The sequence below is a fragment of the Talpa occidentalis genome, unplaced genomic scaffold, assembly GCF_014898055.3.
Source record: "Talpa occidentalis isolate TD23 unplaced genomic scaffold, MPIMG_talOcc4v2.1 talOcc4.6, whole genome shotgun sequence".
Classification (NCBI taxonomy): domain Eukaryota; kingdom Metazoa; phylum Chordata; class Mammalia; order Eulipotyphla; family Talpidae; genus Talpa; species Talpa occidentalis.
The window spans coordinates 21,301,667-21,425,916 of NW_023604972.1; the positions used below are offsets into that span (position 1 = coordinate 21,301,667).

The window sequence follows — 124,250 nt, forward strand, 5'->3', positions numbered from 1 at the left end:
GACAGAGTGGTGAGCAGAACATGAGGATTCACTGAAATACATTGCTGAGGGGAGCAGCGGGTGAAACTGGAGAGGTCTGCTGCGCCATGTGGGTCACCTCCCTGGCCAGGGATCGAACACATGCTACAGTGGCTGCCTTATAGTGCTGATAATTTTAGCTTAATGAATACCTTCTGTTTTCTTTGGGTCTAATTTGCAGTTCTTTTACTCATTGTTTGATATGGTTTATTGATTTTCAGCATTTCTTCTTTTTTTTCTGACTGACATAAACATTTAACACAAATGTTTAACACAGTGTCCATCAGGACACTGATGGAAATATAAAATCCTAGACTAACAACCAAAATTAGCGCCCCAAGGCAATGTTAAAGGCAAGGCTGAGTCAAATAGGAATTAGAATAATGCAGATCAATTTATATTTTCTCCATTTCATTATGTGAATTCTATCACTTGAAAATCCTGTCAAATGTGGTAAGTTGAAAATGCCACTTACAATTTTGTCCCATCTCCACTAGTTTCATCAAAACAACAGTGAATGTCTGGATAAAAGATGTAAACCACAAGGACAAAGGGAAAGAAAAGAAATATTTTGGAATCCAGAAAACATGTGGACAAGTGGTTATTGATTAAGGTGATCAAAAGGAGCTGAAGCCAAGGCTAACACTGGGACATCCTGGTAGGGGCTGATCCAAGTCACGTAACTTCAGAAAGATGTAGAAGTTGGGTCCAGGGTGGAAGAGAGACTATGAATGGAAGACCGGCCACAAGTCTGGACAAGAAGCACATAGACACTACTCCCCTTCCAATATATGCCAACTCTTTGCCCCCAGTCTCAGAAGCTCAAAGCTGACTCTCTAAAGAAGGGGGTCAGAGGACTCTGAAATTCAGTGACATCAGGGAAGGGAACTATGTAGAAAATTGGGGCTTAACTGTTCTATATTCTAACCAGGGGACCCTCATCCATTTCCTCCACTCTAGTACAAGTATGCAGGCAGCCAGGTTTATAGCTCTCGGATCAGAAAGTGGGGCCTCGCTGGGGAAAGTGACTAAACCTAAAGAAATGAACAAAATGGGTGGTCACCAATACAAAATCCCAGCAAGGTTATTTTTTTAAGATTTTTTTTGGTTTTATTTATATAAGAATCGGGGTACAGGCCAGATGTGTGGGAGGGTGAGAGGATTCACCAGAGACAGAGCGGGGAGCAGAACAGGCAGACCGGTGAAATACACTGCTGAGGGGAGCAGCGGGCACGGCAGGAGAGGTCTGCCGCACCATGTGGGCTGCTCCATGCCTGGTGGGGATCAAACTGGCACTGGAGAGGCTGCGGATGGCTTCACAGCACTGCACTCAACCTGCTGCTCCACCGGGGAGGCCCTCAAGGTTATTTTTAATGAACAAAAAGAATCTACCAGTTGTAATCACATCTCTGTGAAAAACTCACAGAAAAAAAGCTCTCAGACTTTCTCTGTATTTGCCTAGGCTTTTAGCAATGCAGTTTTCTGTCCTGAAATTCCCAATCTAAAGAAAACTGCTTTGGAAATATCCCTTGATGGATATTGGCAGAATACTGACAACTTCTCTTCTACCAAAATGTTTGGCAAGTGTGTAGACATATATGCATGCCTACAAGTCATATTCATGACTCAGCTTAAACTAAAAACAATAATCACCATTATCAATGTTTTTTCATTTTTAAATCATGAAAACCATTTGTAATCACCTTCCACGAAAATAATCACTCTGAGAACTGTATGGTCACCTGCTGTATTTCCTGGGGAGACATCTATTAAACAAATAGACCTAACAATAGAACCCAATTATAACATCTAGTTTTAATTAAAACACAAAATTAAACATCACATTTATTTTGGTCAGTTTTAAGGATGATAATCCCACTGATATTTTTATGGAAAACAGTTGCTAATTAATAAAAGCTAGAGAGAGAGACTAAGAATAATGAATGCTTAATTCATTATTCAAATTGCCCTGGAGTCCTTGTTTTAATCTCATCCTAAGCCATTCATTTAGTTCTATGTCTTTTAAGGCTGAAGCTTTTTCACTGTCACTCATGGCAAAAACACAAGACTACTTAAATTATGTTGGAAACAGATCAGCTCCCAGATAACACGAAATCCACCAAACAAAGACGAGATGGAAAGAGTAAGTCTCAAAGCACATTAACCCCTGGTGTACACGGTCCTTTACCCTCCAGTTCCAATGCAGTGACAAACACACAAAAAAATCCACCAACTGCTGCATAACTTGTTTATTCATGAGGAGGCTGAGGGAAGGGAAGGAAGAATCCCTAGGCACTTAGACAAACATGACCATATTTAAACTCTTTTTAAAATTATTTATTTTGTAGGGCAATTGAAGGTTCACAGCAAAACCTAATGAAAAGAAGAGAGAATTGAATGGGAAGTACAGAGATGTCCCAGGTGCCCCATGCCCCCACACGCACCCAGCCTACCCGGCTATCAGCATGCAGCAGAGTCGTAGCTTTGTCACAATGGATGAATCATCGTTGACCCAAACACAGTAATTTACACTGGCCTCACTCTTACTGTTGTACAGTCGATAGGCTTTTTGTTGTTGTTGTTGTTATAAATCTTTTTTTTTTAAAGATTTATGTATTTATTTTATTTATTTATACAAGCACTGGGTACAGTCAGAAGTGCAGGAGGGTGAGAGAATTCACCAGAGCCAGAGCGGGGAGCAGAGCAGGCAGAAGGACCGAGGTACACTGCTGAGGGGAGCAGCGGGCGGCAGGAGAGGTCTGCGCGCCATGTGGGGCCCTCCCCTGGTGGCCGGGGAGCAGCCGGGGATCGAACCGGCGCTGCAGAGGCCGCGGGCAGCTTTGCAACCCAGCGCTCAACCGCTGCGCCACCGGGGAGGCCCCAATCGATAGGTTTGGACAAATGTATATAACATGCATCTATCATTATAACATCCTACAGAATAATTTCAGTGCCTCTGTGTTCATCTGTCATCACTTCCCTCACCAATTCTGAGTAATAACTAATACTTTCTTCTATCTTTCTAGTACACATTTCACAATGTCCTATAGCTGGAATCATACAACTACAGCCTTTTCAGGCTGGTTCCTTTCACTTAGTAACATGCATTTAAATTTCCTTCATATTTATTCATGGATTGACAGGACACTATTTCTTAAAAGAATCTTTTCTACCAGAGGATAATGGATATTTATAGACATTGATGATTGAAATTTTTGAAAGACACGATATTCTCCCACTGATTTCCTAGAATGGCTCTTCCCTTTTCCACCTTGTAGGTGGGTCCAAAGTTCTGTTAAAACCATGGTCAGCGATTCACTCATGTATCTAGTGTCTTTCATTGATCATTGACTTGTCCCCATGAAATGGGTGCATTACAAATAACCCCAACATTAAAGGTGCAGTACAAAACAACATTCAAGGTGCTCTCAGATTCTGTGGGTCAAGAATTTGTACACATGGGCCTCCCCGGTGGCACAGCAGGTTGAGCGCAGCGTTGTGAAGATGTCCGCAGCCTCTACAGCGCCGGTTCCATCTCCGGCCGGCCAGGGAGATTCCCACTGGCGCAGCAGACATCTCTTGACTCGCCTGCTGCTCCCCTCAGCAGTGCTTTTGGTTTGTCTGCCTGTTCTGCTCCCCACTCTGTCTCTGGTGAATCCTCTCATCCTCCCGCGCATCTGGCCTGTACCCCAGCTCTTGTATAAATAAAATAAATCTTAAAAAAAAAAAAAAAGAATTTGTACATGGTACACCAGGGACACCGTTTCTCTGCCCAGTTACGTCTGCAGCTCAGCTGGGAAACTTGCAGGCTAGAGGATGGAGTCACCCAAGGTTCAGTCACTCATTTATCTGGCAGTTGAAGCTGGCTGTTGCCTGAGGCACCATCTGTTTTCCACATTTATTTCATATAGTGAAATCCTGGTGACTGGGTTCAAGGGTGAACATCCTAAGGGAGAGCATAATGCAGAAAAGCCTCATTGCATTTTATAGTCTAACCTTGGAAGGTGAACACCCTGTACCATTCCCTCTGACATCTCATAGCTTCCCCTCTCAGAGGAAGAGGAACAAACCTTTGGACCCACTAAAAGGTAGTAAAGGGAAGAGCCATTCTAGGAGAATGGAAAGTGGGTGAAAAGAACATGTGAGTGGCACAAGGGGTTAAGACTCAACCTATGAAGCTATCTGCAGCCACTGCAGCCTGAGTTCAATCCACGGCCAGGGAGCTACCCATATGACACGGCAGACCTCTCTTGTCTCGCCGCTGCTCCCCTCAGCAGTGTATTTCAGTCAGTCAGTCTGCTTGTTCTGTTCCCCACTCTGTCTCTGGTGAATCCTCTCACCACCTCCCACACCTCTGGCCTGTACCCCAGCTCTTGTATAAATAAATAAATAAATCTTAAAAAAAAAAAGAACATGTGAAAGTGGAAATATTGTTGTTGCTATTATTGGAAAATACAATTGTTACAAGGCAGGGAGGGGGCACCACAGATCCCGCAAACCTACCTGCTCTACATAGGTTCTGCCATTTGCCAAATCAACACAAAACATATGAGACTTTGATGAAAAGGAACTTTAATACAATTAGGAAACAATACAGGAAAGGCAAAGAACATAGTTTCTAAATCAAGCACCCAAAGTTACCTGTCCCCTCATGGGTAAAAGTCCACCCAAGCAGGATTGGCGCAGAGCAAGGCCCCAAAGCCTGCCACAAATCTAAAGCACCTTCCAGTGGGGACCCACAGAAAAGGATCAGAAACAACCAGGCAAGTCTGGGAGGAAAACAGCAAAGTCTAAATCAAGATAAAAACTGCCATTGTCACCTCCCCATGGGTCTCTCACCCACATCTGTTTCAACTAGTCCAGGACCAAAAGGCAAACACAGCTTCTTCACATGTCTCTCTGCTCCATGTGCCTCCTGCAGGTCGCCTTCTGGCTCTCCATCCTGCTTCCTTCCTTTCTCAGTCTTTTCTGCAGCTTCTTCTCTTTTTTTTTTTTTTTTTAGCTCCACCCTCCTTTGTATGGGGCAGGGAACTTGCCCTTTTCCTGGGGACCACCCTGTTGCATAATCACTTATATATGGGAGGAATTGTGCCTGGTCCTGGGAACTCATAGTGAAGAAGCCTGGTTTCTGACCTCAAGACCTAAGAAAGAATACATGAAGAGTGGGTGGGTAGGCAATAACACAAACAACTTTAAGGTCTACAGCAATGAATAAGTGGTGTGCTTGCAGAAAACATAGGAAAAGTGTCATAACCCAAATTTGGAACTTAAGAAAGATTTCACAGAGAAATCATTGCAGAAGCTTACCCGCGATCTCACCTGCATGTGAAAATATCCATGGTGCTCTGCGTGATCCCCATTCAACACAGGCCACACAGCTAATGACAAATAATAGAAAAAAGGAAAGCAAAAATGGAGCCATCCTAAGTCTAACATATCCTAAAAGCCGTACTTGATGGGGAGATGGTAGAGGGTGGAGTCCAGGGGCCCTGCAAGCTCCTGCACCCCAGTCATGTCCAATCCCCAAAAGAAAATGAAACCTCTCTGACACAACAAAAATGACCTTGAAATTCCACCCATCAGTGGTTGACAAACTTCCCACCAATCAGAACTGCACTGACTGAAAACCTCTTTTGCATAAAGCAGACCTGAGTGTAGACTACCCAACTTTTTGTGTACATAAGGGAGCCCCACCTAAGGCAAACATGGCACACAGCTAGAGTGTTTCTTGGGTCTGAGTTGTGGGGACTACTGTCTTCAAGTCCTGAATAAAGGCCTTTTCTTAGTTCTACCCTGGTTTGTGTTTGTTGCTCAACACTACCGCCTGCAGAAGCAGCTGAAGCCACTAGGCCAGAACCTGTGTGTGCCTATCACCATGTGGGTTGGCAGGTCTTCCTAAGTCTCCTTGAGAAAAATGCAATGCTGGCTGGAACCTGCCACACAGCAAAAAGGCAATATGAGCCTAACTGGTGCAGAGTCGGTGACTTCTAGGGTCGCTTGGAATTATTAAAACAGATTTATGAGAATTAAATGCTCAGAGAGCTTGTGCTGAAAATGGGTCTGAGGCCAAAGATGACAGGAGAGACTTTCGCTAAATTTCTCTACTCTGTACATGCCTCTTCCTCCTACCTGGTCCAGGCTTCAGAGAGTACTCAAGAGAGTAGCATCTGGAAACCACTGATCTAGTCTGTACCTGCCTTTCACAGACAGGAAACTGAAGCCAGAGATGACCCAAATCCAGGCTGAGTGGTTTTTTGCACTAGAAAACATTCCTTTGAAATGTGTGGACATTTGTACTGGAGTTTGGAGAGATTATCAATTAATATCCTAATTTATGATTAGCATTGGGGATACCAAGGCGAAACATCCCTGGCTATCCCTGTTTCTCCTGGCAGTTAACATCCCATGTGGTGGTGGAGGCCCCATTCTCTCCCACGCTGCTACCCCTCCCCCTTGAGGTATGTTCAATTCCCTCAGAGCTGAGAGAGGCGATTGAGTCTGAGTGAATGATATAGCCCTTTAATTTGCTTTTAATTATCATGGCCTGCTAACCCTTCCAAAGACCCTTCACAGAGAGTGGTTTTATTTTTCCACTTATTAACCTCATTCACTAGACTGGAAAAAGAATTCCCCATCTCTCAAGACCTCTCACAACTCCTTTTTTTTTTTTTTTTTGCACATACACCCTGCCCTCCCCGCCCCCCCCCCCCCCCCCCCCCCCCCCCGCCCCTCACCACCACCAGCACCAGAAAGTAATGTGTGTAAAACCTCAGCCAAGTATATTGTGGTTTCAAACACAAGCCTGTTGGGAGCAGAAGCCCCTGGGATTGTTGCGTTTCAGCCTCAGGCAATCGCCCCAGTGGCCTAAATCTGTGAAAGGGAGGGGCCTGAATGGCCTTTTAATTCAGCCCAAATCTGTGGGGAATGGGCAGGCATGTCAGTTGGTACTGTTAGTCTTACCCTGGGGCCTCTTTTCTTAGTCAGCCCTCCCTGAGCCTGCAGGCCTCTCTTAGGATGCCCTGACTTGGCTAGCACTGCAATGCCTGGAATTCCTCACTCCTTGGGAAGTAAACCAGCAATCCCAAGGACTTGGTGAATTCCATTCATTTTGAGAGTGCCATTTTTCATAAAGTTATTCCTACACACACCCACACACACAAACCCCGCTTGCTCTGCTCTAATAAGGCCTTAACCATGTGACTGTTACTTGTGTGTGTGTGTGTGTGTGTGTGTGTGTGTGTGTGTGTGACAAAATAACTGGTATGTAGGCCAGAGGTGCAGGTTGAGGGTAGGGAGAGAGTTCACCAGAGACAGAGTGGGGGACAGAACAGGTGAATCTACTGAAATACACTGCTGAGGGGAGCAGCCATGGAGACAGGCGAGGGCTGCTGCACCAAATGTGGTTTGGCTCCCTGGCAGAGAGTGGTGATAGTGCTGAGACTTAACCCATAGGCCACCAAGGTTATTTACTTTTTAAAGTGGTTTTTGTGGTTGTTGTTGTTGCATGGGAAACCTAAGAGAATAGACTGTGTCACTACTACAATTGATGCAAAACATTAACAGGGTTAAGAGGTGAATACCTCTATCCCTGGGTTTTAAAGAATGAGTTTAAATCCTGTCTCCCCCACTTAGGATTTCAGACAATTTACTAAACCTGTCTGTACTTTCCTGGACTTCAGTTCCTTCATCTATAAATATTTATAGTCACAAAGTCAATGAACGATTAAGTGCATTGGTCCGCCCTGGTGGTGCAAGGGGTTAAGTCTCAACACTATCAAGGTAGCGCCAGCCACTATAGAATGAGTTGATCCCCGGCCAGGGAGCTGACCCACATGGCACAGCAGACCTCTCCTGTCTCACCCACTGCTCCTATCAGCAGTGTATTTCAGTAGATCTGCCTGTTCTGCTCCCCACTCTTTCTCTGGTGAATCCTCTTACCACCACCCCATGCCCCCACACTTCTGGCCTACACTCCACAACTCTTGTAAGCATAAATAAATAAACTAAATCTTTTTTTAAAAAAAAAAAGACCTGTGAGTTAGAAAAATAGATTTTGGTTATTATAAACCATCACTATTTTAAGTTTTTTTTAAATACATAATTCTAGCAATCACTAACTAGTACAATAAGTTAGTTACAATAATTTTTTTGTTAGTTACAATAATTTTTTTGAAAGATATTGGAGGATCACAAAAACAATAAAAGGGTGGAAGCTTAGAAATAGTCAGGAAAAACCCAGAGATTCCACTCCTAGGCATCGATCCAAAAAATCCAAAAACACTAATTCAAAAGGAAGAGTGCACTCGCTTGTTTACTGCAGCGCTGTTTACTGTAGCTAGCCTATGGAAAGAAACTAAGTGCCCCAGAACAGATGACTGGATCAAGCAGATGTGGTGTATACACAATGGAATACTACTCAGCAATCAAAAAAGATAAATTTATGCCATTTGCAGCAACATGGGTGGAGCGTGAAATGACAATGCTAAGTGAAATCAGTCAAAGAGAAAGATAAACACTGGATAGTATATGTGGATTAACAGTCTGATAAAGACAAGCTGAAAACCTAACCCTTGATAGCTGACCACAGAACTGAATCACCAAATGGGGGAGAAGGTGGGAGAGGGCAAAGAACAAAGAGGGAATGAAGCACAAAGGTCTTTGGTGGTGGAATATGGGTGAGTTGGGGGGGGCACTATGGTAGTAATACCTGATGGGGTACTCCAATATTACCTCAGTTAAAAAATAATGAATTAATTATTAAAAAAAAGAAATAGGCAGGAAGAAGGGTGTTTCCAGATGATAGGATTCAAAGATCATCAAGAAGTTTTTTTTTAAGATTTATTTATTTATTTATGCATCCAAGAACTGGGGTACAGGCCAGAGGTGAGGAGGGTGAGAGGATTCACCAGAGACAGAGTGGGGAACAGAACAGGCAGATTGACCAAAGTACACTGCTGAGGGGAGCAGTGGGCGAGACAGGAGAGTTCTGCTGTTCCATGTGGGTAGCTCCCTGGCCAGGGATTGAACTCATGCTGCAGTGTCTGCAGATAGCCTCACATATTGTTTCTTAACCCCTTGCACTACCAGAAAGGCCCCAGCTCTGTTACTTATCAGAACTGTTTTCCTGTGTCCATGTGGGACATACCTCATTGTTCTAATTGACTTAACTAAAGCAGTGCTTCCAGGGAAGGCCACCTTATTTACTACCTGGCCTCCGTGAGGTCTCCACTGAGACCATCATCGTTCAATAACAACACAGAAGACAAAAGGAATAATCTAGACAGAACATAAGGTATAGAGAATAGCAACAAGCAGGATGGTATTTGATTTTGCTTCAAAAACAGGTAATCAGTGCCTCCCCGGTGGTGCAGTGGGTTGAGAGCAGTGCTGTGAAGCTGTCCGCAGCCTCTGCAGTGCTGGTTCGATTGCCAGCCAGGGAAATTCCCACCTGGCGCTGCAGACCTCTCCTGTCTCACCCACTGCTTCTCTGAGCAGTGTATTTTTGTCCTTCTGCCTTGCTTGCCGCTGTCTCTGGTGAATTCTCTCACCCTCCTGTGCCTCTTGCTTGTACCCCAGTGCTTGTATAAATAAATAAATCTTTAAAAAAAAAAAACCACCAAGGTAATCAAGATGTGCTTTGTCTCACATAACCAGCTGGGAATAGCTGGAAATAGTTTTGGTTGTGGAATAGCCTGAACAGAACTGTGTTTTAGGAAAATTATTCTTCCTAGGGAGTATATTTGGGGAACAGATGGGAGAAATTGGCCGAGGAGTCTCTTTCTAAAGTGAAGTTTTCCAGGAGGATGTAACCATGGGGAACTTCTCTGAATTCAGCTTCCTGTTCCCCAAATGTCTCTCATGCAAGGCTAACACAGGCCTGATCCTGCTGATCATGAGACAAGTCAGGTGTGGTCAGGATTGCCCACCAGGTGTGAGGACAGCATTTGGGGTGTGTTTCTACATTGGGAGTTCCCATTCTGAGGCTATCAACCATTTAGAGAGCCTTAGAATTGTTAGGGGGAAAGGATGTCCTAAAGCTAATTCCATACAGGCTTTGTGGACTCCACCCCAGGCCAAAGCCAAAGACACTGGGAACTCCAAATCCCATCACCACCAAAGGGAAGGTGGCTGGGACCTGAGGGTGGGGTTAAGCAGCCAGGTGGATATAAAAGGCAGACACGTGGGCTTTGGGGGATCCCCATTTTGGCTCTCCGCCAGCTCGCAGCGTCCGGACAGCTCTGAGAGTGACTTTGGGTTTTCAGGTCGGTGGATCTGGTAGGACGCATTAAAGACTTTATTTCCCGAATTTATCAATAAATAATTTGAGAAAACTTACAGAGCCGAAAGATATGAGTTTCTAAAGAAAAACACTCTAAAGTGTCCAACATAATGGATAAAAAGAGACTCAACTAAATCATCTTCTTCCCTAGTGGAAGATAGCTATCTAAATCTGAAAAAAAAAAAAAAAATCAAGAAATGGTAAGAGGAGCATTCATTCAGAGAAATAGAGACAACCAGCCAACCAGCCAAAACAGGCAGCTAAAACTGTGCCTTGAGTTAAGGAAAATGAGTCACAAGTGCCTTGATGATTTGGGAACCAAAATGGTCTCATAAGAACAAAGCCATAGGAAAAGATAAACTATATGATAGTGAGCAGTAACAAAGGCAGTGTTGAAAGAGCCCACTCACATCTGTTTATTTAACCTCCATTAATGGTTAACATGCAGTACTGTGGGCCAGGTCACATGCTGGCCTGGCGGATGACCAGGACAGGATGGAGAAGATCGAAAATTACAACCTAGTGAGGTGGGCAAACATCAATAATGAATTATAACCTCAAGTCACAACAGAACTCATGGACACAGCATGAAAATCAGGGAACCAACACTTAACCTTTCAGAACATTCTAGAACTGTTCAGTTCAATGCAGTAAATCCTAGCTACAAAGGACCATTTAAATTTCATTTACCTACATACATTAAATGTTCAGTTCATTGGTTATAACAGTCACATTTCGAGTGCTCAAAAGACACCTATGGCATGTAAGACTGTTGAACAATATAACTGAGGCATATTAAAAATGTTAAGAGTTTATTTTATCAAAAGTTGTTTCAAATTTGTAACAGGGTGGTGCCCAGGAAAAAAGGGAAGGTTCCAGGTTTCCTGTCCCACCCAAAGGAGGGTTGAGCTGCGCAGGGAGGAGAGATGAAGCTGCAGAGAATGGAGAAGGAAGCAGGATGGAAAGCAAGAAGGAGACCTGGAGGAGGCAGGTAGAGCAGAGAGGCATGAGAAGAAACTGCGCTTGCTTCTGTTACAGGGCAGGAAAAGGGGCAGCCCAGAATCCCCAATCCTGCCTGCTCTAAATAGGTTCTGCCATCCCATCCACTGCATCAAGACAATTAGTGTGAACTTTAATACAATTAGTGTGCAATACAGACAAGACAAAGAATAGAGCTTCTGTTAGAGGGAAAAGGATGTCCTAAAGCTAATTCCATAGAGGCTTTGTGGACTCCACCCCCACCCCAGGCCAAAGCCAAAGACACTGCGAACTCCAAATCCCATCCCCACCAAAGGGAAGGTGGCTGGGACCTGAGGGTGGGGTTAAGCAGCCAGGTTGATATAAAGGCAGACACGTGGGCTTTGGAGGGGTCCCCCATTTTGGCTCTCCGCCAGCTCGCAGCCTCGGCCAGCTCTGAGAGTGCCTTTGGGTTTCCAGTTCGGCGGATCGGGTAGGACGCATTAAAGACTTTATTTCCCTATTTTCTCCCTGAGTTGTACATTTTCCTTATTTCCTTTTCCCTTGTAAATAAATCTTGTATTAACCTTTTGTGTGTGTTTGCAGTGGAGTATTAATAAGTCCCTTTTAAGCGCGCCGGTGAGGACCCACAGCCAGGCAACCCATTCAATATCGGGGCTGCCCTATAACAGCATGTAGGGTAAAGAAAATATCAGGCTGTTCTGCCCTCCCACCATCAGGATAGATGCTGGATCCTTGTCCTGAATGCATGCCTGATGGCGGGCACCTGGAATAGGGTGTGGGCATAGGTAGATGGGATTCAGCTGAGCTAAGACTGTGCTATTTAAGGGCGGCGTCACGGGGGGGACGCCAGCAGCACCAGTAGCAGCATCAGGAGCAGCAGGAGAAGCTGAAGAGAAGCCAAGATCACCAGAGAGCCCAGATAGAGTGCAGACTTGCCTGCCAGCCTCCCAGCCCCCCAGCCAGCACCCCTGCGTGCCATATGCCTGGTGAACCCCAAATAAAAAACCTGCAAAACTACTGAGGACTCTGACTCCTCCTTTACCCGGTCTGCATGGGATCAGAAAATCTGCACTGTGCCTGTTCCTGCCCATACACAGCACTATTGCAAGAGATGCCAAGGCTGTGGATGTCCAAGCATGGCTGAGGCTGGGCAAATAACATCCTGTGGGCCTGCACTGCCCTTCCCCAAATGTCGAAATGACTGGGTTTAACTCAGTGCAAAGTTATTTTTAAGAGTTATTAGAGTCATAGTAATAATTTCTTGCTAGAATAGATTTTTTTCTAGACCAACTAATACTAAATACAAACAAAATTATTGTCAACATGGAGCTGCAAAACTGAGATAACATAGCACCTGCCTTGCTGAATTGTCACATGACTGAATGCTTACAGGTGCTTAGAATGGTCCTTGGAAGATGGTAAATGTTCAGCAAATCTCAATCATTATTAGAAAGTGATCCTCAGCTTTGAAATGAGTGATCTCAAAGGATCACTCATTGAGATTATCTCTAAAACCATCCTTTGTGTCTCTGGGTTTTAATGACTTGTATTTTCTGGAAAACTCATGAAGGGAAAAGAAATTCTTTGGGCTCTGCGAATCCTGCAGTTTCTAATACAGTAAATGACTAAACCTGTAAGTCGTCCTCAGCTTGGATAAAAGGCATCCGACCCAGTCTTTTTAATTGACTGACTGGCCAGGAGAGGCAGCGCTCAGACGCCTCAGGCACTAGGTTATAATGGCCACCTGCCTTCTTCAGCCAGGACTAAACTAATCCTGGGAGACTCAGCTTGGAGGCCAGACAGCCCCGCGGCAATCACCAGAGTAGCCACAGGGTGGCACTGTGACCCAAAGTTTCACAGAAGGGCCCGCCTCTGGGAGCAAAACCTCGGTTCCTTTTTTCATGTTTCCTTTTCCAATATTTCTCAAACCTCACAGCTCATGCAAATCAGCTAGGATCTTGCTAAAAAGCAAATTCTAACTCGGTCGGTCTGGGATGGAGCCTAAAATTCTGAATTTCTTCAATCTCTCAGAAGATGCTGGTGCTGTAGCACGGGAGAATTTTCACAAAGCCTCATATCTGACCCGGGCAGAAGTACGAATTAAGTAGACCTTCCAGCACAGCCCTGTTCTGGGCCTTTCAGAGGTTGTGAGGAGAAGCTTCGAAGAAAGAAAATGAGAAACAACAAAAGAATAGGTCCCCCGAGTCCCTTCAACTCGCCCTCTGAAGAGTGACAGCAAGGATAGGTCAAGGTGAGCCACTGTCAGAGTGGACCTGTTCTTTCTCTGACACAAAGACTCTTTAAATAGAGAATTTAAGGAATTTACAAAACACTAAGCTGCAAATGCTTCAGCAAACACACCATAGCTGCCCCCAAAAGCCACATCAGGGGTTCTGGTAGTTTTCATATGTATGCCTTAGAAAGAGCCAACCTGGGCCTTCCTGGTGGTGCAGGGGTTAAGTCAGCCCTATCAACTTAGCACCAGCCACTGCAGCATGAGTTCGATCCCCGGCCAGGAAGTTACCCACATGGCACAGCAGACCCGTCCTGACTCACCTGCTGCTCCCCTCGGCAGTGTATTTCACTCAATTCCCGTGAATCCTCTCATATCTACCCCCCACCCCACCCCAACACACACACCTCTGGCCTATATTCCAGTTCTTGTATGCATAAATAAATGAAATAAATCTTAAAAGGAAAGAAAAAAAGCGCCAACCTAAGAATTGAAGAAGTGGACTAAGAGGAAGGAGCACTTTTCTGATGGCGTTACTCTTGCATGCACAATGAGATCTAATTTAATATCTTGAACTTCTGCTTTCCACCTCTGAAAAGGCCGTGGGGAGCAACTAGCCAAGTGAAGCCACTCCTCACTCCGGCTCTTGACTTCTGTGGGGCCCTGGCTTTAAGGTTAGAGACAAACTGCAAAATAAGAACTTGCACTATAGCTGGGGCCCCTGTGCTTCCTTTTCTCTTGGTACATTTTTTTCAAGGGGGTTCCTTTTTAATACCTTCATATATCATTTTGTCCTTTTTATTCTTGGGCTCAATGCTGAGTTTTAAGACAGATTATTCAAAAATTAAAAACAAAATTGTACCTATTCAGTTTTGGGCCAGTATGTCAGCTCAGTTTAAAGTTTACCCAGCTTCCCTCCTGTAAACACTAAGGAAGATGCTGGCTCTAAGCTTTTTCTAAGGTCCTTACGTGGAGTTCATTTCTCACCCCCATCCACCCTGCCACCTTCTTCCTCTCCTGGCCTCCTTAAGGGACAAAGCTCACCATCCAATTTGCATAAAATATGTAGCATGTAGGATGTCCAGAAGCTTCACTGCTAGGGTAATATTCATGCCCCTCTACTTATATGCATTAATTGATATGCATAGGGAGGAGGGGAGAGGAGTATTGGGAGATTGGAAAGGAGAGGTAGGAAGGCACAATGAAAATGTTGAGGTGTTTCATACACCCTGTTCCCATGGACTATTTTTCCAGCTCTCATGAAAGAGAGGAGTGAGTGCTGATACATGGGTTTAGGACAGGCGAATGGAGACACAGTGAGGCTGGGTCCCTGCATTGCAGCTTTGGGTTCCTGAGAGGTCAGCCAGTTCCCAGGGGACAGAAGTTGAAAAAAACTTCTATTTGGTTTGTAAAATCAAATAGTTGAACTATATGGGTTAGGTTTTCCCCTAACTCTTGCATAACACATAGTTCAACTATTTGATTTTACAAACCATATGTTTGGCTTAGGAAGCTGATTTTCTGAACTTTTTAAAGATTAAAATGTTTTGGAATTTTATATCAAATGTGCCATATACATTGGAAAGGTGAAGAAATAGGATATACCTTTATGTTTTTTGAATTTTATGAATTCTGGAACATTAATGTATCAAAACATAAACTAGAAAGGGAAACAGCAAAGGAACAGATTTCAGTTTTATCTAACTGACTAATTATTCACAGTTTCATCCTCATAAATGTATTATCAAGCATCAAAAGATTAAGTGATTTTCTTCATTTTTACCATTCAGAAAAATAGTCCAGAAAGAACCCACATGAATATTTAGCAATGTTTTTTAATGAACAGAAATGTTTATTTTTTGTTATAATAGTTATAGAAACATTTCATCAGCTAATTACATTGGTTATACATATTCATGGTGTGTTTTTATTGAAATGAATCTGCAGGATTTTCCTATTTCCTCAGCATCTCTTCAACTATGCAGATTCATGAGATTGTGTATATAGCCATAGTCACCATAGTCACTTTTTATTTTTAAAAATTGACTTACAGGTTTCAATAGTTAAAACTATGGTCTATTTGTGCATATCCAATTGAATAATAATTTCTGGCTTTATTTTTGAAGGTTTATCTGTTTTTCAACAGTTGTTTAATATGACATAAGGTTTTAAATTTTTAGTTATTTTTAAAATTAACTCAAAGCAAGGAGAGGAAGACTGGAATGCTGAGTCACTGACACCCTGTTTTCAAGAGATATTGAAGGCACCGCTCTGTGGAACTCAGCATGGCTCCTCATCTCAAAGATAAATGGAGTTGGATGATTGCGGGAAAGCACACTTACATGGACAGTAGCATCATCTAGAAGGTGCCTACATTCAACTATGTGAATAGGGCCCGGCTCTTTCAAGGACCTGAAAGGACCCAGGTCCAACCACCTGAGATCACTAGAGTGCAAGAGATGGTGTGCAAGCTCCTTGGAGCTCGCAGAAATGCTCATGGGGAGGGACTTTGCAGGAGGCCAGAAGTCCTGCTGAAGAACAAAGGGGCAAGGATAAGAATTTGGGGTCAGTGAAGTTCATGTGCCATCTCTGTAGCCACCAAGGGCTTGGCAGCTTGGCTTACATGCTCAATGATGAGAATTGCTTTTAAAGAACAAGACAAACCCTCCAAGAATAAGATCTAATAGAAACAAGCATTTCCAGGGTGACTGTCACTACATAGGAAACATATAGTTACCAAGCTCTAGGCATAGCAGGGTAACATGAAAGCAAGTCTACAATCAGACTGCCTTGGATTTCTGTGGTTTATTAGTAAAAAAACCCTTAGTTTTTCTTACCTTGAATGCTTTATCTATTAAATAAAAATCCAGTGACTATGCCTGAGGAAGGAAATCCTATGCTTCCACAATACTCACAAGGATGTAAACCAATGTTACTTCAATTAAAAAAAAAAATCTGCACTTCAATCCTGAAACCAGTTGAGTCCCTACTAAGTTCCTCTAGCTAACCCAATAGCCATCTCATAAACATTCATTGAGCAGCTTCTCTGATCCAGGACCTGATCCTACTACTGCCAGTTCAAGCTGGGAGAGAAACCTGCCATAGTTTTTGAGGAGCTCATAGTCTAGTGAAAAAGGGAAGCTTTAAAAACATGCATAATCAGTTCAGTTATAGAAATATGCCCACAGTGTTATAAAGAATCAATAAGTATCACGCCTGGGGAGTGAAGTGAGGAAGGTTTCAAACTTCTTTGAAAGTTGACACTTGGAATGTGTCTTGAAGGATTTCTAAGACTTCCTGACTGAACCAAGGTGAGAGAGATATAACAGGCAGGTATGATGCAAAATGTTAGGGTCTAGGGGCATGAAAGAAAAGGGAATATAGTAATAGGAAAGGATGAATAACTTCATAAGTCTCAATAAGATGCAAGGAAGTGGGAGAAAATTGGTGTCAGATCTTAAGGGAACAGCACATTTTCTTTTTTTATAATGTGGGTGAGTTCCAAAAATTTTCCTAATCAGAAAAGTAACTTGATGTTTCTTTTTGAAATATAATTTGGCAAAATTCAGGCGAGCTTGTTTTCTATGACCAGTGAGACTAGAAGGAAAGAATCAAGTAATTAGTAGGATGCATAAGATTTAAATATTTTATTTAAAGTTTTTTTTCTACTTATAAAAGAAGAAGATTCATTCTAAGCAACTCCACCATTGTAAAAATATGCAACATAAAAATCAAATGTTCCCTGTAATGCGAGCTCCTAGACCCAAACCACCGTTACTGCAACCCATATCCTGGAATAGATTCCTTCAGACTTTTTTTTCAATGCATAAACCAACATATTAATATTGCTTCTTCATACCAATAAATATATAGCTACCTCATTCTTTTTAATGGCTGTGTAATATTCTATTATAGAAATGTACTGTAATTTATTGAATTGATCCTTATTTGTGGACATTTGAGCTGTTTTTTCATAATCATAATAATCGGATGAGCACATTTTTATATAAGCCTTTGTAAATTTGTGTTTCTGTGGGATAGATACATTCTTAGAAAACCATCAAGGAACTGACATGATGATGGAACTTGTTTTTTTTTTATTTTAATAGATATTGCCTAATTGCCATCATAAGTTGTATCATCCCATAGTATAGGCAGCCCCCAGTTCCTCTAAGGAAGGGAAGGTTTTATAGGCAGTCTGTTCTTATCAGAGACATTGCAGAACCTCGAGATTCTTCATTCAGCTCTGTGAATGTTTGTAGCTCACACATCTCTCTGGTTTCTAACAAATTAACTTTAAAGGCAGCTCGAAGGTATGCCCAAAAAAGTCCATATTTACGCCTATCCTTGGGCCATTCCAAGCATGCTTTCTTTTCCATGAGAGCTTTCAGCATAGGATACCTGGGAGGAACACAGTAGAGTGGAATGGGTTCCAGTAAGATAAGAATTATGTCATCAGAACTTTCATGGAAGAGATTGTGATGTGCAAAGCATTGTTCATAATGGCACCACTCACTCTGAACAAAGTTGGGAGATAAAACAAAGATGGATTTGTAGCTTTTCTTGATGCAGTTTATGATATTATCAGCAATGCTCTTGTCAGGGTCAAAGTTTCCCTCATGAAGGCAAATCAAGACAGAACCATTTTCTTTCTCTAGATTAGGGATCAATTCATGCTTTACCCAGGCAGAATCATGTTCACTGTATGAGATAAACACATGGAATTGAGCATTTCTCTTGAGTTGTCCTTGAGTTGTCTTCCTAATCCTGTGCCATATCTGTGTCCATTGACATAACATCCTGAGATACCAAAGCAGATCTAAGTGGAAGCAGCAGCAGATCACAGCTATCCCCAGAACTAGCATGATAACCACGATGGTGATGATCAACAGAGCTGTGTTGCAGGATAATTCAGGAAGGTAAACATCCTTTAACTGAGTCCCCTTTAGATTCAAAGGATATTCACATATGTATGAATCTGACCATCCAACCAACATGACCTCTGAGTATTTTTCAATGAAAGCTCTTAACTCACAAGTACACCAGAATGGATTTCTTCCTACATTTAAAGTCTTAACTTCTTGACAGCTCTGAAAAAAGTCCAGAGATGGACTAAGAATTAAATTCATTTCAACGTTTAGTATTGAGAGTCTTCTGAAATGACTGCATCCAGGAAGATCAGTTAGAAAATTAAATGCAAGATTTAGTTCCCTCAAAGACTTCAGATGAATAATCTCTTTAGGGACAGTATGAATTTTGTTATTATTCAGGTCAAGTGTCTGAATACTTCTAGGCAAGCACTTGAAGACAGAGTCAGAAAATTTATTGGATGACAGGTTCATGTTGATCAAGGTTTCTGGCCACAAGCAATTCTCATCATTTTCATGTTGTAACAGATTTTGACTAACATCTAGATGCTTCAAGGATGTATTATTAGCAAAGCAACTAACCAAAGAAAATGTCTCCAACTTATTGCCTTTCAAAATGAGAGTTTTCAAATAAGGCAATTGGATAGGCTTTTTAAATAGGTCATCTGTTAAGATATTATCAGCAAAATTTAAATATTGGAATCTTGTAGGATAAGTAGGAAACAGCATGTGTGGCATTTGTGCATCTGATATTGTCAGATTTTCTATATTCATTTTGGTAAAAAACAAGTAGACTCTGTCTTGTGGAATATGAAAAATCCTGAAATGTACCTTCTCCAATTTTACAGTTCTCATTACAGAATGTGAATAGTCAAATGAATTGTGGTCAACATAAACCTTACCTCCAAAAGTCACATTTTGGATCTGGAAATATTCCACTGACGTATGCCAAACAAATTGGAAGATGAGGAAAAGGTCCTCCCAGAGTAAATCAATTTTATTAAGTAACAGGACAGTTGTCTTGGTACTCTCTAAAATATTTTGTTTAGTTTCATAACTTGCAAGTTGGCTTTTGGTATCTATATTTGTCATTTCTAATATTTTTGAGGTTTTCATTCCATCACACAAAAGAACCCAGAAATTTGTGTTTATTGGTAAAACAATGTGAAGTTTTGTTGTATTTAAGATGGGCAGGCTACCCTCTTCATAATGAGCAAGAGTTTTCAATCCTAAGAAGACAGTGTTTAGATGCAAATGAGCAATTTTCTGGAAATCTGATTTTTGTATTTTTGTCCCACTCAAACCTAAGGTCTCCAGGTGTGACATGTTGCCAGTCTGTTCACAGATAGGTATGGTGTCAAAGTCATTGAAAGAAAGATCTAGATGTCTCAGACTTGTCAATGAATGCCAAGTCACAGTCTTTAGTTTGTTGTAAGATAAATCTAAATATAGTAACTCCTTGTTAAATTCAAAGATCTTGGTATCCAGCTGTTGGATTCTATTATGGCAGAGAATCAAAACTTTCAGTTTAGACAAAGAATGAAAATCTGAACTCTGAAGTTGAGAAAGGAGGTTGTAGGATAAATCCAGTGTTGTTGTGGTTGAGATCAAGTCTGCAGGAACCTTTCTTAGAGACATATTGGTGCAACTGGTAGTCAGTTCCCTTTCTTCTGGCACCTTTGGAGCCCAGCCATACACTGACATAATGATGCTACACAGCACACAAATGTTTCTGATAGGACTCATTGTAATTCCAAGGACTTTATCACTTGTTGACATATGAATGATAAAGATGAGTCAAAATCCTAGAAAGAGAGCATATAATGTTAAATGGTTATTTGGTTTGTTAAATCTCATAGCCTTTTTTAAAAATGCCTACATACAGCAATTTGGTAGGATCCCAACTTGTATGCTGAGTCTTTGACTTGAACTCAGAGCATGGCTAATTGATTTCCAAGCTATTAAGCCCTGTCCCTATCTCTAAGGCAAGTCAGGATTCCCAGCAGCAAGTGCCTCTCTCTCAGTCTACTTGCCAGGCCATACTCAACATCATCCCTCATACCCCCTATCGATAAGCTGAAAGCTTTAAGAAAATTAAAAGTAATTTTTTATTAAGATTTTTCAGAGTAGATTAAGGTTCACAGAATTGAGAATACTTCTCCTACCCTCGTGCCTGTATAGCCTCGTCCACTATTAATATCCTTCACTGGACTGGCACACTTGTTACAGTTGATGGGCTTACAATGACATGTCATCCTAATGATGACATAGTTTACATTGGACTTTATTCTTGGTGTTGTATATTCTTTGCGTTTGGACAAATATATAATGACATGTATCCATAACTATGCATAGCTATGGTGATACAGAGTGTTTTCACTGCCCTATAAATCCTCTGTGCTCTGCCTAGTCAGACTTTCCCCCTCGCAACCCCTGGCCACCACTGATCTTTTTAATATCTCCATAGTCTGACCTTTTCTAGAATGCCATATAGTTGGAATTACACAGTAGGCATCTTTTTCAGATTAATTTCTTTCACTAATATGCATTTAAGTTTCCTCTGTGTCTTCTCGTGGTTTAATATCCCATTACTTTTTAGCATTGAGCATTCCATTGTCTGAAGAGTACTTCAGTTTATTTGTTCATTACCTATTGAAGGATATCTTGGTTGTTTCCAAGGTTTGGCAATAATGAATAAAGCTGCAATAAACATCATGTTCAGTTTTTGTATGAACATAGTTTTCTTTTTTTAATAATTTATTTTTTATTTATATCTTTTACATCATTGTGTATTCTCTGTAAAATTCCACCACCAGTTCACCAGTGAGCCATCACCATAGTCCCCTGTGCCCTTCGCTCACCTGTTTTGATCCTTTTTCTTCCCCATCCCTTTCAGAATGTCTCTTATTTATGGTTCCCTGCTAGTTTCGGTTTATTATTATTATTGTTGTTGTTGTTGTTGTTGTTATTTTTTCCTGATACCTTATTTGGTTCCCCTATATTCCTCCTATAAGTAAAACCATTCAGTATCTTTCTTTTTCCTTCTGGCTTATATCACTGAGCATGATCCCTTCAAGCTCCAGGACATAGTTTTCAATGAAAGTAAATTTTAATTACTAAATACTATAGGTCCCTGAATTAACATCATTTAGTTGTTCCTCAACTTTTTCAGTTGTGAACACAGGGACTCCGTTGAGTTAAAATCAACTTTCTACTTTTACCGCATACATGAAAGATCCAAAACTCAGAAAGAAACAGAATAGATCCTGTCTTTATGTCTCCACGTGACTCCGGCTCGGTGGCAAAATAAATCTGGATTGCTGCCAAATAATAATGATAATGATGAAAAGTTTCCATTTCTTAGGGGTTTTCTATGTTACCAACCTTTTCTATGTTCACTCAGCCCAACAACAAAACCTCATCTGAAACTTACTTTAAAGAAGGGAGGGGGAACTCACTCTTTTTGAACTTCTCTAAATACAATAAAATAAAAAGTTCCTATTTCTCAGATGATGCTTGAACATTTTGACATTTCATTAAAACATTTAAAAAGTAGAACATACCTATCTTTCACAAACTCTTCCAAAAAATTGAGAAGGAAGGGACAATACCAAACACGTTCTATGAAGCCAACATTACACTAATACCAAAACCGAACAAGGACAACACAAAAAAGGAAAACTACAGGCCAATCTCCCTAATGAACACTGATGCAAAAATCCCCAATAAAATTTTAGCTATCAGAATCCAACAATGTATCCATAAGATAATTCACCACGACCAAGTAGGATTCATTCCAGGGACACAAGGATGGTTCAACATCCGAAAATCAATCAACGTTATCCAACACAGCAACAAAAAGAAATATAAAAACCATATGATAATATCAATAGATGCTGAGAAAGCTTTCGACAAAGTGCAACATCCATTCATGATAAAAGCCCTTGAAATTCTTGGGATACAAGGAACATACCTCAACATCATAAAGACCATATATGACAAGCCAACAGCCAGTATCATTCTCAATGGTGAAAAGCTGAAAGCAATTCCATTAAGATCTGGAACAAGACAAGGATGTCCACTCTCACCACTGCTTTTCAATATAATACTGGAAGTCCTAGCCAGAGCAATAAGATAAGAGAAAGACATACAAGGAATCCAAATAGGAAAAGAAGAAGTCAAACTATCACTATTTGCAGATGATATGATAATATACATAGAGAACCCCAAAAACTCCACAGAAAAACTAATTCAATTCATCCATCAGTTCAGCAAAGTGGCAGGATACAAAATCAACACGCAAAATTCAGTAGCCTTCCTACACACAAACAATAAATCTGAAGAAGAAGAAATTAAAAAAACCATCCCTCTTATTATCGAAACAAAAAAAATCAAATATTTGGGAATAAATCTAACAAAAGAGGTAAAGGATCTATACAAAGAAAACTATAAAACACTGTTAAAAGAAATAGAAGAAGACACAAAGAAATGGAAAGACATCTCCTGCTCATGGATTGGAAGAATAAACAATATTAAAATGGCCATCCTACCAAAAGCAATATACAGATTCAATGCTATTCCAATCAAAATTTCAATGTCATTCTTCAAAGAAATAGAATAATTATTGATGAAATTCATATGGAATCACAAAAAAACCCGAATAGCCAAAGCTCTCCTGAAAAAAAAAGAAGGGAATGGAGGCATCACACTCCCAGACTTCAAACTCTACTATAAAGCCATAATCATCAAAACTGCATGGTATTGGAACAAGAACAGACATACAGACCAATGGAATCGAATAGAAAATCCAGAAATAAACCCACAGATTTATGGTCAACTAATCTTTGACAAAGGAGCAAAGACTATGCAATGGAGCAAAGAAAGTTTGTTCAATAAATGGTGCTGGGAAAACTGGGTCGCTACATGCAAAAGAATGAAGCTTGACCACTACCTCACACCATACACAAAAATCAACTCAAAATGGATTAAAGAACTAGACATAAGACCTGAAACCATAAAATACATAGAAGGAAATATAGGCGAAACACTACGTGATATGCTCATCAAAGACATCTTTACAGGTACATCACCCAAAGCAGTGATAGTGAAGGCAAAGATAAACAGCTGGGACTACATCAAATTAAAGAGCTTCTGCACAGCAAAAGAGACAATAACAAAAACAAAGAGAAACCCCACCAACTGGGAGAACATTTTTGCACACAACACTAATGATAAAGGACTGATCACACAAATCTGCAAAGAGCTGATGAGACTCAACAAAAACAAAGAAAATAATCCAGTCAAAAAATGGGCAGAAGAGCTAAAAAGAAACTTCTCTGAAGAGGAAATGCAAATGGCCAACAGGCATATGAAAAAATGTTCAACATTACTTGTCATCAGGGAAATGCAAATCAAAACTACCATGAGATACCATCTTACACCAGTGAGAATGGCACATATTAAGAAAACTAGCAACAACAAATGTTGGCGAGGTTGTGGAGAAAAAGGAACTCTCCTGCACTGCTGGTGGGAGTGCAAACTGGTCCAACCACTATGGAGAGCTGTGTGGAGATTTCTGAACCTACTAAACATAGAGCTTCCATATGATCCAGCAATTCCACTCCTAGGTATTTACCCAAAGGACACAGAAACATCCATTCCAAAGAACACCTGCACCCCTATGTTTATAGCAGCACTATTTACAATAGCTAAGCTTTGGAAACAACCCAAATGCCCAAAAATAGATGACTGGATCAAGAAGATGTGGTACATATATACCATGGAATATTACTCAGCATTCAAAAAAGATAAACACATGCCATTTGCAGCAACATGGATGGCGCTGGAAGGGATCATGCTCAGCGAAATAAGCCAGAAAGAAAAAGAAAAATACCGGATGGTCTCACTCATAGCAGGAATCTAGAAAACTTAAATAAGGGACCAGGAAAATGAATAACTATAAGAAAGTGAAAATCAAAATCAACAAACAGCTATGAACCAGAGACACTTTTTGGGGGGTGAGTGGTGGGAGGGGAGGGATTGGGGTCAAAATGGGGGGGTTGCAATTGTATGGGGAATATAAAAATAAAATTTATTATTAAAAAAAAGAAGTTTGGTGGCAAAAGGAAAAAAAAATAAAAAGTAGAACATAAACTTGACGAAAGATGCACTCAGTATCATATATTATTATCACATTCCTACCATTATTACCGTTCTGCTGAAAGCAGGTGAGAAACAGAGAATGACTTTCCTTAATAGCTTATGATTTAAAAGTTCAAATCAAAAGATACCATTGAATTAATATTGGCAGTTTTCCAAAGAATACACAATCATCTAACTTCCCTTTCCTGATGATGAAAAGAATGGAGAAGGCATTAAAAGTGCATTGAATGTTGAAAGTTCTTTACTATATAAGAGTAAAAAGGACTGGTTTTTTGAGTGTTTGTGTGTTTGGTATAGAACTAAATGCTTTCCATACATTACTTGTTCGTTCCTTTAACAATCCTTCAAAATAGTGCCTATTTTTATCCCTATTTTATAATTGTGGAAGGTAAAACCCAGTGATTAAGTGACTTGCTTAGGTGACCCAGTGAATAAGTGACAGAGCATGGATTTGAACCCACAACTATCTGGACCTTCAAACTCCTCAGTGAAGCAGCTTAAGATGTGATTGCCAAGGTTGATTCCATTGGCAGGACTAGCTGTCATGGTGGCCTCTTTCTCCCTTTCTACCCCGTGTGCCTCTCTCTGTGTAACATGCAGCTCCTAGGGGTCCTGGCTAGATGTCACAAATTCTAACTCAAATCCACGCATTATTAAGAGAAGTTAAAATTCACAAGAATAGAAATGAAACTCCAAGTGCACACAGCTCTAATTAATTGCTTGGTGTAGGCAATCTGTGAGAAAGCTCTTCTAGGAATTAGAAGCCTAGATGCTATTAATCATTTTCTATTCTCTAGTAGCCACGTGGCCATCCACATTTGGCCATTTTGGACTCCACAGGAAACTGAGAAATAACTGTTTTGTACAAAATCCATCAGACATTCCTCTACTTTGAGACATACAACACAAAAACAGAACTTTTAAAGAGAATAAAGGTAGCAAATAAGCTACTTTTAAATAAAGCAACAATAAGCTTTAAATAGCCTCACCTAGCAAGCATTGTTAATGTGCATTACCAGGAAACCAGTCCTGTAGAAAACCTGCAACAATGCCTGTGGCATCGCCTGACTGACCAGGTACTGACCAGGCTCAATCAGCGACCCTTAAAATGAAACCCAAGCCTTCAAGTACAGATGAGACATTTCCTAAGATCAAGGACTGCAAGGTAACTCACTAACCACTGATCTTTACATGAACATAGACAAAATAATCAACACTGAAAGTTTGAATAAATCTATTTTTCTCCCATCTACTTGATTTCAAACTATCATTTTAGAAAAGACCCTTATTACATTTTTTTGTGAGCATTACAACAAACAAAGCTAACAGTTCTTACCCCAGGCTAAGAGGGGTCCGGGGGGAGCTGCTGGTGTGGATGAGTCATAGACAGAAACAGAACTGCCTGTGGGAGAATATTGAATCTAGCTTTTCTGTGAAGCATTAGCCCCTGTGCCCTCTACTGCAGGGCGATGGCATTGCACGTTGCATACCTTCATTATAAATTCAGAGCACTTTTTAAAATTTTGCAATAAACTAGACATAAAATTTACCATTTTAAAGTATACAATCCCGTGCCATTAAGCCTATTCATGTTGTTGCACAACTGTCACCACTGTCTAGCCCCAGGACTTTTTCATCCTCGCAAACTGAAACTCTGTACCCATTAAGAGCTCTCCAACCCCCTTCCCTCAGCCCTGATGTGCACTATTCTACTTTCTACCTCTATAAATTTGACAACTCTACTGCCTCATAGAAGTGGGTACAGTATTTGTCCTTTTGTGACTGCCTTCATTTAGTGTAATGTTTTCAAGATTCTTCCATGTTGTATGTATCAGAATGTCTTTCTTTTCAAGGCAGAATAATATTTCATTGTATGTATAGACCACATTTTGTTTATTCCTTTATCCATCAATGTACATTGGGTTGTATGCACCTTTGGGCTATTGTGACTAATGCTGTTATGCAGATGGGTGAGCAAATACCTGTTTAAGCCCCTGATTTCAAATCTTTTGGATATCTACCTATGAGTGGAATTGCTGGAGCTCATGGCATTCTGTATTTAATTTTTTCCAGAACAGCCATACCATTTCCCACAGCATCTCAAGCATTTTGGTGGTGCCTTACATCAAAGTTCAAATCAATTTTCCTGCCATGATATTGGGTGGGGCGGCCAGGTGAGGAGGAGGAATAGGGAGGTAGTGGCTCCTTACTTTCACAATCTAACTGGAAGAGTATGGGAAGGAATTAACTGGAGGCTTTATCTTGAAGTGATCAAACAAGCATGGTATTTTTTATATAGATTGCACGATACAGATCAGTTCTTTCAAAGCAATACTTTTGGAGGTTCTCTTTATGCCTGACTTAAATGCTAGAGGTGATAATTCCCAGATGAATTCATCCATGCTAATAGTAAAGTATTTCCCAAATTTATGTAAAGTCTCTAATTAGGTTTCCAATACTTATCTAAGGTCATTTTTTTTTTAAAAGATTTATTTATTTATTTATACAAGCACTGGGTACAGTCAGAAGTGCGGGAGGGTGAGAGAATTCACCAGAGCCAGAGCGGGGAGCAGAACAGGCAGAAGGACCGAAGTACACTGCTGAGGGGAGCAGCGGGCGGCAGGAGAGGTCTGCGCGCCATGTGGGACCCTCACCCGGCTGCCGGGGATTGAACCAGTGCTGCAGAGGCTGCGGGCAGCTTCGCAACCCAGTGCTCAACTGCTGCACCACCGGGGAGGCCCTCTAAGGTCATTTTTATTTACTTGTTTGAACTAAAAATTTCTTCCCTCTTATACTAATCAAGTGTAGTAAGTAAATAATAGGCTATTTGAATTTCTTAACTATGTGAGAATTTTATTAGCTTTTATTATGATTTTCTAAAATACAATTCAGAAAAAACCCACCTCTGTTATTCTGGTACTTATAATTAAATTAGAGGAGCTTTATTAATGCAAGCTTTACACCACACCAAGTACTAGCCCACAGTGGCTTTTGGAGGAATAGTCCATCTTAAAATGAATCATTATAGTAGTTTATGTAAATGTGAAATTGGGAGGAGGTGTGTTTTAAAACATGAAGCATAGGCTGCATTAAAAAGAAGCTGCGAGGGCCTCCCTGGTGGCGCAGGCTGTTGAGCGCGGCACTGTGAAGCTGCCTGCAGCCTCTGCAGTGCCTGTTGGATCCCCACCGGCGGCGAAGATGCCCACATTGTGTGGCAGACCTCTCCTGTCTCGCCTGCTGCTCCCCTCAGCAGTGTATTTATGTTGTCTGCCTGTTCTGCTCCCCACTCTGTCTCTGGTGAATCCTCTCACTCTCCCGCACATCTGGCCTGTACCAGTTCTTGTATGCATGAATAAATAAATCTTTAAAAAAAAAAAAAAAAAAGAAGCTGCAAGTAGAAGGAGAAGCAGACAAAGAGGAAGAATCAAAAGGAAGTCAAGTCATAACTAGAGTCGAGAAACAGCCGTTGTCCACTGTGGAGGGTAAAGCAAGATGGCCTGGCAAGTTAACAAGTTTCTTAATGTTTTTCTTAGACTGAGTTATAGAGAAATTCTATCACATAAGAAACATCCAGTATTTCTTCGTTTGCATCTAAATCTCATGGCATCGTTTTCACTGAATTTGAAAAAATTACGTATTGAATCAAGCTTACTAAGGTATCTTTAATATATCCCAGGGTCAGCTAGAGCAAACTTCTGCCAGTTCACTAGAGTTAATTTTTAATTTTCAAGAATTTTGTGAGCCAGTTGTTAAAAATGACCATTATTAAAAATTAATGCATATGTGCTTACAATTAAGCTATATTGAAAACAAAATAAGAACTCAAAGCTCATCAACTCCTAATTATGTTATAATATGTTTACTACCATTATGCCCTTGAGGTTATTTTTAATGTATGGTATATTTTGTGTATGTATTTTTATGTATGGTGTATTGCTGGTACCTCTCCTTCCAAAGCCACCTTTTTAGTGAGATCATGTTGGTACCTTGAAATTGACCATGGCAGGAGTATTTACACATGAAATTGTCAAACCACAATCCAGGACTTTATTGTTCTATTAATTTTCTAGATTATGGAAGTAATGGTGAAAATATTAATTGTCAGAGAGCTTTTTGTTTTGTTTTGTTGGGAATCTAGTGTTAAATTCTTACCCTCAAACCAACGCATCTGGTGTCATCTATGTCTGATTGAAAAAATCATTTCACTAACTCAGAGGTTCACTTTTTGAAAGAGTTCTGTCTTACTTTTGATAAGTCATTGTACAGTGTTTACATTACTGGAGGGCACAGCTAAAAACTCTGTACTGTGGCTACCCTCCGTGATTACACCACTCTAACTTTCATTGTTGTAAACCTGCAAAGTCCTTGCTCATCTAAATAAAAATAGATTTCTTAGATCAGGTGTTTTCTGAGATGCACAGCATTTTCCTTCTTTCTGTTGTAGGGGAGCACATCTTCTACTGCTCTCCAAGAAAGACTGATTTGATAGTTTATTGGGAGCAGGAACTTAAATGTCCTTCTTGATATTTATTGTTCATCTGGATCTAAATTTCTTAATTAGAAATAATTTCCCCACACAATTTTGAAGCTACTGCTAAATTTTCTAGCTTCTAGTATTATATTGACACAGTTCAATGCCGTTTTTATTTAATGCTTTGTATGTTCTTCACAGCCAACCTGTCTGGAAGCTTTTAGGATCATTGTCCTTGATGTTCTAAAATTTCAAGGGGTGACATTTTTTCCACATTTATATCTCACTGTCATTTCCATAAGCTTCATAGTCCAATCAGATTGGACCATCAATCCCATCATAAGTCTGCATATTCCTGTTTTTATTCTCTTCTTTTCTCCATTTAGAATGACCTTTCTATTCATTATCATCACACATTGAAAAATCCAAAGTTAAAATCTTCCTTGAGGGCTCAGTGGAAGAATAATAAATTCTAAGATTTTTCTTACTCAACCTAAATGGTATCTGAACTTTCCTTATATACTTCTGCTTCATTTATTTTAATTTAATTACCTGGATACATGTCCTTTGATTTACTGTAAATTCCTTCAAGCAAGAAACAACTAGCTTATGTATGTGTTATGTAGGTTTCTCCTCCCAAAGCGGGAGGCTGAAATCATTAGAGCTTGGCGATTTATTTGGAGAAGTGATTTCAGGACTAGGCGAGGGGACCGAGAAGAATGAGACAAGGGAGAAGGGAAAACAATCCCAGTTATTGAGCTGGTTCCTCCTGTGGGTCAGTAAGGCTTAGTCTCTTTAGGGACTCTGAGGAGTGGTATAGACTATGCCTTGCTTTTTTTGCCATGAACATTTTTTAATTGAAATATAATTGGCATGTAACATTGTATTATTTCAGATATACAGCCAAATGGCTCGACAGTTGTACATAATGCAAAATAATCATCATGATAAGTCTAGATAGCCTCCATCACTGAACTATGCTTCTTTTTTTTAACCACAAATAAGTACTCTAATGATTCCCATCCCCTGAGTGGTCAAATAACATCTCAGGGAATATCTCTGGCACTTTCAAGTTTATGCATACACCATAATGGGCAAATAGGCTTCCACAAATATCCTGCAAATGGTATCAGTGAAACCAGGGGCATAAAGTGAGAGATGCATGCACCTATGCCAAGGTGCCGTGAGGCTGCACCTGCCCAGAGCTGGCTGCCAGAATAAAAGGGTAGACAAAAAATAAGTGTGATGAGTATGAAAAATCTATCATTAATAAAGGTGGAATAAAGTTATCTGCTATAACCTATTCCTTGCATTGCTCTAATATGCTCATGCTGTGTTTGAATAGTTCTCCCAAAGATAGGAGTGCAATGTAGAGAAGGAGATGGACTACATTCTTCCTTCTGATCAAAGGAGCAAATGTTCTTGTGCATATCCATTCAGACAGCTAGGATTGCAACAAGATCTCTAGGCACAGGAAAGTAGGTACAGAATTTCCATTTGTCCTGAGATGAAACAAACTTTTGGCTCACCTTCCCCCAAATGCAGACCCTGAAGCAAATATTCAACTGCAAGTAGTTTATTTCAGAGGTGATCCCAGGAAAACCCTACAAAGAATGAGGCTGTGAAATATAAATAAAAAGGAAACCAACAAAGAATGCTTTATCAAATTATTTCTACAGTGAACAATCAGAATTCTATACTACTGGGGGACTCAGGGAGAGTACAAAGTATACCCTAGATACAAAAAATGGGTAAGAAAGTTGGGGTATTTACCTGCCAATTCTCTTACTAAAATTGATTACAAGCTGCATCTGTGGACAACATCTGGCACTTCTGAATTACCCTTTCTGGGAACCAAAAGTGGGTTTTTGTGACCAGGAAAAAATCCCTTCAGGCACAGAGTCTCCAGCATTACCAAAAAGCAGCTTTCAACGTGTAGAGGTGAAGGGCAAGTGGAAATGAATAAGGGCAACAACCGCTATAAAAGGCTGCTATGGAAACCTGGCTCAAGATGTAAAAGTCAAGGGCTTTTCTAACATTGACCTTGGCACACATGAACGGATATCATGAAGTTGTTTGAACAGGTGCATTTCTTGATTACATGATTAATTTAATGAATTCAGTCCCAGAAAAAAAAAAGTGAATCCCTCCTGTGTTAGAAATTAACCATTTAAATCAAAATTAGATTATTGCATTCATTTTTATTACTATGTATAACTGGTGAAATAGAACATGAAAGTGCCCACTTTTTTTCTACATCACAAATTCAAAGTTGTGTTTAGTTTTATGTTAATGAAAAATAAAGTCATTGTTGGAATTTCCAAGAGCAGCAGCAGTAAAAGGAGGAATATTTTTAGGTTTATGTATGATTTATTTCTTAGAAAGTCTCCGTCAACTTAATATTAATGGCTGCTCTTAAGTTAATCCAAAAAAGCCCATGTTTGCTCTTCTCCTTGGGCCATTCCAAGTAGGTTCTCCGTGCCATGAGAGCTTTGAGCTTGTGGTAGCTGCTAGGAATGGAATACTGTGGAATGGGTTCCAGCAAGATCAGGATCAAGTTGTTATATCCTTCATGGAAGAGATTGTGATGGGCAAAGTAGAGCTCATAGTGGCACCACTCACTCTGCACAAAGTTGGGAGACAAAACAAAGATGGACTTGTAACTTTTCTCAATGCAGTTGATGATATTTTCCACAATGCTCTTGCCAGGAATAAAGTTCCTTTCATGTAGACAGACCCGTATATCTTCTTTTTCTAGATTCGGCAGTAATTCATTCTTCACCCAGGAAGAATCGAGCCCACTGTATGAAATAAAAGCATGGAACTGGACAGTTCTTTGGAGCTCCTCTAAAGGTATGTTCCTAGCCCTGCGCCGGGTCTGGGTCCACTGGCACACCATCCTGAGATACCAGGGCACATCAAAGTAGCTGCAGAGGGCAGTCACGGTGATGGCCAAGACCAGCACTGTGACCACAATGGTGACAATCAGCAATGCTGTGTTGCAGGATAGTGGAGACACATGGAAGTCCTTCAGTGGGGTGCCCTTAGAGCTTTCTGGATAGTCACACATGTAAGAATCAGGCCAACCCTCTACCACCTCACTTGGTGCTTGGCCTACACTTTGGATAAAGTCTCTTAGCTCACATGTGCATTGGAATGGGTTGTTCCCCGCTCTGATTGACCTCATCTTCTGGCAGTTCTGGAAGAAATCACCAGGTGGGTTGGAGATTGAATTATACTCAATGATCAGAACAGAAAGGCTACTCATAGCACCACAGCCAGGGAGCTTGGTTAAAGAATTGAAAGCCACATTGAGTTCTTGCAAAGCTTCCAGATGGTTGACATCCTCTGGGATGCTCCTTATTCTGTTGCTGTGAAGATCAAGGACCTTCACCCTGGGAGGTAAACATCTGAAAACAGAGTCAGTCAGTATATTTGAAGACATATTTAAAATTAATAAACTTTTAGTCCAAGAACAATTTCCTTTGCTGTCATCATACTTTAGAGAATTCTGGCTAATATCCAATTGTTGTAGAGACTTCATCTCCTTGGTAATATGAATTATATTTGCAAGTTCCTTTAGCTGGTTCATTTGTAAGTTAAGTGACTCCAACTTTGTCAAGTTTTCACAATCTTTAAAAACCATGTCAGTTAAGAGATTATCAGAAAAATCCAAATGCAGAAATGGGCTACTTTGGGATGGGCAGAGCATGTGGACCATGGGGGTGCCCGACACTGTGAAGTTCTGGATGTTCATATTTGAAAAGATTGTGTAGATCACATTCTGTGGCAAACTGAACGTGTCACTGACAACATGGCATATAGACAAGGCCTTCAGTGAAGTACCAGAATAGTTAAAATCTCCTAAGCTAAGGTAACCCTGTAGTTTCACATTTTTAATTGAGAAATACTGTGTGCTGGTATGCCAAACCAACTGGAGAATCCTAATGAAAGAATTCCAGGTTGTTTCGACATTGTTTACAGTAAGATTTGATAACTTTGGGTTTCTTTGAAGTTTCCACAAAACATTTGAGAAATAAAATCTACTATCATCTCGCACACATTTGATATTAGACAGTTCCAGACTTACTGCCGTGCTGACAGATACATCCAAATTAAAATGGAATTCCTTTATTGTGGGGAAAACAATGTGCAGACTCTCTGTGTTAAGGTCTTGAAGGCTCCCTGGGTCTTCCTTTTCTCCATACGCATTTCCTAAGACCAGTAACACCTTCCTGAGATGTAAATGAGCGATGGGCAGCATGCTAGACTTTTGTAGCTGTGAGGCACTCAACCCCAGAAATTCTAGCCGAGACATGTTGCCAAACTCTCCACATATGGGTAGGGTATCGAATGCATTAAATGACAGGTCTAAGTATTTGAGGTTCACAGTAGGGTGGCAAGAAATCTCCCCCAACTCGTTGTGAGACAAATCCAAGTATTCCAATTCCTGGTTGAATTTGAAAACACTGATATCAAGATACTGGATTCTATTATGAGAAATCATCAAAATCCTCAATTTTGATAGTGAGAGGATGTCAGAAGTTCGAAGCTCAGATATATTATTTTGTGATATATCTAAGATAGTTGTTTTTAGAGATAGATCTTTGGGAATATGGAGGAGACCTGTGTTTGATCTATTAACTAAAAACTCACTTTCATCAGATAATAGGATTCTTATCTCAAGTATTAACAAGAAGATGATGGCAAAGTGGAAGATGCTAGAATTGGGGGTAGTCATTTTGCAACATTAGGCATTCCAAAAGAACATTGTTATTCTTCAGAGTATCTTGATACAGGCACACATCCTGGGGGGTGGAGAGAGGGTTCGGGGAAAGAATACATTAAATGATTGTATTACATTAAGCATGACTTACAGAAAACAATTTTTAACTAGAGATTCATACATTTTTTTGGCATCACACAATCTGAAACCAGGGAAGTAAACATTCTGATAAACAATTATGCTGCATTTTAACATGGATGGTATGATGGGTCAAATGGTGTCACCTTCAACATATAGCTCTATCTCCCCCCACCCCGTCACAGTCTCCAGAAACTGTGACTGTTAGACCTCATTTGGAAAAATGATCTTTGTAGAGATAATTAAGTATCCTGAGATGAGATCATCCTGTATTACCCGGGTGGCCCCTAATTCCATTGACAAGTGTCTTTATATGAGAAAGGAGGTATTTGACAGGGGCAGGAGACCAGAGAGATGCAGAGTAGAAGCCATGTGACAACAGAGGCAGCATTTACAGCTAAAAGCCACAAGGCAAGAAATGCAACAGCCACAAAAGAAAGTGCAGCCTTGTGGACCCCTTGATTTTGGACTCTGATCTCTAGAGGTATAGAGAATAAATTTCTGTTGTTTTAAGACACCAAGTTTATGGTAATTTGTCCCTATAGACATAGGGAACTAATACAGATGGTTTTACATATTTGTGGAACGTTCTCTGGTCCCAACCCTTCAGAGAGCATTTAAAACTTTTCTTGCCTTGCCTTTAATTATCTATACACAGTTTGGTGCCTTTGCTCTTATTCAAAAAGTGGTCTGAGGCACGGACGGAGGTCAATGTTAGCATGAAATAAGTTAGGATGAGAGGAGTTTGGGCCATCATTGTACATGTATCTCACTGCAATGAACTGGAATTTTATTCTGAAAGATAAGAGCAGATGGTGAGCACTGAAAGGTCTTGAGGATGGGAGAAGTCTTTTCCTCTCCTTAATGAGAACTTTTTCATTTTTTCATCAAATAAATACTTATTCCCTATGAAGTGCTCTACATTGTTCTAGGTTATGTTTACTGCTTTAGTTATCAATCCACTATAGCTCAGACACTATTTTCCTATTACCATTCCAGTGGCACATGAAGCCAGAGGGAATTGTGTTGGAATCAGTCCTCCAGAAGACCCCGTACCCCCAGAGGCCCTTTAAGCTGGAGCCACACAGGTCTTTAAAATCCCCTACAACTGCATTCGACAAGCTAGCCATCAGGATCAGCAAAGAATAAAGTTCCTCTTCAGGCCTCCCTGGTGGCGCGAAGGGTTGAGCACTGCACTATGAAGCAATCCACAGCCTCTGCAGCACGAGTTCGATCCCCGGCTGGCCTGGGAGAAATCACATGGCGAGGCAGACCTCTCCTGTCTCACCTGCTGCTCCCCTCGGCAGTGTATTTCATCAGTCTGCCTGTTCTGCTCCCCGTTCTGTCTCTGTTGAATCCTCTCACCACCTACATCTCTGGCCTTTACCCCAGGTCTTGTATGCATAAATAAATAAACCTTAAAAAAAATTAATAAGCCATCTATTTTTTAAAAAAAAGAATAAAGTTCCTCTTCATAAAGATCCCCTCCCATCTCTCAGTAGGTTTAGAGGACCTCATTAATTCAAGTCCCAGAAACAACCCTGAGTTGCAAAAGTTCCCCAAGTCCGACATGAAAATTTATCTAGTTTTTGGAGATTTGCTTGGACTTACCCTTTTGTAGAGGTTCCAAATCATGTCTTGGTTATCCTGAGTTCATTAAACATAAGAAAAGAGTCTGATACATTCCCTTCATCACCATTCATGAAAACTTTGTACAAGGGAAGGCACGTAGGCACCAAAGTACATGGTAAAAGTAAAGGTGGCATTTTTATGGTATTGGTTTTATTTGCCTGAAAGACTCAGAAATTTCCCAAATTTTCCCCTCCAGCTTCCTGAGAGAAAGATTAAGAAGGAAGAAATATTTAAAGGCGAATCAAAATAATGCCCAATTATTGACTAGGCCAGTACTTAGTACCTCAAAACAGAGCAATCTGGGAAAAGCTAGGTGGAAGAAGTGGGTTGAGCTTAAGTTTCAATCGGCATTTCTTATTCCTAAACATGAATGCAAATCTGGGTCTCTTTCTACCTCCTGGCCAACAATCAGAACTCAGACACAGTCATCTGCATAATCAGACAAGGTACACAGAAAATGACTAGAGAAATTCAAGGCAGAGACAGATCCCACACATGGACAGGACTGCCTGGCCCATGAAGAATCCATTGGCCAGAAAAGGAAACTTATCCTTGTTTCTTTAACAACAGCAACCACCACAATAATTTAAATTTACAAGACTGCCTATCCCCAAATGTTTAATGAAAGCATGGTATCCGTTTTACATCTAGTTGAATGAATTGATTCAAATATATTCTATTTGCTAAACTTTCATGGTGCCTCTACATTTGAAGTCATTCATTTGAAGTACTCAGCTTATGAAGCTGTCTTTATTTCCATCACTAAGGATGAAGGTATTGTACCAATATATTTACATATTAAATTTGCTATATCAGTGAAAAATCGCATTATCTGATCAAAGTCCTAATGAACATCATTGAACCTCATCTAGATTAACATCTCTAAGCTATTTTACTACCAAGTAAAAGGATTATTGCTAAGTTGATTAGTAAAAGAATGTTTTGAATGGATAGTATAAAAATATTCCAACTTTTATGATTATGATCATCTTGGTTTCACTAGATGAAACATTAATACATTTGAATTGCCTTTATGCAGAGACCTTAGGGGCATCAAATAAGGGCTGTGAGTTGTTTTAATGGATAACACCCATACAGCCAGGCTGTTGCAGGAAACATATATTTGAGGATCTCTACACCAGGTTAACTAGCTATTTACTACAAATTGAAAGGATTGAAACTAGTTCAAAATCTTTTCCGCTTTGTTTTCTATGTGTTCTGAGGAACCTTTGCATTTTCTTGGAAAGATGCATTCACTTTCAATTCTTTTGTACAAATTGAATGTGGCCTGGGAAACATTTTCAAATCCTACAATTGCATCATATATATTGCACCACAGAATAGTTTCAGTGCTCTGAGGAAAACAGGAAAGAGTAACTTCTGGGATCAACCCAGAGAAAAAAACGAAAATAAGCCTGCCCATAAATACAAATGAGTTGTGCACAGCACTGCCTTAAGAAACAGTTTACTTCTGTCCCCGTTTTCTTAGGACTCTCACTGCAAAACGATGGATGGAGGGGGCTGAAGGAAAAGCAATGCTGGCTGAAATCAACAACTAGCAGAAGACACGCGGAACCCAAATATTCATCTCCCAACTCAAATATATCTCTTGAAAGAAAATCATGACATGAGGAATTTTCAAGAAGAAAAAGACACCCCTGCCCCGCAAAAAAAGGCTTTTTCTGAATAAGGAAAGGATATCAAGGAGAAGCTGATAAACAAATGCTAGATCAGCACAACACATAGTAAATGCATTTCAGAAATAATCACTTAGAAAAACATCTAATACTTAATCATGGAGACTTTTGAGAATTTTGCACCCAAGAGCTAAGCATACCCTTTAAAAAAAATAAAATAAAATAAGGGGTCTCCTTGGTCATGCAAGGGGTTAAGCATCAGCACTATGAGGCAGTCCACAGCTACTGCAGCAAGAGGTTGATTCCCCAGCCAGGGAGCTGACCCACATGGCGCAGCAGACTTCTGTCTCGCCCTCTGCTCCTCTCAGCAGTGTATTTCAGTAGATCTGCCTGTTCTGCTCTCCACTCTGTCTCTGGTGAATCCTCTCACCACCACTACCACCCTGTACCTCTTTCCTGTACCCCCGTACTTGTATGCACAAATAAATAAAACTTAAAAAAAATAAATTAAAAATAAAAAAATAGTAAGCTAGATGTCACTTACCACGGCAACCTTCCCCTCCAACCCAGTCAGCAGCCTGTAGGAAAGTCAAGTACTTCCTGAAATATTTATTTCACTGGTAACCACATTGAATAGTATGGGGTGCAGGAAAGGCTCTTTCATGCCATCTACTGAATTCTACTAAAATTACATTCCATAGTAAGTGTAAAACTGTTCTATTCATATGTACAAATGAGACTGGGGTAGTTGGCAGTATTAAAATAGAATCATCTCTTTGGTTCTGTATTTTATGACAGTCAGCCCGCTATTGCCAGGTGAATGACGTGAAGGAAGTGGTGTTCATAATCCACAGAGCATCACTGACTGGCTCACTGTGCTTATCCTGCTGGTGGGGTGGGAAAGCAGGTCTGGGTGTATTCAGGTGCTTTGTGTTCTTTCTTGCCTTTTGATCAGTGCTCCATAACAGGTGACTAAGAATGGAAAGAGGAACAGGTCAAGATCAAAGTTTTGCTAAAATACCATTCATGGACTGACACACAATAAATGCTCATTGGTGCTCAGTTTTTTTCCTCTGATGTTTTCAAACTTTCTTCAAAAAGTGATTTTTTAACTCCATGTGAAAGGCCTGCTATCTAAGAATCTCTTTTCGCTGATCTTCAAATGATACTTTCTTTGGGCTAGTTGTCAGTACACTCAGGAAATCCACTCTGATAGCCCCACTCTTGTCTTTTCACATAACAACCAGAATGACAAAAACAACACATGGGCAAATAAAGCTAGTAAACTCTGTCAGCCTCTGATGCTGTCTTCAGCCAAGTATTGTGTAATGTCCAATACAAACTAGAGGTGGAGATGCTAAAACATGTTCCCTTCTCTGCCTCCAAAATTCTTTCCTGTAATCATTTTTTCTACCACAGAGAATTAAGAGTCTTGGGATTCTTTTTAACTTGTAATATTCTCTCTCTCTCTCCCCACCCCCCACTCCTCACAATTTAACACGTGAAATGTATCTATAACTACATTTCTGAAAGTAAAAGAACAAACTTCCTTCCCCTCACCCACACCATTTCTTCCCTTAGACCCATGATTGGAAATGAGGGTGATCATTGAGTAAGAATTCAGTTCCGGGCTCCCAAAGTCAGAGGACCTTGTGCATCCAGGCCTATGGGCTGATGCCTCTGAAGCTATTTTCCTCCAAGTTCATCCCACCGCTCTGAGTTGCCCACCTGCCTCTTTTTATTCCCAATTCCCCACCATAGCCCAGCAGGTAATACTGGAGAAACACACTTATAATCATGCATCGATAGAAACACACACACAGAAACACTTTGTCAGAGAATATAATTTCCTTTTAAAATTTCAATATTTCATTTAACCTAACATATCCAACATACTATTATTTCAATATAAATTCAATATGAAACATTTATGAATGAGATACTGTATCTTTTTTGCACTCTAAGTCTTCAATATCCTGTGCCTTTTCTACACTGACAGCACAGCTCAGTTGGGCTCATTCCATGTGGCCAGTGTTCACTTCAGCTGGTGATTACCTGATTGGACAGCCTTGGTCTAGATGGCAATGTCACAGCCCTTTGAGTAAGCACAAGTCCTAGTCTAGTGAATAGTAGTCCAAAGAGCTAGGGCAAAATAGAGACACCACATCTTAGACGCTTGGCCCCTCTCGGCTTCTCTCATTAGAGATGTCTGGCCGAACCCTAATTCCATACCCAGACATTTCTTTTGGGATCCAGAGCAGTGTCAATATCATGTCACTTACATATGACCTGTCATTACAAGTACATGCATGGTGGTTTTGCTTTTAACAATAGCTTTTTTGAGAGATACTTAATATGCCATAAAAAAATTCACCCATTGAAAGTATATACATCAATGACTTTAGGAATAGTCACAGCATCAAGGCAATCACCACCACAACCAATATAGAATCCTTTCACTACCCTGCAAAGAAGCACTGCACCCTTAGCTATTACCCTCCCTCCCCCCACCCTAGACAACCACTATAAAATGTGTTACTTTCTATAGATGACACCATTCTGGACGTTTCATATAAATGGGATCACACAGCATGTTTCTTTATAACCAGTTTCTTACACTTAGCTTAACATTTTCAAGATTCCTATCTGTTGTGGTCTGTGTGTCAATGTTTCATTTTTTGTTGCCAAATAGTTCTCCTTATAAGAATAGCCCACATTACACTTATCCATTCATCAGTGGAGGGGCATTTGGGATGTGTAAGTGTATGACTTTTATGAATAATGGTGCTATGAACATTTGTGTGCCAGTTTTCCAATAGACTTATTTTCTCTTGAGTTTATAGTTAGATGTGAAATTGCTACATCATATGGTAATTATGTTGAATCTTTTGAGGAGTTCTAGGTTGTTTCTAAAGCAGCTGCACCATTTTACATTCCCATCAGCAGTGTGTAAAGTTTCTAATTTTCCCACACCCTTGTTAACACTTATTATCTGACTTCGCTATAGTCTTTGAAGGGGAGGAAACATAATTTTCCCTCTAACCTTTGTGAGGTTCTTGGCTGAGACACCCTCTTTAATAAAGACAGATTAACAGGAGAAAAACAAATTTAATTTTGTATATAGAGCCCCAGATATATGAGACCCAACGAAGTGACCAAAGCAGGCAGATTGGGGGAGGGGCAGGGAGGGGCGAAGGGGTTGTATCTATGTTCATCAGAGATATTGGTTTGTAATTTTCTCTTTAGTCCTTGTCTGGTTTTAGGATCAGGATCATTTTGGCCTTATAAAATGTGTTTGGAAGCTTTCTCCCCTCTTCAATATTTTGAAGCATTTGGGAAGGATAAGGGTTAGGTCTTCTCTGAAAATTTGGTAGAAATTCACTACTGAAGCCATTTTTGGCCATGGACTTTTTGTTCTTAGGGAGACTTTTTTTTTTTTTTTTTTAAAGATTTATTTATTTATTTTATTTATACATGCACTGGGTACAGTCAGAAGCGCGGGAGGGTGAGAGAATTCACCAGAGCCAGAGCGGGGAGCAGAGCAGGCAGAAGGACCTAAGCACACTGCCGAGGGGAGCAGCGGGCGGCAGGAGAGGTCTGCGCGCCATGTGGGACCCTCCTCCGGTGGCCGGGGAGCAGCCGGGGATCGAACCGGCGCTGCAGAGGCCGCGGGCAGCCTCGCAACCCAGCGCTCAACCGCTGCGCCACCGGGGAGGCCCATCTTAGGGAGACTTTTGATCAAACTTTTTTTTATTTCTAAATTTGTGATTGGTATGTTCGAATAGTTAGTTCATTCTACTATTATGTCAAAAACTTGCTTTAGTCTGTAAGTCATTGTTCTATATATTTATTGTATGTAAACATTAACTAATAGTTTTATCTTCTTAGTGTATTATTCCCTTGATCACTCTATAGTGTGCATCTTTGTCCCTAATTACATTTTTTGATTGAAAGTCTAAGAAGTCTATCTAAGAAGAATCAACATTCTTGCTTTTCTCTCTGCTATTGACTTAAAATACCTTGCTCCAGCCTTTCACTTTATTTTTAATTTTTGAAGAACATGTCTACAAATGGAGAAATGACCAAGCCCGGGTGAATTCCCACAGGGAAAAATCTAAATGCCCCCCATGAATTCTTCAGGTCACCACAGCTACCTCCTCTTCTTGTAACCTTGGTATAGATTTAAAGTTTCCCCTCAGTTTCTGGCAAAACAAGTCCAACTATTTTCTTTCTTCAGAAGATGGGCCAGCTCGATTCTCTTGCAGAGTTTTCTTGCTCTTGTTGGTGAAAAAAGCAGATTCTACTTTTGCTCTTTTTTTTTTTTTTTTTTTTTTTTGCTTTTTTTGGGTAGGTCCTGGTTCTTCCTCTGCTATTACTCAGGCCCACTTGGCTCTGATTCTTCTTGGTCAACCACTCAGCAAACATTTGTGCCTGAGGAATTTTACTCTGCTATCCTCTCACCCTTTTTCTTGTGTCAGTTATAAAGTCCTTTCTTTTCTTCTTTCCTCTTAAGGCCAAGTCAAACTCCGATGGAATGTTGGCAATTTTTCCCTTCACCTTCTCTTTTTTGGGTCTGGAACAATCCTCTCAGACTCTTTCTCAGTGTCACTTTCCCCTCTCCAGGAGCCACTTTGCTGTGTTAATCTGGGTTTCTACTGCTACATTTGTTTCGCCCAGCCTCTAGTGGCAGAACTGCATATATATCTTTTACCATTTTAACAATCTTATCCTGAAATTTGAGGTTGGGCCTTCACTGGGGCTTGCACAATCTCCTTCAGCGTCTTCCGCCCCTCTTCTCCCACCAGAGACAGAGCTCCCAGACCTGCCCGCAAGTGCCAATCACCCCACCTAGTGGACATAGTGCTTGATGGTTTGGGGCATCATGAATGTGACTACTGTCCTGCATCCCTCAATGTCAAGTCCATGCTGCTACACCTGTGGGGAAGATGATGTCAATCTGTTCATCCTTAAAACACCTGCAGGTCACTGTGTCCGTGGCCCCAGAAAGACATGTATGTGGTGGGCCTGCTTGCTGGTCTGGGTGAGCAGTGTCACAGCCTCTTCTCATCAGCAGAGCTGCCACTTTGGCCCCCGAGTACCCTGCCCGATTTGGTCAAATCCTGATAAACTTCTGCCTCAGGAAAGGGGCCACACCTGTGTGGCTATTCACAAGTATATGCATAGGATTCTTCAAGGACATGGAAATCATATCTTTTTTTTTTAAAGATTCATTTATTTATGCATACAAGGACTGAGGTGAAAGCCAGAGGGGGCATGGTGAGAGGATTTACCAGAGAAAGTGGGGAGCAGAACAGGCAGATCTACTGACATACACTGCTGAGGGGAGCAGCGGGCGAGTCAGGAGAGGTCTGCTGTGCCATATGGGTAGCTCCCTGACCTGCCAGGGATTGAACTGGTGCTGCAGTGGCTGGCAATAGCTTGATAGCACTATCTTTAACCCCTGAACTATCAGGGAGGCCCCAGAAACTTTATCTTTCACCTCATCACTCATCATACCTGAGAAAAGCAGAGTGTGGTGGTTGCGGTTAAACATATTCAAATGAGTGACATCCTCTCACAGAAGTTGAGCTTCTCATCATGACCTGCTGTCATGGTCAGCCTGCCTTCCCTTCTGAACTACCTCTGCATCTCCTTCAACCCTCATCTTGCCCTCACACTCCAGCCACAAGTGCCTGCCAACTATTCCCCAGAGGTACCACATTGATTCCCTCCACGCCGACCATCCCCTTTGCTGGTCTTTGTCTCTCCCTGGAGCTTGCTCAGCTTATTTTTGCCATTCATGTCTCAGCTCAAATGCCATTGCCCTCAAGAGGCCTCCTGTAAACTCCCAGTCAGAGTGAATCATTTTAACAATGTTGAAGGTATTCTAGATGCTTCTCCAGTTCTTATCCCTTACTCAGTGGCAATGTGAAAAGAGCAAAGGAATCCACGTTCATCTTTCCGAGGGACATGACCCAGAGTGGCACAAAGTTCCAGCTACATCCCACCACCCAGGATTCAATCCACATTTACATCAAGTTGCAGGGGAGGCTCAGGCTGGGGGTTCAGAATGGACATTGGTATAACTGAAAATCTCTGTCACATTTTTCAATTTAGTATCTGCATAGTCATCTGTTATGGATGAATTGTGTGCCCTCCAACATTCCTATGTTGAAGCCTTGTGTCCTCCCGCCCCCATTACCTTAGAATGTGACTGCACTCGAAAATAAGGCCTTTAAGGGGATTATTAAGGTAAATTGAGGTCCTAAGGAGGGACCCTAATCTAACAGGACTGATATCCTTATAAGAAGAGCAAGAGACACAGGGACATGTGTGCATAGAACAAAGGTCATGGAAGGACTCCGTGAGAAAGCAGCCATCAGCAAGCAGGGAGGGGGCCTCTCCTGAAACCAGCCCTGCAGATGCCATGACCTTGGACTTCCAGCCTTCCTGATAATGGCCATGAGGCAGGCTGTCCCAACCCTCCCCATGGTCAACCTGCCCACAAGTATCTCACCCACATCTTTTCCAAGTATCTCTACATGTCTCTCCTCCAAGTGTCTGCTCCAAGTCCCCAAAATCCCCAGTCTAAGTCCAAAACCCAGAAGCCAACCAGATCTTCTCTTCATGTCTCTCCCCTGAGCCCACCTGCCGTCTGAGTTACACCATTGCACCTGGCCGCTCAGCTCCAACCCCTAGCTCTCAGTAGCTAGTCCAGGGTGCTGCTGCTGAATGGGAGCAGAGAACATGGTACCTCCCCCTTGCCTGGAGATGCCGCTGTTACAACTGCACTGCTATTTTGGTCACGAAAATCTCCAAACCCATCCAATCTTACACATTTAGTAAATTCATCAGTCTCATGTTATTCAAAATTCTGCTTGGCTCTCACTCAGGCCTATTACACAGCGCAGTGGAGAAGGAGGGTGGTCAGTTTCTTTACCCGCCAACTTCTCTTCCTCATAATCTAGATGTCCTCAGACCACTGCGAGGGAGGACATATTAGGCAATGAGGAGTCAATCTCCCTGCAGTTTACTAGTGGATAAATTGACCAGCCACCATGTCTCTGCCTATTATTAGGGAAAAGTCCAGATACTGGCTCTTTCACAAACACACCATTATTCGGATGCCTCAAGTGGATCCCACATTTGCATAGTACCTTGATGAAGGGGCACATCTCTCACACCAACACCCTCTGTACTCACCACACACCACTTCCTCCAGCCCCTGACCTCTTACCACTATCGTTCCTTTGCACAACTGCCCAGTTAGCTGAAGTCCTCTCAAGCTCAGCCAGCCTGCCCATGATGAAGGTGGTCCACAGGAAATCACACACTCCCACAATAATGGGAGGGAGGTTGCAATCGCTGCTTCTCTTCTCTCTTCATCCTGCCTCTTAGGGCTGCCCAATCCAGCCTCTCACCTTTGAAATTCTCCAGGTGGGAAGCACTTAGCCATTCATTCAACGAATATTACCCAAGCACTTATATTTATTTGCCAGGTTTTATTTACCAATCTCTGTGTTCCTAACATTCAGTGCACCCCCAAATCCTGGGTGGGCCCATCAAATTCTTGCAGAAGCTCTCACTTTCTACCCCACGTGCTGCACCGGACCTGCATATTCCTGCTACTTGGCAAAACTCCAGGCTGGGAGTCAGAGGCCAGAATATTTCTCTATTCTGTGAACAGGCCCTCATCTGCCTTTGAAAAAATCCAACGACGTCTCCCCATAAGTCTAGAACCTCTACTTAACGATTCTCTCACCGCCTTTTTGAATCTAGTCTTCTGGAAATCAATGATGTGGTCTGATAGTTACTAGTCTTTGCTATATTTTAGTACATCTAACTTGGTTGTCGCTAACATTTCAGCTTTAAAATGTGACTGTATTTACAGTCTCTGTCAGCGTTGAGGCATTACCCAAAATTCTGAGAAAATCAGGAAAGTCTCATTAAATAACCAGTTACAAATAAATTGGGTTCTGAGTTTCCTTGGGAAGTGAATAAATCCAGGTCTTTGGCCTCAACAACCTCTGACTGAAATCTGTATTTCCCTTTATATACATAAATTGCTGTGTTGTGGGTCTCCATTAATTGTGTAGCCATAGCAAAAATTTAATAAACTATTACTCAGATGTGAAAGGAAGAAGCTTATTTCTTTATTTTCCATAACTGATGTAATTTTTTCTAGCCCCCAAATTGGATAGAATGACAGTGCTCACCCAGAGGTCCATGAGGAGGGCCCCAACGACCAGTGGACACAGTCTGGAGGTGGACTCTTTGCTGCCATGCACTCCCTTAAAATCCATTTGAGATTTAACTCCTCAGAATCCATTTGGGAAAGGAGAAGAGTGAGGAAAAGGCCTTGACTGACTGAGCATTTACTCAAAAGAGACAATATTAATTTGTATAGTTAAACCAGAGAGATTCAGTTATCTGTAACCTTAAATTGAAAAACACTTTTTATTAATCTTTCCTGAACGTGTGGAGATAGGAAGGCACCATCCAGATAGTAACTAAACACTGATTCAGTGTTCATCAGAATGCAAGTGAGTGACAAGGTCTAAGTAGAATCTTCTGACAGTGCCTAAGTCGGATCTTTCTCATCACTGTTTTCAGTAACTAGCGTTAATTTTGCATTAAAAGCAGCTATGATGTTAGCCCAAAAAAGTCCATGTTTGCTCTTCTCCTTGGGCCATTCCAAATAAGTCCTCTGTGTCATGAGAGCCTTCAGCTTATGATACTTGCTAGGAATATTGTCCTGAGGGATGGGTTCCAGCAAGATCAGGATTAAGTTGTTAGATCCTTCATGGAAGAGATTGTGATGGGCAAAGTAGAGCTCATAGTGGCACCACTCACTCTGCACAAAGTTGGGAGACAAAACAAAGATGGACTTGTAACTTTTCTCAATGCAGTTGATGATATTTTCCACAATGCTCTTGCCAGGAATAAAGTTCCTTTCATGTAGACAGACCCGTATATCTTCTTTTTCTAGATTTGGCAGTAATTCATTCTTCACCCAGGCAGAATCATGATCACTGTATGAAATAAAAGCATGGAACTGGACAGTTCTTTGGAGCTCCTCTAAAGGTATGTTCCTAGCCCTGCGCCGGGTCTGGGTCCACTGGCACACCATCCTGAGATACCAGGGCACGTCAAAGTAGACGCAGAGAGTGGTCACGGTGATGGCCAACACCAGCACGGTGACCACAATGGTGACAATCAGCAGTGCTGTGTTGCAGGATAGTGGAGACACATGAAAGTCCTTCAGTGGGGTGCCCTTAGAGCTTTCTGGATAGTCACACACGTAAGAATCAGGCCAACCCTCCACCACCTCACTGGGTGCTTGGCCTACACTTTGGATAAAGTCTCTTAGCTCACATGTGCATTGGAATGGGTTGTTCCCTGCTCTGATTGACCTCATCTTCTGGCAGTTCTGGAAGAAATCTCCAGGTGGGTTGGAGATTGAATTATACTCAATGATCAGAACAGAAAGGCTGCTCATAGCACCACAGCCAGGGAGCTTGGTTAAAGAATTGAAAGCTACATTGAGTTCTCGCAAAGCTTCCAGATGGTTGACATCCTCTGGGATGCTCCTTATTCTGTTGCTGTGAAGATCAAGGACGTTCACCCTGGGAGGTAAACATCTGAAAACAGAGTCAGTCAGCATATTTGAAGACATATTTAATACCACTATACTTCCAACCCAAGTGCAGAGTCCATCTTGTGTATTATATTGCAGAGAATTCCAGCTAACATCCAGTATTTTCAAAGATGGCATTTGTTTTGTCATGAGACCTATTTTAAAAAGATTTTCTAAATCATTCTTTTGTAAGATAAGTGTCTCCAATTTAACTAAAGTGGAACACTCTTGAAAAATACTATCTGTGAAAACATTATTCGTAAAGTTCAAAAACTTAAATGTGCTTAGTGTATGAGGACAAAGCATGTGTATAAAAGTTGTATCTGATAGAGTTAACATCATAATGTTCATCTCAGAAAACGCTCTGTATAATGCTGTCTTTGAAAAAATAAAAACTGTGTGTGTAATATGTTCTATTTTCAGTGCCTTCAATGTTGTTTTAGAATAAGTAAAATCTTCTTTATTAATGCTTCCAACAATTGTTAAATTGTAAATATTCAGGTATTCTACTGGTCTGGGCCAAAAGAATTCAAGAACTCTAATGAAACATTTCCAAGTTGTTGCCATGTGGCTGAGGGTAAAATTTAGTAAATTTGGACCTCTAATAATGTCTGATAAAAATTTAATTAAAACTTTACAGTTGTCTTCATTCAATTTCACATTAGTCAGTTGTAAGCACTCTATAATATTAACTGATATGTTCACTTGCAAAGAGAATAAACTATTTGGAGGAAAAACAAGATGAAGTATTTTTGTGCTGGGGATTTGAAGACTTTCCACCTCATTTTCTTTCACATAATAACCTTCTAAATCCAGAAGGATGTAGCCTAGCTTCAAGTGAGCAATTGGCAGAATATCTAATTGTTTTAACTTCGTAGCACTTAATCCCAAGAAATTCAGTTGTGTCAACTTGCCAAATTCCTTACAGATGGGCAGGACATCAAAGTCATTGAATGAGAGATCTAAATGCTTGAGACTCATAACTGGATGGCACGAAATCTTCTGTAATTGATTGTAAGATAAATCCAAATATTCCAAATCCTGGTTGAACTTGAAAACACTAAAATCAAGGCACTGGATTCTATTATGGGAAAGTCTCAAAACTTTCAGTTCTATTAGAAAGCTGATGTCAGAGAGGTGTATTTCAGATATGTAGTTCTGAGACATATCCAACACTTTGGTTTTGGGTGACAAGTCTCTTGGAATATGAGTAAGCTCTATTTTTGACATGTCTACTGAAAACTCACTTTCATCAGAGAACTGGATTATGATTCCAACTACTAAATTCACAATGCAAACCAGATGAAAGTTTCTAATAATAGGTTCTTTGCCTTTGGTCATGACGTTGAAGTAGTTGTCCCCCAAAGGGTTGTTATTCTTCAGAGCCTCTTAATATGAGTTTACATTCTAGAAATATAATAGACATTAAGGCATATAAGGATTGGATGATTATAAACCAATGTTATTTCAATTTTTAAAAATTTAAGAAAAAACATTAAGTGATTGTTCCCAACCTCCATTCATTAAGCACAAAATCTCAATGAGTTCTTCATTTACTATCAAAGTCACTTCTCTTTTCATAGCTTAATGTGATATTTTCCCAACTTAGACAGTTTGCTGACACAGAAGGAGGCAATATATATAGACCGTATTATCAAAGAATTGCTGTTGTGTGTTTTCACTGATCTGGTAACTCTCTGAGAGATTCACTTAGGGGTTTGTCTTTGTTTCACTTCCCTCAGTCTTAAGACTGGAGTAGGCTCCTGGGCAATGATTGCCAAATTATAATATTTCCAGAATTACTACATTGTAATTTTCAAAATAATAATATAATAGAATAATAAAATATTCAATATTCAACTTCCCCTCAGAAAGAAGCCATTGAGACAAAACATACGCTCTGGAATTTTTCTTTAGACAAAGAATTTCAATTTTTGACACAATTCTCATAAAGATGGATCTGTATTTTTCTAACTCACATTGGACCAGAAGCAACAAGGATTCCAGAGACAAGATTTAGTACTTGATAATCTGAAAACATCAAGTTCTTACAGTTTACACACTGACAAGATGGGGAGAAATAGAGAAATATTAAAACATACATTGAAGAAGTCAGAAGGTATGTCAGGCTAAAGCTGCTGTATGTCAAAGACAACAGTTTTCCCCAGGTCTTGCAGTTCTCACTGTGTTACAATAGATAGCAGGCACTGATGTTCAGGACAGCGATGCTAAGTGAATGAGAAGCGATTACCTGCCTGAAGTGGAGGCAGACACAAGAGCCCATGTGTGTGACTGGGACAAAGGGTTGGAACTGCAAGGCTCCCACTACCATATCAAGGATCTGAGCTACACAGAAAAGTATCTAGGAGGCCCTCGGGGATGATAACAGTCAACATTTCTTATGCAGGACACTTGTAGCTGGAATAATTGAGAGCAGAGTTTCACTACTTGTTCAGTTTTATTAACAAAAAGATCCACTGTTCATAACTAGAGGGTATATTGGAAACAGTAAAATAGACAAGAGATGAAAAGGGTTTCAACTACTCATTCTTTGGAAGAGTAAACATTCTGGGCTGGGGACCTATGGTGAAAAGTCCTTCACTGTTCCTCCCATACAGCCTCTCACAACAGTTCAGCAAAACATCCATGAAAACACAGAAACACTTAAAAGCTCCTTTAGTCTCTGAAAACAAAGGGTAGATGTTTTCTTTGGTGGAATTCAAAAACATCTCCATTCATGAAAAAATAACGAGTGTGTTAAGGAAAACTTGGCACATTCAAACAATGTCTCAAGAAAATAGACTCTCTAACAAAAAGTAGGAAGAACTTTTATCTCTCTGTTTGTATATGATTTACACACCAAAAATGGGAAACAACAAGGTAATTAGGAGTATTTCTTTTACTTCAGTGGGTATAAGATGCACGTGGGTCAGAAAACTGAGTCTTTCTTTGATGGACCACTACCCTTCAACTCTCCTAAATTTCTAAACCTAGTCAGTGATGTACACTATTAGGAAATAACTGGGCAAAGGGCCCTCCCACCACTCCCATTGAAAATAGGAAGTCTAAGCTAGAACAATTAGGTAAGAAAAAGAAATAAAAGGCATCCAAATTAGAAAAAAAGTAAGTAATCTATTTACAGATGACCTTAACATGTAAAAAATCCAAAGACTCCACCAAAAATCTGCTAGAATAATAAATTCAGTAAAGTTGTAGTACACAAAACAAATATACAAGGATCAATTGTGTTTCCATATACTAACAACAAACTATCTGGAAAAGAAATAAAATACTCCCATTTATATTTTCATCAAAAAGAACAAAATACCTAGGAATAAATTTAGCTAGAGATGTGAAAGAGCTATACATGAAAAATCTATACATATTGTTGAAATGTCCATTCTATCCACAACTACTTATCAAAATTCCAGTCACATTTTTCACAAATATAGGAAAACAGTGCTAAAATTTGTAGTCAAAGCAATTCTCAGACAGAACAAAAATGGAGGTATCACATGTACTGAATAGAAACTATATTATAAAACTATCATAATCAAAACAATGTGGTATAGTCACAAACAGACACATACACCAATGGAACAGAATCAAGAACCCAGAAATAAACCCATCCACAATGATCAACTAATATTTTACAAGGGACCCAAGAATATTCAAACTCTTATTCACTACTGGCAGAAATGAAAATAAATACAAACTTTCTAAAGTAATTTGGTCATTCATGTAAGTTTTATTAAAATATATTTACCCTTATTTTAGCATTTTCACTTCTCAGAATTTTCTTCTAAAAGAAGTATAAAAATATATATTAAAAGTGATGATGAGGATGCTCATAATATGATAAAAAATAGAAAAACTCATAGGTCTAGTGTAGACAATAATTTAATCAATTAGGCCCATGACATAGAATAACATGTTGCCTCAAATATTGCCCCGGGGGGCAGAATTCTCTGAATATGATGTTAAGTGAACAAAAGAATGCAGAAGTGCAATTGTAGTGTATATGTAAAGATACAATTAAAAATATATTTATACACAAAACCTATGGGGTAAAAGAACAGGAAGAAATATACCAAATGCTAATAGTAGTTATCTCTGGATCTCTGAATCATAGATGAATTTAATTTTCTTTCTGATACTTTTGTATATTTCCAGAATTTTCAATTTCGAACATCTTTTAAACATTGAAAACATTGTCTTAAAATATACTAATGTAGGAATATTTTACCTTTAAAGAAACACATATAATGTGGATTGTTCATATATATATATATATATATAGAGAGAGAGAGAGAGAGAGAGAGAACTTCTTCCACATGATTCTACTACTTTACATGCAGGGTGAGTACCCACTGAGAGATTGCCTGTGGTGTTTGTATTCAGGGGAATAAAATTCACGTACCATATGAGAAAGTCAGTCAGTTGTCTTTAAGCCCCAGTTTCCCAAAACACAACTATTCTTCCAGGGGCATTTGTATATCCCCAAGCTATTCCTAATGTGTGCACTTAACAAAGAAGCCAGGATCTTTTAAATTTAAGGAAGAAAAAGGTAGTGGGGGAGGGAAAAAAAGGGAAAGATTAGAGAGTCTGCAATTCTTTTAAAAAAGAGATAAAAGATAAAGTTTTAAGGAAGGAAGAAGAGAAAAGGAAAGTTCGTTTCTTTCCTTTAATGCAGCGAATGACGAGCGGGGGAAAAAAAGGGGAAGAAACTCTTGTTTTAAGAAAGAAACAATGATGAACAGAATCTATGAAAATTAAAACTACAAGAAAGGGAAGAACAGAAAACCATTGAATGAGGAAAGTGTGATTCCATAATAAAGTCAACAAATGTGCAAGAAAAACATTGCTTATTTGTTAGTTTATGTGAGTGACTGAGAGAAAGACACATTCCAGGCGGGTGCCTGTCACTTCCTCCATTTAGCGGACGCTCAGAATGTGCTATGTGCCAACATTGTGCTGGGTGCTAGGGCTAAAAATAACTAATTATCATTGCTTTCAAAATGCTTATAAATTAGTGACATATTTGTTTTTAATTCTACTCCCATGTGATCCAGGAGATCAAACACTCATGTCTACTATAAAAACACATACCATGTGATAGGTGGCGTCTCACTGACATAAACTACCGATTTACTGATAAATATTACTAAAAACAAGGAACCAGAGAAAGGAAGAAAACACAATAAATAAAAGCAGAAGAAAAAACATCAGTTTAATTATTTTTTCTTCACTCTGACTACGAGTGTTAGTTATCTTTATGCATTTTCAAGAATGCCATAAATACACCCTACTTGTTATCTTTCTCCTATAACTAAAGGATATTTTCAACATTAAGGAAATGTTACAAATTTTTGCAAAATTCCAAAGAATCGTTACCTATTTCCTATATGATTATTACCATTTTCTTTCTTATTTGAAGTCATTACATAATTTGAAAAAGGCGCAAAAGCCTTCCTACTTACCAAGATTTCTTTCTCAGAAGAAAAATAATTTCTAAATGCAGGGTAAATAAGTAAAACAGTGCCTTAGAAACAGTTTCGCGCCATCTGTTGGACCTCACTGGAATGACTCATACTTTCGAATTTCCTTTTAGCTGTCACGTGCAAAATCATGTGAGGCGGCAGGTTTTTCTGGGCTACACACTAAACTATAATCAAAGTTTTAAATTCATGTGAGTCTTCAGCTTGTGGTAATGAAAAGAAGTATGTTTTAGATAATCTTTATCTATAAAGCCTTTAAAATCTGAATATGAAATTGTCACCAGTGTGCTAAGTTACTGAACTTTGTTTTCCTTTATTGCCTTATTTAACATTTATAAAAATAATTCAACTACCATTATCAATCAATTTTGGAACATTATTTTAGCTGGATGAGATGCTTTGAAATAAAGTCTAAGATTCTTTTTTAATTCAACCTTAAAGGAAAGTATATTAGCTGATAAATATTTGGCCACACCTTCAGGAAATTGTATCCTTTTCCTGGTGTTCTGACCAACATTTGGTACTATTGGATGTTTTAATTTTTAATTCTAGAATAATAGATAACACTGTGATCCTGCAAGACAAATGAAAAAAATCGAGCTTCTTAAAGTCATTTAGAATAATTTCAGAATATCATCAGAGGTGGTTACCAAAAAAGGCGTGTGGTTAACCAAATACTTCAGGCAGTCAGAGTACCCTATTTCTAAAACTTTACAAAGATTTAATTGAGGTTCTGTAAAGAATGTAACATATGAATTAAATAATCATTCGATGATTTATTCCTCATGGCCTGGCATTATCTTATTTGTACAAAAATCAAGTTAAGACCCTACAGTTGGGCCCATGACAGAGTGCAACACCTGCCTAATCATCACGTCTGCTTTCAGAAAGAAAGTAAAAGTCAGATTTTTATTATATGTTCTTACTCATCAAACCTAACAGGAAATCTTCTCAGGCATGGGAGGGTCAGGCAAAAACTGACCAGCAAAAGGAGACTGAGGGCAGTGGGTCTCGGTGACCCCAGCAAGTCAGATTTGTGAAACAGGTGGAGGAAAAAGGGGTCATCTGTGATATCAAGGGAATTTCAAGCAACACTAAACTAAAGTATTTAAGAAACACACAATGCCGGTCACGTTGCACAGTGGCTTACAAAAAATGCTCATCGGAGTATTGCAAAATAATGCTGGTGCTGGGGAACAAGGAAACCATTCTTGTTGGTACATTATAATTCCGAGAAATGTCTTTATGGAGACAAAACCCACAGCACCAAGTAATGGGAAGACAGTACAGAAGTGAAACAAACAGACGGTACAGTCCACTCCCCTGCAGCTTACTATGAGCTGTGTGGCTTCGGGGACGTGGCCTAACCTCACTGAGTCTCCATTTCCTCATCCATAAAATGAGACTTGTGCTTTTTAGGGAAGATAATGATTATAAAGTGACTGGAATAGTGATTGACACAGAAGAGAAGTCATTATAATAAGGAATATTGGAATCCTGCACAAGGCCTACATTTTCGTTTGTGGAAGTGGAAAGATCAGGGTATACTGTGGAATGAAGAAAAGCAAGGTGTAGAACAGCATAGGAAGTGTGACATCATTTGCATCAAATCTGGTCTGCCAGATGTTTCCATGGGTTATCTTTTTTTTTTTTAAAGAATTATTTATGCATACAAAAGCTGGGGTATAGGCCAGAGGTGGGGGGTGGGGGTGGTGAGAGGATTCACCAGAGTTAAAAGGGATATAGTGGGGAGAAGAACAGGCCAACTGACTGAAATACACTGCTGAGGGGAGAAGTGGGTGAGGCAGGAGAGGTCTGCTGCGCCATGCAGGTGGATCCCTGGCAGGGGAGAACTGCTGCTGCAGTGGCTGCAGATTGCTTCATAGTGCTGAGCTTAACACCTTGCGCCACCCGGGAGGGCCCATGTGTTATCTACTTGCTAGAGATTGTTCTGAGTACTTTACAAATATGAACTCATGTAACCCTCATAAAAGCATTGTGAGATAAGTACCATCATTCTCTCCAGACTGGTAGTGGCAGGGCATTATGCCAAGTGCCTTATAAGACACACAGAGGGGAGGCACAGAGAGAGGGAAGCAGGCCATGTGAAAGCAGAGGCAGATGTTCTGTTCCCCAATCTGGCTCTGGTGAATTCTCTCACCCTCCCGCACTTCTGACTGTACCCAGTGCTTGTATAATAAATAAATAAATATATATATATATATTTTTAAATCCTTAATTAAAAAAAAAAGGAAAGTAGAAGCAGAGATTGGCGCTGGGCAGCCACAAACCAAGATACCTGGAACCACCAGAATCTGGCTGTCCTACCAACACCTTGATTCTGGATTTCTGGCCTCCAGAACCATGAGGGGATATGCTTCTATTGTTCAAATTCATCTGTTTTGTGGTAATTCATTATGGCAATCACAGGAAGCTAAAAGGAGAAGCTACATTTATCCACTGATATTTGCACAAAAAAATCTTTTTTCCTGTTTTATTTTAGTAGAAGAGCCAAGAGATAGGTTTTTACTCACCATTTTATGGTCTTTTGACCTGTTGAATTATTTTACTATATACATGTATTACTATGTTTTTTTTATAATATAGTATGATAGTGGAATAAATAAAAGTACATAGCCTAAGGCCAGCAGATATACTGACAAAGTTGGAACATTATTTTGATGATTTTTACCTTTTTAAAAAACTGCCTTTCTTCCATCGAAAATCAACAGTCATGTCTACCAACAGCTTTCAAACAAGTAATATTAAAATACAATTATGAATACACTACATAAACCACAAGAAATAAAATTGATACCTTAGTATTAAACTTTGACATTAAAACCATAACCTTATTCCAAATTAGAAACAAAAGACTACTTAATCTGGGAGAAAATGTCTGCAACACATTTGCTACAAAAGTATTAAAATCCAAAATATATAAAGAATTCCTTCAAATCAATAAGAAGATTACTAACAAGCCCAATGGGGGGAGCAGATTAGCAAAGGATATAAACAGATGGATAATAAGAAAGGAAATAAAAATAGCTCAAACATAAAAGTAATGTGTTCTCATTGAAATGTGGGAAAATACAAATTAAGCAAGCAGTATATCCCCAAGATTGACAAAAATTAAAGCATCAAATAATATTAAATGTTGGTCAGAATGTGAGGAATCAAGAGCTCTCTTATATGTCCAGAGATTCTGGGTTAAATAGTCTGGGATGGCGCTTATTTTAAAAGCTCTTGAGATTCCATTCCAACTCCATAAAGGGTAGAGGACCAGGACACTCTGTACCCTAAATTCTATCTTTAACACATCGCCCTCTTGTGGTCCTATTTTTTCAACTACATCCCTCACACTTAGCTACCTGGGGTCATACTGTAGGTGTCCTTGACTCTCACTGCCACATCCAGATCGCAGTTTCTTCCGCCAACACTTGAAAACAATCCTCCTAGTTGCCATCATCCACAGAGCTCCGTCACTCCCTCTTTCATTGAGTATTTTAGCACCACTCACTGTTGAAGCCCAACACCTCCCCATCATAATTCTAACTATGTAGAGATTCTCCCATTCTTCTTGCTTCTTAGTTCTTCAATATTCTCTTCATAATATCAATTGCCAGCACCCACTTTCCAGCTACCACCTCTAACTCTTCCCCTCCAGTGCCAACTATCTCTCACAGTCACTGCAGTGGAGCAATGAGCTGGCCAGTCATGACCCATCCTTCTAATCATCACTTTGCATTCACCCTCAGCCACTTGATTCCTCTCTCTCTTCACCCTAAGGTAAGTCCAACTCCCCACTGGCTGATACTGAGCCTGGATGGAGTTGGAGAAAATACGCACCCAAACTGACTTTCTCACTGAAATTCATGACTACATCCCAGCCCTAACACAGAGTGCAAGATCACCTCTCCTTACTTAACCCATTTCTCTCCCACTGTCCTATCTTACACCTCCTCCTCTATCACACTTCCAATGCCTTCTCTTTCCTCCTCTTTATAAGAAAACTCCTCGAAAGAGTTGCTTGATTCCTTGGCTTCCATGATTCTCCTCCCAGGCTCTCAAACCCACTCCTATCAGGTTTCACCACACACCATTTCATAAAAATAACTCTCATCAAGGTCACCAATGACCAATGACTTTGCCAAATCCAGTGGTCAGTTCTCAACATACAGTTTAGTTCAAGCTAAGGATTATTATAGTATTCTCTATCTTTTTTCCACAGATTTGCCATATTCTCTACTTTTCTGTTTCTAAATACTTCAGAATTTTTTAATGAACAAAATGTTTTACGTGGCTAAAAATTAAAACTTTTGGAAAAAAACTGTATGAATTTGGAAGCACCTGGATTTGAGTTAAAAGGCATAAAATTTTCAGTCACCAATAAAACTTTGTTGCTAGAATTGTTCGGTTAGTAGTCTTTGATTGGAAGGGTGTGGTTTGGGTCAAAGGCAATACAGAAGCTTGCCCTATAACAGGGTAAGTCTGTTTGGGCTGTTGCCACTTAGCACAGCAGGGAGGGCAGGTGTAGCATAAGGTGCTTGCTTTCCCTGGACAGGTGAGGAAGCCGCAGTAATGTGTTTGGTCTATGGTAGACCAAAACTCACCTGTTACACCTAGAATACAAGTGTTAACACGATTGCAGCAAGCAGGGGGAATACGGTTTTTGAAAGTGATTTTGAAAGACAGTCTTTTAATTTGTGTTTTCCCTATCTGTTATATAAAGCTCCACATATGTATATACTTACAAGAATTTAGTTTGTTTTTTTCTAAGATTTATTATTATTATTTATTTATATAAGCACTGTGTACAGTCAGAAGCGCAGGAAGGTGAGAGAATTCACCAGAGCCAGAGCGGGGAGCAGAACAGGCAGAAGGACCGAAGTACACTGCTGAGGGGAGCAGCGGGCGGCAGGAGAGGTCTGCACGCCATGTGGGACCCTCGCAGGCAGCTGGGGATCGAACCTGTGCTGCAGAGGCTGCGGGCAGCTTCGCAGCCCAGTGCTCAACCGCTGCGCCACCAGGGGAGGCCCAGAAATTAGTTTTAAAACATGCGCTTTTATGAGCTTCCTTCTTAATATTTCACTGACCCCTGTCGTCGTTCCATGTCAACAAATTGGACGTACCATTGCAATTTTTAAAAAAGATCTGTTTTATTTATGCATACAAAAGCTGGGGTACAGGCCAGAAGTAAGGGGTGGGGGTGAGAGGATTCACCAGAGACAGAGCAGGGAACAGAACAGGCAGACTGACTGAAATACACTACTGAGGGGAGCAGCGGGCCAGACACGAGCGGTCTGCTGCGCCATGTGGGTAGCTCCCTGGCTGGCTGGGGGATCGAACTCGTGCTGCAGAGGCCCTACAAATTGCAATTTTTAATGACGACTGTTTGACGTTTACTATAATTTACTTCAAATCATCACCGTGAGGCATTGAGATTCCGGGTTTTCCCTGGCACAAGCAACTACACTGAGCATCCTGGCAAATGCCTATTTGCGCATTTGACCGGTTCCTTAGAACAGATTCGCTGATGTGGAATTCCTGAGCTAAAGCTACAGGGATTGAATTTTGATTCACATTTCCCAACTGGCCTTCTAAAAATTACTTTTGTTTGTCTGGTTGGTTGCTTTTAAAGCAGATTAAACTCCCCCTACACGAGACGGGGAAGCTGGCCCACGCCGACTCTGGAATCCGGAGCTTGCAACTCTTGCTGAACTTGAGCGACCCCTTCCCGGTGCAGCTGTCTGTGGGGTTTGCCAGGCGCTTGAAAGGAAGACCAGGGATCCGGAGGAGCTGCGAGCCCCGCAACCAGTGGGTGCGGTGGGCGCCCCTCCGGCCCTCCGGGTGGGCACAGAGCCAAAAAGCAAAGTTTCCTAGAGGGTCGAAGCGCAGCTCCGGACCTTCCCAGTTGCAAGGCGGGGGTGTCAGGCGCCTCCACCGCGCCCCGGGCCGGGCGGGGCGGGGCGCACGGGGGGGGGGCCCTCTGGGGCCGGCCTGGGGCGGGGCGCTCGGCCGGGCCGCCCGGAGCCCCCTCCGGGCCCGCCCCGGCCGCGTCCCCGCCAGCCCTGCCGACGTGGCGGGGCGGGACCCGCCCGGCGCTCCCGCGCGCGCTCGACCGCCCGAGCGGTAAGAACCCCGGGCGCCGGGTCCCCATCCCCTTCCCCGGGCGGGCGGGGGGTGCGGGCGCGGCCGCCGCGGGGTGGTGGGAAGCCCCTGCCGTCGCGCCCTCTCCTGGCCCCCGACTCCCGCCCGCCGCGTCGGGGAGAAGCCGTCGGCGGGGACCCGGCGCCGGGCGCCGGACCCGAGCTCCCGGCTGGGGGGGTGAGGCCCCGGGAGGACGCGCCGCGCGGCCGAGGGCCCTGCGTGGGTGCGGGCGTGTGAGTGTGTGTGTGTGAGTGTGTGTCGCTCCGGGTCCACGCTCATGCACACACCCACACGCCCGCGCTCGGGGTCTGCCCCCTCGGCCGCGGGAGCCCAGGAGCCTGCCCGGCACCCAGAGCGGCACAAAGCAAGTCTGCAGAAGTTTCCCTGGGTCCTGGGTCCGAGCGAGAAGCGAGCTGCAGGGGCCCCGCAGTGGGGCACGCGGGGGGGTGCGTGTCCCCGCTAGGCAGAGGCCTCCGGGGGTGCGCCTGCTCCTGCCCTCGGAAAACCGAGTTCAGGCCTTGACCTTCCGCCGAGCGCCTCGTCTCCCCTGCAGACCCTCACCCTGCCGGTCTCTCGTACCCCGGCCCACACCCTGAACTGGCACCACCTCGACTCCCAGCCCCAGCCCCGGGGTGGAGTCCTGCTCGTGTCCTCAGCTCCTACTCCCCTCCCCACCCACCCACCCAAACGTCCGGTCTTCTCCCCCGGAGTCTGGTGAGTACTTCCAGCCATGTCAGAACCGGCGCCTGCTCGTCACTGCATTCTCTAGGAGTAGAAAGTCACCTCTGCCCAGGTGGGGAGGGCAGTATCTGTGCCCGGTTGATGCCATCAGTGCCCGTCCTAAGCATAAGGAGAGTCCAAGCAGGTGGCTTCTAAAATCACTGTCTCTTGAATTCCAGAAGCTCTCGGCCCTCCTGAGGACACGCAGAGTGAGACAGGCTTTCTCCTTGAGGCTGTCTTTCAGCGTCCCTTGCTTGCCTCCTAGCAGCCTCTTTCCTGCCTGGCCAAATGCATTCCACGCTCTCCTTTTTCCATCAAATCCTGAGCTCAGGAATCTGATAAACTCACATTGTAAGCGCCAAGCGAAGGCATGGAACTTTCAGGGTGGAATCCGAGGCACATGTGAGCCAGTGCAGAAAGAATTTGAGGTTAGGAGGGAGCCTTCCTGAACCCCAGGGACTCAGACCCTGAAAGCAGCAATTTATTTATAAGACTGGGCTCGAGTCAAACAATTTTTCTCTCGTATCAGTATCAAACAATATATTTTAGTTCAGTAAACAGTCAAGGGTCAGAAACCAAGCTATCATGATCCTGCAGAAGAGAATGACATAGAAATAAATGCTACAGAAGCTCATAAAACTGTTACAAAAACATAGAGGAGGGAGAAGTAACTTCTTTGAAGGAGTGAGCAAGTTAAGGGAAAGTTCTGAGTGAAAAAGAAGCATAAGGCATGAGAAAGAAATCTGGAGGCAGGCAGCCCAGAAGAGGAAGCAGCATAAGCAAAGGCAAGGAAGGAGCTGGGGAGGTTTGCCAGGCGGGAAGCCTGGAGAGGCAGGAGTGGAGTGCCAGTGTGCTCAGCTGTAGCGAGATTGAAGCCGGCACACCCGGGGCCACAGAGACTGTGCACAGGTGTTTATACTTAATGCCTTTTCAAACCCTGGAATTCTGACTGCAGACCTGATGGACCTGCGGGAAGTAGAGTGGCGGGGATCCAGTGGACTGGTGGAGGGTTATTGGTGCTTTGTGGGGTACACTGATGTGTTCACACATTTGAGGAGGTGTGAACCTGTACTCCTAAAATATATTCATGTTGTAAACCACTGTAACCTCAATTAAAACAACAACAAAACACCTAATAGCTTTTAAACAGGGAAGCAAATAGGTTCCGTGTATATTTCATGTGGAGGCTAGACTAGAACCTCGGGCCTGGCAGTGACATTGACAAGCTCCATAGGAATGCTTCCAACCTGCTCGAGAGTTTTTAATCCTCATCCTTCCAGAATTTTTGATCCTGGTCCTTCACTGACCACCATTTTTTTCTAATTAAGGAAAGTGATTTCACCCAGAGTGTGTGTTACCAAATTCTTATGCTGCCAAGTGAGGCCATTTTAAAAAAATCCACACCATTGTTTTATAAATGAGACATTTTAATACCAAGAAAAGCATGAAGGCTAAACTTACAAGATAAAGGTAGACCTTTACATTTAATAAATTTAGATTGATGAAAAACTTGCTATCTTGTCCTTATTTTACTCTGTCATCATGGACTGTTCCCAGGCATGCAGTCTGGGAACAAAGTATCCAGATCATTTTGTCCAGCCTTACTTTACTGTCCAAGGGACAGTGGTTCTAAAGCCCAGCTCTTCCCATCCGGTCACTAATCTTCTATGTGGCCTCTTGGCCCACCACACAGATGTCCATTCTAAGTACCTAGACTTCATTCCTGACGGTGAGGAATGATGATTTGCATGTGTTCCTGTGCCACCACGTCTGAATAATCATATCAAAGCCAATTTCCAGGCTCTGCCCTGCCTTACCCGAGACCAGCCTAGTTCAGGCACATCTTTCCCTTCCTTGATGTGCCATTTTGCATCATCGTTTAACTATTTCAGTTTAGCTGAAATCATTTCCTGGACCTTTACCAACCAATATGAAAAGAGATTATTCTTTTTCTGAAGACAGTAAACATGTCTTCCATTGTAGACTTATTTTTGGAGGCATGCTGTTGCTGCTCCAATACCTAGCATAGTTCTGGGAGCATTTTAGGTGATGAATGAATTTACTCATGAAAAACTAACTTATTCCCAGCCTACAAAGGCTTCTTTATATGCCACCCTTCCCTTCCTTGTAATTTACTGAAGAAGCCTTCCTGTTTCTGTGGGTTGAGTCTCTCTTGCCTCAAAGTCACAGGACATGGCTGAAGGGATCCATGTTCTAAATCATAAATCAGGCAGGGGAGGTTTCCAGTCTAACACCCATTAGCGCACCCAGGTAGAACTGGGGCCTTTCCCAGCAGACTCAGTGCATGTCACAGCTGAGTCCTGGTAGACTTGAGCATCACTGCTCAGAAACAGCTTTGCACTTAGCACAGTTTCTAATGATTTCAGATAAAAGGGCATAGTCAAAAAAGGATTAGAGTTCTCTTGTCATACTAACAACCAGAGTAGATAAAGGTCTGCCAGAGCAAACAAAAAAAGTTTGAGGCTGGAGGGAGTGGGTAGGGAGAATTTGCTTTAGGGAAAATGGAAATCTGGCACAGGTAAAAGTAAATAAAGATTAGAGATGTGTACAATGTAAAGTTAAAGTGGGCTGAATAGTATGACTTACACAGATGTCAAGATACAGTTTTTCTGAAATGTGTAAGTTGTCCATAAATATTGTTTAATAGTCTCAGTTCATTACCTTACAGCAGACTTTTTGGGTATTTCTGAAGTCACCATGAGTCCAGGTTCTCAGATGGAGTTCTGCCTTACACTGACATGTATATTAGCATAGGGCTTGGTTATAGCACAGCTTGTTCTTGAAAGCTTGTTGAAGACTTAGTTGACTGTCCTTTCAGACCTCTGGACCATTTTAGAGGCAGAACTCAGCTAGTTCCCTAATCAGATTTTGACATTCTCCCACAATCAACTAGAACAATGGGCAGTAAGCTGTTAGACTCAATGTAATCTTATGCCTGGTACTAGAAGGGCAGAAGACACCTACCTCTACATTATTTCCCCCCCAATCTGCCTATCTTAGGCGCCTTCCATTTCACCAGTGAAAAAGGATTTCTAATATCCTTTATGCTAATTAGCATTCCCTACAGTACCTATCAGAGAGGGTAATAGTTTATCAAGATGAAGACATTCAATTACAGATTTTGAAATGCTAACTAAAGACCCTGGGAAAGTATATTTCTGCTTAGGGTATTTCAGCTATTAACCAGCTGTCCTCCAGGGCATAAATCACAACTAACCCAAATATATGTCACATGGTATATGCTGAAATATTTTAGATTACGAACAGTATCACAACATATTTAGGCAAATCATATACAATGATGCTTTTTATTTGCCTGTGAATATTTTTCATAGTTAGGTTTATTGTCATGTTCCTCCCTATAAAAAGTGAAATCATTTGGAAATTTTTAATAGTTGAGGTTACTAAGGAATTTCAGAATACCTCACAAAGAAATGAAATGCCAGTATTTATGACTAGCTATTGAGGAAAAGTAGAAATGAAAGTGATCTCAAAGCATCATTTATTCATGGCCCCATTCCCTTTATGTTCCTAGAACCAAGGTGAAGGATAAATTAAGACAGAGAACTCTCCAGGCTATGGCAGTCAAGCAATGTCCTAGGCCATGGGTCAGCATGTATTTTTTTGTATGGGGCTAGACAGTCAGTATTTAGGGTTTTGCAACTTTGTGGGCCATATGGTCTTAGTCACAACTATAAGTTCCCTGTTGTTGTGCTAAAGAATCAGACAAATGAATGTGTCTCTTTCCTAATAAAATTGTAATTATCAAGACAGGTGGGGATCTGGCCAGCAGACTGTAGGCCAGTACTGACTTAAGAAGTCAGTTTTCACGAAGATTCTATAAGCACCCAAATGACAATAGCTTTTCAAGTTCCCTACCTCAATGCTACCCCCTCCCATGAACCACAGTAACAACTACCCCTTTTCTGAACAGTGTCCTGACCATCTCATTAACAGACCATCTCCAGTCTTGAAGATCCTAAAGTTAATATACCAGCTAAAAGGAAGTATGCGTTTTTTGCCTTTTCTACCTGTAGATTTCTTTTCAGCAATGTTATCACTAAATTCAAGTACTTTCATTTAGAAAGGTGCATTCAAGCTCATTTAACTGGGAGGTGAAAGGACAAAAGACGATATGAGTCATTTTGGAACCACTTGTTGTAAGATAGCTCCTGAACAGTGAATGAGGGAGGGGGGGAATAATTTTGCTTTCATTTGCTTTCATTTCAAATATTTTTTAATTTACAATCTCCATGCAAATAGTAATATAACTCAACACACATACTTGCTGAGCTTCCCATTATGTCCAAGAAACCATGTTAAATTTTATAAAATTTTATTAAATATGAGAATATAAAAACAAAGCAAGAAGACACTCGTCTTCATAGAATTTGTAGTATAATAGGAAAACAATCTAGGGACTCTAATCAAAGAGGATTGTAATGTTCCAGGTGAGACCGACAGAAAGCATTCTCAGTGTGTAGGAAAAGAAAATTACATGAAGTTGGGGGAAAAAAATGGAGAAAGTGGTTGTTTTTACTAGGACTTAAATGTGTAAAAAGTCAACATTGAACCAACAACCACCTGAGTATCTTTTGTGAATGCCAGACACTATAGTGATTCTCGAATAGTCTCATCTAAGGCTCTGGAAGGGCACAGGGGAGATCAGCTTGGTGAGGCCAGAGTGCCAAGGCCCCGGATGCCATTTGAAGTGCATGGCCTCATCTCAATAGTGATGAGGAATCCAGGATTCATAAGGAATCCTGATGATTTATTAACAGAGCAGTGAGTGACAAATAAGGAAGGATCGGGAAGTGAATGGGAAAATAACAGTAGAAAGATGACCCCAATATAAAAATCATTGATAGGAAACTTCCCAAGAGCCAGATCTGCAGTGGAGGCAGTGAGACTAGAAGTAAAATATGGACATAGATTCTAAGTAAAAGTGTCTTGGATTTGTGCACTGGTTGAATATAAAAGAACAGGTAGATGGCATTGTAGATAAGGTTCTCATGTGGTTAGATCTCAAAGTCAGATATGGGTTCAAATCTCAAATCTGCCACTTGTTAAAAGTGTAACTTCTGAGCCTCCTTTGCTTCATCTATAAAACTCATCATATCGAGTCACAGGAGATGGTACATTTATGTCCTGGATTTAATAGGACCCAAGGAATGATTCTTGAGAGAATGAAAGTTTAATCAATGGCAGTAGTGAGGTTTTATACCTGGGTTATAGGGGACATCTAGGTGCTATAAAAAGAAGCACAAAAGTCAAAAGGGAGATCCTGGACAAACAGTAAGCCAACATATTTCCTCTTGGATAGGAACTGTTCAACTGATCATTAGAAATACTTATCCAGAGGTAGAGGTTTTTTTCATTACAGTGTTAAGATAAAACACTATATATTACATAGATCCTTAGCATATTAGCATATAAGTCACATAACACAAAATTCTCAGACTACAAAATTCACTCTTTTAAAGTATGTCCTTCAGCAGTTATTAGTATAGTCATAGTTATATAACCATTACCATGAGCTAGTTTTAGAACTGTGGCATCCAAAAATGAAATCCATACCCATTACCATCACTCCTTATTTCCGTTCTCTTGGCCCCCAGAAACCACTAATTTATTTTATGTCTCTATGGCATGGGAAATAGATATTTGAGACTCACAACATAGAAGTGGTGTGTAAAACTATGAGAAAGGAATGTGATCCACCCTGGGAGAAACCATAGCAAGAGAAAGACCCAGGTAATCTCGGAGATTGGCCATTTGAGGACAGAAGGATTTGCATCTGTACTGAGAGTTTAGCCTTACCACTGGGTCACCAGCATGTCCAATGGCTTCTCATTGTCATTTTAGCAGCTACTCTACCTCTGGATAAGTATTTCCAATGATCAGTTGAACATTTCCTCTCCAGAAGGAAATATGTTGGCTTACTGTTTCATATAGGATCTTGCATTCGGTTCAAGTGAAGGTGTTGGCAAGGCTGATTCCTTCTGGAGTCTCTGCAAGGAAAAAAGTTTTTTTGACTTTTTCAGAGTCTAGCGACCACCTATATTCCTTGGCTTGCAGCTCCTTCCTGCATCTTCAAAGTACATCACTTCAGTCTCTGTTTCTTTTACCACACTTTTTCCTCTTTGTAGTCAAATCTCCCGGTGCCTCTGTCTCAGAAGACACTTGTTATTTCATTTAGGCCTGCCAAGATGATCTCCCTATTTCAAGATCCTAATCACACCAGCAAAGTCCCTTTTGTCACTTAAGGTAACAGTCACACGTTCCAGGGATCCAGACATGGATATCTTTGGAAGCTTCTCTTCAGCCTACCCCAAGGTCACATAAAGTTTTTTTTTTTTTTTATAGAGGCATGTTTTATTTATTTATTTGTTTGTTTGTTTGTTTATACATGCACTGGGTACAGTCAGGAGCGCGGGAGGGTGAGAGAATTCACCAGAACCAGAGCAGGGAGCAGAGCAGGCAGAAGGACCAAAGTACACTGCTGAGGGGAGCAGCGGGTGGCAGGAGAGGTCTGCGTGCCATGTGGGACCCTCCTCTGGTGGCCGGGGAGCAGCCGGGGATCGAACCAGCACTGCAGAGGCCACGGGCAGCTTCGCAACCCAGCGCTCAACCGCTGCACCACCGGGGAGACCCAAGATCACATAAAGTTTTATTGATGGAGAAAGTGTACCCCTATCAGATTTAATTGAATTATTCCAGACTTTGAATTAAGCTTAACAATTCAGATTAAACTGTAAAGCATTTTTTGTAATTGTATTGGCAGATATTAAAATGTCTGAAGATGCTGGTGACACCTTCGCCACTGGAGACAAAGCAGAAATTACCCAAATGCCCAATACCGATTCTTTGCCTGAAGATGCAGGGGTCCACTGTGATTCAGCTATGGTTTCTGAGGAACCAATTCCAGCTGACCCTGGAGGAGATGTACGTGAAAATGCAGTTGAGGCTGCAGAGACTACTGACACTGAGCAGCCCATAGACACCAGTGCTGTGGAGCACCCCCACAATGGAGAAGTGACAGAAGTGCTTGCTGAGTGCATTGATTCCGTCAGTCTAGAGGTAGAACTTGGATCTGAAATACCCCTGAAAGAACAGAATGAGCTGGTAAGAATGTTTCATACGACTCAGTTGAACCTAAGTTCCTGCTGATATCTCCCATCAGCACAGCTTTGTGACAAGTTCTTCAGATGGTGATTGGGAGTTTAGAATATATATACTATATGTATATAACACCATCTCCATAACATCACCACTGTCATCAGAAATGTGTTGTGTGATGAAAAAGACATATCTGAGAATAATTGGTGATTATAGTCATTATAGCAGTTTGATAATTGTATTAATAATAACAGTCACAAATTATTGGACATGTTCTGTGTTCTAGGCACTGTGCATGATTCCTGGCTGTTATGTAAAAGCTCTTAGAGATTCTAAGCTGGATGTTATTAACCTCAATTTATAGACACAGCAACCGGGCTTGGAGATATTAAACAGCCCAGTAGGATGTTAAGCAAACAGAAGATATTATAATATTAAATATAATGAGTTCAATTATTAGTAAGCCTGTTCCACCCTAAATAATCAGTCTTTCTTTAATACCACTTCGATTTTAATGAATTTTTGCAAATCCACTATGGAGATGGTAAACATTCTGATCACTGCTTTATCATCACATACCACCTTCCAGGGACCAGAGGCAGTGCTCATGGTTGCCTTCTCCCTTCAGTGTTTACACCTGTCTCCCTGGGGGGTAAGATAGACCGGTGTCTCCCAGCTGGTGCCTTGTGCCACATCAATACACTGTCCTTCCTGGGTTTTCCTGACATCCTCACCTCCACCTGTGTGGGGACTGGCAGGAGTAGGGAGGTACTCAGTATGAAAGGAGATGACTGCTCTGCTCCAGGCCTGCCTTCTTGAATGATGGTACAGAATGATGGAATCAGGGTCTCTTCTTTTGGCCAGCTCCAGCCCTATTGAACCTGAAGGGTAAACCGTAGATCACCTCCTTGAAAGAGCTCTGCTATATGCAGTAAGGGAAGGGAACCAAACGGGGAACCAAGGCCTGGACTTTCATTGGCCAGTCTATCATTAACTCCACGAGGTTAGACAAGATACAGCATCCCTCTATGCCTCTGTTTTTTCCTCATTTTCCTTTATTTTGCACGTGAAGACCACCAGTATGTTCTAAAGTTATGTGATTCTTTATTCAAAAGCTAGATTCCGTGCCTCAGTTTCCTCCAGAGGTTTGACGAAACTGTTGTAAGATGAAAGGGGCTTTCTCTGGGAGGAGAGTGTTTCCCATCACTGGAGATGTTTAAATAAAAGTCAACAGTCATTTGGGAAGAATGTCATGGAGGGGTTTGAGGACCAGCTGGGAATTAGGATCAGATATGGTAAACATGTACCCCAAAGTTTGTATATGAGTTCCAACAGCTCAAAGAGCCTTTCATGGGCCCCTAAAGGGAGCAAAAACCAGCTAGAAGGTTCTTAACTCTAGCTAAATATATCAACACCTGGAAGAACATTAAAAAAAAAAAAAATTTGATGCAAGGTTCTATAGTAGTCTGAGTCTCCAGAGAAACAAAACCAATAGATGATGATGGATGGATGGATGGATGGATGGATGGATATATGTGTATACATACATTTATTATAAGGAATTGGCTCACACAATTATGGAGATCGAGAAGTCCCAAGCTGGAGACCCCAGAGAGCCCCATTATCATTCCAGTCCAAGCTCAAAGGCTTAAGAACCACAAGAGCTAAGGGTTTAAGTTCCAATTTGGATTCCAGTCCAAAGGCAGGAGAAACCAATGTCCCAGAGCAAAGACAGCGAGACAGAGAGGAATTCTTTCTTATTAGAGGGCAGATTAGCCTTTTTGTTCAAGTCAAGCCTTCAGCTGATTGGCTGAGGCCCACCCACACTGGAGTGTGAACCTTATACTCAACTCACAAACTTGAATTTGAATAAAGAATCATCAGGTTTCCTTTTATGATTTTTTCAATAAGTGATCTTTCATTATCTTTCTGGCTCTAAAATTTTATGATACTAAAATAATGCATTGAAAGCTTTTCAAAAAGCTTTTCAAAAACCAAACCCTGTTTGATTCTCTTCCCTTACTGCATGCAGCAGAGCTCCTTCAAGGAGGTGATCTACAGTTTACTCTTCAGGATCAATAGGGCTGGCCGAAGATGATTCCATCATCCTGTACCATCACTCAAGAAGGCAGGCCTGGAGCAGAGCAGTCACCTCCTTTCATCCTTTCATTTTTTTGGCCAATAAGATACCTTTTCATGCATAAATCTTTTTAAAAAAAATAGCCACAGAACACACAGAAAATAAATATGAGCCATTTGTAAGCTTTGGGTTTGCAATTTGGTGCTGTTGGTAAAGAGATGGACCTAGAGATTATGTCACACAGTCCATCCAAATAGGGAAATGGCAGAGTGAGCATTTGAGTCATAACTTTCTCATGCCAGAGGCTCAATGCTGTCTTTCTATTTTGGGAAACGTTAGTTTTCAATTTTTATTTTAAATGCTACTCTTCACAATTTTTTATATATTAAGAAAAATACATCTGAGGGGCCTCCCTGGCGGTACAGAGGGTAAAGCCTCAGTGCTATCAAACTATCACCAGCCACTGCGGCATGAGTTTGATCCCCAGCCAGGGAGCTAACCCACATGGCGCAGCAGACCTCTCCTGTCTCGCCCACTGCTCCTCTCAGCAGTGTATTTCAGTAGATCTGCCAATTCTGTTCTCCACTCTATCTCAGATGAATTCTCTCACATAATCCCCACCTCGGGCTTACACCCAGTTCTTGTATGCATAAATAAATAAAATCATTTTTAAAAAAAAGTGTATGTTCCCCCGATGGAGTACATATGGACATATACAATCCAATTTCAGGTTTCTAATAATTCTAACAAGATTGTTCATGAAGGTTCCACAATCAAATGTCAGCATTCCCGTACATATCTGCCTTCTTAAAATGTTTGAGCAAATTGAATGAATCTGCTTTTGAAAGCACTTTATAAACCTCCTGAATGCTACAGGGATAAAGACGACTGACATAACACTGATAGCATCTCAAGGACTGTGAAAAGGTGAGCATTTCCTCATCAGGAAGCATCACATAAGTGTCTGGGTGGGAGTGCAAATCCTGGACACAGAATTGAGCCTGTGGCTCTGGGTCTATGTGTGTGGTCCTGCATCAGGAGCCCAGACAGAACCAGGTGTGAGAGCAGCCCATGAGCAGTTTCCACAAAGGACAGAAAGCAGATACTGCTGACTGGAAGGACCTAGAGCAGGGAGCTTGTCTTTCACCCAGGTTAAATTCAAACTCTTCTACATAGATTCAAATTTAGTCTTTTCTAAAGGATTAGCAGAAAAGGGGATTCTACCAACTCTTGTGGCAATCTGTCCTTTTTATCTTAATAAGTATTAGCAGTAGTCAATGTTGTGCCTCACCCTCCAGCACTGTTCATTCATTTGCTCTGTTTTTTGCCCATTGTTGGCCTCTTACAAAAATTTTTTTTGCAGTGATGAAAACAATTTTTTTTTCTGTCGATCAATAAGAGAATGAATTTTAAAACATCTTGAATCAAAAGTTCGTTTACAAGTTGGCTATTTGGCTCTTAAATAAAGGTCCCTCAAAGAATGGCAAGTTCTATAGGAAAACAGGCAGACTCAAAAACCTGTTTGATTACAGATGTATCTAAGCCTAAATGAATCTCATCACCCCTTTTAAAAAGTTTCTATGGCAAAATGTCTGCTTTTGAAAAACTTAGTAGAGGAAGCTTTGAGCTATCTCTTCTCTCCATAATCTCACCGTCATATCCTATAAATGAAATCAAATATCAAATCACATTGTACTACACTGTTAAAAATAAGTATAATTAGTAAGAGAGTTAAACATAGTTCATGAGAACTATTTCTTATGGGAATTTACAAATGTCCCATTGCTCTGTCCTTTCAGTCACTTTGGTCACCACCCTGAGTGAAAGATTCACTCAAGACAAATGTGCAGAATTTTAGAGGTAAGATTTTTTTCCCCCCTTATATCTGGCAAGAAACCAGAATTCCCCAGAGTTCAGAACTGGATAGATAACCATTTAGCGCAGAGCAAAATTCTTCCTAATACCTTATTCATATGTAAAGGTAGGAAGATAGTCTGAAAAATAGTTCCCATCCAAAATCTTGAGTGCCTTTCTTTAATTTCACCATCTTTCACCCCCTTCAGATAGCCAGAATGCTAGATAACAGAACAATGTTTTTATCAGTTAAAACTCATTTCTGCAATTCAGTATGCTAATTAGAAAGTATCAGGTGTTAATACAGGTACAGATAATAGAAATGCTTGTTATAGCTGCCTCTGATTAGGATGCCAGCTAAGGACCATCCTGAACTGTGTATATTTTATAGCAATGTGGGAAACATTTGGATTGTAGCTTAATCTAAGGAGCCACATAATTTCGTAATAGGCATGCTAAAATAAAATCATAACTCACAGAAGAAAGGGGGAGGGAGTAAGAGTCAGATGATAGGGCATGCAAGTCATAAGAATATTTTAAGTGTGCAAAAGTGGTTCAGCTTCAGATGCTCTGACAGGTCAAGAAATAAAATGACTAATATGTATCCATGGCTTTTACAACAAGGAAGCCATTGTAACCTTGATGAGGAAGGTTTCATGAGGCGGTAGCCATGAGAGAGTTACTGTGGTCAGTGGAAAAGTGAAGGGATGCAGGGTGGATATGGAAGATCCTTTTCTGAGAGCTGAAGAAGAAGGAGAGGGACCAGAAACAGATGTTTGAAGGAAATGTTTGGTTATTGTGATTTTCATTTGTTGATTTTAAGATGAAGGATGAGCATGATTAAACGTGGACAGTACCCAATAGAAAGAGAAAAGTTGGAAAGCTAAGACAGAAGGAAGAGAAGACCAGGCTCCCAGACTCGGAGGCAGTCAGGTGGAGGTGGTCATTTAACTCAGTGGAAGACATTGCTTCCATAATGATAGAAGAGAGGAAATAATTATGTAGCTATGAATGGGGATGCAATAAATTAGTTTTGAGTTTAGATTAATGGTTTTTGATAGAGTTCGGTGTACATATGTTGTTTGCATAAAAAGGACTAGTTAAACTTTTCATTTGGTTTAAAGAATTGGTGTTCCAGTTATGAAGGTTACAAATTCAGAAATTCAGTTCCTCCAAGGCTTTACATTCATCTCACAAATCTTATTCTATTTAGAAGCCTAGCAAAATTGAGCAGTCACTTTCAGGGGCTTTTTACCAACTTAAACACATTCAAATGTTTTTGAACTGCATCTATAAATTTAATATATTCTATTTCCTTTTGAAGTATGTAATATATCTACTTAAACAAAGCCTTGCTAAATCTTTAAAAATTGTGTTACAAATCTATTTAAATAAGAATTGTAGTAAATCTATTAAATGTATAGAATGAATATAAAATCTTCTTACATGTTATAATAATATGCATAAATTTAGGAAGATTTCACTTAAAATCAGAAGTCTAATAATTTAATTATTCAACATTTGTCACTGTAGTCAAGTTCATTAAGCATTAGTAGTACAGAAAAGACCAAATAGTCACAAAAATATTAATAGCATAACTTTGATGCTCTAAGTTTTTTTTTTACTTTCTATTTTAAGTCTTCCCAAAGTTAAAATGATGCATATTCACAAAGGAACAAAATTACCTGGAAATAACAGGCATTTTCAAGCAAGTATTTTGATGTAGTTTCAGGTATCCAGAGCAATTTATATACCAACCCTTTCTTTGGAGCAGCTGTGTCATGAGTTACAAAACCTAAAAGAATTTGATCTTAAGGTCCCATTGCACACATTTCTACATGCAAATTGTACACAGTATTGATTCTTGATCTACTTAAGGAAATAAGACAACCAAGTTGACCTTTGATCTTATGACTGCTACATGTATTTTACAACTAAATGTTAAAGAACTTTGAATTAGATGGAATTCTAAGATTTGTATATTTTTTTCTAATGATGCCCTTGAACTAAAATAAGCCTAAAATAAGTAAATATGTGTTCTGTTTAATGATAAAGACCAGTAAATAGGATACTATATATAAAAATATCTTTTCTATTTAATGACCTTTGAACTGGATGGAAGGTTGCATTCATTCACATTCTTAGGACCACACAACAGTTATAGATATTTAAATGATGTCTTGTTGTTTAACATAAATCTTGAAGTTTGGCTATCCCTCGTGACCAATCTAAGTATGATTTATTGTTACAAAATGAGACCATTCTCCTGAGAGTTTATTGGAAGGGGCAGGTAGTTGAGAGGATTCTCATCCGATGACTTTTGTTTTCTCTATGAATTAAGATATGAAGCTATCTGTTGAAGTGGGGCTAACATGGGATGAGGGTGAGAAAAAACTTTAAAATGATCATATTTGATCATGGTAGATCTAAGTAGAACTATGTTGCCTACTTTACAGTCTCATAGTGTTTGACATTAAAGTCATGGAAAGTGGAAACAATACTCGTGGAGACATTTATAATTCATGTTGAACATATAGTTAGTATGGTTTTTATATTAAGTGTGCACATTTAACCATTGGAGTATTTGCCACTGATGACAAATATTCTTCGTAGCAGATCAAGAGGTTACAGCTCAATGTCAAAGGAGCTTTATTAATAAAGCAATTGCAGTAGTCATGATACTGCAAAAAGTTCTAGACTCATTTAACATTTATTTCCATTTGCTAGTCAATTACCAGCTGTCAGAGTATATTAAGTATTGTAAATTTGAGTCTGAAGCTGTCACTCCTAAGTGTATTAACTCTCCCTAATCACATAGGTAGTGATTTGTCCCATGAAAGAATGATATTAATCACAAACTTACATCTGTCTTCATGATGGTGTAATATTGCTCCTGGCTTCCATTGCCAAAGTGAAGTAAATCAATATAGACACCAAAAATGAAAGCAGACAGTCATGAATCATAAGTATTTCCATTCATGTTAACAATATTCTCACTGTTTCCAGAGAAAAAAGGAAATGTCAGCCAATTTTCGAAGCTTTTTGCTTTTTAGTGTTAAATATAGTTTATTATTACTAGTAGTAGTATTGCTAGTAAACATTTATGGAGGAATTACTATGCTCAAAATTTTATAAGAATTGTTTCTTTTAATCTTCACAATAACCCTGTGAGAGTATTGGCTCTTATATTACTATAACTTGAATTTTCTAATGAGTAAATGATAGCTTTAAAGACTTGAGTTAATTTGTTGCCCAAAATGGTAGAGCCTGGGGCCTCCCTGGTGCTGCAGGGGTTAAAATCTCAGGGCTATCAAGCTATAGGCAGCCACTGCCCCAGGAGTTCTATCAGGTGGAGTTTGATCCCTGGCCACCCGGCCAGGAGCTAACCCACCCTCTTGGCTCAGCAGACCTCTCCTGTCTCACCTCTGCTCCCCTCAGCAGTGTATTTCAGCAGATCTGCCTGTTCTGTTCCCATTCTGTCTCTGGTGAATCCTCTCACCCCTTGCACCTCTGGCCTACACCCCAGTTCTTGTATGCATAAATAAAATAAATCTTTAAAAAAATTAATGGTAGGGGCCTCCCTGGTGGCCCAGCGGTTGAGCGCTGGGTTGTGAAGCTGCCCGCAGCCTCTGCAGCGCTGGTTCGATCCCCGGCTGCTCCCCGGCCACCGGAGAAGGGTCCCACATGGCGCGCAGACCTCTCCTGCTGCCCGCTGCTCCCCTCAGCAGTGTACTTCGGTCCTTCTGCCTGCTCTGCTCCCCGCTCTGGCTCTGGTGAATTCTCTCACCCTCCCGCGCTTCTGACTGTACCCAGTGCTTGTATAAATAAATAAAAATAAATCTTTTAAAAAAATTATAAAAAAATAATTTTTAAAAAAATAAAAATAAAAAATTAATGGTAGAACCTGGAGTCAAACCCAAGCAATTTAATTCCCTTACCTTTTTTCTTGACCACTAGTCTACACTGGCACATGGTATATGATAGTTACTCAGTAAATCAGTCAGGAATGCATTTGGATGCAAGTAACTAAAATCTAACATTTAATAGGTTACAAAACAGCTATTCATTATTTCTAACTTAAGAAAGAATGGACACAGGTAGTTACTCACACTGGTTTAGTAGCTCAGAAGTACCAGAACCAAGACTCTGTGATTCCCTAGCTTTTCTCCCATGGAAGCAAAAATGGCTGCTTCTGTTTCACATGTCCACATTCAGGGCAGGAAAAAGGGTGGGGGGAAGAGTTGTAGACAGCCATAAATTGGAAACACCTATAAGATAGATGATAATCTATCATGAATGCAAAAAATTCCCCACTTATATCTCATTAGTCAAAACTATTCCACGTGGCCACCCTATCAAGGGAGGAAAGTTGGGAATGACTGATGGGCCAGCCTTGGGTCAAAAGCTACAGAAGCTACATATTCTGTAGAAATTTTTCACTTCCCTAACTCATCTCTCTTTTTGGGGGGCGGAGGCAGGGAATGAAAGAACTCAATTCCTAATCCTACAGCCGCTAATGTGTTCTTGCCTCATTTTCTTTTTTTTTTTTTTTAATTTTTTTAATTTTATTTTTTAAGATTTATTTATTTATTTATACAAGCACTGGTACAGTCAGAAGTGCAGGAGGGTGAGAGAATTAACCACAGCCAGAGCGGGAAACAGAACAGGCAGACTGACGAAACACACTGCTGAGGGGAGCAGCGGGCGGCAGGAGAGGTCTGCTGCGCCATGTGGGACCCTCACCCTGTGGCCGGGGATCGAACCGTCGCTGCAGAGGCTGCGGGCAGATTCGCAACCCAGCGCTCAACCGATGCGCCACCGGGAAGGCCTGTTGCCTCATTTTCTAATATATATTCCTGGGTAATAAGGGAAAAGTTGTGGTACCACACTTTGATCCAAGACACATTGTTTGCAAGACTATTTTTACAGATACTATTGCACACCTAAGAAAATGGATGGCTTTCAGCCTTTTATTCAACAACAAAAAACTTATCAAGCACTGACTATATGTCATATATAAGACCTTACCAAAGTCAAAGTCTCCTAAGTTCTGGATATACATCAGTGAACAAAATATTTGAAAGCGAGTGGGGGAGAGAAAGAGTATAACTCAGTACCACTCAATCACTGTGTGGGAAATTCAAGGAACCCAAAAATGATAAAAATGCAGCAGAGCCCTGAGGAGGAATAGGAACCAGAGGCTGATAAGCGATTAGGAATCCCAGCAGCCTCTCTGAGCATTTCGCCTTCATTCTGCAGTCTGCTTTCTCTTCGGTCTTAGTCTGCAAAGAGGATGTAAGATGGTTGCCCCATATTGCTTGAGTTTCATCTTTACCCAAGCAACCATGTCAAGTTGAGCCAGATTCTCTCATTGCCAATCCAAATACCTAGCAAGCCCAGGGACAGTGAGAAAGAGAAGAGAGGAGTCACTGTAAATGGAATGAATACCTCAAAAGCCTTCTTTTGCTGATACCCAGCTCCAGGCTTATCCATGCATTTCTAGACTCTGCCTAGTGTCCGTGCCAAAGTTCTTCCTACTACCCTAGAGATTTCCCAGTTAACTCTACTTTGAGGAGCACATTTGTTTATTTCTGTAAAAATTGCCAGAGTCAAGGTGGTTTTTTTTTAAATTTTTCAAGTCACTCTTGTGCCCTAGTACATAGTAAATCTCTCCTTGTCCCAGAGTCTTTCACCCTGTCTTCCAAATAATGGGAAATTGAGAAGTGAGATCCTACTCCCTTCTCATTTCATACCAAGCCCTCAAAACCAACACCACTACTAATGAATTTGGTTCCAAAGTACACATTGTAATATAGGTTGGTGTAATTTTTTTTTTATGGCCCTTATAAACTCTAAGCCAGTGAGATATGGTGGTTGGTGATTTTTCTTAAACCTTCTCTTTGTTTTAAACCAATGAGTGTTTTTCCATTCAAGGATAAACTGAATCGCTGACCTTTGGCTAATCTGTTTTTCTACAGGCTGAGGCTGTGGATTCCCCTCCACGTGGTGGGGGCTGGGCAGGCTGGGGCTCGTGGGGCAAATCACTGATCTCATCAGCATCTGCCACAGTAGGTAAGCATTATATGTTGCATTTGAATGGATGAAGTTCAGAAGCCTAATAGGATATGACATTTCAATCATACCATGGACTGACAGTTTAACACTAGCCCATGGGATAATAAAAGCAAATTATTTTCTGTGATTACTATTCTAAGTGTTTCCTTCATGTATATTAACACGTTCATTCCTCAAAATAACCCGGTAAGGAGGTACTCTTATTTTTTCCATTTTAGAGATAAGGAAGCTGATTCACAGAGCCTAAGACCTTACCAAAGTCAGAAGTAGCTGCATTTGAACCAAGTAGTATGACTATTAACCACTATATTTGTAAGAGCAGGACTGGCCACAGGGCAGGTTTTCTGATCCCATGCAGACCGGGTAAAGGAGGAGTCAGAGTCCTCAGTGGTTTTGCAGGTTTTTTATTGGGGTTCACCAGGCATATGACAGGCAGGGGTGCTTCAGTCTTCACTCTATCTGAGCTCTCTGGAGTTCGTTCTGCTGCTTCTTGGCTTCTCTTTAGGCTTCGGCTTTGGCTTCTACTGCTGCTCTTGGCGTCCCCGTGACGCCGCCCTTAAAAAAAGCACAGTCTTAGCTCAGCTGAATCCCATCTACCTATGCCCACACCCTATTCCAGGTGCCCGCCATCAGGCATGCATTCAGGACAAGGATCCATCATCTATCCTGATGGTGGAAGGGCAGAAAAGCCTGACATTTTCTTTACCCTACAATATTACATTGCTTCTTAAAATATAAGATTTGGGCTTTTGCAGTATCTTCTTAAAGCGTTGTGCTTATCATCCAACTTGAATGTTTTAAAACGTATCTATCAAAGACACTTCAACAACAGGACATTGAAATAAAATAAAAAATATGCAGGCAGGAATGACATATATTATAAATGTAATATATTATATATTTTTATATATATATATATATATTCCAAGGCTAATAGAGTTACTGTAATAAGCATTGATCTTAACTCTGAACTTCTGGCTATCTGCAAATTACATATTTCTCATTGAATGACAAAACAAACTTTATTTTACCTAAGTTAATAAAATTTCTTGATATTAAAGTTTTGATGAAGCCACATGTATTGGTTTTCATACAAAGAGATAATATCATGGACAAAGTCCTCATTGGTGCAGGCTTGTCAAAACACCCTCATGTGATTATTTGTTATATCCACTCTCCCTGAAGACTGAAGGTACAACATCACCTAAGATAATTTCACCTTCAAGGTGCAGAGTGAGAAACAGGACAAGGGAAGCCACAGGTAACATAGTTTTCAGATCCTCTAACTCACGTGTTCTCAGAGGATAGCCCATGGCCATGAAGATCCTGTGACAGGCCATGTATTGATTCAATTCATTCTTATTCCTAAAACCAGGAGGATAAGAAGGCCTGGTGTTCTCTAGCCACTTCCGTGGACAGTGGTCACGAACAGTGATTGAAAGGCCAGATGTCTAATTTGATAGAATTTGCACTGCCTGGAGAACGGGTAGATTGCATTCCCCTAGTTCCATGTCTCAGATATGAAGAGCACTCTGGCAAGCAGTGAACAGTGGTCAAACAGTGCTGGCCTCTCTGCAAGATCCTTGGAGCAGGTCTTACTCTGTTGCTAAATGAAGGAGCTAGGGATGCCATGGATACTATACATGCAGATGGCAAACTTAACCAAATTAAAGGAGCCTCTTTTATTTTTCTGAACAGGACAGAGTCCCTTCCTGAAAATAACAAGTCCCTAAAGCCATTCTGCTTTTAAGGAAAACTGTTTGAACCTAGTGGCTCTCAAATGGAATTTGCCACGGGCAGTACTTAGGACTGGCATGCTTTCTGAGCCAAAAGCTAAAAATCTGAAATATTAAAGTTTTTGAAAGGAGTAAGACATGAAACAGTAAATAGTATGGTCACCAAATTATACAGCTCTCTACATGGTTTATGTCACAAAACAGGCAAGTGTTCGGATGCTTCTGGATGTTATCTCCAGAACTGTCCTGGCTTATAAATTCAGTGCTAAAGAAAGTTCTATCACAGACAGAGGATTTACGCTCATTGAAATTTTAAGTGTAAATTCCTTCTGTAGCAAATACAGAAATCAGTTGCCTTCAGGTAGCAGCTGCAGGTGGGTTTTGCTTGGTTGGTTGGTTGGTTTCTTTGACACACCTCCAGGTGCACCTGCCTGTCACTACTTCGCCCCTGGTTGGTCTCTGCTGTTTTTTCCCATTAGCCAGTGGCTACTCCTCATTATGTGACTTGTGCTTTGCCAGACGCTTACAAAGGTTTCCATTCCCCAGCAGACAGTTTGCTGTTGAATGTATCATCCAGTCTTTGGTATCCTGTTGAAATCTGACCTTTGCACATATGCAGCCTGGTGCAGCCTGGGCCCAGTGGACTCTGCTCCAAGGCCCCTGGGTTCAAGTCTAACCAGTAGATGCTGCTGCTTTTACTGATTAAAAGGCAGGATGTGATTTCTGTGCAGGGCACACCCACAGTGGCAGGCACTCTTCTTTCAACTTGATCTGAAATCAGTGTCTTAATCTCTAGCTTATGCTTGTGTTTCGTGTTGCTCTTGAAATTTCCCTGTTAGACACCACGAAGGTGATAAATTTGTAACTTATTAATGGCATAACCACTTAAAACTTGTGGTGGTGCTAGCTTCACTCTGTGTAGTAATTGATGCAGAAGAGGCCTGAGAGCTAACAAACAGTCCCTCAACCAACATGGCCATCGTGCTAGTCACTACTGGCCCTTTCTACGGTTGGTGGAAATAGGTTCTCTGGGACTGACATTTGAACGTTGCCCCATGAAATAGGAGGATGAAGCTCAATAGGCCCTCTTACATTAGTTTCTACTGCTGGGTAATAAATTACCACGCATTTAGAAGCTTAAAACAACATACATGGATTATCTCACAGTCCCTGTGGGTCAGGAGTTCAGGTACAGGAGAGCTGTGTCCTCTGCTCAGTATTGTATTAGGCTGAAATCAGAGTGTCTCACCTGATATTTTGAGTCATCTTTCAAAATTATTCGAGGTGTTGGCAGACTTTATTTCCTGTAGTTGCAGCCTGGATCTCTATTTTCTGCCTGGTTACTGGGAAGGGGTCACTCTCAACCCCTGGAGACTGTCCTCAGGGCGCTCGTCAAAGCCAGCGTGATCATCTCCCTTGCTTCAAATGTCTCCCTATAGGAAGGGTCCCGTCGATTTTTAGTCTCCTATCGCAGGCATATCCAGGATGATGTCTTTTGGTTAGCTCAAATTCAACTGATGAAGGACCTTAATTACATCTGAAAAATCCTTTCCCCTATTAATTTCCACATGTAATTATAAAATAAGTCATTCTGACTTAATGAAATAAAACCAACCCTGAAAACAAATAGGACTCATTTGCAATTACAACTAAATTAGATACTGAAAATGTGTGTGTTCTGATGTTCCAAAATGTCTGGTGAAATTACAAATAAAATATTTCAAATAACAAAAATGAAAAATCCCTTCATCTTTACCATTTAACAGAACCTACTCATGGGAGCAGGTCAACCTGCTCATCATTTTCACAATCCTGCCCATACTCAAAGGGGAGAGATTCATACAGGATTTATATATACCTCAGGAGGTGAGAATCTTGGGGGGCATCTCTCTACAACACTTTCCTTTCCTACTTAAAATCCTCATCAGTTACACCTCCACTTCCAGATACTTACTGATTTTTTATGACTCTAGCTACCTGCTAAAATTTTGAAAAGTGTTCAAACCTTGGCATTTGCTCTTACTTGCATCTACAGTGGCCTAAGGGCACTCGGAAGAGAGCAAAGAAATCTTGAAGCTCATTTTCAGAATCCTTTGACAAACTGAAACTATCTTTTAAAAAGTAGAGACTAATTTGTCACCGCCCCAATGAAGGTAGCAGTGATATAACTGAATACCATCCCTAGGTTTCTCCTCAGACATATTTTGGAGATTTCTGGTGAAAAATAGCTGTGACTTTGCATAGTAATAGTAGCTAAAATAATAGCAATAGATACTTTTAAACTAGGTAAGTTTCTCTGTAGACCTGATAAGGACTAAAACATGTAGCAACAGGGGAGGTTGAAGCCATGGTTTTCCAGGACTGGATATGGGGAGTGGTGGTGTGAAGCCTGACTTCCAGAAGGAAATGGGAATCACAAGTGTCCCACAGATAGAGAGGTGCCAAAGACAGACTCACAGTCTGAATCAGGGGGTTGGAATAGGATTCAACCTCCTATGAACACCGGTGCTGTGCCAGCCAGTGGGCTATATTGATCTGCTCTTATGTAGTTGAAAGAGGTAAGCTAGGCACACCTACTGTGTGTACAGGCATAATATGCACCCATGAATTTTCAGCAGCTGATGATCACAGGGCAGAGAAGTGTATGGTTAAGGCAAAAGTGACCATCCCAATGCTTATATGAAATCAAACATTTCCTGGCCAACAGTTATTTTTGGAGACCATAACTCTTACATTGGTTTTACCCATAGCTGCCCTATCATCACATGTAAGAAAACTTGATCCCCTGCCACCTTAGCCCTTTGGACAAGTTCATAAAATGTGATAAAAGTGCTCATTCTTTAAAATCTGGACATGGGCCTCCCCTTGTGGCACAGCAGTTGAGCGCTGGGCTGCAAAGCTACCCGCAGCCTCTGCAGCGCTGGTTCGATCCCCGGTGAGGGTCCCACATGGCGCGCACACCTTTCCTGCCGTGCCCACTGCTCCCCTCAGCAGTGTATTTTGTCAGTCTGCCTGTTCTGTTCCCCGCTCTGGCTCTGGTGAATTCTCTCACCCTCCCGCGCTTCTGACTGTACCCAGTGCTTGTATAAATAAATAAATAAATAAATCTTTAAAAAATAAAATAAAATCTGGGCAAAAACCAGAGTGAGCAAGAAAAATGTATTAAAAATGATTTTGCTGGTAATATCAAAGTGATATTATTAGAAGCAGATTCTACTTCCCGCATCTAAGAAACCTAACTTATTCCTAAAAGATATTGCTAAACTGAGGCATAAACCAGTAATCAAAATGAAAGATATAAATATACATCAAAGTAAAAGCTCCATTGTAAAATAGAATAATTTATTTCTAGGTCTCAAAAAGGCCTAAATATTTAGAATTCTAGTTTTGACATTTTTGTGAGTCTGAACGCCTTACCCAAGTGTACCTGCAGAGGGGGAGGTGAATCTTATCTGTATATAAACCTTTTAGAATTATCATTGTTCCCCTCCCACATCTTCTCCTGAGTCATACAATTTTTTTTCTTTTGCACATTTTAGTAAAACTTTTCTACCAGTGCTGTCAGAAATAATAACAGCGTTTATTACAGAGACTGGCGTGCTCGTCAAAATGGCGCTACAGTGAGAATTCTTAACTCTCCAAGTCGCTATCGATATCACAGGGATTCATTTTTGAAGGTGACATTGCTGAGAAGGTGTAAATTCGTAAAGCTCATGATACAAAAGATAACAGGTTTAATGCTCAGGATTTAGCCACAATCCTTTACACGCTGTAAATAAGGCCTAGGAGTTAATGAATATTTGTTTGACAGCTTGGCAAACACAATCAGCTCAATAAGGCTTCTTGTCAATTTTGAAGTTAAAGAGAAGTGAGTGCCTGATTCCAGAGTGGACCCCAAACATCATAATGGAGAGGGAGGGCAGATTGGCTCCTCTTTGTTCCATTGCAGTTTGCTTTTGTCCAGTGCAGCAACATTTTCCATTTTCTAAGCAATTGCTCTTTGCAACTTTTTATATATCCTGAATTCATTGATAGAAGAGTCTGAAATGCAGTTAGAATTTTCCAGTTGTTCTATATCTTGAAAACTTACCAAAGAAGAGTGAATTGGAATAACTTTCAGATCACAGCACTATCTCAAAAATGTTAAATACACATACTCGAGCCTCCCCAGTGGCGCAGCGGTTGAGCGCTGGGTTGCGAAGCTGCCCGCAGCCTCTGCAGCGCCAGTTTGATCCCCGGCCACCGGGTAGGGGTCCCACATGGCGCGCAGACCTCTCCTGCCGCCCGCTGCTCCCCTCAGCAGTATACTTCGGTCCTTCTGCCTGCTCTGCTCCCCGCTCTGGCTCTGGTGAATTCTCTCACCCTCCCGCGCTTCTGACTATACCCAGTGCTTGTATAAATAAATAAATAAATCTTTAAAAAAAAAGATTTATAAAAATAAATAAATAAATATACATACTCTCTAGTCCAGCAGTTCCACTGTGAAACCTTTGCAGAAGTTCATAAATGTGTATATACAAACATCTTCAATATGGAATTCACTCAACAGATACTTAAATGCCAGGCAGTGTTCAAGGCACTTGAGGTAAAGTGGTGCGCGAACAAGACACTAGGGTGAGTGGGCAAGACACTCATGCAGATCACACACTAGGGGAAGGAAGGAAGCAGTGATAAACAACGCACACCACGAGTAGGAGAATTACACAGAGGCTAGAAAGTAGCACATCTGTGGAAAAATATACAGTGGATCAGGATAAGAGAGATGGGAAGTGTAGGTTAAGGTTTTTAATCTCCTGTTGGCTTGGGTACCATTTTCCACCCTTTCGCTTTAAGTCTGTTTTTATAGATTAAGTCTCTTGATTGAGATTCCCTCTAGGTGGCATGTAGTTAGTTGTGTTTTGGTTTTCAATCTCTGAAGTCCCTCTGTGTTTTGATTGATGTGTTCAGCTTATTTACACGTAGGGTGATTATTTGACCTTTTGTTTCCTAATTGTTCTTTATTTCCCTTTTTTTCTTTTTCCTGGTGTTTCTATCTGCCATTATATTTTGATGAGTTTCTATGTTGTTTTTCTCTGTTTCTTCTTTATTTAGTGCTTGTGTCCTTGTCCCAGATTTTTGTTTTGTGGTTGCCATGGGGTCAAGTTAATGTTTTAAAAGGGGTGGAGATCAGGATTTCATACTGAGCAGAACAGCTCCCCCACTATGATCTATTGAAAGTCAGCCCTAGACACAAGGGTGTGAAAGGGAGGGAGGGAATTCAAAGAGAAATTAAAAGAATGGTGAAAGGTAGACCTCACTGAGATAATATTGAACAAAGTTCAGAAAGAGGTAAAAGAGTTGGAATATACAAAAAACTTGGAACAACCTAGGTACCCATCCAAAGAGAAGGTTAGAATGTGTAACCCATTCTATGGAATAATACAGAAGACCATGAAAGTGAAAGGGGTAGATCAGGATGCTACCTCAGATGCACTGGGAGATACTGAGGCAGAGATGAGAGTGCTGGAGTTTTACCGTGAAGTCCTCTAAGGAGCAGCAAACTTTAAAAGAAAGTGAAGGATTAATAAGCAGAACTGACCAGAGGGAAGAGTTGATTGCAGTCACCTTGAGACCTCAGTCTATGCCACAGGGAGCTTATATGTTGGGATGATTCTTTAGAAACATCCTTCCTTGGTGCACAGAGTCAGCCTTTTTTATATATCCATTTTAAAAAGAAAAATGACATGAAAAGAAAATGTCATATTAAAAAGTAAAGCAATCTAAAAGAGGGTAAACCCTCCTAATACCTTACTGGGGGGGGGGTTCTTTAGCATAGGGGACCTATAAAATATACCTACAGAGATACCCAGTCATCCAGGGTGCTGTATAGAACTGCTGCTGCTACCCTGAGTTGTCACTTAGTCAGAGAGACCCTCCTGCCAAAAACAAAGAAGGTGACCTCCCTTCCAGCGGGGTTTTGATCTTGGTGGAACTCACAAGGAGGTCTGGTGAAACTGCAGCCCCTTTAGAAAAGAAAAATTAGCCTGGAGGTGTAAGATAGCACTGCATAGTGTCTTAGGATCTCTGCCTGCATAACAAAGTGATGATCCCCAAAACAGCAAGCTCTGTCCACCTAAGACATTGATGGGAGGGGCAGTGTCAGAGCCAGATTTCACTGCAGAGATGACCTTCACCTTGCTGTTTGGTCAAGGCAAGGTAAGTCAAGCTAATTTTAGTATAAACCAGTGTTTTAGAAATGAGGATGCTCCTGAGCAAGCATCTGATTTCCAAGGAGTTATAGAAGTGCTACCAAAATGCATTTAGTCCATTATAAATGACATATAAAATTTTATTAATGTACATAGGGATTGAGTATTTGTGTTCTAGAGTCAGAAGGACTCACTTCAGTGTCATCTCTGCCACTTACTGGCTTGGGGACTTAGATAAGAGATTTAATGTCACCGGGGCTCTGGTTAACTCAGTTGTAAAATGAGTATAATAATATCCCTACCTCAAAAGGTTGTTGAGAAGATTAAATGGAAAATTCCCCCATGCCTGGGGAAATGCTTAATATGTGTTGACCGTACCAAGAGTTTCACATATTCTCAGTGATCTTACAAACCCTGGAAGGTATATGTTATAATCCTTCTTTCCAAGAAGTCCCAACAGCAGAAACTCGAAGAAGTAACTCAGCAAGATCACACAGCTGTTAAATCATGGAACCAAACACCTTCCTGGCTCCTAAACTTAGGACATTTCCCATTTAAAGTATCATTGGTAAATAAACACCTGGCAATTTTACGTAACATTGTTTTAAACAGATGCCGCTTCACAATAGTCACACAACTTTCTTACCTTCTTTGCAATCCTCACCTTTTTTTACTGCAATAAGTCAAGGAGGAGAGAATATTCCATCTTTATTTTTTGTTTTTTTAAGTTTTATCTTTATTTATTTATGCATACAAGAACTGGGGTGTAGGCCAGAGGTACAGAGAGTGAGAGACAGAGTGGGGAGCAGAACAGGTGGATCTACTGAAACACACTGCTGAGGGGAGCAGTGAGTAAGACAGGAGAGGTCTGCTGCACCATGGGGATCATCTCCCTGGCTGGAGATCAAACTCATGCTGCAGTGGCTGGCTTGATAGCGCTGAGACTTTAACCCCTGTACCACCAGGGAGGCCCCTGAATATTCCATCTTTAGAACCAGGCAATTTGGAGGGGACACTTAGGATTTGTAATGAAAATCAATCCATGAACTAAAACCTGAAGTATTATTCTTACACATTGATTGTCTCTGGCACTGGTACCCAACCAGGCATCCCTGGGAATGTGTAACTCCCTGTCAAAAGTGGACTGTGACTCTTTTTTTTTTAATAAATTTTATTTTTATATTCCCCATACAATTGCAACCCCCTTATTTTGACCCCAATCCCTCCCCTCCCCGCCCCCCAACCCCCATAGAGTGTCTCTGGTTCATAGGTGTTTGTTGATTTTGATTTTCACTTTCTTATAGTTATTCATTTTCCTGGTCCCTTATTTAAGTTTTCTAGATTCCTGCTATGAGTGAGACCATCCGGTATTTTTCTTTTTCTTTCTGGCTTATTTCGCTGAGCATGATCCCTTCCAGCGCCATGTGACTCTATTATTACTTCCTTGTTCTGAGCACTAGATGTCACACTAAGTAAAGTTTTATAAGTTACTCTTCAAAGTAGGGTGTGACACAGTGTCTATACCTTAGCTATGAAAAGCCCTGGCTTTGTATTTCTAGTAGAATGTAATAAAGGTATAATTTCACCTTGACGTCACCTAACAAAAGAATTCAGAAAAAAGAATTTTCAATCTGCAAATATACTTGAAAGAACCTTAAATATATGCAACTCTTTGATACCAGTTACACCTCAGTAAAGCTGTTGCTGCTGTTGCTGGTGGTGGTGTGTGTGTTTGGAGTAACAGCCTTTTGTAATATCTGTTACGTAGACACATTCCATTTATATGTGCATTTAAATGAAATTTCCTTCCAAAAACTGGGTGATTTTTCAAAGGACAACTTATACAATCATCTGTGATCACTTGTGTTCTGAGATGGTGAGAAGCTATTCTTAGCTGAGAAAAGAATCAAATGTGGCCCTAACCTACAGAGGGTAGAAGTGAGGGAGGAAACTGTATTTCTTAAGGCCTGAAGCTCTCAAGGAAGGGTGTGCAGTCCCCTCTCTTGTTTGGCTAAATGAAATAAAATGGAGGAGAGGTCTCCTCCCAGCCGCCTGAAACTCGTGGATTCTTTGTTGTCAGTTCTCAGAAATCCAGGGAATAATCATAAGTTGACATTTTATATGTGCATTATTTCCTTTTGGATTAAAAAAATGTGTTTTTAAAAGATGGCAAGGAACATGGGCTCAGTATGTAAATAAGTTGGATTATTAGATCCTATAACTTAACGATATTACTGAAATGCCAGTGAGTTTTCAAGGAAATGCTTAGAATTCATTGGAAACTGCAGAGGACTCAAGTCTTAGGTTTAACAGTAATAGTCCATCTTTTTTTTAATTTTAAAGATTTATTTTATTTATGTATACAAGAACTGGGGTGTAGGCCAGAGGTGCAGGGGAGGGAGTGTGTGTGAGAAGATTCACCAGAGACAGAGTGGGGAGCAGAACAGGCAGATCTACTGAAATACACTGCTGAGGGGAGCAGGGGTGAGTCAGGAGAGGTCTGCTGTGCCATATGGGTAAGCTCCCTGGCCAGGGGATCGAACTCATGCTGCAGTGGCTGGGGATAGCTTCATCATGCTGAGACTTAACCCCTGCATCACTGGGGAGGCCCAATAGTGCCTTTTTTTTTTTCCAAGTAATTCAATGAGTTTATATTGATTTTTTACACAATTTGTAAGTTTTTTTTTTTTAACTTTATAAGTAATACCAGTTTTTCTAAGTGTTTTGTAATGTCTTTTACTCCCGAAGGAATATGTGACAGTCCAGTTGTTCTATGGCCTCATAATACTTGGCTGGGGAGCAGCCCGGGATCGAAACTGCGCTGCAGAGGCTGCGGGCAGCTTCGAAACCCAGCGCTCAACCGTTGCGCCACCGGGGAGGCCCTTCCCTTCCTTTTTAATCTCCCCCTCCCTTTTAATCTCAAGAGCCCACAAGATGTTCATTAACTTCCACTGGTTTTTGAAAGTGTTTCACGTTATCAAATTACCTGCTATATAAATTTCCAATATTTGTTTTTATCATTCTGACTGGCTTTGCTGCACGTTTCTCTCAAATTCCCTCCATTTTGTTGGAAATTGTTGCATTTCAGCCGTTCTTATAGCTATGGCCTACTCAATAATGAATTTCAATTGTGTCTAATGATCTATACATAAATATAAACATATTTCTGTATGTTATTAATGTAAACATTGCAATAATGTCTCAGGGCTTTTTAGACAGTGTATCATGTCAGGTGATTCCCATTGGATATAATTAGTCCTATCTGTTTAGTAAAGACCCCTGCCCTGATTATATTAAAATTGTTCTGATAAATGAAGTTACAATTGTTAAAATACTACTTGGGCCTGTGATTCATCTACTTTTTTCTTATACATATTTTTTTTTAATTTCTTACATCATTGTTCATTTTTGTACAGTGTTAGCTTTCTCCCCTCATGTGTAGTCCCCATAATTCTCCTGCCACCTCAGCACCTGTGACCATCACCACAGTCCCTTGTGCTCTTCCCTCCCCTGTTCTGACTCCTCTCTCTCCCCTTCCCCTGCTGGATACCTCAGATCTATGGTTTGCCTGCAAGTTTTTGTCTTTTTCCTGATCCTTTGTTCGGTGTCTGTATATTCCCCCTGAGTGATCCCATCTGTTATTTTTCTTTTTCCTTCTGAATCATTTCACTGAGCACAATCCCTTCCAGCACCATCCATGTTGCTGCAAATGACATGACTTCGGGCCTCCCCAGTGGCGCAGCGGTTGAGCGCTGGGTTGCGAAGCTGCCCGCAGTCTCTGCGGCGCCGGTTTGATCCCCGGCTGCCCCCCGGCCACCAGAGGAGGGTCCCACATGGTGCGCAGACCTCTCCTGCCACCCGCTGCTCCCCTCAGCAGTGTACTTCGGTCCTTCTGCCTGCTCTGCTCCCCGCTCTGGCTCTGGTGAATTCTCTCGCCCTCCCGCGCTTCTGACTGTACCCAGTGCTTGTATAAACAAAACGAACAAACAAATAAATAAATAAATAAAACATGCCTCTATTTAAAAAAAAAAAACAAAAACAAATGGCATGACTTCATCTTTTTTGATCACTGAGTAGTATTCCATTGTGTCTATATAACACATCTTCTTGATCCATTTGTCTGCTTGGAGGCATTTGGGTTGTCTCCATATCTTAGCTATTGTAAATAGTGCTGCAGTAAGCACAGGAGTGCAGGTTTCCCTTTGAATTAGGGTTTTTGTGTCCTTTGGGTGGATTCCCAGGAGTGGAATCACTGGGTCATATGGTAGATCCATTTCTAGAATTTCCATAGTGGCTGACCAGTTTGCATTCCCACCAGCAGTGTAAGAGGGTTCCTTTTTCTCCACATCCTCCCCTATTTTTTTCCTGTTCAGGAGGATAATTGGTCATTTTAACAGTGCCTTCTGCAGCTAAGTGACCTTCTCATCCTCTGACACTTGGGACTTTTCCTTCATTTATTAATATTACTGCCTTACTGCTGTCTTGGGGCTTACCAACCTGAGGATACACAAGTTCTCCAGGGTGCCAAGGGGCAATGAGTGCTGTGATTGTTTGGGGAAAGGGTGTCCTGAACAAACTCCACAAACAGGTTTTGTAGACCCCATCCCCACCCCAGACCAAAGAGAACAAAGACACCAAGGACTACAAATCCCATAATGTCACCACCAGCAAAGGGGAAATTGCTGGGAACTGAGCGTGGAGGTAAAGCAGCCAGGCTTGGTTGATAACCAGACACATGGGCCTTGGCGGGGGTGTTTTTTCACTGTTTTCCAGTATACCATTAGGGTCCCAGCCCAGGGGAACTGGTAAAATGCATTCACCAATTTTCTCTCTTTCTTCCTGGGTTATCCTTTCTTCATTTCTCCTTTTTTTGTAAATAAATCCTTTATTAACCTTTTTGTGTTGGCCTGTAGTTGAGTCTCATTAAATCCCTTTGAAGCACCCAGGTGAGGACCCACAGTCAGGCCAACCCATTTCACTTTGGGGTTGCCCTGTAACATGAAGATGGCATCCTGTACTGTTTTTCCTTCAAGAGCTAAGTCACTTAGAATCTTCAGTAAACTATTCATTTTTGTTGCTGTTCAGTTTGGGAACTCTGAGAAAAGCTATATAGTTCATCTAAGGAGGGAAAAAAAGTCCCAGAAAAAAAACGTAGACAAGACTATTTCTCTTTCAAGCGAACAGTTGTTTTGGGCCCGGGGGCGGGTGGAGATGAAAATGTCAGCTCTGTATTTACCAAATCGTTATTGAACACCCACTGTATATTTACCAAATTGTTATTGAGCACCTACTGTGCAGGGCTGAGGAGGGATAAATACTGTCCCTGCTTGCAGGGAATAAAACCAGTGTCCTTCAAGCCGGCTGGCCATTCTCACAGCTTGTGATGTGGCTGTTGCTGCCGAGACGCCTGGCGGAGCTGGTGGTGCTCTTCCTGGTTTGCCCACTGACTCGCCTTTGGATTTTGACAGCTCAGCTCCAGATGTGATCTCTGTGCTTAAGGAATGACTAACATTTTGAAAGAGCGTGTTTAGGCGCCATTATTTTAATTCAACACATAGTAATTGAGTTCTTGCAGAGGGTTAGGCCTACTAGAAATAGACAAATGAACACTGAATACCTACATTCTTAGAAAAGAGTAAAGAAGATAAGTACACTATTCACAGAGAATATTTTTGGTTTGGAATTCCAGGTGCTAGATAGTGTGAGAGGCAAAAGGGAATAATAAAGCATCTGCAAGCACTTTATATTCATTTATCTCATCTGCCCCTCAGAACAACCAATGAAGAAACTGAGTCACTGAGAAGTTGGGAAACTTCTCCAAGGTCACCCCAATAAGCAGTGACAAAGCTGAGCTCAGATTGGAACCTCTAGCTGAGGGATTGCAAAGTCTACACTTTCTTCCAGTAAGGATATGTCCCCAAGCTCATAATGGCTCTGGGAGATCAACTGTAGCGTTTGCAAACTGTGGATTTTTCTTGTATCTGTGAGCCATATTCATATTTCCTGACAGGTCACGGGCTGACAGCAGTCAAGGAAAAAGCAGGGGCCACCCTACGGATTCATGGTGTAAATTCTGCCTCTCCTGAAGAGACCCAGCCTGACACAGAGAATGGAGTCCCTCAAAGTGAGTGATGTATTTATTTGGGGAGCGGGAGAGGTATTTCTTGGACTTGGACATTATTACACTATGTGCACAAATAGATTTTCGAGTTCAGATCAGCAAAATGAACTCTAAAGGCTGTCTTCCTCTTCAGCAGCAGATGCACCCACAGATCAGAACTCTGCAGAAAACCCATCCACTTCCCCTTCATCAGGGTCTCGGGGTGTGCTGTCAGCCATCAGCAACGCGGTTCAAAACACGGTAAGTCATTAGCGGGCCCCTCTGTTCTCCCTTGTGCCTCCTAGCACCTCCTTTTGATATTTCTATTTACCAGTGACCTACATACACCAGAGAAAGGATGGCCTTGCTCATAACTTTGGATTATGGTTTAGTTATGCTTTCTCCTGCCGAGTAGGCGTAACCTTGGAACCAAAATAATAGGGCAAAATGAAATGCATTTTATGTTTAAAAGAACAGAGCTGCTTAGAAGGGATTTTTTTTTTCAGTCTGATGTGACCGTGTCCTTTCAACAATTGCTACAAGGACAGCCTCTGGCGGAAGGTAGAGAGGACGCTTTCTTACAGCTGGGGCAGCTTTTTTTCTTAAATGGTTCTATGTCACTTAATCGTCAATTTGAAAAAGTATAAAGCCATTCAAATGAAAAAAAAGTCCTGGTAAGGATTCAAGAACAAACGTCCAGAGATGTTTCTGATTCTTTTCCCCAAACTACCTCCCATTGCTCCCTCTCCCCATTCCTTGAATAACAGCTTATATCTCCCAGCCCCTGCAGTCCTTGCCTGCCTCTTAAAGAAGCTCATTATTGGCAACAAAACACTGATGAATACTGAAATAAGGGGGAGGCATCCTAACAAAGATAAGCCAACTAGCTGATCTCCATAGTTAGGAAGAAAGGTTATTTTCTGCTATATAAAGCCAACTTACTGGTTTTTCCAGAAATACAGTTCATGTACAGTTTATTCATTCCCAAATTAGGAAAGAGGTGATTAGCCCTTCCTGTGCAACAGGAGATAGGCCAGGTGCTCAGTATATATTGACCAGCAAGATGACACAGTGTCCTGAGACAGAGACAACTCAAAGAGCAAATCCAACGCAATCTGAGAAGGTGAGCTGTGGACACTTAGATGAGGGTATTCTACCCAGACTTTTGGGGCCAGGGCCTGCCAGAAATAGAACATAACCACTCCTCTCCTTGCTCCTTGAGTGTTTCTAGACTAAGTAGAGTTAAGGAGGAGCAGTAAACATGTTTCAGGCAAATAGCACTATAAGTCAAATACAATTATGGCAAAGTTAGAAGTGCTGGGAATGGATATATCTGGCTTAAGAAATGAATTCAGGGTCTCCCTGGGCTGCAGTGTGGAGTATTGGAGCTTGTCTTCAGCATGCTTACGCACCTTTCTATGTCCTCTTCAACCTTTCCCCAAGCTCTATAACCACCACCCCCCTCACCCAACCAGGTTTGCCCTGATTGGAAAGTCCCTGTGTCCTTTCTCCTTCCATTTTATTCTCTCCTAAAGAAATTCCCCATGAGATTTTAGGAGAAAATAAATCAAATTATGCAATCATGTGAATTGCTGATGTCCCATAGTCCTCCAAAAGGACATGTATTTTAAAATCTGTTCTATTTTGTCATTATTGGGTGGCTCCCAAATAGAAAAGGAAAGTCTAAATGTCCAAGGTAGAAATGGCAATAAATGAATGAATTCCAGTGAAATCAAACATTGCTATTGAAGTGATCATTATGAAGATTAGAAAATGCACATAAATAATAAAATACAGTACATGTAAATTCACATAAAGTGGGGAAAAGCACAGATGTGTGTAGATTGTAATTGCAGCTGTTCAGCGGAGTGCATTTACCGAAGTTGCGAAGAAGTGTAAGCAGTTCTGTTTGTAAGAACAGTTTGTGAGTAAATCTTGGTTGTTTTAATCTTTTTTTTAAAAAGGAAAACAATAGCTGACAAAGGGATTTGCAGTTAGATAACTGTATAATAGAACAGTTTCCAAAGCCAGTAATATATGGAAATCAACCTGTCTTATTCCATGAATATACTAATTATAGGCCATTATTGCTAGTTTCTGAAAGTCTGCAAGAGCCTTCTGAAACAGCCTGAGGCACCTACACTCCAGGCCCCATGACTGAAGAATTCCCTAAATTGGCAAGAGTATCTGACATTTCAGTAGACAACTCCAAATAATTCTGTTACTTGGGTTAAGATTTTTTTCAAATAAAAACAGCAGTTGGGTCACCTATTACTCTTATGTCTTAGATACATATCAATACACACAGAGCCAGTAAAATTAATCCTAAATATGCCTTGGTTTTTCCTAAGCATCATTTTTTAATAATAATTTATGTCTTTCAAATTATATGACATATGCTCTTCCAATGAAAAGAAAATAGGATTAAATGGATGATAAATCTGATGAGAAAAATTGTGACTTTATATTAATTTTTATATTTGAAGATAGTTCCATCTAGGAGTTGCTGACTGCTATGAGACAGCAAAATGTAAAAGTCTAATCTCATGCAATTTTCTCATCTGCAGGGTAAAAGCGTCTTATCAGGTGGTCTAGATGCTTTGGAATTCATTGGCAAGAAAACCATGAATGTCCTCGCAGAAAGTGATCCAGGCTTTAGACGAACCAAGACTCTCATGGAGAGAACTGTCTCCTTGTCTCAGGTTGGATTATATGCTTTTGCAAAGTTTTCTTTTGGTCAAATAAAACAAATTAGTGTTTATGTTTTCCAAAAGTTATATTAAAACACAATATTCAAGTTCAAATAATACAAAATAATTGAGAGTAAATATTGAGTTTCTAGTACAACTTTTTCCCCAGCCACTTAGTTCTTCATGGAAAACTACCACTATTAACAGCTTGTTATGGATACTCTCAGAGAGATATAAATATACATGCCTGTATATATGTATTATATACTTTTTCAACCCAATTATTACACCCTTTTGTACCTCGCTGTATTCCTTGAGTAATTTCTTGATTCCATTCTTGATTCAGGTTGCTATAACAGAATACCATAGACTGGGTAGCTTGTAAACATTCATTTCTCAGGGTCTGGAGGCTGAAAAGTCAGGCTGTCTTCTCGCTCTGTCCTTGCGTGGCAGATAGGGGTGAAGAGGCTCTCAACCTTTAGTAGGAAGGCACTAATCCCAGTCATGAGCACTCTGTCTTCATGATCTAATCATGCCTGCATTCATTTTTTTCACATCTGCATTCAGTCCACTGCTAAAAGTTGGAAAGCTTGTACAAATGGATTTTTGGCTAACAACCTCAGGAACCTAAAAGGAAAATGACAATAACTGTTTTATTGACACATAATAAAAACCACAATCTGTTGTCCATGAACTTTCCTTGTGACCTTGTAGTGACCACAGTGTTTACGGTGCTCTCTACAAATATTAAAGGACCCTATAAACTTAATGCCCCCATAAACTTGATGAGGAATCAAATAATAGATTCTCAGAATCAGAGAAAGCAAGTGTAGGAAATTGGAGTGACTAATGGACTTGTGTTCATTTTGTTGTTTTTTTAATTAATATATAATAATAAAAAATAAGTAGAGAAAAATTACCAACATGGAGAGAAATCCAGTTTACAGTAATACTTTCTAGAGACCAATCTAAGGATTGATAAGCTAATAGTATTATTTATATTAAGTAACTGGTGAGGAATACATTATGAGCTTATATTTTATTAATTTTTTCATCAAAGATGTTTAGTAACCATATACAAAATTTTTTAATTAATGTAACTCAGATTAAAAAATGAGAGCAGCTTAATTCTGTTTGCAGCCTACCTAGGAGCTGAAAGTGTAATTAATCCTGTCCCAATAGATTAAACTTCCCCAATATACATAACATTTGCTCATTGTAGAAAGTTTGAACATTTTAGAAATAAGAAAATTAATCACACACACAAAACACAGTGGTGGAAACCACTGTTAAGTTTTTCTGATTCTTTCCAATCCTTTTCCCAACAATAGAATTTTGCTTTGTTTTGTCATATATGTAATGAATGTGGAAAATTCAACATGGAATATTATATAAAAATTGCCGGTAGAATCAACCAAAATTGTCATATTTTAGAAACTCCAAGGTGACTAAAACCTACCCTTCTTCTCAAATACAAAGTCAATCCTCATTTGCCCTACGTCTTACACAGGAAATGGGACTTCTAAGCATATTTTGGTTGTAAAAACGTGTGTTTCTGCAGATGCTAAGGGAAGCCAAGGAGAAAGAGAAGCAGAGGCTGGCTCAGCAACTCACAGCCGAGAGAACTGTACACTATGGGACCCTGTTCGATGAGTATCAAGGTTTGTCACACCTGGAGGCCCTGGAAATTCTGTCCAATGAAAGTGAAAACAAGGTATGGCTGCACCGGTCCTTTGAAATAACATGTTCATTGATGTGTTTTCTTAAACATGAAAGAAACTGGAAAATATGTCGTTAAAATACGTCATTTTTACAGCCTCATTATTATGAGTCACCAATACTGTATAACCTCCTGACTCCCTCTTACTCTATATTATTTTTCCTCTGTCCTGGGCCAACCTAGTGCCCTTCCACGGCCCCAAGGGGCCAGCACAAGAATCCACTAACCCCAACTCCTGGTGCAAAAGGCTGCTCAAAACATTGGCTGTCAGGCCCCTGGCCCTGTGTCTCCCCTGAAAATGTGATGCCCAGATCAAAGACGCCCTGCCAGGTCATATCTTCATTCTGATGCAATGAAAGCTGATATGTCTTCCAGATTGCAGGAGTTTAACATATTTAGTTCTATGGGTCAGACAGTTATTCATCACTTGTTAGAATGCCTGGGCCACAAGGGACCAGGGTTACTTTCTAGGAGTTAACATTCCATTTGGGATTGCTCCAGAACAGAAGCCTGAACAATGCCCTGCACATTCACACTTCCCCACTGTGACCCCACGAAAGCAAAACATGAACAGCAGACATCAGCAAGGCTTGGTGATTTTTTCTTTTGTGAAAGGATCTATATGGTGTGTGTGTGCGCTTGTGCTCACTAAACATGTATGGAGCCTATAACGTCACTAAGCACTCTAACTATTAACTCATTTGATTATATAAACAGTTTCTTTGGGTGAATGTCTGGCTGGGCTCTGGGCCATGCCAGTGACAATCACTGTGCAGATGCAGGTCCTCAGACAGGAAGCTGAACTTGGACATGAGTTTAGAACGGAAAGAGATTTCTTTTACTTACTCTAAGCCCTGTTCTCTTACAATTGGCCTTTGAGGAGGTTAAGACCATCTTGAGACCCACCTAGTGGAGAAGGAGGTTCTCTGCCACATACCAAGAACCTAGTAGGATGGAGACACCCTCTCACTCACCCCAGCTTATAAGTTATGTGTTTCAGTGTTTATTTCCTTTTTTGTTATTGAGTTGAAATAGAGATGCAATGCACATCACTGTGGCTTAATGGAACTAGGAGGAAGCAAAAGAGGTGTTGTAATAGGAAAAGGCTGACAAAACACTCCTTGGCTAAAAGGAAACTTTCCTGGAGATACCAAAAGCATAAAACCCCAATGAATTTCACTCCCAGATGATGGCTACCCTCCAGAAGACAAGGGGAACCAGAATGTTCAATGGATGTATATATATAACACTGCATTATGCTCTAGCACTCTTGTAAACTCTTTGAGAAGCATGCACACAACACATAATATGAAGCACAGGAGTATGATCTGTGCCTCTCGAGGCCCTAAGCCCTAACGTGAGTACAGGAGCTGAAATGAAGACTCTGACAAGGTCAGGGCAAGAAGGAGTGGGGCAGCCTCGCCAGGGTGCCTCTGCTTCCACCCGCTGAACTCCTTGCCTAATGAGTTTTCTGTTGATGACTTCCTGCAGAGCTTCCTCCAAGAGCCTTGGCGCCAGCTGCATTTCACCCTAGTAATGGGCATTAACAACTTGTAGGAAATGGGTTCTGGCAGCCAGCGTGCTCACATCTCCTGATGTGGGAATCCACCACCATCATGAATATTCAAGCACATTCCAAAGGAGGTTACAGCTCCTCTGTGGCTCACCTCCAGAGCAAGGGTTTGACTTGCAGAAGGAAAAATATATAAACTTGATGACATTATCATCATACTTCATTTTTTATATGACTCTCCATGCACTTTGATCATTTTGCAAATTCATATCAATCTTCAGATTCACAGGATAGCTGGTTGTCTGTATGAACAATGTTTGAAAGTTTACAAAAGATACTTTCATAAAAGGGGCTCTGAGGCAATGAGCAGAGAGGACTTCGGTTCTGGAACCATCTCTGTGTAGTCTCCTGCATGCGTTCTCACCTCCCCTTGGGACTGGCAGCTCTTTCCGTGATGCCCCCACTCACTTTCCAATCTCAGCTGCCATGGCTGTTATGGGTTGACTTGGGTCTCCCTCCTCTTGGTTACAATATTTTGAGGCAGAAAATGTGTCTGGTACATTTTTGTAGCTCTTGTATACAAAACTCACATCTAACAAGCACACGTACTTGTCTAGCTGCACATTCACTCCCATATCCACAGTGTCACTTCCCTGCAGTCAACCATGGTCCTAAAATGTACTGCACAATAAGATATCTTGAGAAAGACCACATCCCCATAACTTTTACTACAATATATTCTTATAATTGCTCATTTTATTATTAGTTATTGCTTAATCTAGTGCCTAGTTTGCAAATTAACCTTTATCATAGCATGTATGTATAGAAAACAACATGGGGTCAGTAGGATTTGGTGCTAGTCACAGTTTTCAGGCATTCATTTGGGTCTTGGAATGTGTCCCCTGTGGATAAAATTTGGACTACTGTGTATGTATAGCCTTATTTATTTGTTAGTTTACATGTACATACATATGTAAATATATATGTAATTATTATAAACTAACATTATAAACATCTCTTAAAGTACTTTTTTTAAAGATTTATTTATTTATTCATACAAGAACTGGGGTGTAGATCAGAGGTGTGGGGGATGAGGGATTCACCAGAAACAGAGTAGGAAGCTGACCAGGCAGATGTACTGAAATACACTGCTGAGGGGAGCAGCCCGTGAGGCAGGAGAGGTCTGCTGTGCCATGTGGGTAGCTCCCTGGCCAGGGTCCACAGTGGCTGGCAATAACTTGATAGTGCTGAGACTTAACCCCTGCGCCACCAGGGAGGCCCCCTCTTAAAGTACTTTTAAGTACATTATTTCATTTAACCTTGAAGACAACCCAAGGTCACATCATGAGTGAGGACCTGATAGTTGCATCCAGGTTTGACACTAAATGTGCCTTTAACCACTATAATGTAAGAGCTACCACATTGTTTATTTAGCGTCTGCTCTGTGCACTCATACAGTGTACTTCAAAGTCGGTATTTCATGCACCCCACAAAGGATCACAATGAAGTCTGGATCTCATTTTTAAAATGAGAAGCTGAGACCCAGGAAACTTATGTAACATACCCCAAAAAATGTAGTTAATAGGTAGTAAATCCAACACCCCACCCAGCATGCGCTCCTACACCACCAATCACCTCTCCTGGGAAAGCCTCACGTTATGGGGATAGCTGTGCTTAAACTTTATTAATGAGGAGAAAAGATGACAGTTATGTTGACCTATTTCTTTTTTCAGGTTCAGTCATTTTTAGCATCACTTGATGGAGAGAAGCTGGAAATCTTAAAAAATGACCTCATTTCCATTAAAGACATCTTTGCATCCAAAGAATTAGAGAATGAAGAGAATAAAAAAGAACAAGGTAGAGGAAAATAATGCATAAATAACAAACTGTTAACATAATTCTTAAGAAACAGCTGCTAACAAGCACAGGACACTGAACAAGGTGGAATTATTTCACTAAAGTCCTTCTCATCCCCACTTTCAAAACACTTCGTCCATCTGCTCTTATTGCAGGAGATGACCACATTGATTTATAATCCTCCCTTTGCTGGGTGGGATCTCCTAACAGGAGTCTTTATTTCTTCTGTGTCCAGTGCAACCCCTGGCACACCCAAGATGCACAATAAATCTGTGTGATGAATGAACAAGGAGTGCATGCAGTAAACAGGTCTTGGTGACTCAAGTGTATGTTCCAATGTCTATTTTTTTTATCTGCATGTGGAAGTTGTTGAATGTGATTGATGCTGATGGTGGACAGGTCTTTTTTATTTATAATTAAATTTATTTGTTTATTTTCTTACATCATTGTTCATTTTTGTGCAGTATTTGATTTCTCCAATCAGGTGTAATCCCCATAGTTTTCCCACCACCACAGCAAATGATCCATCGCCATAGTCCCTTGTGCTCTTCCCTTCCCTATTTTGAGTCCTCTCCCTCCCCTGCTATATGCCTTGGATCTGTGGTCAGCTTGCAGGTTTTGTCTTTTTTCCTGACCCTTTGTTTGGTTTCTCTATATTCTACATATAAGTGAAATCATCTGATAATCATCTTTTTCCTTCTGACTTACTTCATTTAGAATAATCTCTTCCAGCTCCATCCATGTTGCCACAAATGGCATGAGTTTACCTTTTTTGATTGCTGAGTGGTATTCTATTGCATGTATATACAACTTTTTGATCCATTCATCTGTTTGGGGGCATTTTGGTTGTTTCCATATCTTAACTACTGTAAATAGTGCTGCAGTAAACCCAGGAGTGCAGGGTTCCTTTCCAGTGTTTTTGTGTCCTTTGGGTAAGTTCCTAGGAGTGGAATTACTGGGTCATGTGGTAGATCCATTTTTAGTGTTTTGAGGAACCTCTGATAGTGGACAGATCTTTTTATTTTTTTAAAGATTTATTTATTTATGCATACAAAAGCTGGGGTACAGCCCAGAATTGCAGGGGGTGAGAGGATTCACCAGAGACAGAATGGGGAACAGAACAGGCAGAGTGACTGAAGTACACTGCTGAGGGGAGCAGCGGGCGAGTCAGGAGAGGCCTGCTGTGCCATGTGTGCTACTCCCTTGGCCAGGGATTGAACTCGTGCTGCAGAGGCTGTGGCTTGCTTCACGGTGTGGTGCTTAACCCCGTGCGCCACCAGGGAGGCCCTGGAAAGATCTTTTAATGGACTTCTTTTCATATCTTTCCTCTTCCTTTTAATATATATATATATAGTATATGTACTTTTATATATATAATATATTTTACTGCTACATATATATAATAAATATATGTAGTCGTATATAATATATATACTATTATATATAATATAATATAATTATAATAATTATATTATGATTATGTTTATATTTTTATAAATATTATAAAATATAAAAATATTTTAATATAATATATAATATAATGTATATTATATATTTATATAATATATAAAATAAAATAAAATATTATATTTTATTTTAATATAATTATATTTAGAATTATATTTAGAATTATAATTATATTATAATTATAATAATTATACTGTATTATATATTATATATACTATTATATATAGTATATAATATATATACTATATATAATATATGTAGTAGTAGTTAGAGTTTATTTGTAAATGGCCTATACTCCACCTAAAAAGTGCAGTTCTCCCCTAGGCTGTTCTGTTTTCCCACAGTGCACTGGGGCACACATGATGTGTCAGCCTGTCAATCACTGAACCAGCCAGGTGCACACTCCTGATAACATCCCAGCCAGGCAATGACTCCAAGGAGACCAGAACCTGCAATGTGAGATGGGAGGCTTCCTTGAGAGGGGAAACTGTTGGAACAGCTTAAAGATTCCCTTAGACATCCATAGGGAACAAAATTGAGCAAAACGTTTGCTGTGTACACAGAAAGTGATTTCTTACTGATGTCGTTACCAAGCACCACCACCACAGTTGTCTTATGGAGGTTCTGTTGAAAGGTCAACAGCCACAAACACACAAAGTAGCCTCTTCTAGGGTTATCTGAAAAGTCCCATTTGAAATATTTTCAACATCTGCTGTGTCACCTAGAACAAATTATATAACCTTCTGAAACTCAGTATCTGTACCTGTAACAAGGAAGCAATGTTTATTCCCAAGGGCAAGTGTGAGGTTCAAATTAGATAATACAAGTAAAAACACATCATGCAGTGGCTGGCACACAGAATTGCTGCTATTATTATTTAAAGTGCTAATACAATGGCAAGAAAATCATAAAGGTACAATAAATGGTAGCTTTTATTTATGATTGCACTTGTTATTACCCACACACGGGGTCGTGATAATGTGCACTCAGGCCGTCGACTCACTGAAGTATCTGTGCCCAGCATGTTATATACCTTTAATCAAAGCTGGAACACAAGAGCTCAAATGCTTCAGTCTCTATGCTCAAGGCAAAATTATTTTAAGCATTTGCAGACTGTCACTTAAATATCATCTCCTCTTTAGCCCCACATCCTGACCTTTTGTGCCTTCAGTTTAATGAAATTTATGCTCATTGCATCAAAATAAATGAATCAATTATACTGAAGCATAGCAAGAGACCAGTATCAATGAGGCAGTTGAGGGATGTTTTTGAGCACACAGTCTGAAATATATCATTTCTACAAAAGTCACAAAGGATGTTAGCTTTGTCTTTGTTTATAATGAAGAAACTAAGACCTTAATGTGAAAGGTCATGCAGCTAGGTTGTGGAGCCAAGATGAACTAATGTAGATGCCTCTTTTCTAGACTTAACAACCACCAAAAGGTAGACCTTGGTTCAGAGAGGATGCAAAGAGGACCCTAAAGTCCCCCTAACATCAAAGATGTTGCTACCAGTATAAGTGAAGAAGATAGCTTTGCATCCCCAACCAGTGCTATTTCTTGGAGAGAAAATTTGACTCAATGCTATTGAATAGAATATGTTACAACATGTGATGTGTTCCAGTCTCACTATAGATAAAGCTTCAGGAAGTTGATATCTTTGAATATGACCCCCAAAAAACCTGAAGTGCTAAACATATTACTTAAGAAATGGCAAATTAATCTCTCCTGAAGTCATAAACCCTTATTTCCTCCCCTGATATATCCATTTTCCCAAAGGGCATCTCCAGGTTATCAAAATGCTCTTCATTTTAAATTAATTTAATAAATGATCTCCTTCAGACACTTAAAGAAGAACAAAGAGAAAGGATAGTGGGGTTGTCGTTAAATCAATCTAGTTGTGATGAAGGTTTGCAGCTCCAGGAAGGTGGCAAGATTACCCAGAAGCTGTAGAGAGGAATCTTCTCAAGGGGACTGAGCACACAATCCAGGGGTATAAGTCTGGAAGAAACCAAAGCATTTTCATCATATTTTTTTCTCATAAGCACTTGTACTTCTAAAAGTCTCCTGATAACTAAATAATTTATTTGATAGTCTCAGAAAATGTAATAAACTGTCATTTTTTGTTAACTTTAATATCAGGCTCCTCTGCATTTAATAATGTTAGCTAATGATTTGCATGCTTGTCTAGCTCTGTGATTTTATCAGATTTCTATGGTTCTCTACTTTGGTTTGCCTCTGTTGTGAAGAGGCTTTCAATGGCTATTTCTTATTTTTACTGCCATGGTGAAGATCCAGTTGGCAATTTGTACAAACTAAGAGTTGTAAAGTAGATATTCTTTGTTGCCCCTTTTTGATCATCAATTTCTATCTACTTCCATTTTTCTCTATGATTTTCCCCCCTAAAATATTTGCCAAAAGTTATTAGTGTGTTTCCTTGCTCTGTAGAATGAATGCACATTTAAAAGCTGGAGGAGCCGCCCAAAGTACTTGTATTCTAATTTAGTGCTAATTACTCCCAAATACTGTTCATCTCCTTCTGCTTTTGTCTTTGCTGCACTTAACAATACAGTTACATAAAACTTTAGTGTTTGCAAAATACTTTCACCTTTGTTGTATTATTTGGTCCTGACAACAATGCTAAAGAGGAGATGGGTGAGTCCTAAATTTACAGACAAGTGGAAGCTAAGGTGCCCCGCGACCTGGCCCACATCATAGGAACAGTAAATGCAGGGACTGGGTTGGAGCCTACACTCTCCCAGCTCAGCTCAGGACTCTTTCTGCCCCAACACTGCTTTATGCAGAGTGAGAAAGACCCACAGTTTGGAAATGAGACCTTGTCAGTGCTGTTCGAGTGTCTCTGTTCCTCTTATTTTCACCCACCCAGAGAGGGTGAGATCAAGACCTCTGCCTGCGGAGAGGGAGAATCTCACTTTGGATGGAATCTCTCTCCTCCTGCCTTTCCAACCTAACTCTCCCTTCGGGCTCAGAACTATGCCTTGTCATTCTTAAAGATCCTTCAGGCATCACTTCCTTCCAGAAGCCTCTGATCACCCTCCTGAAAACTGTACTAGGTGTAAAAACATCCTCCTCCAGAGCACTTAGCTCTGGGTTCTAATGCTTTGATTGTGTCAGCATCATCTTTTTAAAGATTTATTTTATTTACTTATGCATACAAGAAGTGGGGTCTAGGCCAGAGAACCAGCCATCTCTTTCCCTGCCCCCAAGGCACACACCTCCCTTCCCCTGAGGTGGCGACCTGACCTCCTTGTTATCCCTGAACCAAGGGACAACCCTTCCTGGACGTTGTCTCTGCCTGGAAGGCTCTTCTTCTGCCACCCCCATCCAGCTCCCCACCTGGTGTGGTTCATCCCTCTCTTCCTTCAGGTTATTACTGAAGCGCACCTTCTCAACCACCCTCCCACTTAAAATCCCCAAGCCCATTCATCCCTAGACCCATTCCTTGGTTTATTCTTCTCTATAAAACTTATCACCAGACAGGCATGTCTTAATTGTTCTGTTTATGAAAAAAATAGAAATCTTGATAAACTGATTAAGCCAAAAGTTTTGAACAAAGACCCAGAAGTTACTTTGGCTGTCTGCGTAAGCTGCTGATTAACTCTGATCTATAAAGAGAAAGAGCCTGGGTAGATAGAGGATTAAACACAGTTTTTCTCACATAGCTTGGTCCTCCCTGAAACCACTGCCTTTACCTAGGGATAGAGACAAAATATTTTCTTCTCAGAGGGTTTTGAGATCATCTGGTCAGATTAATGATGCATGTGTACCTCCCCTCCAGTAAAAAAAAAAAAAAAAAAAACTGGTGGTAAACCATTGTGGAGCCAATTCTTTGGTGCTTATCAGAAACTTTAAAAATGACCTAAACTTACAAGTACAAATCAGAAAAAGAAGATTAGAACTTTAAAAGATCTCTTCTCTTCTTGTCCACCAATGATATTATTTTTTTATTGGTATGTTATATATAAAGTATCACTACATAAATTACCATGTTCTTACATATTACATAATTTATTAATAAATTAACCAACAAATATTTCTGTTAGCACCTAATATGTCCCAGGCACTGTTAGATACTTAGATTCAGGAATGAGCAAAATAAATACCGTCTCTGTCCTTAAGTAGCTTCCAGTCTGGACGGAAGACCTATCATTAAGAAATATGGTAGGACCAGATAGGTGTCCTAGGATCCTAGGAAACCTTAGGAAAATTCTCCAGAGATATAATGTGGTTACATCAGCTAGCGCACGACCCATCGGGACTCATTCTGCTGGCTCAGCACTGTGGCTCTGCGATGTGAAAGGCTCCCAGGGTATCATTAGGGCCGCAGTGCTGAACATAACATTCTCGAATCATAAATACCATGTGGTCCCTGGTCTGTCAGGCCTGGGGAAGGTCATTCATGCATTCAATCAATCATTCTTTCAACTACTAGCTGCTGACCACTATAGCTATAAACAAAATGGGTGAGCCCCTTCCTGTCCCTGGTGGCCTTCAGTTCCACCTGGGGTTGCCCCTTCTAGAGTGTGAGCTGCAGGACTCCAAACCCCTCTCCCAGCAGGGCCTGTTGCCTCCCCACTATGCTTAGATTGAGCAAAGCTCATCCCTGCCCAGGAGTTGGGGGGCAGGCTTTTGCAGCTCCCACTGACCAGGGGTGATTGGGTTGGGTGAGCTGCCACATTCTGAAGGATAAAAAATAAATCATGCTTCCTACTCCTGTCATTTTCTATTTCTAGGCTTAGAAGAAAAAGGAGAAGAATTCGCCAGCATGCTTACAGAACTTCTCTTCGAATTACATGTTGCGGCCACGCCTGACAAACTCAATAAGGTCAGCACCATCTGAGTCTGAGTTTTTGTTATTTAAAAAGCAAAGGTCTCTGTTGTAAAATTCCAGAGGTCCACACCGGAAATGGAAAAACCCCAACCCCCAAATTGCACTTGGGGAAAGGGGAGTCTAAGGTCAGTAATTAAGATTCGAAGAGGCAATATAATGACTGTGATGGTAGAGAACATGCTAGACAGGGTCAGGAGGCCTGCATTTTAGTTGCAGCTTCACTAATAATTACCTTATGACCTTAAACGAGTCACTTCTCAAAATAGAATTTTTATTAGAACAGTGGTGATCTGCGCAATCGGGAAGGTCTTGGGAGGCAGAATCACCAAGGGGCTTTTTCACATTACATGTCCCTCCCTGCATGAAAATGACATGCCAGGATTAGCCAGAGAGAAGCACGTCAGCCGGGTGGACCACGTGCCCCTGTCCTGTCCCCCCAACCTAAGAACATTGCCTGTAACTAGAATCTGGGTTTCACCACCTGTTTTGCCAGTTAATACAGGTCTTGCTTCGGAGTTCCTTAATGAGGACACTGGTCATTAATTAAATTAAAACCATGTTTATTTTCCCCATTCTCTCTCTTTCCCCTTCTTTTTTTAGCAAGCAGTAGTTGACACAGGCCCTCACTTATCAGAGTGGATGAGGAAAGGGCAGAGTGAGGCGGTGAGGTGGAGAGATGAGTCATTTCTTTACCTGTGATAGAGGTCACGGATTCTGGTGGGTCAGTAACTTGAACACAGTGGGAAATTGCCTCATTCATCTCTGTGCGGCACCTGCCAGTGCTCAGGGGAGGGGTGTGCTCCTAGATCCCACGGGTTTATTTACACAGTCAGGTAAACCTTGGTCCCTAAAAGAGGACACACCAAGGATAGCTCTGTTGGTTTTGTCTCCCCAAATCTTCATGTCATTAACTTGTCACACACCTGACTTGTTAAACTTTGACATGTAAGCTTCAGCACAAGAACCAAGTTCAGAAACAGTTGTCACTTAAGCAAACAGCTTCAACTATAATACTGAAAGTTCAAAGGATTAAGCACAGCACTGTAAAGCTATCTGCAGCCTCTGCAGTATGAGTTCGATCCCCGGCCAGTCAGGGAGCTACCCACATGGCACTGCAGACCTCTCCTGACTCGCCTGCTGCACCCCTCAGCAGTGTATTTCACTTAGTCTGCCTGTTCTGTTCCTCACTCTGTCTCTGGTGAATCCTCTCACCCCCTGCACCTCTGGCCTGTACCCCAGTACTTATATGCATAAATAAATAAATCTTAAAAAAAAACCTGAAAGCTGGGCAAGTCTGCCCTTTCAACATTCAGGGATAACTGACAGGAAGGTGATTTTGACTTGTTCAGCTTAGCCATAAATTTTTAGGCCCAGGTTGCTCAAACTGCACTCCAGACAGGCGCTGGGTGACTTGCATGCCAGGCCTTCCCAGCACTCTTCTCTCTTCCCCTCGAGGGTGGACGATCTGGCCTGAACAGACCAGAGCACAACCATCCTTCATCTGCCCATTGATCCATTACGAGGGTCATGAAACATCAAGAGCGTCATGTGTTCTATCAGATGAGGAAATTTGCTTTAGTGGTGAACCTGCTAATTTTCTAACCTATATCTGTATATATCAAGGTCTGTTACTCTTTTATTGTTGATCATTAAAAGTGAAAAATATACTGTCCATCTTTCCAGATGGTGATCATTTTTATCCATAGCTGAATAGCATCTTAGAAAGATTTTTAAAAAGTGCTCCAGTCCTACAGTGTTCTCTACATACTTCTCTTCCTATTCTGTCCCTTTTCCTTACTTTATATTTGCCAGAAAGCAACAGGGTGTTTTTATGGAAGCTAAGGAATTGCTCCATCACTTCTTCAGTGTACAGAAAACCACTCTGGAAGGTTTAGGCCATCTTGACTTTAGTCTTAGAGCTGGAATTTCCGAGTCTCGGTAAATGCATGACACTGTGTGGGGGCCTTTGCAGGCCATGAAAAAAGCTCATGACTGGGTAGAAGAAGATCAAACCACAATGTCAGTAGATGTGGCAGAAGAGTCAGAGGAAAAAACTAAGATGGAAGAAAAAGAAGAGACACCCCAAAACCCCGAAGAAGACAAAAAGGAAGAACGAACTAAGACGGTTGAGGTAAAATTCATTTTAGATTGTCCACCTAAAAAGCAGTAATACTATGTTAACTTTATTAGCAGCCTAATTTTAAGTGAAGAGAGGTCATTCATTTTCATTTGTAACCTGTTCCACACGATAGAAATATGAGTATTAATGCAATAAATACTAAAATTTCTCTATGCCAAGACAATTTGTGACAACATGGATATTGTAGTTTTTCTCCATAGCTTTGTAATTATAATTCAAAAGAAAAAAGATCTTTAAGAATATAGTTGATTTATCTTTAGGGTAAAATTCCATCTTATATGCAAATTTGTAACTATAAAATGTCTTTATACCCCATAACTAATGAGGTAATTGAAGCTTTTTCAAAAAAATTTCATTGCTGCAGCTTTTATTCTGTAGTTTAATACATTTATGTGTGCATGATTTATATCCTGCCTATGTTCAAAAATGAGTTTGCAATAATTTCATTTTACATTGAATTTTAATTTTAGAGAAACTAACTTAAAATTAGGTTACTCAAAAGAAAAATGGGTATTGATGTCTATTCATTCAGCCTCCCTCTAGTACTAGTTCTTGAGTACCTACTGTGGTGTGCCTGGCCTCACTCTGAGAGGAGGAGGGCTGGGGTGTAAAGGACACTTTCCAAGTCCCTTGGGGCCCAGTGGTGCTTCCATTTCCACTTAGGAAACTCTTAGACAAACCTTTGGGTAAACTTTTTCAGGTTATATTTGTTTTTTCTCCATGGATTATTTAATGTTTTTTAAATATCCCAGAGTTTTAAAAAACGTATCTGCTAAAATTTTGGATGTTGTGGATAAGTTTATGGGTTTGATGTGGTGATGGTGTCACAGGGACATACTTACCTCCAGAGTTATCAAGTTGGGTACATTAAGTATTTACAGCTTTTTGTGTGTTAGTTATACCTCAATCAAGTTGTTATTTCTTAAACATCTGTTTAGTGAGTTATTTTCTTACGTGCATGTATTTCTCTCAGGATATCTGCATGCTATCCATCGAAAGTTTGGCAGAAGTCACAGCACGCTGTATCGAACAGCTTCATAAAGTAGCTGAATTAATTCTTCATGGACAAGAAGAGGAAAAATCAGCTCAGGACCAGGCAAAAGTTCTAATTAAGTAATTGCTACTTTGAATTCTTATTTTTGCAATTTCATATATATGTGCCATTCACACACACACACACACACGTTAAACTACTAAAAATTTAAACTTCAAATCAACTAATTCATTGTTCTGTGGTATCTTAAGAAATAAGAACTCTCCTAAGAACTTACCCATGTTAGCAAGAAAAATATTCATTAACTAGACATTCCAGGAATTATTTATGAAGGGATTTAGGGAAAGGCAGACTAAATCATTTAGAGCTAACTGACTTTTGAGGGTAATTATATTTTCAATATACTACATGAATAGAGAAAGGTCACCTTAATACAACTTCTCAGCTTACTTCACAAAAATAAGCAAACACCTCCCATCTCATCCCCACCCCATTGTTCCTAGAGACTTATACTAGCTCTGCGTGTTCTGAATTCTGGGTCTCATGGTTGCTGCTGTAAGCTTACACACATACTACATGTGCATGCATATGTACTGTCACTTGTTCTTCAATAAATAGGATCTATTATAATTTAATCTAGTGAAAAATTTATATACATGAAAGTAGTTGGTATGGATTTTCATTAAGATAGTTAACATGGAGCTGAAAAATACACCATTAACTTTTATGTGTCTGATGTATGTTATGTTATAGAAAATTGCACAAGCCCAAATACTCTCTCATTGTTACATAGATATAGGAACCAAAAATAAGAGCCCATAAAAATATATGCATATACACATCAGAACACATTCACTCATTTTTTTTAGCTAACTACTCTTATTTCTGCATTTGGCTTTGTAGTTTGGGGAACAAGATTTTAGTAGCAGAGGGCCTCCCAGGTGGCGCAGCGGTTGAGCGCTGGGTTGCGAAGCTGCCCGCAGCCTCTGCAGTGCTGGTTCGATCCCCAGCTACTCCCCAGCCACCGGAGGAGGGTCCCACATGGCGCGCAGACCTCTCCTGCCGCCCACTGCTCCCCTCAGCAGTGTACTTCGGTCCTTCTGCCTGCTCTGCTCCCCGCTCTGGCTCTGGTGAATTCCCTTACACTCCTGCGCTTCTGACTGTACCCAGTGCTTGTATAAATAAATAAATAAATCTTTAAAAAAAAAAAAAAAAAAAAAGATTTTAGTAGCAGAACCTTCCAAAAAGTCAGTATCAGTGTCTTTCTACTACTAGTGGCATTTTTCCTCACTTGTAAGGATTTGTCAACTAGCATAGATTGTCACATAAGTATGTGAAAACCAAAAATACAGGAACCACATGCTCCTGCTTTTAATATGCCCAGAAATAATTATGTTTTTACCTCAATGTATAGAATAAAAAGAGAAGGACAAAATAGGAGAAGTCTAAAATATTGCAGAAAGCATCTAGGTTTTATTTTATATCTCTGGTATTTATTTGAAAGAGAAGAGCTGAATTTCAGAAGTCCCTCAGTATGGCTAGCAGGACTTTTACTTTTAGCTCCTTTCTAATTTCCAACCCTAGTTGTTCTGACCTTCTGCACCAAGCAAATGGTGATAAGATTTTGCATTTGTTAATAAGTAACTCTCCACCTACCCACCCATAAACATTGACAGAATGGCCTGAGCTATCTCCTGATCTTATTTGTTACCCTTCTGCAGAGAAGTTTTGAACAGATGGAAGGAAGGATGGATAGAAAGATAGAGCTCAACAAACCCAAAAATGTGCCTTAAATAGAATCCCTATTTATCAAAATAAAGTTTTACCTCTACTGACTTCACCAATCTTTTAATTTGTATGATCCTTAATTTGGAGTTCTTGTTTTTCTAATAACAGTTTAATCTCTGTTCATACAAGTCATATACACTGATTATAAAAACAGACAGTACAAGCAGTGTTAGGTAGTTGGATGGCTTTCAGATTTTTTTCATCCCCTGTAATGTTATGACAAACATTGTAGTGGTTAAGTATTTGTGTGTCTGGCATTGTTTTCTTGGGAGAAAGCCCTAGAAGTGCAATAATAGCTGGAATAAGCTTAAGAGTTTTTATATGTCTTAAATACTTATTCTACAGGATCTTTTATTTTGATGTATCTAATGAAAACACGTTATCAAGAAATCAAGAGTTGGATTCCAGCTCCTCTATCACTGCTGCTTGTCCTAAGCAAGTTACTTAACCTTCTTCAATGTCCACTTTTCATCTATAAAGTGGGAATAACAATGTAACCCCTAAGGTCACTATGCGAATTAAATCTGTGCACACATACAACAGTACTTAACGGAGACCTCAATAAATATTCATTATTATTTAAAAATGATCAAAAAGGGCCTCCCCTGGTGGCACAGGCGGTTGAGCAGTAGCGCTGTGAAGCTGTCCGCAGCAGTGCCGGTTCGATCCTGGCAGGCCGGAGAGGGTCCCACATGGCGCAGCAGACCTCTCCTGTTGTGCCTGCTGCTCCCCTCAGCAGTGTATTTCGTCAGTCTGCCTGTTCTGTTCCCCGCTCTGTCTCTGGTGATTCCTCTCACCCTCCCGCGCATCTGGCCTTGTACCCCGGTTCTTGTATAAATAAGTAAATAAATCTTTTTAAAAAATGATCAAAAAGTTGGAGCAAAGCCTCTTGGAGGTGTCCTATCCCCCTCCCTATAGATGTGAAGCTCAAGCCTGGTATTTTCCTGCACACACTTTTGATTCTAAAAAGAGGTAGTGTGAGCTAAATGATTATTCTTTAATTAAGCCTGCAGAGAAAGGATTAAATTAAACTGATTGTGAGTCACAGAAGAATGCTGAGGAAAACATTTCTACGCGCATCTTCAAATTTGTGTGCTGTTCCTTTACATGAACATTGTATCAAAAAGCAGTCATTGTCTTGACAGTCAAATTATTGTATGTTATTGACAACCTCTTCTTTTTCTCATTTCAGATTAACTACTGCAATGTGCAATGAAGTGACCTCCTTATCGAAGAAGTTTATGAATTCTTTAACCACTGTTGGGGTAAGATGATAAGATTGATGACTTTTTCACCTTTTTTTAATTGAAATAATGTTGCCTTATGTTATTGTTGGTATTTTGGAAGCATAAGGTATCTCCATGCTGTTTTCCATAGAGGCTGTGCCAAATTTCCTGGCTACTGACAGTGGATGAGTGTCAGATAAAGGAAGTAAATAAAGACAGTGGAGGAATATAAGCAGCTTTTGAAAGTGTTCCCATTAAAGTGACTCAGCTATACCAATTCCCAGACCTCTTTTTTCTCTTCATTCAAATTTCTGGGTAGAGATTTGAAAGACTCATCAGTGTGAGTTAGATATCTAACTTGGTATCTCTCAGCAGTGACTGGGAAGGGGGTCACATCTTGTAGACCTGCCTGACTGCTAGGGTGCACCTCCCTCCACCCCAGGCCAAGGGCACTTCTCAAAAGAAGAGGAAATGGGACCTCCCTGGTGGCGTAAGGGGTTAAGCACAGCAATATGAAGTTATTCACAGCCTCTGCAGCACGAGTTCGAACCCTGGCCAGCCAGGGAGCTACCCACATGGTGCAGGAGACCTCTCCTGTCTTGCTGTCTTGCCAGCTGCTCCCCTCAGCAGTGTATTTCAGTCAGTCTTCCTGTTCTATTCCCCACTCTGTCTCTGGTCAATCCTTTCACCCCTCGCACCTCTGACCTGCACCCCAGTTCTTGTATGCATAGATAAATCTTTAAAAAAAAAGTGGAAATAATTGTGAATCTGACCATCCACAGATACATGTGTCTTGTACTTCTATAAATGACTCAGCTAATGGGAGGGAGCTACTTGTCACCTCTTTGTTCAGCTCTCAAGGAGTCTGGTTTGCTTCTATTTTGTAAAACATCAAATTTTATACCTGCAGCAGTAAGTAAAGCTTCCCCATCAGCAGGAGAGTGAAGAGGAAGGTGGAAGTTCGTTGACACAATAGGCTCCCTTAAATGCACTGTGTTTTCAGCATTGTCTAAGGGAACATGCCCATGGACTTTAGTGTAATGGTCAGGTTCACAGAGAGGTGTGAGGTCTTAGTCAGGATGGAATGGTTTGAGTGACTCAGCTTCCCAAGGCTTCCCAACACCCTCTTCTCACTCTGTCTACACAGTTCACTGGGAGAGGAAACTGAGGCCCAGGACTGATTTCCCCCAGGTGTGTCAATCAATGTGTGTCTTCCCATTAGACACATTAGATAGTCAACTGCTCACTTCTCTAAGGTTACTTAGTAATGGAGATGTGTGTGTCTGCTCATCTGTATGTTTATTTCATATGATTCATGTTAAATTTTTTTTTACATTTCTGGGTAATGGTCATGGTATTGCTTTCCATTCCTTTTTAACATGTTGTACTAGATCCAACACAGCGCTTCTCAAACCTTGATGTGTAAGCAACTCACTCAGAGAACTTGTTAAAATACAGATTCTGATTCAGTGGGTCTGTGAGATGATTCTGCATTTCTAACAAGTTTCCAGGTGATAAAATTCTCTGGATCCACAGTCTACATTTTGAATAGCAAAGCTGTAGCAGATGGGAGTGTGGTGAATTAGATATAGGTATGTAAAATATGTAGATATACATATTATAAGACACACATCATGTGTACATATATACAAATGTTTGGGAACACAAAATCAAGAAGACACACATTATCATTTTGAAAAAAGCAAAGCTAAATCTAAGTAGAGTTTACTGAAATGTGATCTCAGCACAACAATACCCTTCATCTTGTGCTGTGATGAATCATTTACATCAAGTCGTTGTTTCTGTTCCCTAAAACAGCCATTATTCATAACTTGAAGTTAATGAATGTCTATTGCTCTCCAGACTCTATTTAAATTGCCTGCACATCTCATTGATTCTGAAAACCAATGTCATTTTATTGTTCTCATTTTGATTGTATTTTAGAGGTTATTGATAATCAGATAAACATGAAAGCAAATACCGTAATGGATTTCCATGTTACTTACTAAAATGACTGGGTTTTTAAAAAGGTTTTTCCCAAGACTCCATTATGGTTTCCCCAGTAAAACATTACTTTGACCTCAATGATGTCAATGAAAGTGGGTTTCTTTGGATGCATATATTTCATTTATATACTTTTGTTTACCATAAAGTCTTCTGGGCATAGTGCCGGAAACCAGTCTATTAACATTGCCCTCTCTCTTTCTAGCGCCTTTAATTATTTATTGTCTAAGAGTACATAGGCCATTAGAGATAATACATTTGATTGATAGACCGGTAGTGGAAATAATAAAGATGATGATACTAATACGGCCTCTCACTCTTTGAACACCGACTTTGTATCAGACTCTGTATTCTGTGTTTTGCATATATTCTTGTTTTGCAAGCAAGGGACTCTACAGATCTGTTAGCAACTTATATTTAAGTGTGTTTTAATTCTGCTGCTGATCTAGAGACACAGCCTATAACCATGTATCCATGTTTGCATTTAAAGCAAGAAAAAAGACTACTTATAGGTTAGGACTGTGACTAGGGTAGGGGAAGACAGTACATATTTAACTCACCCACACACAAAAAAGACAAACTATTTGTGCATCTATCTAGACAGATATTTTAATGCAATTTTCAAATATTAATTACTTTTTATTGTAGTAAAATTTATAAAATGTTAAATTTACCACCTCAACCATCTTCCAGTGTACAGCTTGGTAATGTTAAGTATATTGACATTGTTGAGCAACCAATCTCCAGAACCTGCTCATCTTCTAAATCAGAAAGTCTATATTCATTAAACAGCTGCTCTTCATCTCGCCTTCTCCAGTCCCAGCCATCATCTTCTTCATTTCCATCTGAATGAATTTCACTACTCCAAGGGCCTCATATAAGTGGACTTACACAGTATTTTTCTTTATTTTTATGATTGGCTTGTTTCACTTAACAAATATTCTCAAAGTTCATTTATGTTGTAACAAGTCAGAATTTCCTCCTTTTTTTAAGGCTGAAATTATTCATTTGATGTCTGTACAACAATTTGTTTATCCGTTCATCTGTCAATAGACATGTGGGTTACTTCCACCTTTTGACTATGATGAATAGAGAACAGCCGTGTTCATGATAAACTTAATGGTAGAGAATTCTCATGAACAACACACTCAGTGGTGTGTGTATGTATGTGTATGGGGGGGTGATCTTATCACAATCTACCTACTCGTAGAGACTTATTTAATGCAATATTTTTTAAATGTAAATGCAAAAAAATTATGATGAACAAAATTACAAATTTTTAAGTAAAGGAAAGATCTGACCCCATAAAACTCAACCTCATTCACCTCACCCTAATCCCAGACCTACTACAAGGTTGCTTTGTTTCTTTGTTTGTATTTTTATTGAAGTAACATTGGCTTATAGCTTTATAGGGGTTTCAGGTGCACAGCATTATGGTTCAACATCTGTATACAATACATCACCATCAAATGGTCACATTTGTTTATTTTTGCTTTTTTTTTTCCTTGCTGCTGGAGACAAATCAACAAAGCTTTTGTCAGTGAACTTATTGCCTGTTTTCCTCTATATATTTTCTGATTGCAGGTCTTATATTTGAGTCTTTAATCCATTTTGAATTAATTTTTGTGAATGGTGTAAGATAATGGTCAAGACTTAGCAAGCTTTAATTTAAAAGGTCTGAGTTAAAATTTCTAGAGATGTGACCATCAACAAATTAACCCGTACCTCCCTCCCTCCTATGATTTCTGTCCAAATCAAATGAGATTACATAGGGGAAGCACCAAATACAAAAGCTGGTCTGTAGTAAGAGTGTCGTTTCTCCTTTCTGCGATGAGAAAATGACATTTAAGTTGCTAAGACATTTTACAGTATGACAACTTTCCTTATACCCAGAGTCTAGACATCCAGAAAGGATCTGAGTTCAGGATTCTCATCACAGTAACTGCTTTGCACCTTTCAAAATAATCACTGAAAGGTGATCCCAGGAAAAGTTAGTGGCCACTGACCCAACCACCTTTTAAGTAATAGGTGCTTGCTATCCAACTGTCGATCTCCTCCTTCGGCCTGGAACAGGGGACTACTCTTCTTTTGGCTCACATATAATCCCCCCTTCCATTCTGGGATCTGTAAGGAATAAATCTTGTGACTTGACTTCTTTTATGAGAGTGTATTGAAACTATGCCTTCAATCACAGCAACCTAGGGATTTCACTTCCCCAAAGTGGGGATGCAGATACTGCTACCTTCTGCCCACATATGGTGGCTTGTTCCTCCTCATTTTGAAGGCCATGATTGCTTGGCATACTAGCTGTGGGTTCTTCAACACACTCTCCTTCCTCTCTAAAAAGACTCCTCAACAAAGCTAGCATATCATATTTTATGTAGCAAGTCTTGTAGTATGTGTGTCTAATCTGTCAACTTCATCCTTTTGATCCACAGGCCAACAAGAAGGCTGAGGTCCTTAACCCCATGATCGATAGGGTATTGTTAGAGGTAAGTGGACCTTGGAGAGAACATGCTTCTGAATCAAAGCAAATGTTAGAGCTACATTTTTTTGTCTTTCTCCCAGGCAGCAGGTCTTATTGCAATTCTAAATCTTATCATCAACAGTCTTTTCTTTTTACTAGATTAGTACAGCTCAACCAGCTATAAATCCTCAGGTAAAAGAACAATACTTAATCTCAAGAATTCCTGATTATACAGACAAATGCTATGCAGTCACATTACTTCTGTCACGGTTTCAAACTTGCCACCATGTTTGACACCAGATTTAATACAATGATTATTGGCTGCAATGAGGGATTCTTCTCAATGGTGATTTTTGTAAAAATGGGCACTTGCCTCCATTCACAATAACCTTCACATTAGCTGGGTCTGAACTCCAGATTGATAAAAATGACAGGTAGGAAGTTCAGCCTCTACTCTTCCTGTGACCAGAGGAACCCATCTCTGTGGCCTCTCACTCCATGGCCTGTCCTCACCTCAAGACTTGGTAGTATGGATAGGAAGCTGCCCCAGTGCTGCTATGGTTCTGCCAGAAGCAGGACAAAAAAGAAAAGACACTCAAGAAGCTTTCCCATTATTGAGTCATAGACACTGTGTTCTACCAGTAGTTGGTAGGGGAAAACCTTCCTTTAGGGCCCAGACTCTAAGAAACAAGCACATCTGTAGCCACAGGGCACCCCTCTGAAGCCATCAGGGTGTTACTCAGGGTGTCAAGAAACTAAGTTTGAACATGGGCAATGCCTATCCAATAGTGTTCTGCTGGTCTGAAGTAGCTGTCAATTGCAAGAATTGGAAATGACCAAACTTCCATGTTAGGGAGGATTTCCTATATATTTATGGCATTTTTTTTTTTTTAAGGAATTGTGCCTTACTGTTAAGGAAAACAACCGAGATACAATAATAACAAAATGGTGGCCCCCAGTGTTATTATTTAGGGTGTAGCCACATACTGGGCTGGAGTAGACCAGAGGGACAAGGAGCTTAGGGGAAGATCCTAGGGGACAGCCAAAGCTAAGAAGAAATCTACGCAGTCAGAGGCAGAATAAGGAACAAAAAATATCTCTTCTGTGGCCATCCAGAAGGGCATTAGCGGATGAATTTACCTAAGTCATGAAGAATATGAGGCCAAATGTTTATACATTCCCACAGCACAAGTTCTCCTAGGTTTTAGTTACCCTCAACTTTACAACCCCCTCTGTCTGATACAGTCCGTAAGGGCAACACAGAACATGAATAGCAGTATTAGATATCCAAATCAAGTTGGAAAGGCCAACATGCATGGAAGGATGACAGTGCTCAAGGATTTGCCATGAATAATTGCACAATAATATCCTCAGTTAGCTTGATGGAGACCCTTCTTGTTTTTTCATCTCTAGATTTGTCTATCTATAGGTTAGGACAAGCTAGAGCCTCTTCATACCAGAAGTTTGTGTTACTTCAGGGCAGTGGAGTTAATCCTGGAAGAGGGTAGGTAAGACTAGACTGATTGGGACATAAATATACATACATGTGTGCAGCCTAAAAGCCTATAGGATGTCATTCCTCATTTTGAGTGAATTTCTTTCTCTGTAAGTATAGATAATTCAGAGCTGGACACACTCTATCCAAAGGAGTGTGTTTACATTTGCTTTAAGCAGCAACATTACAAAAACAATATAAAATGTGAGGTTTGGGGAGAGGGAACATTAACGAGTTGGAAAACTTGTCAGGATTGTACTACGAAAATAAGGTGATTTTTTCAATATCTACCCTTCAATTTCTAATTTTCCACATTTCTGCTCTCTCTTAGGGCTGCAATAGCACCACATATGTGCAGGATGCCTTGCAGCTGCTGCTGCCTATTCTGCAGGTCTCACACATCCAGACCAGCTGTTCAAAAGCACAGCCGTGACCTGGCCAGACTCCATGGAACGGAAGTTGTCGCAGGCTCTGCTGCTTTGACATGTACCATTGAAGGAGATGTTTCTACCCACCAGGTCACAGATGCCCATTGATGACACTACCAGCAATTTTGCACAGACAAGTACTGAGAATCCAAGTGTAAAGAGAGTATCATTACTGTTAATGTATATGGTTGTTTTTACAAATAATTGTGTTTTCTTTGTGTTAATTTAAACATATATAATTTCATATTAATTACCTATAAACTGAAATTCATTCACAAATATCCACTTCCATTTTCATGGTCAAGGACACTCTATTTAGGAATTCATGGGCAGGACCTAAACCTTTTTTTAATCCTTTAAATGTCCACCTGTACATTTCCCATTCTTATAGTAATACTGTAAGTCAATTGTCATAGTGAATTTAGTTTTGTTACGTACATGTCATGGACTTATAGATTTTACACATCATGGTTAAAGAGGAAACTAAGTTATTCTTTAGGCATTCATTTTCAAAATAAACATGCTTTGAGCCCCTATTGAATGTTCACATTAGAGAAACATTGTCTCACCCTAGTAAAGACACATATTCTGAAAATGTTTAAAATAATTTTTAATATGCTTTTAAAATATTAATAAAGTTTCTAACCTTAAAAAATGTGAATAATAAGATAAATTTGGTGGGTTTTTTCAATGTTCTACTCTTCAATTTTTCATTTTCAAAAGTTCACTCCTTGAACTTTTTTCATCCCAAATTTATATATGGGGTGAAAATATATATGAAAAGTGGTACTAAAGAGTATTTAGTTTAAAATTCTAATGACCATAAGTACATTACTAGCATACTTAAAAAGCTTGGAAGTATTCAAATAGAAAAGTAAAGGGGTTTAACCATTAGACACCCAGGACTGCATTTTTTTAAGTGTGCGTCTTTAAAGTTGAGTCAAGCTGTTCCATGAATACACGGATAACTCCCACTGGTCACAAATACTATCACTGCTTCTAAAGGACCAAAAATGCCGATGTGTAAATTGATCAGCTGGTTATATTGATCCTTGGGTTGCGCAGATAGAAGACCCTGGAATGGGGAGCAGCATTGCCCATGGGTGCTGCTCCTGAGCTCTGCTCTTCCTTGCAGGTGAGGGGACCGTGTAAGGACTCTATTTCAGAGCCCCATGGACGTCCCTTGCTCTCTGGCACACGCCTTACCCAGTGGCACTCTCCAGGGCACATGAAATCTGTAGTTTTTCAAAGATGAAAATCCCTTGCACCTTTGCTTTTATTCCTCTGCTAGAACCAACTGCCTTGATTCCATATATGCGAAGGGACATTTTAATACCATCCTACTTCTTATTAGCATTTCAAATTTGTCTGTATCCTGAATTTCATTTGTGTATCTCCTGAAACAGCCAAATAGAAAACATAAGAGCAATTTATTTACACCCTGGAAAGAAAAGTTCTCTGAGGAATCAATTAAAGATGCTTTTTTTCTACTTGCTTTTTGATTGCCTAAAGTGTTTCTGTGATTAAGTCTAGAGAACAAGTAACTGATGAAAATGTTGCATTTACCTGTTCATAAATTTTATACTGTTATAGAGAGAGCAGAGGAAAGAACTTAGATTTATAATTTCTTTACAGCAGATTTTTAGCATTAGATGGATTTATAGATGTTAACCAAAATGTAAAAGAGAAACAAATATTTTCAAGGAGCTAGATTCCCAGACTTAAATTTTAAGCCTAATTGCACCCATTTGGTAGACAGAAAAATTTTTAATCTTAAAAGAAAACAGAAATCTGGTCCCCCAAAAATAATAATAAAGGATATAATTACTCTTCAAAAAGTGATTGACATTATTTCTATTGTATTTACATATCTTTAAATAGAAGGTTGCCATTGAAAATTTAGGCTGAGAGATGATTCCTGGGGCTTAGCTTTATGGCCTATGAATTATGTTATTTAAGAGAGAATAAAGACTGAAAATATATCCACCCTTCAGAATTGCTTTCTTTTAATACTGCCTTTCACCACCACTTTTAAATAATTGCTTCCTTGCTTTGCTTTAAAACCAGGCAAAGCACAGATCCAGATCTGGGCAAATGTCAATCAGTTCCTGAATGAATGATTTAGCAGGCTTACTTTGGAAGTTTTATATTCCTTCAATTATCCTTTACCAAATTGGGTTCATTTTACTCCATGCAATTACCCTGAACAAGTGTGCCAGGTTTTTTCTTACATCACATGCAAAATAAGCCCTAGTCTAAATAATGAATGTAGTTCTGTGCCTTATTAAGTAAAAACATCAAAAGCATATTTCAAATTCAAAGCAAAATGTGTCCAAGAAAAATTGCTTTTAGTATTGATACATACAGCTCTGAAGGGCAAAATTGAGTCCCAAAGCTTACCAAAGAGACCAAGCTTAAATATTCCACCCCACTGAGAACAGAAGGCTCTTCTCTCTGGGCCTCACATCAGGCTGCGCATGAAGCTCATGGTTAAATGAACGGTGTGACTAGCCAAGGCCAAGGCGGGGTGAGCGCAGGTACACAGCAGCCTTAGGAGCCGTCCTCCATGGCAGAGCCCGGGGGATGAAGAAGCCCCAGCACTGGGCAGGCTAAAAAAGGGTGCTAAACATAGACTAGAGACCTGAACCCAGAAATGAACAGGTTGCCCAGGCTTTACAGAAGTCAACTGCTCCCAGGTGCCCCTACAGCTGGGACAAAATCTTCTGTGCAAGTTGGCATCCTGCCCTTGAGTTAGAAATAAAAGCAGAAAGACTGCAGTCATAGCCATCCCAGAATGGCAGTGGCAGTGAGAATATCTCAGGGAAGAAATGTGAAAATAAACATTTCTCCTCTTTCCTAAAAATAAGCATAGAATATATATACTATGATATATATCATATGATTATACTATAAAATATATATTATATTATAAAACAAAAATGATTCCATATAGTATGCATATAAAATGCTATTCTATATATTCTATACAATAAAATACATATTTTCTACTAAAGAATATACTATATAAAATATATATTATACTATAAAATACATACTATTCTCTATATATGCATATGCTGAACAGATGGGGTAAATCATAACACATTTAATTTTATAAAATCAGTTATTCTTTAGGATCAAGCTAACTTTTTGTATTATAAAATTTGCCCTCTGAACTTCTTCTTAAGCATTCCCTACATTCTGATATTCAGACCCAGGCCAGGCTTCAACTTGGTTTCCTAAATTATTGTGTGTAAAGACACATAGTTAGAGATCATGTTGAAAATCCATCTTGGAACGGATATTTTGCCTTGGTTTTATGGTTGATTAGAATTCAAAATGCCACAGGCGTGGATTCAGACCAGCCATTCTTCAGAAAAGAAAAATCATGTGGCTAACTAAATTATTTTATGTTGCTAGATATCTCATAACTTATTCAGATTTATGTTCATTGTCTGTATGTGCACTTTATAATAGATGTTCTATACAATATCTGCTACTAACAAGTCTGGGGAAGACACCAATCTATTCCTTTTTTTCCCCCTTACCATCCTGAAATTTATCTGAGTTATTGTACCCTCTGAGCACTTTATCTTTTGCAGTGATTAAATTATTACAACCCAACAGCAAGAATTATTGATGATGTTTCTGTGTTTTAGGGTCACTACAGAGTGGGAATAGAAGCTGATTATGGAGCATCAGATTCTGTGTTGGGATTTAAGCTACATTTACCTTTGTCTGGATGGGAGAGTATTTTTTTCTGCATGAGCTGTCTGCCAAAAAGCAATTGGATTATATCTGCTGTGGTCACTGCTGACTCACTTGACAAGCCTGTCTCTTCTATTTGTCTCAAAGGACTTCTATATTGCAAAAGAATAACATGTACATTTCTTATATGCCTTCATTGAGCACAGAAGTTTACAGAGATTCAGAGAGGGTCTATCTCCCTGCCGTGGATTTTACCGCTAGATTTCTAGAGCTGCCATTTGGAGGGAAAAGTCAATGTAGAAGCCAAGGCCAGATGGATGAAGTTGGCAAAAAACAAAGCCAAGTCTCTGACTTTGAGTCCCTGCCATCTTTATCCTTATTCTCTTGCAGGAATTTTTTTCTTTTTGACAAGCAGTAAGTGCCTCTCTTCCAGATCAGCTTTAAGCATCCTGTCTTTTTCCTTATCTCTCCTCTTTCTCTACATGTATATTCTCCTTTCCCCATTTATCTCATCAGAAAGCAATCCACCCAAGAGATTTCAACAATAAAAACTAATGAGTATTTTTTATGTGCTGGGCACTGTCCTGAGTGTCTTCCATGCGTTATCCCATTGAATCTCCATAATCACCCTATTGGGTAGATATTATTACAATCTCTACTGCACAAATGAGAACACTGCGACCCAGAGAAGTTACGTAACTTAACTAGTGTTACATAACTAGGAAAACAAAGCCAGGATTCAAACCCAGGTCAGTGTGACCTGACTAGCTAGCATTTGAAAATATTGTACAGAGCATCCCAACCAAAGAGAAACATAGGGTGTTATTTTTAGAGACATCTGAGCACATATGTTTAGCTCCCTTTAGACTGTGGGATGGATTTGTAAATGAAAGATTTAGTCATCAGCCTTGGTTGTTTCATGCAACTGAAAACAAGCAACAATTAAAGAGACCCAGAGTGAAGCCATGCCAGGATACTGGACCTCAGGGTGGTATCAGCACTGGCCTCTTACCCTTCACAGACTCTTGGAGGGAGCAAGAGTCCCTGGTCATCATGGCCACAGCATCCTGTCTCTCAGGTGCTTTGATATTCCTAAAATGTCTCCATTTCCTCCCTCTCCCCTATTTGGTGCCAGGGAAGCCCATTTGTAGATTGCCCTTCCCCCAAATCCTTAACCCTCTGCTCCCTGCCTGGAACGTAAGGTTTTATGCTTTCCTTGACTTAGAGATTACCGGCTTGTCCAGGCAGCTTTGAGCTGAACCTTCAGTACCAAGCACTGTGGGATACTGATAAATGTTTTAAAGCTCTACTGAAAAAATGCCTTCTTGCCCCTGAACTTGGTTCTGTTCCTATTAAGCTCAAGAAATGATGGTGGTTGGTCATGATTGTGAAGAGGAAGAGGAGGATCATGGTGGAATTACCGTAGGGTAAGGAAAAATGTCAGGCTTTTCTGCCCTCCCGCCATCAGGATAGATGATGGATTCTTGTCCTGAATGCATGCCTGATGGTGGCCACCTGGAGTAGGGTGTGGGCATAGGTAGATGGGATTCACCTGGGCTAAGACTGGACTTTTAAGGGCGGCGTCACGGGAACGCCAGCAGAAGCCGAAAGAGAAGCCAAGAGAAGAGCTGAGAAGAAGCCGAAGGGAAGCCGAGATCACCAGAGAGCCCAGATAGAGTGAGGATTTGAGTGCAGGCCCCCCTGCACCCCTGCCTGCTGTGTACCGGGTAAATCCCAATAAAAGCCTGCAAAAGCCACTGAGGACTCTGACTCCTCCTTTACCCGGTCTGCTGGATCATAGAAAACCTGCTCAGTGGCCCTTCCTGCTTTACAAATACTTATGTATTAAAGTACTTAATTTATTAAGCATTTACCATGTAAGGAACACTTACTATGTGCCAGACACTTTGCCTCTCTGATCTCATTTAATCTCTAATGTCAACCTCATGAGAGAGTTGTTATTTTTTACAGATATAATTTATGCATACAAGAACTGGGGTGTAGGCCAGAGGTGTGGGGGCATTGAGAGGATTCACCAGAGACAGAGTGGGGAACAGAACAGGCAGATCTATTGAAATACACTGCTGAGGGGAGCAGCAGGCTAGACAGGAGAGGTCTGCTACACCAGGTGGGTCAGCTTCCTGGCTGGGGATCGAACTCATGCCACAGTGGCTGGCCATAGCTTTATAGCGCTGGAACTTTAACCCCTGCACCACCAGGAAGGCCTGAGTTGTTAATTTTTTTTTTTAATTGAGATAAAAAATTAGATTTTTTGCCACTGGCTTACCTCATTGTTTGTATTTTGGGGGTTTAGGAACCCCCCCTCAGATGCTGATACCATAGAACTTCCATCCACAAAGCACCCAGTCCACCACCATGGTCCATGGTGCTCCCTTCCTACTTTGTGCTAACCCCTCTCTCTTCCCATCCCCCTCTGTGTGCCTCAGTTCTATAGTCAGCTTTCAAGGATTAGTTTTTGGTTTTGGTCTTGTCTGACTCCTTGTTTTCTCTGTATTCCTCATATAAGTGACACCAGCTGGTATTTGTCTTTCTAGAAGCCCTCTGACTGAATACACTTGCTGCTATTCTTATACCCATTTTGCAAATGAAAAGTAAGCCCACAGATGATAATTTGCTTAAGCTTAGCCAACTATTCCTTGAAAGGCTAGGACTTACACCCAGCCAGTACATAAAATGCTAAACAGAGTCAAGCAGATATCAGCCCTAAAAAAAAAAGTTGCTCATTTTCACTTGGATTAAGTTCCCTGCCAGTTGCTACCTGGGCTTACCTCTCTCTATCCTGTAGCCTCAGGCAGAGACAAATTGCTCCACAAATCTCCCTGTCCAAATGCTAACCACATTTTCCCCTCCAGAGTCTCCTATCCTGAGGGAAAGCGGTGGTCTGCATGTCCCATTCTCCTCCATGCTATAAACTTCATGTTGAGAAACCTACTTCTCACTGGAAGCTAGGATTGCCCTTTGACAAAGGAAAATCCCACAGCCAGAAAAGGTGTTAAAGGTAAGAAACCAAAAGATGACCTGCAGGGCAGAAAGACTCTGGCTGTTTCTGTCAGAAAAAATCATTTGGTTCTAGAGGGCATCTTAGGGATGCAAGAGATACTTCTCATCCAAACAGCTTCACAGCTCTCTCCCTCACTTCTTTCAAGTCTTTATTCAATTGTCCCCTTCTTTTTTTTAAGATTCATATGCATACAAGAACTAGGGTACAGGCCACTGCAGTGGGGAGAGGGGTGAGAGGATTCACCAGAGACAGAGGGGGGAACAGAACAGGCAGACTGACTGAAATACACTGCTGAGGGGAGCAGCAGGCGAGTCAGGAGATGTCTGCTGTGCCGTGTGAGTAGCTCTCTGGCCTTGGATGGAACTTGTGCTACAGTGGCTGCAGATAGCTTCATAGGTTGCATGTTAACCCCTTACACCACCAGGGAGGCCCTCAATTGTCCCCTTCTTAGTGAGGTCTCTTGTGTTAAATTGCAACCTTCCTATCATTTTATATTCCCTTTCTCTGTTTTGTTTTGTTTTTCTTCTGAGGGTTTATTCCTATTTAACACTTTTTAT

General features: G+C 40.5%; 4 protein-coding genes and 1 pseudogene across 7 annotated transcripts; 1 reads left to right on the plus strand and 4 right to left on the minus strand.

Moving 5' to 3' along the window:
* Positions 1-17,365: 17,365 nt before the first annotated feature.
* Positions 17,366-25,911, minus strand: TLR10 (toll like receptor 10). Its single transcript, XM_037529518.2, has 2 exons — positions 25,878-25,911; positions 17,366-20,184 (listed from the first exon to the last, which is right to left on the minus strand). Exon 2 carries the CDS (start codon positions 20,156-20,158, stop codon positions 17,699-17,701), a length of 2,460 nt encoding a protein of 819 aa, XP_037385415.1. The 5' UTR covers positions 20,159-20,184; positions 25,878-25,911; the 3' UTR covers positions 17,366-17,698.
* A 5,296-nt stretch (positions 25,912-31,207) lies between these two features.
* On the minus strand, positions 31,208-52,288 carry TLR1 (toll like receptor 1). 2 transcript variants are annotated; one of them, XM_037529635.2, is made up of 2 exons: positions 52,263-52,288; positions 31,208-33,820 (listed from the first exon to the last, which is right to left on the minus strand). In XM_037529635.2, exon 2 carries the CDS (start codon positions 33,751-33,753, stop codon positions 31,390-31,392), a length of 2,364 nt encoding a protein of 787 aa, XP_037385532.1. In that variant the 5' UTR covers positions 33,754-33,820; positions 52,263-52,288; the 3' UTR covers positions 31,208-31,389. The 2 variants fall into 2 exon arrangements, with proteins under 2 accessions (XP_037385532.1, XP_037385533.1); XM_037529636.2 differs by lacking the exon at positions 52,263-52,288 and adding an exon at positions 37,690-37,757.
* LOC119260646 (probable ATP-dependent RNA helicase DDX27) lies at positions 41,294-43,238 on the minus strand (annotated as a pseudogene).
* TLR6 (toll like receptor 6) lies at positions 44,008-52,293 on the minus strand. The gene is made up of 2 exons (XM_037529634.2): positions 52,263-52,293; positions 44,008-48,189 (listed from the first exon to the last, which is right to left on the minus strand). Exon 2 carries the CDS (start codon positions 48,121-48,123, stop codon positions 45,727-45,729), a length of 2,397 nt encoding a protein of 798 aa, XP_037385531.1. The 5' UTR covers positions 48,124-48,189; positions 52,263-52,293; the 3' UTR covers positions 44,008-45,726.
* A 6,076-nt stretch (positions 52,294-58,369) lies between these two features.
* FAM114A1 (family with sequence similarity 114 member A1) lies at positions 58,370-119,829 on the plus strand. 3 transcript variants are annotated; one of them, XM_037530715.2, is made up of 14 exons: positions 58,370-58,412; positions 65,956-66,296; positions 76,203-76,296; positions 90,234-90,347; positions 90,478-90,584; positions 92,891-93,025; positions 94,575-94,727; positions 97,980-98,103; positions 104,324-104,415; positions 106,394-106,552; positions 107,535-107,674; positions 110,536-110,608; positions 115,012-115,065; positions 116,867-119,829. In XM_037530715.2, exons 2-14 carry the CDS (start codon positions 65,964-65,966, stop codon positions 116,966-116,968), a joined length of 1,680 nt encoding a protein of 559 aa, XP_037386612.1. In that variant the 5' UTR covers positions 58,370-58,412; positions 65,956-65,963; the 3' UTR covers positions 116,969-119,829. The 3 variants fall into 3 exon arrangements, with proteins under 3 accessions (XP_037386612.1, XP_054544385.1, XP_037386613.1); XM_054688410.1 differs by having other exon boundaries at positions 90,481-90,584; XM_037530716.2 differs by lacking the exons at positions 58,370-58,412; positions 65,956-66,296; positions 76,203-76,296; positions 90,234-90,347 and having other exon boundaries at positions 90,484-90,546.
* Positions 119,830-124,250: the final 4,421 nt, after the last annotated feature.

Bases quoted from the DNA above. Each gene is read 5' to 3' on its own strand.
- TLR1 (XM_037529635.2), bottom strand. From the start codon at position 33,753: ATGACTACCCCCAATTCTAGCATCTTCCACTTTGCCATCATCTTCTTG.
- FAM114A1 (XM_037530715.2), top strand. From the start codon at position 65,964: ATGTCTGAAGATGCTGGTGACACCTTCGCCACTGGAGACAAAGCAGAA. The intron at 98,104-104,323 runs GTAGAGGAAAAT...TTCTATTTCTAG, and splicing joins AGAGAATAAAAAAGAACAAG to GCTTAGAAGAAAAAGGAGAA. The intron at 110,609-115,011 runs GTAAGATGATAA...TTTGATCCACAG, and splicing joins ATTCTTTAACCACTGTTGGG to GCCAACAAGAAGGCTGAGGT.
- TLR6 (XM_037529634.2), bottom strand. From the start codon at position 48,123: ATGACCAAAGGCAAAGAACCTATTATTAGAAACTTTCATCTGGTTTGC.
- TLR10 (XM_037529518.2), bottom strand. From the start codon at position 20,158: ATGTCAACAAGTGATAAAGTCCTTGGAATTACAATGAGTCCTATCAGA.